General features: G+C 36.0%; 1 pseudogene; it reads right to left on the bottom strand.

Moving 5' to 3' along the window:
- Positions 1–15,343: 15,343 nt before the first annotated feature.
- Positions 15,344–98,593, bottom strand: LOC100733831 (olfactory receptor 4F17-like; annotated as a pseudogene).
- Between the last annotated feature and the right edge of the window lie 45,586 nt (positions 98,594–144,179).

The raw sequence follows: 144,179 nt of genomic DNA on the forward strand, positions 1-144,179 counted from the left end.
GGAGGTTAGAAGCATTTTCCCATTTCCTTTACTCCTTCAATCATTCTTTATTGGTGTGTGACTCATCTTATTTTGATTCTTGTGTGACTACATAATAAGCTTTTATGAAAGCTTTCATAGTTGTGTGACTCATCTTATTTTGATTTTTGCAATTGCCAAGGTGATGCCAAGAAAACAAGTGAATAATAAAAACTGTAATCACTTTAGCATAAGCACTATTTTTACCCTCCTTGTTCTATCTCTACACTAATATACTTCACTTTTCTTAGGTTTATAGCCTTTTTATTTTTATCCCTGTGCAGTTACCTTACATACTGTACATTCTGATACACAAACATCATTATTCTCTTAAAAGGTAAAGTCCATTTGAACAAAGATAACTGGAACCTGTTCATATCAATTATCAGACAGAGAAATGTGATCTGTTTCAGCTGATGTGAGAGCACATCTGAAGCTATGCATTTTGGTAGCATGTGTTTTGTTGTTGAGAATATAAAATCCCAGTAGAACCTAGAGAGTAGGAGAAAACCCAAGAATTGTTTTCTTAAAATTAAGGAAGGTTTTTTAATTAGTAGTCATCCTTAAAGCTGACACACAGAAATATTTTAAGGACTACACTGAAGAAGAGAATGGGACAGATGAGATGACTTACTAAAACATATTTTTTGTCTCTTAGAGTCTGCTTTAATCTTATCTTCTGATAGGTCCATGCAATGATATTATTGTTGGCTCGAGATGATCACTGGAATTTCCCAAATTTCTCTTAATTAGTTTTTTTAAGCTTTATTCAAATGCTGTTGATTATTGGGTATTGATTTTGTATCCAGTTACAGCACTGAATCTACTTATTAGATTTAGTGGGCTTTTAGTGGCATTTTTGTCATCTTCTGTACAGAGCATCTTGTCATCCTCAAATAATGATAATTTAACTTCTGTTCCTGTCATTATTCCCTTTATTTCTCTTGTATAATTTCTCTGGCTAAAATTTTCAGGACTATGTTGAAGAAAGACCATCTATTGAAATTTTCTGTAGTGTTTTTATCATGAATGGGTGATGGACTCTGTCAGAAGTTTTTCTGTATCTATTGAGTAGTTCATATAGTTTTTGTCCTTGGCTGTGTCATCTGTACTTTTTTCTTAGTCTCCCTCATATTATTTTTTGCTGTGATCTTTATAATTTCCTCCCTTGTATGAGTTTTGATCTTTTAGTCTACAAGTTTGAGGTTCAAAATTAGGTTGTTGATTTAAGATCATTATGCTTCTCTGATGTGGGAATTCACAGCTATTTATTTCCCTCATATGACTGCTTTCATTGTATCCCAGAAAATGTAGGGTATATTACTGGCATGAATGTTTAACTGTAGATACTGTCTAATTTATTTTTTAGTTTCATCTGTGACTCATGTTCAGAATGGTTTTGTGCAATATGTGTTTATGTAATTTTTGTGGATTTTTTGATCTCTAACTTTATTGAACTATGACCTGATAATGTGTATGGGATAATGTGAATTCCTTTGCATTCACTTAAGCTTGTTCTATGAAGTACCATGTGCCCTATTTTCAAGAATGCCACTTGTGTAAATGAGAAAAATGCATATTCTGATACTGTGGTTTGGAACATAGTGTAGGCATCTGCCAGCTCCATTTTTTCAAAAATTTTATTCAATTCTGATATTTGTTTGTCTAGTTGTTACATATGTGACAGAGGGGTACTGAGTTCTCCTTTTACAATTATTATAGTGCATGTTGATTTTCAGTGTTTATTAATATTTATTTTATATAGTTGTGTATGCTTGTATTTGATATATTGATAGTTACGATTGCTATCTCTCCGCCTCTTATAATGTTCCGTTAACAAGGATGTAGTGAATGTATTTGTCGTTCTTGAATAGTTTTGGCATGAAATCCAATTTGCCTGCAAATAGAAGAGCTATTCCTGCTTTTTCCATGTTCATGTCGTGTGCAGTGTTGTGTTCTATCATTTGACTTCTTTTGTATGCATTTTTCTTTCATATATATGTATTAAATGCAGCATATTGTTTGATCTTGTTTATTGATTTTTTGCCAGTCTGTTTCTTTTGACTTGTGAATAGACAATTTACATTAATGATTATAGCTTGTATGTATTGACTGATTCTAATCATCTTATATTACTTTCAGATCTCTTTCTTTCTCCCCTGTTGAGTTGCTCTCCTCACCTGAGGGATTCTTTCTGTATGTTTTGTGGTACTGTGGTTTTCATAATCTTTCTATTATATCCTTCAGAATAGTTTAGAGTGCTTTTTGCTGGTCATGAATTTCTTTAAGTGTTCTGAGTCATGTAAATGTCTTATTTCTCCATAAATTTTGAAAGATAGTTTTCAGGATAAACCAATCTGGTTTAAGTTCTTGAAGTACTTTAGCTCCAGCTGTCCTTGATTTAAGAATTTGTGTTGAGAATTCTGCTGTGATTTTGATGGGCTTTCCTTTATAAGTGATTTGTTTGCTGTCTCTAATAGCCTTTCATATATTATTCTTAGGTTCAAATCCAAGATTATTGACTATCCTATGCCTTTGTATAGATTGTTTTGAATATGGTTAATTGGAGTTCTATGTGTCTCATTTATTCATATGTCAAATTCTTTTCTCAATGCTTGGGAAACTTTCTGCCATTTCTTTTGTGAACATGTTTTTCACTTTATTTGAGCTATTTAATGATTTTTATTCTTCTTTGCACTAACAGGTGCTAGATTGATTTTTTGTAGGCCTTTGCTATTTTTAAGAAGTATTTCTTTTCATGATTGCTAATGGCAAAACTATCTGTTACTCTGTCTTTATATTGTTTTGTTATACTGTGAATAGTTTCAACAAAATTTGAAATCTCTTGGATAACTGTTTTAATCTATTTCATAGTTTCCATTTATTTTCTATGTTAAATTTTCATGATTTCCATCATGTTTCTAAGCTCTTATATTTTTAATCTGTTCATACTCTCAATTCACTAGCCATGTTCCTTTATACTCATCGTGTCTGTAGTGTCTGGGAAATTATTTCTAATTTGATTTTTTCAAAATCCTCATTCATCTGTTTTGTTACTTTGATTCACCACTTCAGAGAATTCAAATGTGTGCTTCTGAATTGTTCAACCTAACTGCCCACTGTGTTTGCTATTGGAGAGCTGAAAGTCTGGGGTTGCATTTTGCTATATCTTCCTATTTTCTATTTTTTAAGTGCAATTTCTGCATTGCTGCTTGTAAATTGTTTATAGTATGTGGCTTCATTACTAGTATCAAGAGACTTTAGGAACTGAGTACTTCTCAGAACCGTCTTCCAGGTGTAATTGGCTTTTGGGTTTTGAGCCTGTTGCAAGTTCCTATCTCTTCAGTTTATTGTAGATGACAAGTTACTGCCTATTTGTCCTACAACCTGGTTCTTTGGCAACAGTCTATAGTAATGTTTATGAGCCTTAGGCAGTCTCAATATTTACAAACAAGGAATAACACCTGTTTAGAAAAATTATATCACCTTAATTAAAATAGTACAATCAGTAATAACAGTGGCATCAACCACAGCCTAGACACTCATAAACTATTAATTTGCCACCTTTTACCATTTCAAGAAGATTTTTATATAACAAAATCTAAAACATACCCCAAATTTTTATACAGTAAGTGTGGTACAATAAGTACCCCTCAATATAGTAATTTTATCCTCAGGGGACAAAATTTAAAATGGTTAGTGAGAAAAAAATAGAGAAATAGAAGACAGAGATTAGAAGCAAGACTGAAGGATAAAAAGATTATGCAAACTTTGGGAAGATGGCAGGAGGGAAAGAAAACAAAAAAAAAAAAAACAGAAACAAGAACACAGCACAACAACAAAGCTAGAAAACACATCTTCACTCTTATAAAAAGAAAAAGTGGCTAGGTATATAGCTCAGTGGCACTGCACCTGCCTGACAAGCATGAGGTCATGAGTTTGATTTCTGGTACAAAGGGGGAAAAAAGAAAAAAAAACCAAACAATCAAACAAACCAAGAACAAGCAATCAAGAAGAAAAAACAGAGAGAAAGGATAAACAGGTAATAAAAGTTTAATTCAGGGCATGGCTCTGCTATCACTGGTAGACAATTCAGTAGACATAGCCCAGGTTAATGTTAATCAATACCAGTAAGGCAATAATAGAATTATGGGATGGAGTTTTTCAAATCAAACCTGTGCCTTCAACTTGTTCTGAAGTTTATTCTGATTCTGGTTGCTGGCTATAAAGGTTGGCCCTACGTTGTTCAACCTGCAATGCTCTGGGTGTCTCCTGCTGGCTTGAACTCAACTCCCTGGCCTTGGGTGCCTCTCATGGTTGTACTTCACTGTGACAGTGGGAGCTGCCAACTGGAGTCAACCTCAGCTACTCTGAGTGCTAAACTGAGTTATTCCCTTTTCAAAATGGTGACCAGCCAATTGCCTTGTCTTGAGGATACCCAAACTAGGCCAGAATGTTTCACTAGAAACTATATTCTGCAGCAGTAGCCATTATATTCTACTGGTGCATTTTTTCAATACAGGCCTCTGAGATTTCCCATACACACTGTACCTTTGCAGATTTGAGCTGTGCCTCCCACCTCAAGTCAAGCAGGGTATCACAGAGAAAGCCCTGCTTTCCAACCTTGCTCTGTTCCTCTTTGCTGTTCTCATGGGCTACAATTTTCACTTCAGATTCTTGCTTGAATCTTCAGACTCAAAATGCTTTAGATCTTGAATCTTCAGATTCTCCCAGGACCCACTTTCATCTTCCTTCTCTTTCTCACATTACTATATTTCAGTGTTCAGACTCCAAATATTGAAAAGGCTGTTTCTCTGCTGCTGACTCTCATTTTCCCAGAAGCCAGAATATTGTGATTCTGGTTTGAATTTTTGAACCATATTTTGCATTCTTGGGATGACACCAACTTCATCATTATATAGCACCTGTTAGTGAGACAATGAATTTGAACTGATAGAATGTTATTAATGATTTTTTTCATCTATGTTCAACAGGATATTAGTCTAGAAATTTATCTTTTTTTCTTTTCTGGTGTGGCTTTTCAAATGTTAGTTGCATGATAATACTTGTTCTGTAGAATACTGCTGTGGATTGGAAACTTATGCTCAAATTAAACACCAGTTGAATTGATTCAGAATGGTGCTGAATAGAGATGGCCCACCTGAGGAAAGTTATCAGCATAAAAGATGTGGAGAGGAAGCACATACGGTTGTGGGTTCCCTGAAGTGTTGTTCTTTGGAGTCATTTGTTCTCATTTGTCGTGCGAGCTTCCCTAATATGTACCCAGCTGTTACCACTGTGGAACTTGTGACCTTGTCACTGAGAATAGTTGTGATCCACCTTGTGGGAAGCTTTGGTCCTTAAGTTGAGCATTCCTTCCTGGCTCCAGAGAGTAAGATGCATACAGTTTAGTCTCCCGGAGAAGTTTGTTCGTCATGATGGTTTCCTAATATATACTTTCATGTTCTCATCATCTCAGGGGCTGGGGACCTCACTGCCATGAGGATGGCTTTGGTAATTTTCAGGGAATCCCTGGTCCTTATTTTGAATATTGCTTCTCAGCTCCAGTAAAATACACTTAGCCTGCTGGCACATATCATTTATCCTGCTGGCATAGACTTTCTCACTTCCATTTTTTTACTTTTAAGCCTTCTTAGTATAACTCCATTAAATAGACTTGCATGAGTTATTGTTGTGGGATTGAGATTTTCAGCTGAATTCACCCAAATTATTGCTATGGAATGCAAACCTTCAGCTGGATTTTCTAGGTCTTTAGTGTTGTGGTCAGCTTTCTTGTACTTTTGTTGTATTTGACTCCTTGGGTGACCATTATAAATAATACTATAATTGATGCATCTTATATGTAATTATTCTCCTTGAATCCCTGACAACAAATACTATTAATTCTTTTTTAAAAAATTCAATTTAAATTCAGCAGTGAATCCTTCCAGTCCTGTATTTTTTTTAGAAGACTTGTTATTGCTACTTTAGTCTTACTCTCTGTAACTACTCTGTTAGTGTTTTTTAAAATGTATATATCTTTTTTATTCAATTTTGATGGGTCATATGTATCCAGAAGTTTCTTCATTTATTCTCCATGTTTCAATTCATTGCCATATAGTTTTTTGATATATTCACTGATGATCCCATGAATTTCAATAGTGTCTCTTGTAATATTGCTGTTTTATCTCTAGTTTTATTTATTTGGATCATCTCTCTCTTTTCATTTTGGCTTTAGGTTTTGTTAATTTTGTTTGTCATTTCAAGTAACTATTTTCTATTGATTATTTAAATGTTTCAATGTCTATTTCTTTTATTTATTATTTTCCTATTCGTATTCATTTTGTATTTAAGTTACTATTTTTTTCTAGGACTTTGAGATATATCATCAAGTTATTTGATCTCTCTCTCTCTCTCTCTCTCTCTCTCTCTCTCTCTCTCCTCTTTCTCTTTCACAGTTACAAATTTCCTTCTTGGTGTTGCTTTTGGTATATCATACAGAATCAACTAGACTGGGTTTCCACTTTCATTTGGGTCTGTGATTTTTATATTCCTCTCCCTGATTTGTTTAAGGATTTGTGGTTTGATTGAAAGTACATTGTTTGATTTACACATTTTTTATAATTTCTGTGGTTTCTTTTGTAGTTATTTTGCTGTTCCTTTACTGAACAACAAAAACGACACAATCCATTATGCATATAAGATGAATGAAATGGTATTAATTTTTTTTAAAAATTGTTAAAATTTTATGTATGGGCTAACCATATGTACTTCAGATGAATATGACAAGAATGTGTAGTCTGTGGTGGTTGACTAGAATATTTTGTAGCTATATGTTAAATTCATTTGATTTGTAGTATATTTTAGCTGTGTTTGTTAGTTTTTGTCCCTGGGTAATTTATTGGTGATAGTGAGGTATTGAAGTAGCTTAGTGCTCTTGTTATGGAAAGCCATATTTCTCTTGATTGTTATAAAGTGTTTCATAAAATTGAAGTCTCTCATATTTGATGCATATGCATATATAGATTATCATTATAATTTCTTGGTGAATTTTTCCCTTTGCTAGTTGTAGTGCTCTACTTATTCTCTTCTATCCAATTTTAGCTTAAAGGCTGTTTTGTTGGATAAGAATATATAATCCTACTTGATTCTGAATTACATTTACTTAATAAATACTTTTACTTTGTGTATGTCTTACCAGAGGAGTAAGTTTCTTCCAGGAAACATATTCTTGCATTTTGTTTGTAAGTCCAGTAAGCCAGTCTGAATCTTGTAATGTGAGATTTAAGACTATTTACATTGAGAATTATAATTGAAGTATATATTTGTTTCTGCCATTTTGTTTTCTTTTTTCTAGCTATTTTTAATATTCAGCTTTTCCTATCATTATTATTACAAGTGTGGCAATGTGCTAGTTAATCTTCTAAAAATTCTTTTTTTATTTTTTGGTGGTTAATCTGGATTATTAGCTTGAGTGAATGAGAAACTTTTAGAGAGGTGATTGGATTGTGAGAGCACTGACCCAATCAATGGCTAACCATAGTGAGTTCATTGGTAAATGAGGTGAGGTCTTGTTGGAGGGAGCTAGTCAAAAGCTGTGACTTTGAGGAAGATATTTATTCCATAGATCCTTTTGCTCCAGCTCTATTTAACCCTCCAGTGTTTCCTAGTCACCATGAGTTGAGAAATTTTTATCCAGCATGCTTTTCTGTCCTGATTTCTGTGCCTTGGACCCATTCAACTATTGACTAAGTCTCTAAAACTCTTCTCCCTCAAGTTGTAGGTGTCACATATTTTGTTGCAGCACCAGGAAATCTGAAAAGTACAGATGATTCTTTTTATCAAAATATTTTATTATTTTCTATTTCTCATTTTTGTATCTACTCTCCTATTGAGACTTCTTTATTTTTTGTCTATTCTTATGACTGTGCTTATCTTTCTTTTTATTTGTGTTTGAGATTCCCTTATGTATCATCTGTAGTATTAATTTAATGGTCATGAATTCATGCTTATTTTGGAAGGCCTTTACTCCTACAATTTAGAGAGATTTCTTTCTTTGGATATAATGACATAGGTTGGTAGTTATTTCCTTTCAGGACTTGAAATACATCATTTTGTATCTCCTGGGATACAGAATTTCAAGTGAGAAATATGCTGTTATTCTAATGGGCTTGCTTTTAAGTGTGACTTGATGCGTCTTTGTTCAGAACTTTTGTGAAGAGATTTGTCCCTGGTCATGTCTACTTTGAGTCCTAAACACTTTCATACCTTCATTTCTGTGTCCCCCCCCCCCAATTATTTGGGTTATTTTCTCCTCTCATTTTACTCTAAGTGTCTCCTATGCTGTCTGCCAGACATCTTCTTTGTTCATTCCAGTTATGCTATGTTTAGCCTTTTAGTGGTATTATAGATAACTGATATATTATTTTTGTTCTTTTTTATTCTCTGAATCTGATTATTCTTCAGTATTGTCATCAAGCCCTGATATTCTTTTCTCTGCTCATTCATGTTTATTGGTAAGAACTTGAACTAAAGTTTTAATCCAACTTATTGAGATTTTTATTTCCAAGATTATGACTTTTTAAAGCAAAATGTTTATCCCTTTGTTAAATTGTTCGTTTACATCCTGCACCATCTTCCTTAATTTTTGATGTTTATGTCCTCTTAGAATTCATTGATTTAAAGTGTGTCACTCTTTTGAATACTTTGTATACCTTTAATATCTTTGTAATCAGTTACCACAGATAATGAACTTCAGTAGATTCCATGGTTATTTGTTTTCCATATTTCTTTTGCTTCTTTGTTGAGATAGATATCTCTTCCATTTTTGGATGAAGTCTTTCTTAGTAAGTAACCTCTTTTCAACAGTGTGTTGTGAGAGCATTTATTTTGTGTAGGGTTGAGTTTAATTATAGTTGTTTAAAATGTGATTTTCCTGTGGGTTTTTTTGGGTGTGATTAGTGGATTTTGGTTGTGCTTTGTTAGAAATTGAGGGACCTGCTTTCTTTGTAGTTTTCACAGGATTGAGGTCCCTTTAGTAGTTCAGGCTGGCATGGTACAGATAAGAGTGTGTGAACTTTGTAATTGCTGGTCCTGTCAATTCACAAATGTGCTGTTATGGTATGGGAGTGATCTACGTTGAGGCTGTCATAGATGCAGTGTTCACAGATTTTATTGATGTCAGTTGTGTTGCACTACTGTTGTTATGAGAGTGAATGTCCTGTAGTGCAGTCATGCTGACGTGGGGTTTATCTTTCTTATTCTTTAAGTTGAGGTACACACAAATGCATAAGATGGACTAGATCATGGCTGGAGTAAAGTGAGGTTATTTCACCTGGGCTACCAGTTTAGCACCATAAACAGAAGACCCATTCAAAGTGTGCAAAGTGCTGGCTGCATCTCCAGCACCATTTAGAAAAGAAAAACAAATTAACAATTAAAGACAACCTGGTGAATAAATAAAGTACAAACCAAATAAAGAGAACAGTACCATCAATTATGGTGGTCAAAAAGGCAAAAATAATAGAAACAAAAGTTTAAAAATAATGAAACTAAAATCAATTTTAAAAGAAAAATAAAAGGGGCTGGGGATTTAGCTCAGCGGCATAAGTGCCTGCCTTGCAAGCTGGTAGTCGTGAGTTCAATCCCTGGTACTGATAAAAAGGAAAAAGACAAAAAAAAAGAAAAGAAAAGAAAAGAAAAGAGAAAATAGGAAAAGGAGAATAAGAAAAATAAATATTTTAAGAAAGTAAGGGATAACTGGAAAAAGACAAAAAAAGTACCAAGAGAAAAGATAATATTTAAAAAAGAGAGGAAGATATATAGAGTGATTAGAAATAACAAGAGCAAAACAAAAAGTTAGTAAAAAACAAAAATTTCCTTTCTGTTGAGGTACTAAACTATACGTTAAAGAATGTATATTCACAACCTAGGCTGTTCATAGCATCTTTCTATATTTTCTTAAGCTATAAAGAGAGAAAAGTCACTTTTACTTTGCATGCTTCACAGAAAGTGCTTTGTGTTTTTAGCCAATTGGAATATCTCTTCTATGTCCTGCACACCAGAATAAGTGAAAGAGGAGGGCAGGCTGCCAGGCAAAGATTTACTCCATTGCTGTCTGCAGTATGCACTCCAAGAGTGAAGTAAATGCCAACATGGCAGCATTGAAACAGGTTAGCTCAGAGTGTGGCAGTCCGCTGGCTCAAGTTCTGCCTGAACTCCACGGCAACTTCAGTGCATCCACAGGCTCTAGAAAGCCTAGAGAGGCCATGGAGCCACAACTCTGCTTGGGGGAAGGTAGTGGTGGTGGTGACCAGAGACCTGCACAGCCTATTTCTGAACTTCTGAAACTTATGTCCCTTGAGAAAGCACATTTCTTCAGATTCCTTTAGCAGGCCTCTCAAAACCCTGGTCATAAGGGGAGAATTGATCCTCTGTTCTATTATGCACTACAGTTATGCTTTTTACCATTGAATTCTCAGTGCATTGGTTTTGGAGGCTCTCTTCCAGGGCTGGCCTTTGAGTCTGTAGAGTAATATTTCCAATCAGGACAGGGATCCTGATTTGGGAGTCTTTGGCTTCTAGGAGAGTAAGTGCAGATAAAACCTTCCCAATATGACCCCCTATTTTAACACCATTGGAATGTGATGGACAGTGCTGAAAATTTCTGCAGATCCAGGTTGCTGTTCAGATACCAAGCCTGTTGTCTGTTTAGATTGTGTATTTTACAAGGTATCAAATCCTGTACCTCATGGTATGTACTGGGACTTCCCATGTTTCACCTTTACTCTCACCCTCTGTGTGACCCATGTTAGGGAGCTCTGTTTCACCCTCTGGTCCACTATGAAAATTGTCTGGGTTTCTTCAAGTCATTTATCCATTGCTGAAGTTCAGCAGTGTCCATTTCTATCTTTGACAATCCACTGCCCTCCAGTTGATTCTGTCTCACAGAAAAGGGGGAAATTACTTGGTACTTTTAACATGAGAATTTCCAGATCCAAGATGTTTGATTTTTTAAATTTCTTCCATCTTTGTTAAGCTTTTTCTGTAATAATATTGAGATATTCCCATTTATTCTCATGAAGTTCACTGAGTTTTAATAAAACAGCTGTGTTAAATCCTCCTTTTTTGAGGTTTTCCCATAATGTCTACCAGTGGGTCACTTCTGGTGCTGTATTTTAGCTGCTGGGTGAGGCCATGTTCCCCAAAATTCTTGACATGAGTTGGTGTGTAATATTGGGTACATGTTGGAGTAATGAATTTATCACAGTCTTTAATTCTGGCTTAATCATATCTACCTTTCTAGAAATTTGCATATTTCTTTTATTTTATAATCTCTTCCACTATTTCAGCACAAGATAGTGCCATAATTCTGAGTTTGTTGAGTCTATGGTTGGCATGTAGTCACTATTGCAGTAGTAGAGGGTGATCCAAATCCAAGTTTGCCCCAAATGCAGTTGCTGTCTTGTTCAGAATAGACTTGTGGTGTACCTAAAGTGTGGGTACTCCATCTCTGCAAATCTCTCCATGAAACTAAGTCTGGTTTCTAGTTGCATATTGTAAGATTTTTATCTTATAATTGGCAGAATCTCTGTGGAGGGACAGCCCTCAGGATTATAAATCGTAATAGTGATCACTAATGTTGCATTCATGTGCTGCATCCTTAGCCTACAGGCAACAGTGACCAATGCACCACTGCAGTGGTCCAAAGCCTACACTGCCATGGGCTACTTTTTGCTAAGGTAGAATTTTGGCATTCTCCTATAGGTGACATTGGCCAGAAGAGCCCAATAGAGTGGGACTCCTTGTCTCAACTTAGCACCAGGACTGTTCCAGAGGCTCCATTCATGGGTACTTGTCTGGGAATGAGACATTAAGATTTGCCCATCCTAGATTTTAGCAGACCAATACTGAGTTCCAAGGCAAAATCATTTATTTACTACTTTGTCTTAACTCTTTAAATAGAGTCTTGACCCATGCTATGCTTCCTTTGGCTTTGGTAGTGCTGTTGAAGGTGGTCCCTTGATTGGGAAGCTACCATTAGTATGGCTTGTACTTGAAGCTTGCAGCTACAGAGCTGAACAGTCTCAGTCATACACAAAAGTTGTCAGTGGTCTAGGCTAAAACACAGATCTTATCTACTGGGGCATTGGGCTCTGCCTGATGACAGAGTGGTCTGTATGGTTTGTATTTGAGTAGTGGCCTGGGAAGAGCAACTTCCTATGATTGTAGAATAAGTTGTTGAGACCATCACTTGGCTGCCAAGACTTACTTATGCTAAGCTCAGTGATACCCAGTTCACAGCCTCAGGGACTTGTATAGTCTAGGAAAGGGTGTACCCAGGCCTAGTCCAAGTTTATGATGCGGGTCAAAATTCAGTCATGTCCCAGTGGTGTTCAGATATCTGAATCATGCAAGGACAATTTTAGAGGCTCCATTTGCAAACTCCATTCTGGAAACAGGAGGTTTTGTTTTTTCATGGTTCTGAGTCTCATTGGAGTGCGCTTGGTAGTAAGCTCCAAGGCAAACTTATTTTCTGACTTTCATGCCCTGCTCTCCAGCAGGTGTAATCTTACTCTCTTCTGTTACCCATGACTGGTGGAGTGAAAGTGGCTTCAGTTTATGTGCTGCCCTACTAACAGAGTTCCAAGCAACTCACTTAGCAGGCACCAAACTGCAATCAGATAATCTCTTTAAAGAACGTTGTTGGAAAAACATAACTCATGGGCAGAAGATTCAAACTGAATCATCTTATACCATAAAAAACTAAAATTTCACAACAATTTAAACACAAAATCTTTAATCATAAAAGTATTAGATTAGGGATCAAGGATATAGTTCGGTGGCACAGTGCCTGTCTGTCAAGATCAAGGTCCTGAGTTGGATTCCAGGTATCAAAAAAAGTATTACTGTAAAACAGGAAATCTGTTGTTGAATATTGTTTATTTTGATATGACATTGCTGTCATTTCAGTCTAGAATGTCTCTCAATGGCCATTAAATATTTTGTTTCCTGATGGCACTATTGGGAAGTGGTAGAAGCTCTAAAGAGGTGAGACCTACTGGGAAGACTTCTAGTCACTAGGGGTGTACCCTCTCTGCGAGGTAATCTTGATCTTCAACCTGACTGGATTAAGACATTCCTGAAGAGGTGACTGGAACATCACCAATGGTTAACCCATTGATGAATTCATAGGTGAATTATATTAGGCAATGTGGGTGAGTTGGAGGAAGCAGATCATGGGTCATGACTCTGGGGACTGTCTCTGGTTCGTGGCCCATTCCATTCAGGCTCCTCTCCTACTCTCCTCTTTTCTGTTTCTGAGATGCTGTGAGTTGAGCAGGTTTGCTTGATGTTTTTATCTTGGAAACAGCCAATCATGGACTAAAACCTCTCAAACCCAGAACCAAAATAAATGTCTTCTCCTATAAATTGTGGGTGATAGGTAATTTTGTCTCAGACAATAAAAAGCAGATCAATACATTTTGAAGTGATAATAGGGACCTGACGCCTTCTTTCTTTTTTTCCACTTTGTGGACAAAATGAGAAGATTGCTGTATCATGCATTCCTTGCCATGATACAGCCACAAACAAATAGGACTAATGGATCATGGACTGAAACCTCCAAATCTATGAGCCAACAAAAACATCTTCTCTTTTTAAACTGATTACTTCAGGTTTTTCGCTAAGGAAAGGGAATGTTTATTAATACTGACAATAAATGCATAATCATCAGGACCAAAGGTAAACAAGAGGATTATACTAAGACAAGAAAAAGGAAAAAAAATTGTAGAACCATTTCCATTTGTAGATGATATCATCAAAAATTCTTCAAAGCAGATACTAGACATAATACATAAACTTAGCAAGACAAGAGAATATGATATTAATATAAAATCATATGCATATCTGTATAAGTGGCAAACACCTGGAAATAAAATTAATCAGTTTCATGTATATTCATTTCAAAATGCTGAGAATTATTTTCAACAAAGCCTTGTAGTAAGAACTTCATAACACTGCTCAGGGAAATTAAAGAAAACCTAGATAAACCATTTTACACATTAAAAGGCTCAGTAGACAAAAGTTTAATCAGAAGACTCTGCCTATCATTTCCTTGCTGGCTGAGTAGAATTAATGTCTGTTTATTAGCTTTTTAGCTGGATGAAGTTTTCAGAAGCTCTGTTGTGGTATCTGTCTTTTTAGCAGCCTCCTTATGCCTGACTTTTTAGCCTTTTAACTACCAGTGACCGATAAATACCCAGTGGTAGATAATGGAATGCAAAATGTTGTGCTTATCTGAAGAAGCATTTTTCTATGCAGTCTTGGTTCCTTGACTTAGAGAAAATATGTTTCTGATATTTCCAAGGCTCTCATCTTTCATTTTTATGCTTATATAAAGTTGAACAATGAAATACTAACCGTAATTCAAATTTTCTTGATCTCTCTTAAAAATATTTGTTAAAATTGGAGTCCTAGAATCAGGATCTAGACAAGGTTCAATATTGCATTGGTCGATACAAGGTACCAGTTCCTTATTCTTGTTTTTGTTACTCTGTGAATTTGCCAGATAATTCAAACCATTTGTTCTGCCAAATACTTGATGCTGTGTATTTGATGGCATTAAATCTACAGGCTGTTTTTGCACATTTTTCTCTTTTACATATTTCCTGCATATTTTCCTGTCATTAAGGAAACAGTTTTTTTAAAGACTCACTTATACTATCTTTTGTACTTTGCACATATTTTTGCCATGTGATATGAAATATTGATCAATGAGTTGAAGTTCTGTCAACTTATGTATTTCTTATAAATTTTACTTTGATACTGCTACTCAATTGTTTTAGCTTTGGTTGGTTTTATTTTGGGGTAGGTCTATTAACTCATTATACTATAAAAGTAGATTAAACCCAAAATTCCTATGGCAATTGTTAACTTGAGTTTTTAATAATTTTCTAAATTAATTATGTGGTTATTTATTTTCAGCATTATAATATATGAAAGGCAGAATAAATACTTGATTCTTCATGTTCATCATGTCAGAATATTTAATGAACATAATAATGACCTCTAAAGAAAAGGTGTTTATTCTTATTAATGCCTCTTTTGATACTGTCCCATTTACAGAGTATATTATATATATTGAGACTACTGATTTGATTTAGGCTTGAACATCATTTTGCTTTGCATATGTCTTAACCTACGAGAGCTTGAACATTTTTAATATATTTAAAGAAGGTTTTCATGTTTTTATATTAAATGTAAGCTTATATCTTTTGTGGATTTGTCTATCAGTGTTTTTTTAGAAGTTTTTAATACTATAAAACTATGAGTTGAGGTCTCTACCAGTGAGGCTTCTCCTATGGTTGTACAGCATTGGAATTGCCACATAGAGTAACACTGGTCTTGTTTCATTTGCAGATCTGTTTCTTAGGACTGTGGTAGAGTTCTACAAAAAGGCAAAATGTATGAAAAACTTAATATTTTTTCATTCAACTTTATATATTTGCATATCCTAGATGTCTATACTTCCCTGAATAGCTTAGGAAATAAATATGAATTCATGCATGTTTAGAGATAAGTAGATCCATCTATAATAAATACTCTCCACCTTGTCAGAACAAGGTAGATCCACCTATAATAAATACTCTCAAAATGTAAATTTTTGAAAGAAATTTGGATATACAATACCAAGAGTTTTAAGTTGCCATTGTCTATAATTCAAGTAGTGATAAAAGAATTGTGGCAACACAAATAGAATGACTGGATTAAGTATCAGTTCCTTTAAAAAGAGGTATAACAAAGACAAATATCATTAAAGTGATTTTGATAAGTAAAGAAATTATATGTGAAATTCTTTAAATGAAAATTTGCTTAATTGACTTCTGAGAGAACATGGTGGACAAATAAAAGCAGCCACGGAGGCTCTCTGAGATTACCAGCCTAGAATCCAAGAGCGGTGCCGTGTGAGGAGTCCTAAGCAAGGGGAGATGTATCCTCCCGACCCAGGAATGAACTAAGCTGAGAGAGACCAATTGAAATGCAATCATGATGCTATAACAGGAACAGATAAAATCTCAGTGTGGAAGCTGGATCCAGCACCATAGGAAGCCGCGATTTGAATTTCCTGCTGCTGCTGCTGCGTCCCAATCAGCATGGCAGGGAGAGAGACACGCGAAAGCTCTGAGAGTGGGAATCGGCAAACCAAACGGCATTGAGAGCTGGACTGGCAGGGAGCCCTGAATTGACCTGCGGTGAGTGAGAGAAATGGGGACCCTTTCAGAGACTAGGAGGCTCCAACAGAGGACATTCTGGGAACAGGAAGACTAGCCGGAACAGGGCCCTGCAGTGACTTTAGTCAGATATTCCCTTCTCAAGCGGGATTGGTGGGGAGCGCTTGGCCTGGTGATGCCACAGACTAAGATCCAGTATGCTAGCCCATATCAGGTCCCTGCGCCTGGCGATGCACACTAGCAGTGAAGCCTTCACTAGGTTGATCTGGAGGTGTGGGCCCAGCAGAAGCTGCCCAGGTCTGTGTCTCCCTAGTACACTGCAGTGGGCGGGAACACCTAGCCAGTGGATTCAAACGAACTGTAACAGACAAAGAGAAAAAAAAAAAAAAAAACACTGGGCCTCCTACATACACTTGTATGGAAGGAACAAAAAGTATGGGAAAAGGAAGCAACAAGAAACGGTCCTCAGTCCCCAATCCTGAGAACACTGATCTAGGAAAATGCAAAAGAGAATGAAGACAGAAAACATGCAATATCAGACATAGCACCAATAGACATAAAGCGGTATCTCCAGAGCCTCATAGACAAGTTCAAAAATGAAGTATTTAATGAAATAAAGCAAGAAATAAGTAGAATAGTTAGAGAAATGCTAAGCACCACCCAAGAAAAAACAGATGGTGGAATGGAAGAACAGAAAAAAAGAGGAGAATTGTTTGATGGAGAAAATAGAGAAAACATAGAAAACGTAGAATATGTGAAGTAGGTTCACAGAGATTACCAGGAAACTAAAAACTCTATTGAAAGCTGGCATAACAGCTTGAAAGAAACTAAGGATAGATTATCAGAACTGGAGGACAGATTTTTAAGGTGGGAGCATGAAAGGAAAAACTTCTTAAAAATAACAAGGAAGCAAAACAGCAATAATACAAAGGCTAGAAGATGATAAGAGGATCTATAACTTAAGAATTAAGAACATAAAAGAAGAAGTAGAGACTCAAACAAATGAACTACAAAAGCTATTCACAGAAATAATCCAGGAGAATTTCTCTAATTTAGCAAAAGGTAAAGATACTCAGATGTATGAGGCATACAGGACCCCAGCCACCTACAACCCAAACAGAGCTACACCCAGGCATATAATAATCAAAATTCCAGAAATCCAATATAAGAACAGAGACAAGAAACAGATCACTTACAAGTGAACAATCATCAGAATTACAGCAGACTTCTTGGCACAAACCATCAAATCACAAACAGCGTGGGGGGAAATAATTCAAGCTTTCAAAGATATAACCTCCAGCCAAGATTGATATATCCTGCACAACTGTCCCTAGAAATTGATGCAAAAACAAGGTGCTTCCAGGAAAAAGAGGAACTAGGGGAATTTGCAACCACCAATTCAACTCTACAGAGATTACTGCAGGATATTCTAAAAATGAAAAATACCAAGATTCCAGAAACAGTGGCAGAGCAGCCACAATGAATGGAGCAGAAAGCAAAATGAAGAAGACAAACTGACAACTGACAGAAAAAGAGCTCAACATAAATGAGGCAGAGAAGGTTGGATGGTAGGAACAGCCATTTTGGAGAAAACAAGACATCATAATAAGTAGTGCTGGGGGGCTGGGGATTTAGCTCAGCGGCATAAGCACCTGCCTTGCAAGCAGGCAGTCGTGAGTTTGATCCCCGGGACCGATAAAAAAGGAAAAAGACAAAAAAAAAAAAAAATAGGTAGTGCTGATTTAATATCCTCTTGTTTTGAAGTCCCATCAAGCTTTTGTTCTTCTGTCTCCATCGATTTTAACCTGCTGTATCTTATTGGATTTTGTTATATGTGATAATATAAACAAAAACTTTTATAGACAAGGAGATTATACAGAAACTATTGTTCATTTTCTATTGTTCATGTACCATTGTTCATGTTCTAGTTGATTCTAAATACCCTGTAATACTGTCATTCTCTTGAACAGTTTTACATTGTCTTGATATGTTTGATGTTACAGTATATGAAGTTATACCCAAAGATATTAAGGGAAGAGACACTATGGTAACTACTATTATGTCCAGATTATCTTGTGGTGAAACACTATTTTGCTTAAATGGCTATGTTTTGACCTGCGCTGTTTTGTTATTATGCCCTCTTTTTTATCTCAATCTCCTTTTTATTATCTACTTTTTCATTTTTATCCTTTTAACTAAGGGAAAAATAAATAAAAAATAGCAGTATATAGTAACCAACTTTGATTTCTTATTAACTTGATTTGAAACCCTGTATTGATCTCACCATCTTGTTTTGACTGATTTTCCTCTATTCTGCTATGCTTGATAGTACCAAGTTCGAAAGTATAGGCAACAACTATGAAGACAATAAGATTCATTACGACGTCCATTCTGGTTGACTATTATCTTCTTTTGAATTCCCCAATGTCTCCAATGTTTTGGTTTTATTGGTCTTATTATTTACTGTTTTGTTCAATTTTACTATAACTGATGATATAGACAATTCTTTTTAAGATAACAAGAGGCATTATGGTAACCATTGTTGATCACCTTGTATTTTGTTTTTACATTATGTATTATGTCCATCCTTTTGATTTGACTGACTCTGTCCTGTTATGTCACATTTGGTTTTACTTTCTTCAAAAAAAAGTAATAAGAACTGTGGGAGTAATAAAACCCAAAATGTGTAATTGTCATTGTACAATGAAAGGTAAAGAAAGTGCTCTAAAAGATATAACTGCATATATATTTAAGTGTATAAGATAGACAACCATATTACTGATTTTGTTGGATCATTGAACAAAACTGTTTGCAGTCTCACTGTTTGAAAGTCCCCTCTATATGCTTTAACTTTGTAACTTGAACAACTGTTTCTAAGATGACAATATGTAATTAACTAGTGATTTCCTACTGTTTATTTTTTCTGAAATTCTGTATTACTTCTACCCCTTTTCTGTTTTTTTCTTTTTTCTCCTTAAATGAAATTTTAAAAAAAAGAAAATTTGTTTAATTAAAAGCTAAAATTGAACTATGAGTCTTTGTGATATAAGTTGTAAATGTTTTCTCTTCATTTATCTTTACAGTTTCATCACACATTAAAATTAATTTTACAAAGTTGATGTCAGGATTTACCACATTCACAGGATATAAAGGCATTTACTTATATTTTCTTTCATATTTGTATGTTTTTTTAAAAAAAATAGACTTACATGTTGATTTCACTGAGAAATTGTCTCAGCATAGGATATTATGAACATAACTGCTGTATCCTCCTTAGACCGATATCTTACCATTACACCTTCTCATTAATAAGACCTTCTTTTTTCTGCTGATTTGAGACACTGTCATTATCATTATTGAATTATTTTATGTGATTTCAGTGTAGTTATTACTTGTCTTTTGTATTTTTTCTGGAGCAAACATAATGCTAGCCTTTTACTATCTAACTGTCTTCATCTGGTAATTTAAGCTAAATTTTGACAAGCTACATTTCTTTTGCCTTAAAATACTTAATATTCATTTTCAGCTCAATTCAATAATTTGTACTAGAAAAGAGAGGGAGTTGTCACAAATACTTGTGAAATATTTTGTTTAAATTTATATTACCCTTTATTTTTATTCTGAGTTTTTATAATGTCTTCCTACAATGAGATTGTGAGTATATGAGCACACACATAAATACATAAACTTGCACAAAAATATACAGATTTAAATTTTCAACTACAGAGCCCCAAATGAATGTCTGTTAAGAATGGCACATGTCATATTCCTCAAGCACTTTGGGAAAAAATACAGGTTAAGAACTTTTAGTGTTAGCCGGGTGTGTAGGCTCATGCCCATAATCCCAGCACTCAGGAGGCTGAGGTGGAAAGATGGTTGTGAATTCAAGACCAGTCTGGGCTACAAAGTGAGCTCAAGGCCAGCCTGAACTACATAGCGAGACTTCATCTCAAAAAAGACAAAAAAAAGAACTTTTAGTTTTGTTCACATATAAAATTTATAATTATATTTTCTAATTTATTGAATGATGAAAATGCATCATGCTGTATGATTCACACATCTATTATTTCACTAATCCTCATAATAACCATAAAATAGGTATAATTATTTCCTTTCTAAAGATGTAGAAACCAAATTTTATGAAAGCTAATGTTTTGAAAGTCCTGATTAGTAAAGGGTGAATAGCATTAAACACAGCTATTTTGGCTTTAGAAAGTTCACTATAGAAAATCATATGCAGTCTAACTAATACACTTTGTACCAACATATTGGAAAGTTAGATCACCCTAAATTCTGTTTACTGCTTATGGGCACTTGTTATATACCTTGGGAGGTCAAGTGACTACAAGATGAATGTTACATTGTTAGACTCACATTGTGCACAAATACAAACATATCTATGCCTTTCATTGTTTCAAAAATTAGTGAGGTATTATTATGAATGAACAATATTAACTTTGCTATATTGAAGATATGACATGAAATGATAAGGAAGGGTAAATTGAGGGAGTGTATATGAAATTCCTTTGACAATTACTAGTGAAGTGGGAAGGGAAGTTATAGTTTTTTTGGTGGGGAGTTACAACTTTCATAAACTTTACTAAGTAATTTACCAAATTTACAATATATTGTTTTCTAATTTTTTTTTCTTTTTTATCAGTGCCAGGGATCAAACTCATGACTGCACACTTTCAAGGCAGGCACTTATGCTGCTCACCTAAATCCCCAGCCCCAAATATATTATTTTCTAAAATAAGTTCATGCTTCCAAAAAGTCTGAGCCTTCACCCTAAAATTCACATTCACTTTTCTCAGCTGTCTCATTGTAGTCTTCATTCTTTGTTTCTTAGTGTGGTTATCACTGGGTTCAAGAGACGAGTAACACAGAATAAAACACAGTGAGGAATTTATCTAACGATCTGATAGGGAACGGACAGGCATAAGTGAAGATACATGGACCAAGAAATGAACGAACAACCATGATGTTAGCAGTCAAAGTGAACAGAGCCTTGGATGACTGGTCTGTCAGGTGACATTCCATAGTCATTAGAATGGTAATGTAGGAGATGAGTAGGAAGACAAAAGAATACACTGTGAGCACACCAATGTTAGCAATGATCATGATGTCTAGCTTGTAGGTGTCTGCAGGCGAGTTGGATTACCCTAGGAAAATCACAGTAAAAGCTATCAAACTTGTTGGACCACAGAATGGCAGGTTCACTGCAAAGGCTAACTGTCTCACTGAGTGGAGGAGGCCAGTTCCCCATGCAGCAGCCACAATTCCAATGCATACACTGTTGCACATAATTATACTATAGTTCAAGGGTTTACAAATTGCTACATATCTGTCAAAGGCCATGGCTAGGAGGATCACCAACTCACTCCCACAGAAAAAGTGAAGGAGGAATATTTGTGCAAGACACTCCCTGAAAGAGATGGCTTTGCGTTTACTGAAAAAGACAGTAAGCATCTTGGGGACTGTGACTGAAGACAGAGACAAATCAGTGACTAAGAGGTTGGCCAGGAAAAAATTACATGAGAGAGTGAATGTGTGAGTTAGAAGCCACAGTTATCACAACCAGAAGGTTTCCAAACACAATTCCTACATGGAAAACAAAAAAGAATATAAAAAAGAAAATCTGGAATTCTTGAGAATTGGATAGTCCAAGAAAAATGAACTCAGTGATCACTGAGTAATTTGCTTTACTTATTGCTTCATTCCAGAAGATAATCTCTGTGGTACCCTTGGAAAAGATGATGAAGAAATAGGATTTTCACACTGAACTCAGGCTTTAACCCACACACTAGTACCTTGGTCATGGTTTATCATTCATTTATCCATGTTTCCCAGTGTTCACACTCATAGGATTATTTCTAATAAAATACTACCGTTTGTGCTATTCTGATTGTCAGATTAAATCTCCACTGCTACCCCACATCTATCTCCTTTTTCTCCCACATTCAAAAAAAGTGCTTATTATGTTGTATATATCTTTTTTTTTTTTTTTTTTTTTTTTTTTTTTTGGTACTGGGGATCACACTTATGACCATGTGCTTGCAAGGCAGGCACTTATGCCACTGAGCTAAATCCGCAGTCCTGATTTTATACCTTATATCATTTGATGATACTAACATTCTTAGAAAAAAGATATGCTAAAATGAAAGGATGATGAAAATAGAAAGAACAAAAAAATGAAAATATAAAAAAACATGTTTTAAAAAGTGGGAAAGGATAAAAAAAAGGAGGATCCAAAGGAGGAGTGAAAAATGACAAAAATGCAATAAAGTTTACATGACTGAAAGTGTAAAACAGTTTAATGGAAGATAAAATTGCAAAGAAAGTTTAGAGTTCTTACTATTTAGGCTTTATTATGAAAATAGTGATGAACTACTGAGAAATTAGTAATAACTGCTTAAAAAATTATGTCTGGTCTGAATCTGAATTTAGAGTATATTAAGCGCAAAACTAGGTACGAAATGCAGGTAGTGGTTGTATGAACAGGAACTGAGTGAGAAAGGATTTGTGAGTGTCCATTAGGCAATATGTTACATTGGCAACATATTATAATGTGAGCATGTAGCTGAGGGGCTAGGATTCAAATCCTAGGTTTATCTGTTATGTTGTTGGATGACTTTGGACAAGTCATTTCAAAGCTTTCAGTCTTATGGTCAGATCTGGACAGGATGGGTGATGGTAGTACTAATTCATAGGAGTGCAGAGGGAATTGGATGTGGTCATGAATATAAATTATCTAGCATATAATAGGTACTCAATAAATTAGTGTTCATTAGGGAAAATAATAGAAACTTTGCCAATAGTGTATGTGAAAAATACATTGTTCATACACTTTTATTCTGAATAATTGGGAATATGATGGCTTTGAGTCTCATAATAATTATAATGAAAACTAATGTAATTCTACCTCACACATAAATGAATTTTAGGAGTATGAATGAGTTTGGGAGGAGGAAAATGATAATGATAACTGTCTGGATATACGGAGTCATTGCTGGTACATTCTTGCAAGTCACTCTGGTACATTGCTGAGACACTGAACAGTGACTTTTGACATGAGTCCAGAGTGTTCTTAAAGGAACACTACTGTGTAACACAAACAAGTAAGAATTCCAGAATGACATTGTTCATTAATGTGAGCTTCTTGCTCAACTATTTCTCTCATCATATCTCTTGAAATTGTGCTACAAAGAGCAGAATGATAATATTGGATCCTCAGCTACATAGACAGCTACCCTGCACCCCTGTAATTCTTTCACATCCCAATTAGGAATCTTAAAAAGTCATTCAGCAAGTTTTGAAACTATATGTTTCTAACATTAAGTTCTAACATTGGCACTCTCCAGAATCTCACTCTAGCTATAAAATTTCTGAAGATCCAGCCACAGTTGAAAAAGAAATATTTGCCCAGGCACTACATTAAGTTCTCAATTCAATCACTGCAATTTTGTTTTTCTTAAAATAACTTTTACATTTCTTTTTTTATTTAAAGAGAGAAGAAAAAAAAGGACATAAAAAATGATGCAGTAAAAGCATACAAATAATACAGTATTTCTAGAAAAAAATATATACAGTACAAAATCACCAGTTAATAGGCTACATATTATCTTCCCAGAAACGGTTGTTCATATCACTAAATTAAAGCATATAAAATGAACATTCATACAGTGAAACTGGAGACAGTTCCATTCAATGATCCAACAAAAGCTCAGTTATATGGTTTTCCATCCTACACACTCAAACATACCTGCGGTTATATCCCTTAGTCCACCTTACTTCCCTCTCTTTTTTACAGTAACATTTAGACTTTTAGGGTTTTATTACTCTCACGGTTCTTATTACTTTTTTGAAGAGAATAAAACCAAATACTTTTACATTTCTTTAAGGTACACAATGTTTGTCTTTATAAGTATCATTGTGATGAAAGGCAGAAACTTGAGTCCGAGCAGAAATTCAGTGCATGATTTTGGTCATGCCATTCAAAATTTTGGAATTTTAGTTTTCTTGTTTTTAAAATGTGTTTGGTTATAAAATGCTTTTACAATCTCAATAGCTATACCAGCATGATTTGCACTTTTATGTCCCAATCCAGTTTCTATTGGTATTGTAAAAAGGAGCCAAGAAAGTGGCCAAACAAATGCTGGGTTTGGGGAAAAAATATGAGCAGGGCCACTGAGTAATAAAGGATAGATTAGCGCAAAAATGTTAGAAAAAGGACTCAACAATTGTTTCCAAAAGAACACTAAAAACAAAAGTTGTATTTTATAATATTCACAACAAGTCTTTTAAATATTTAAATCTACCTACAGAATCTTTCCATTTTTCCTAGGATAAAAACATGAATTCTGAAAAATGGATTTCTACTAACAGGAACATGTCATTGTTGATAAAAGGCTGGGTTTCCTTAGTTCTACTAATATGTTTATCATATACAGTTATAATATATTCATCATTCCACCTACCTCCTTCATAAAGGGAAGAGATTACAGCAATTTTCAGTGAAAGAGGAGTACAGACTTCCTTTTATATGTACTCTCTAAAGTATTAAAATTTGCAAGAGAAAAACATTTATGAGAATTTTCCTCCTTAGTAAATTAATTATGAGTTCATTATGAAGATGATGAGAGGCAGATGAAGAGACATGGAAATGACTAGCCTGAGCTGGAGTCCTGAGACTAACTTATAATCTCCCAAGATTTCCCTCAGTCATTAGAAGGAAAACAAAATCTTGAATTAAGGAACAGTGCCACAATTTCTTAGCCCATTTGAATATTTTCGCTATCTGAGTCTGAAGGTGATTTTTAAAGAATCATGACAAAACAAATAAGAGAAAATTGTAAAAGTAAACTCTAAGTAGGCCTATAGATTTGATAAAAATGCTTAGATTTGCCAAAGTGAGACAGCACACAATATTGATGACCAATGTATGGAGAAAACATAAGAATAATACCTCAAGTAGTAATAGAATATCTCACATATCACTGTTTTATTTAACAGCTTTAATCAATATGTAGCATTTAAAAATGAGCATAGATGCCTCAATTAATATTTCCTAAATCTACTAAAACTACATCTAAATGAGATATCACTTATACTTCTTCATTACCATGATTTCCAGGTTTTATCTAAAACATGTCAATCACATTCTCTGTACTGAGAAAAGTTTTGAGATTTTTGTGGATCACCTTCATCTGGCAAATGTATCTCATTTAACACTTTTAGAATTTTCATGCATATTTAATGAATAGGGAATGTGTTACATTCATACAAAGAGATATTGCTAAGCCATAAGAAGGAAAAATTAAATCATTTGTAGGAAAATGGACTGATTTTGAGTCCATAATGCTAAGTGAAATAAATCAAACATAGAAGGTAATGGTTTCTCTACTATGCAAGATATAATATAAATAATTTAATGATCAAAATAAAGGAGAAAGGGTAAAAAACAAAGAGGAAGATCCTGTGGGTATGGGAAGGGGAGCTTGGGAAGAGAAAGAGGGGAGAAGAGGGAATAAATCTGACCAAGAAATGCAGTATATCACTACCAACTTTCCAGATAGATTGTCAATATATATTGCAAACATATACTAATCTAAAATCTCTGAGGAAGACTGCACGAGAGACAGAATTGTGCTGCTTTAAAGATGGAACAGCCAAAAAATTATTCTTCATGCAAAGTAGTAGAGGCTATTTCTACAATGATACTGTACAAAACACATTGAAAGCCAGACTGAAAAGAATACTTGAGCTATAACATATTAACAGTTTTTCTACTCGTCTAATATAAAGTAAAATATGAATTTAAAATAAGAATTATTTCTCTCTATGTCTTTTGCTTTATATACATCCATATTTTATCCATTGAATTAATATAATATCCTTAAGAAATATCTATCAATTTTCAGTGATGTGTGTTATTACTATTATGACGCCAATATGTTTAAATCATAAAAATGTGTATAAAATATAAAATACATTAAAATTCAGTGTAATCAGTGCAATCATTGTTAGTAATTGTAATTTAGGTATGAAATTTAGACAGCAATGCATACATTTTTAATGATTAACAAAAGTTGCTGCAACTCCACCTAAGGTGAATTTTGTTGATTTAATGTATCTTTTTTTCTTATGGAATTTGTCTCTAGGCTTCTCATAAAAAACTGTTTACATTCCATAGTGTTTATAGTAATTGTAGGGTTTTGATGGTCCAAGACATTCATCCATGTGTGTGACTCAACCTTCTCATAGTCAAATTCATATCTTTATTCCTTAGTGTACAGCTAGCAGGGTTTAAGACAGGCATAACAACGAAGTCCAAAGTGGAAAAAATGTATCCAGTGACTTAGCAGGAAAAGGCTACACATACAGAAATATGAATGAAGCAAAGAACAAAACCACTACAGTGAGGTGAGCTGACAAAGTTAAAAATGCTTTTGATAAATCTTTGGAAGAATGTTGCCAAACAGTAACCAGAATATAGATGTATGACACAATTAAGAAAAAGAAGGTGCCCATAGATATAAAGGCACTGTTGGCAGTGACTACAAATTCTAGTTCATAGGTGTCCATGCATGCAAGCTTAATAATCATAGGAAAATCACAGTAAAAACTCCCTACATAGTTGGGTCCACAAAAAGGTAAGTTTATGACAAAGACAACTGAAACACAGCATGAATCACCCCAATGACCCATGCAGTGATTATCAAAAGCACACAAGTTTTGTAATTCATAATAGTTAGATAGAGCAGAGGCTTGCAGATAGCTACATACCTGTCATACACCATTCTATAAGTAGCAACATTTCAACTCCTCCCATAGCATGGATAAAGAACATTTGTACATACAGTTGTGGAAGGAAAGGACTTTATGGGCAGTGGGAAGATCATAGATTATTCTAGGAACTGTGGTGGATGAAAGGCTCAAGTCAATGAGTGATACATTGGCCAAAAAAAGTACATGGGAGAGTGTAAGTGAGGATCAAAAATTACTGTGAACACAATGATGAGGTTTCCTAGAAGAATTCCCACGTAAAATAAAGAGGAAAAGGAATAACTGCATTTCCAAGGATTGAGCAAGACCCAGTAACACAAATTCAGCTGTCACAGAGTCATTTACTTGGTCCATTGATTTAGAAGGAAGTAGAGACCCTGAAATGACCTTAAAGAAAAGAAGAAATCAATTTAGAGGTGCCAAAAATAATGGGTTAGGTATTGGTAGTTTAAAATTGATGACTAACAAGTTTTTTTATTTAGTCGATGGCAGATTATTTACAAAATAACAGGAACCCTGGATACACAAGATTTTCACAGTATGGAAAAGTTGCTCTTGGAGGCTATGTAATATTTTAAGCACTCAAATACATAAATCATCAGAGGATTTAAGCAGTTAGAAAAATGAGCAAAACAAGCTCAAAGAATTCAGGTGAAAGATAAAAATAAAGATAAAAAATAAATATGTTAATATGGAAAACCAGTTATAAAATAGTTCTGCAGAAATTTAAAAATTCAAACCTACAAATATAGTAAACAATAATATTAAACATGAGAACATAGTGCATATTAATAGTTAAGACTTCTCTAAAAGGTATTCCCTACATGTGCCTAAAATAGACTGCCCCAAACTAATGTATAAATTAGTCTACACTCGAATTTGAAAGCTTTAGAGACACAAAAGCTTGATATCTTGTTAGTACAAAAAAGAGCTTCAACCATTCAGGAGACCCCCCAAAACTTCACAGGTAGATTAATGAATAATAAGAAGAGATATGTATAAATGTACATGTATATAGTGAGTATATGTATTTTAGAAATCAAAGAAATATGACAAAATAAGATAGTATGATTTTCCTATTAATTTAAATGTTTTCCAAATATTATTATTAAAAGTGGTAATGATTCAGTAAAATAGGCACTTTCATACATTGCTGGAGGCTATGTAAACTAATTTCAAGCCTTATTCCCTTCATGGGGAACAAGGATAGTAACTCTGCAGTGTGAGTTACTAAAAAGAAGCAATAAATGGTCTAAAAAATAGGCAAGGGGCACAAATGTGATAGCAAAAGGTAATAGTTTGGCAAAAATATAACAGACAGAAACAAATTGACTTGATTCCTTTACTGTCTGTAATGTATATTCTTCTTTTGGCACATTCATAAGCACTTTTTCTAGCATTTTGTTAATATATCACTTATTTTTAAGACTATACTTTACCACTTTGAAATCACTTATTCTTTCTGGACTTACCCATATTTTGATCATATGAGTCACTAGTGGATAAAGACAAAGGATTTTAGGAAGAGAATTGAACCTACTTTATTAATAGATAATAAAATTGAAAAGTTTTTTTTGTCAATTCCCTCTACGCTGCTGCAAAGAATTCATTTGATGACTTATTAAATTCATTTGTGTGTTGTTTAAAAAATGAAGTTTAAGCCAAAAATCATTTTCACTACTTTAGATAAAATACTGTATCTTTTCGACTAAGAAGAAACATTAAGCAAATGCTCTAGGATTCTTACCAAAGAAGAAGCTTTTCCTTTTATAAAATCAATTTGAAATAATTAGGAAAATTCAAGGCTTTAAATTACATTTTCAGAGTTAGAATTTTGTATTACTACTGGCATAAAACTGTAGAAATGCTATTTGTCTTGAAGTGCAGGTGACAATTAAAATTTTTAAAAAGGAAACTCCCAAGCTACATGAACACATTAAAGACTGTGAAATTCTATATGTAACATAATTTTAATCTGTTCACAAATTTTAAACATTCTAAAATTCGATAATCACAACCCAAATATAAGGCAATGATTAATTTGTTTGGAAAATAGGCATAAGAAAAGATACACAGAGGAAGAATTAATATGAAGCGGAAGCACAGTGGTAGAATAAAAGGAGTTACAAACACAGTAAGAAAGAGCTCTAAGGGAAGAACAGGGATAAATAGTCACCCAAGAAGCACTGAAGAGAACAGCATACGAATTGCTTACATTACCCGTTATGACTTAAACCATCGCACATCAGTGGATCATGAATTTTCTTGGATTTTCCTACACAGGTTATGCACATTTTCATTGGAAAGAGTGAAAGAGGGGAGTAGCCACAGGAATCCTAATCACTAATGTGAAGAAAACTTAAGGCATAAAACTGGCTGTGACTGAGGTTCCATGTGTAGGGCAGTGTCGGAGGTGGTCCAGATGAGAAATGAGCCATCGCCTAGAAAGAGTAGTAATTGATCAAAATAATGTATTCATTCCCTAAGCAATATTTTACCTACCATAGTTCTCTAATCCACTTTTCAGACATGCAAAATTAGGCTCCAGGAGTTCAGGGATCCCCTTCACTTTGTCTAATGTTAAAACAACATCTGAAACATAGAAGAGGCTCAAGAAAAACGTGTTTCTAAAAATATAAACACAACTCTCCACATCAAAAATAACACTGTGACTTCCTGATTGATATATCAGGATGTATGTGTATGTATGGTGGATATGTGTGTATGTGTATGTGTGTGTATGCATGTGTGTTTGTGTGTGTGTGTGTGTGTGTGTGTGTGTCTGTGTCTGTGTGCTGGGGATCAACTCCCAGGCACTATACATGCTGGAGAAGGGCTAAAAGACATAAGTGCCAGTCTGGGAAATTGTGTTTAGTAATACTTCTTCATAAGCTTGTTCTTCTTGATGATAAACTAGTTATAAAAAAATAATAAAAACTTTCATTTTTTCTTCTGTAAACATCTGGAATTATTACATATCATTTTAAGATAAATCTTGAATGCTTGAGAGGATAGTGTTGAGAAAAGATCACAGGTTTGACTTCTCTGGCTTCTTGCAAACCAGTAATGACCTAGTGCAACTCCTGAAAGTTCGTCTGAAGCCAAATTCTAGAGTTCGCCAGCTTTCTTACTGGAGAGTTAAAATTTGTCAGTCATTAAGGTCTAGAGGAAACACATTTTCAAAAACAGAAAACAAACATTTCAAAAAAAAGAAAAAGAACCTCAGTCACAGCCAGTTTTAGCCTCAGTCACAGTGCTGCACAGAAATAAGAAAGAAATTTGAAATTAATTCATGCAATGAGTTTATTCTATGGCTAAAAAATAACCCAGTGTGTCTGAATGACTAGAATGCTTTTATGGTAATATATTTAATGACAATAACCAGATGTCAGACATCCTTGATTTCAGTCCATTAGTATTCTTCGATAGTGCTGCTAATGTACATGACAGACACAGCTGTGAAAAAAGCTAGCAATATTTATATTAAGTAATTTCATTTTAGCCCATTCAGAAGACACCCTTATTCCTTATTCAAGTTTATTTCTTGAGTTCTGATTTTGTTTAAAATAAAGGTTATCTTTCCTTCCTAAAGGGTCATTTCCTATTCTCCAGTGGACAATGATGTTTTCCTATGTCTTCACAGTGCCCAGTCAGTCCTAGAGTGCTTCTATTTTAAGACTCACAGCTGTCAGCTTGTTTGCACCATCCTCAGAAGTGGCCAGAGTGTTTCTCTGTCTGAGCTTTGCCCTTTAATTTAAGCATTGGTTGGGACATTTGAGAGAAAAAAAACTGCACCAGAATATTGGAGGTAAAGACTTCAGTGCTTTTTCTCTTTTCCTAAAATAGAATCTGATGTTCAAATAGGATGGGATTAGCTGAGACAAGTTGTTCATTATCACAGTTAAAAAGGAGGTTTACAATTAATTGGAGAGTACAAAAATACACAAACCATGAAAATCTCCACAGTAGGAAAAAAATGAAAATATCAAAGGGGCATCCATATGTAATTGATTTCAAGAGAAAGTACAATTATGTGAATGAAATTTCAGTATGGAAATAAAATGATAAGGTCTCTGGGAGGATGGATTCATGACACAGTGTTTCAAAGAAAGTTAGAAATTTAAGGAGAGCAGAAAGAGACAGAATAAAAGCAGTGATGGAAGATGCAGTTTTGTGATTTAAAAGTCTTCTCTTATCGGCCAAGTAGGTTCATTTTTAGGAGGAATTTATGTGACCTATCTCCATTTATATAATAATAACCTGAACACAAGGTTTTTTAATAATTGGTAAGAAGGTAATTAGCTGCACAGGAGAGTGATACAGTTTTACTAGTGTCTCTTAGGAACTAGATCTTTGAGGCACACTGACTTCCCTAAGTGTATCTAGATAATTGCCTACCTATGAAATAAATGAAAAGATGCAAGATATTGAGGTGATTTATTCACTAGTGTAAAATAATTCCTCATAATCTTAGAGTGTGAATTGGTTGGAGTAACATAGAAGAGGAGCTGGAAATATAACCAGATGGAGAGACATATCTTTATTCCTGGTACCATAAATGGAGTTATAAGAAAGAAATCTAAGATCCATGATCTACAAAGACAATGCCTATAGTTGATGAGAGAGGGTAACAAATAGATCTTTCTCCTGTTATCAAGGGTAGCAACTGTTTGCCTTTGGATGGTTAATGAACTCAAACTTTTAGGGGTGCTGGGAATGAAGATCTACTTAAAAGCTTTTGATTGTCATCATTTTGAGTCAACTGATTACACATAAATTTACATTATTGGATTTTTTCAGAGACTTTGGGGAAAACAGAAACAAACATAAAAGATGAAAATGCAGTTATTTTGAGTTGTCTGTCACATGGTTATGGTTACCTGTGAGAGAGATAGTTGTTTAAAGTGACCTGTGTCAAGTCATTAAAACAGTACTGTGGATCTTTCCGGAGAACCTAGGATTTATCATTGAATTACAACTAGAAAGATTCTACACTCTCCAGGTTTTCGCAGAGACCTGGACTGTCAAGGTTCTTTGAAACTTTTGTTGTTTAAATGAATGTTTATTCAGAACTGTATTTCATTTTTTTTAGGAATGAGAAAAATGATTTGTTAGAAGAATCAATGTTGGTCAATCCCACATTTTGAAAAATGGTAATATTCTAAAAATGTACTAGTAAAATAAAAAAGGAGAAAAGCATGGGTAAAAATGTTTAAAAACAACGGTCAAGTAGGCATAAAATGAGACAAGCCAGACAGGGTGGTACAGTATGCAGCAGGCTGAGATAGCAGGAGTGCGTTGAGAGCTCATGGACAGCCTGAATCACATAATGAAACCCTGTTGCAAAGCAAAGCAGAGCAGAGCAAAGCAGCAAAGCAAAGCAAAAAAGAGAACAAAATTTTTTGCTTAGGCGAAGTACAACTACTCTGATACAAAAGAGAAATTTCTATTAACCATAGAGTTCTCTTCTGCAACATAATTAACAGTACAGAACCTCATAAATTATTCTATCATAACAATGTACCTCTGTCTTAGAGTCTTTGTTCTAATTTGGAGGTTGTATAACCAGGTGGGATGTTGTAATAGTTAACTGTGATATCAACTAGGATAGGAAATATCTAGAATATTAGTGTAGCACAGCTCTGGGTGTGCCTGGATGACTGATTGAAGACTGAAGACCCACCCTGGTTGTGGGTAGCACTAACCAATAGGCTTGTACCCCAGAGGGAGTAAAGGAGAAAGCAGAAGGAAGTCTTGCTGTTTTCCATTCCAGAGGAGCTCCACCCATTGTTTGCCATTGCCTTTGATGTCTTTCTCTGGATTCCAGAGACTCCAGCCTTCCAATGCAAACCCTTTGGCTCCTTTACATAGACTCTCATGAGCTCCAGGCCTTTAACCTTTGAATGGATCCTCCAGCTTCCCAGTGTGCAGATGACTCTTCATTCTTCTCCCTAAGTGGCCATTGCAAGCCCACTTTGAAAACATATAATATTATATTTTACTATATTATATTACAGTATATTAGTCATTTCTCTGGTGAACCCTAACTGACACAAATATACTAAGATCAAAGAGTAAGAGTCTAGGCAAAAGTAAGGCACTGCGAGGTTGGGCAGCTTGGTGACAGAGAATGCTATGATTTAAGGACTATCTCCTGGGGCATGAAATTGTTTGGCAGGAGAGGACTTCTGGGTCAACAATGAAAGACAAATTGTTAATGATGAGTTTGTGAGATCTACTAGTACTAGAAACACAAAACTGAACATGTACCTTAGTTGAGAATGATTCTCTCCCTTCTCTCTCTTCTCTGCTTCTCTCTCTTCTCTGTCTGTCTGTCTGTCTGTCTGTCTGTCCATCTCTGTCTCTCTTTATGGTGAACACTGACTCCAAGGCCTCCAGACTGAGTCTCATGTCAGCTTTTTATAATTTTTATCTTGAGATAGGATCTTGCTAACTCACTGTATTATCCAAGCTGGGATGGAAATTGTGAAGCTCTGGCCTCTCCTCCGAGAGTGCTCAAATTATAGGTATGCATCAGTATACTAAGGATGGCTAAATTTTTGAATTGTGTTAAGTCCATAAAAGGAATTCATCAGTATTCTGCCTCAGAATCTCAAGAATATAAAAAGAGAAGTTATTTAATCATATGAGCTTCAAGTAAATATAAAAATAAATTTAAGTACTATCCACTACCTTGTTCTTATTGTTAATTTTTTACCCTCTGTTGGAGGAGTGATGATACAGCCCTACTGAAAGGGAACCTAAAATGCAATGTAGTAGAAAAAATTGAAAATAAATTCTTAAAATGAGATTAATTTTATAAAAGTAGTTATAGTAAGTGTCATGGTAATATGAGGAATTAATAAATAAACAAGTCAATAAAAATAGTGAGATCAATATTATAAAAGTGATTATAGTAAGTGCTATAGTAGGAACTCTCCTGTTTCTAGGTTTAGGGAACCCTGCCATGATACAACGATGATCTGAGGAAAGAAGGATTCTTCATAGACAAAACTAGGAGGATAAATAATTCATATACAATGAATGATTAGTCAGCATAAATTTCCAGAGGTTATTGAGGCTGAAGCTTTCAGGTAAGCAGAAGAAAATTAAATTGACTCTGGAACTGGGGGGAGACAGTATGTTCTGAAGTTAGCTAAAGAGGATGGAAGATTGGTTTTGAACAGTCTAGTAAATCCTGAAGAGTGGTTATTTTAATATAAAGAAAACTATATTAGAGATATAAAGAAAAAATCATATACTTAAATTTTTAAAAAATCTCTCTTACTGAACTGTTGATCAGATAAATTAAGGAAAAACAAGGTTTAATGTTATTTCATTGGTGGATAATACTCTATTCCGCAAGTGTCTAGACAGTAATACTGACATTACAAATTAAAGTATTTAAGAGCTATGTAGAAAGTGGAACTAATAGTATCAATGATTTGTTGATTAATGTGGACCACTAGAGGAATAAATCTATTTTTGTTCCTAGATTTTGGGTTGTATAACTAGGTTTACTGTTTTAATATTTAGATCTTTGTTCCATTTTGATTCCAGTTTAGTATGTGACAATAACATGGGTCTAGTTTTAGAGCATCTAAGATGAATACATACTTCTCAGATGGTGAAATATAAATGTCAAAAAATATACAAAAATTTTCAACATCAAATAAAACAACTCTTAGATTCCATTTCACTTCAGGAAGAATATTATCAAAAAATCAAAAATTAAGTGCTGGTGGGGCTCCGAGGGAAAGGAAACATTTTTCACCATTGGTGGGAGTGTAGATTAGTGCAACCACTATGGAAATCAGTGTGGTGATTTCTCAAAAGAATAGGGCTAAAGATTCCATTTGTTCCAGACATTTTCCTTCTTGGCACACTCTCAAAAGAATTAAAAGCACTATATCATGTAATATCTGTGTACCCATCGTTACCCATATGTTACACACATATAGAGGTACAGTTTATAACAGCTAAATCTTAGAAACAATCCAAATGCCCGTCAACTGGTGAAATGACAAAAACATTTTTTAATAATAGAGTACTACCCTGCCATAAATAAGGATAAACTTGAGAAATTTATTGCTAAATGGATAGAATTTGAGACCAAATTTCATTGAAATACATTGGATATGTATGTAAATAACATATTTCCTTCCTAATGTAAGAAACTGAAAGTGTAAATAAGAGCCAAGTTATTTAAGAAATATTATGAAATTATTCAAAAAGGAAGGGGAACCTGGGATGGGAGAGATAAAAGAAGGAAAGGACAAGAAAAAATAAGGAAAAAATTAATAAAATGAAATAAAGCTTTGCGAATAAAGAAAGAAGAATGGGAGAATAAAAGAAAAAGACAAAATATATTGTGTACAGGTACAAACCCTGTTTGATGAATGTGATCCTTGTATTTATCTAAATTGCAATAATACATTTTTTCAAATCTATTTTATTCACAGATAAAAAGAAACAAAAAAGGAGAAAAACATCGCAAAATTTTAAAAGTACCAATAGTTTAACTAAATTTTAAAAAGAGTAATTAAAATTATGTAAACAAGTGACAAATAGGGCCAAAATATAGGTAAAAACAGGTCAAAGATACAATTCTGGTTCAGTAGACAAAGGAAATTCAGTAACAAATATGGGGAAGGAATTGCTAAGAAGAAAAACCCCAGGTGATTGCCCTTCCTGTAACCCAGTACAGTATACTTAGAAAGGAATATGGGCAATGATTTAAAGAGGAAACTATCATCAGTGAAAAACCAAAACAAAAGCGAGGCATGATTGTGGAAGGTGGAGATATTAGAAATTTCCTGGAGATAATGTAGGCATTTGATCCTTTAAAATGAGAAATGTTTTAGTACATTTGAAATACATAACTTCAACAAAGGTTTTTTTTTTTTTATTTTAAATGTAGAAACCCTCTATTACATTGAAAGATGCACCATTTTGGGCTGTGTTTGTATCCAAGCATACTGACCACAGTTGTATAAACTCTAGGGATTCTTTTGCCTCACCAGAAAATCACAGTAAAGGAAGCCAGGACCTCTAAACACAATACTTGAGTATGTTCTCATGTGAAATGTCTATTATCCCCATGAGTTTATTCCAAAGTTCAAGATAAAGTTTAGTCTAAGTTCAAGATGTAAAATAATACATAGTTTATTTCTTTCTTGTAAATAAAAAATAAGATTTATTGTTTCATCTCTAACCTATTTCTATTTGATTCATAATTTTACTATAAGACATATTAATACATTTCAGGTACTTGCTAGAAACTGACAGTAATTATACTTAATATGTCCCAGAAAATATCATCTAGAAAATAGTATTTGAATATCAGGTTTACCCCTGAAAATCAATTACAATTATTCTCTATTTTCACCTTTCTTTTCAGTGGGAGTATATGAAATTCTTCAGTGTGTTTGGCAAGTTAAACTAAACTTAGACCTGTGAAATTCTGTTGGATCATTTCCTCAACTATGAATGCTTATCATAGTAGTGATGACAGTCATGTGACTCAGTATTCTGTCAAACTGTATCATCTTGTGCTCTACAGTGCACCAGTTATTATTGCTACATGTCCCTGTTGGAACCAACAATCTGCTTTTCCAGTCTTCTTCCTTATTAGGAGCATAAAAGAGCTAGTTTAGTGTACAAGAAATGTAGATAGATATGCAATGTGTATTACTTCAAATATTGAGGTAGCTACCACAAGGGCAACATATTTTGGGGTGCATAATGTTCAAGTGGAGGAGATCACAGATTATAGGGTCTTGTCCCTGTCACATGCTGTGGCAATGAACAGCACCATGTTACCTCCACCCAAGAGGTGAGTTAAAATATCTCTATGGTGTTTGGGAAGATACATAATGCTGCAGTCTATAAAATGATCAGAGGAAATATTGGAAAATGCTAGAGAAAGACAGACCAAAAAAGGAGAGGTTAGCTGGTCACAGCAGGACACACTGAGATCCTTATAATACTATGGGAGGCTAAGGCAAAAGGGTTACAGGTGCAGCTGGTTTGGGAAAGTAAGTGACTTTAAACTATGTCTAAAAATTTAAATAAATAAAATAAAAAAGAGGTAGCTCAGTGTGCAGGCTCATGTTCAATCACAAGTACAAAGGGATGGGTGTGGTAGATGATACAAATTTAGGTTTGTTGATCCACTTCATACATTAAATGACAAATATTGGTTTTCTTGAAATATGTGATGTGATAAGCTTTTTTATTCATGCATTACAAAATATGTAAATGCAGACACCAACATCTCAAGCAGGTCCTTTCAGATAATGGCATGTTAAATAACTTTAATTTTGCAATTGTTTTTCTTTATCTTTTGACATACTGTCAGATGGAGAAACTGGTGGTTTATGTTTCATGTGTGTGCATGCATGTGTGAAGGTTTGCAGGTTGATTATCATTTAAAGATTATCATTAAAGATTTTGTTGCCAGTATGGCACATCTGCTTTTTGTTGGTGCCCTCCAGGCCTGGCTAACCACAAGTCTTTGCCTCACTTCTAAGGTACCATCATCTCCATTAGTTTGGGAGGGAATGATGCAGTGGTTTTGGCCCAGATTCCAGTTCTCTGGGACCAGGCAACAGAATTGTTAATGACAGAAGATCAGCTCAGTACTGGCATACAGAGGAAATCAATTAATAGCAATATATATGTCACCCTGGAAGTATCACATAAATCAGCACCAATATCATAGCATTAAGGACAAACAGGATATTTACATATGATAACAACAAATAAGGTACTATCATTAACCATAAAAAGAGTTATATAATTAAGGTATATACACTAAAACAAACAAAATATTAATGTATAACAAATATATACCAAATCAAACAAGCATACCTCCACTTACAATAGGAAAGAATTTTACAGTAGGATCATAGTGTCTACTAAACATCTAATAAGATTACACTAGTATAAGTTTATTAGATTATTAAGCTTAATGATATAATAAAGCTTAATAATTATACTAGTAAATATAGGCTGAAGAGAGAGCATGAAAGAAGAAATATTTGAAATTTATGAATTAAACAATCTTACTATTCTCTCCTTCTACAAGTAGTAAAAATTAACTAATAAAATTAGACAAAGTTAAGCAAACAGAACAAATAAGGAAAAATAAAAAAGAACACAATGAAGAAAAAAGCAGTGAAAAGTGGAAAAATAATGAAAAGAAAAAAATATATCTAAAAAAATATTTCCCTGTATTCTTGAAGAGTGTTTTTTTTTTTCAACCTGGACTCTTGGAATTCAGAAATTTACTGTTTTTTCCACCTAGCTTTATGGCTTGTGTGATGCCCCTCCTCTTCCAGGGGCCCTGTGTTTGTGCACTTGAGCCCATGGCAGCTGTTCAAGCAGAGACGTGCCCTTGCTCACATTGGAAGAGAGGAGATAGCCTACTGATCTCTGTGCTCAATACAGTCATGTAGGTGGGGCTAAGCAGACTATGGGACTTTCACACTCAGCTACTTGCACATTGACCCATGAAGCTGTGAATGGCAGAGATTAAATCTTTTCATGGGTGCTTCCTGTGATATCTTCTAATTAAGAAAGTCTATCTATAGATAGAGACTCTCTTAGTTTAGAAGCATGAGCACTGAACGCCTTTTGAAATTTTCAATCAGCAACTTGATGGAAAGTTGTTTGCAGTGTATCCTTTCCATACTGCAACAACATTAATTTCACCTTACTAGGATAAATGTATATTATAGGTATTGAGTATTTTTTCTTCAATTATTTGCCCATGAAACTATTAAAAGATACATAGAATATCTAATGTCTTTTGTAATATACCTTCAGGACAGAAGAATGTACTTTATTTCAAAGCAAGTACAATACAACTAAGTCATCCACTGGTAATATAATTTACTGTATAAAAACAGAACATATCAGAACAAGAAATGTGACTAATAGCCATTTGAGGAATGGTGTTGTAGACAGAATTAGGTGCTTTAACATGCAGTACATATTCTGAAGCAAGTGATATTGTAATATGTTTGTGACCCAAATACATATGTCTGGAAAACAATGGTATAGTGTGGTTGGGTTCTCTTACTGCCATTCACTTGAGGAATTTGAGCATCCTGAATTTATAATTTTAAGATTTTCTTGAGTGGGTAAATTTTAAGTTTTCCTCAAAGGAGCATTCTAACACTCAAAAGTTTTAGTAGATCCTTGGAGCATTCCAATAAATCTAAAGTTTTAGTAGATCCATGCTGTTGTTGTTTGTTTGTTTTTGTACTTGCAAAAGAAGTTATTAAAACAGTAGGTATAATTGACCATCATAAGTATAAAAAATATAATTGCTGCTACATTTACATCAACCATGGATGATAATAACTAAGCATGGGGGAGTTACAGAAATTATAAAACATGTATATCTGAGTAAGTGATCTAGACAACAGAGATTCTATGTAATCATAAGGGGAAATTAAAATGAGTTTAGAAGAAGATAATGCATTCCATTCTGTTTCATTAAAATTTAAAGAAATGATGAAGTAAACTTATATAGGCTATGAATTCTGATAATCATGAAAGATGTTGATGATATCTGATGTTATTAATAACTCAAATATACTTTTCTACACTTAATATTCCAAGAATTCATGTTATTTTATGCTGTAAGTTTCTGAGATTCTTTCCTTGGGGACTTTTCTTTGTACATCAAAGTGTTTAATCTACCATGTGAGAAGAACAGGTAATGTGTCCTTTTTAGAGAGCAGCTCTAAACCAGTAAAGAAACCCATAGATTTCTCATGCCTCAAAGGTGAGGGCAGAAAGTTATAGAATTTGTACTGTACCTTAGAAGACCTCAGGAAAATTGTGCTCAAGATGTCCAGGATTCTCTATTGTAATTCTTTCCTTCACTTCTACACTTCTGAACCAGTGTTTTCTACAATTACCTTTTCAGATTAAATATTTGAGCTCAGATTTTTGTTTCTAGATTTTCTTTTAAATAAGTGAAAAACTGGTATTGCTTATATAAGATGGCCTATAACATTCACAACAAAATTATGGTTTAATTTTTATAATTATCAGGGATAGTGTTTCGTACTTATTAATTCATAAAATAGACTTGAAAGATTAAAAAATTCTCTGGTACACAATGCTGTTCTCTGTAAGAGTATCAATTTTTAACTTATGAATCTACGTTTCCCATTATAGTACTGGCAAAGGACTCACCCTCTACAGATGAAGCAGTGGCAGGTTTAAAATGAGCAGATAAATTTGTTCTTGTTGGAGGACTGTGGAGTTCTAAGGGAGGATTGTGGAGTTCTAAGCAAGCAGGTGGTGCCACCAGCTCCAGAGGCCCGGCAGCCTGGGCTAAGGGCCCCATGAGCACCTTCCCCCAAGTCGAGCTTATTTGGGACCCTCACAGCTTCCAGGTGCACTGGAACAGCTCAAGCAGGTCTGGGGTGCCTGCATCCACCTCCCCGTTCCCCGCTGTGCTTAGAGGACTGTGGAGTTCTAAGCAAGCAGGTGGGTGCCACCAGTTCCAGAGGCCCAGCAGCCTGGTGTGAATGCCCCACACATTTTTCCCCTAGTCCAGCTTGTTTGGGACCCTTACAGCTTCTGTATGTCCTGGAACAGCTTGGCAGGACTGGGTTGCCTGCATCTGCCTCTCTGTTCCCTGCTATGCGTGGGGTACTGTGGAGTTTTAAGCAAGCAGGCAGATGCCACCTGTTCCTAAGGCCTGGAGGCCTGGCCTAAGTGACCTGCACACTTTCCCCAGAGCCCAAATAGTTTGGGACCTCATTCGGGCCCTGGCCAGGGAATCTCCTGGCTTCTGGGTGCACTGGAGCAGTGCAGCAGGTCCCATGAGCAGGCATCAGCCTCCCCTCTTGCGGCTGTGCTTGATGGACTGTGGAGTGCTAAGCAAGAAGATGGGTGCCATCAGTTACAGAGGCTGGGCTTGAGCCAGTCTGCTCCACCCACAGTGACCCTCTATCCATCCAGGGAACTGGGTGTAAGAGTCCCAGGAGCTGAGAGGATAGAAGATGATTTCCAACAGACACTGAGGAAGCCTTAGAATAACACTCGAAACACTTGAAACATAGGAAATTGACAAAACAAAAGACCAAATTACAATATCAAACCTCCAACCCATCCAAGTAAACCTTAGGAGTGATGTATATAGAAGAAAATATATGCCATACATCTCAAATATTGGACATAATAGCAACTGAAATAAACAAGCAACTCTGGGGAGCTTTAAAGGAATTCAAACTAGAAATAATCGCACAGCACAGGTAAAAGAAGAAGTGATAAAAGAAATGAAAGAGATGCTGAACATATCTAAAGAAAACACAGTTAAAAAATAGAAGGAACTAAACAAAAAGATAGAATCCCTAGAAGAGCAATATAATAAACAAACAGAATACAGAAAGCACATGCAGAGATATACATGAAATAAAAACTTCCACTGAAAGCTGTAAAAAGTGCCTCAATGAAAGTGAAGATAGAATTTCAGATGTTGAAGACAAGATTCCAGCTAGTGAACAGGAAAGGAAAAATCTTTTAAAAATAACAAATAATCAGGAAATAACAATTCAACAACTGCAAGATGATGCAAAAAAAAGCAACATAAGATTGATAGGGATTAATGAAAAAGAAGGTGATGACAAAAATGATGTCAAGAGGATATTTAGAGAAGCAATAGCTCAAAATTTCCCAAACATGAGATCAAAAACCGAAATCAGGATCAGTGAAGCATATAGAACTCCAAATAGTCATAACCAAAATAAAACTGCACCCAGACATATAATAATCCCTATCCCAGAAATCCAATGTAAGAATGGATATTAAAAGCTGTCACAGAGAAAAGACACATCACTTATAAAGGAAAACCTATCAGAATCACAGCAGACATGTCAGCGTAAACAATAAATCAAGAAGAGCATGGAGTGAAGTATTTCAGATCCTAAAGGAAAACGATTTCCAATCTAGACTGATGTACCATGTCCTTCAAAATCAATGGTGAAATAAGATATTTCCATGACAAAGAACAGCTGAAGAACTATATGATCACCAAGCCAGCCCTGCAAAAAATATTGAAAAACAGTTTAGGTACACTTAAGAAAAAAACACTAAGCAAAGCAGAGAATTAAACAGAAGAGAAAGATAAAGATGTAACAGCAGAAAAATAACATGTCAAAGATAAACCAACATATAACAGTTATAACCATTAATGTAAATGGTCTCAATGCACCAATAAAAGAAACAGATGGGCAGAATGGATTAAGCAACAAAATCCAACCATATGCTATCTACAAGAAACACATCTAACCCAAAAGGATACTAAGAGACGGAAAGTTAAAGGACAGAAAACAATACTTCACACAACAGGAATCAAAAAAAGCAGTAACCATTCTGTTTGCAGACAATGTGAACTGTAAACAAATAATGATCATAAGAGACAAAAAAAAAGGTCACTATATACTTGTTAGGGGAAAACTTCAAGAGGCAGAGATAACTATCTCAAATATATATGAACCAAATTCCAGAGGACCCAGTTACATAAAACAAGTATTAACAGAAATGAAAAATCAAATTATCAGTAACATAATTGTAACAGAAGACCTTAACACAACATTGACACCAAGGGACAGATCAACCAGACAGAAAATCAGCAAAGAAATAACAGAACCGAATCACATCTATGAACAAATGGACTTGATAGACTATAAAGAGTGTTCCAAACCAACAAGATCAGAATACACATTCTTCTCAGCAGTACATGGGTCATTCTCTAAAATAGATCCATATTAGCTCACAGAACATATTTAAATAAACAGAAAAGAGTTGAAATTTTCCCTTGCATGTTATTGTATCACAGCAATTTGAAAATAGAAATTAATGATAAAAGATACTGCAAAAATTCTACAAACACATGGAAACTGAATAACACATTCTTGAGAAATCACTAGGTCACAGGGGAAATTAGAGAAGAAATTAAACAATACCTACAAAAAAAAAAGAAAAATACAAATACAAATTACCAGAATCTGTGGGATGAAATGACAGCAATCCTCAGAGGAAAACTTATTGCACTGAGTTCCCACATCAGGAAAACAAAACGAATACAAATAAGTAACGTGATGCTACACCTCAAACAACTAGAAAAATGAGTAAATCAAGCCCAAAGCCAAAAGAAGAGAGGAAATTATGAAAATCAGAGCAGAAATCAATGCAATAGAGACTAAGAAAACAATCCAAAGAATCAACGAATCAAAAAGTTGGCCCTTTGGAAAAATAAATAAAATTGATAAGCCCCTACGCAACCTTATTTTAAAAAGGGAACAAAAAGCTCAAATTCATGCAATGAAAAATGAAAAAGGTGAAATCACTACAGACTCGATTATTCTGACTTCCAGGAGAACATAGAGGACAGATAGCAGCAGCCACGGAGGCTCTCTGAAAGACCCAGCTTAGAATCCAGGAATGGTGTGGAGTGAGGAATCCTAAGCAAGAGAGGAGATATGCCCTGCTGACCCAAGAATGAACTGGGCTGAGAGAAACCAACTGGGAATGCAATCCTGGTGCTATAGCAGGAACAGATAAAGCCTCAGCATGGAAGCTGGAGCCCGCACAATTGGAAACCATGATTTGGGTTTCCCGCCGCCACGGCTGCGTCTCAATCAGCTCGGTAGGGAATCAATGAATGGAGTTGAGAGCAGGACAGGTGGGGAGCCGGCATCGACCTGTGGTGAGTCAGAGAAACTGGGACTCTTCCACGATCTAGGAGGCTCCAACAGAGGACATTCTGGGACCAGACAGACTTGCCAGAAAAGGGTGCTGTGGTGACTTCAGTCACATATACCCTCTCAAGCAGGACTGGTGAGCAGTGCCTAGCTTATGTGATGCTGCTGGCTGAGACCCAGTAGCTAGCACAGCCCAGGTCCCAGCACCTGAAGGTGATCTGGAGGGGCGAGCCCTGCATAGGCTGCCTGATCCATAACTCCCTGGTGTGCTGCCATGGGCGGGAACACCTAGCCGGTGCAATTCAATCAGACTGTGGCTGACAGGGAAGGAAGCTGGGCCTCCTATATATGCTTGCATACATAAGGAACAAAAAATATGGGAAGAGAGAGCAATAAGAAAGGCCCCTCAGCCCCCAATCCTGAGAAACAGGCAATAGCAGACACAGCACCAATAGACATAATGCGCTATCTCCAGAGCCTCATAGACGAGTTCAGGAATGAAGTTATTAATTATCTGAAGCTAGAAATAAGAAGAAGAGTTAGAGAAACGCTAAGCACCACCCAAGAAAAAACAGATGGTGGAATGGAAAAACAGAAAAAGAAGGGAGAATTGTTTGATGGAGAAAATAGAGAAAGCATAGAATATGTGAAGCAGGTTCAAAGAGACTACCAGGAAACTAAAAATTCTATCAAAAACTGGCATGACACCTTGAAAGAAACTAAGGACAGAATATCTGAACTGGAGGGCAGATTTGTAATATGGGAGAATGAAATGAAAAACTTCTTAAAAATAACAAAGAAACAAACAGCAATAATACAAAGACTAGAAGATGATAAGAGGATCTATAACTTAAGAATTAAGAACATAAAAGAAGAAGTAGGGACACAAACAAATGAACTACAAAAGCTACTCACAGAAATAATCCAGGAGAATTTTCCTAATTTAGCAAAAGGTAAAGATACTCAGTTGTATGAAGCATACAGGACCCCAGCCACCTACAACCCAAACAGAGCAATACCCAGGCATATAATAATTAAAATTCCAGAAATCCAATACAAGAACAGAATATTAAAAGCCATCAGAGACAAGGAACAGATCACCTACAAGGGAACACCCATCAGAATTACAGCAGATTTCTTGGCACAAATCATCAAATCACGAAGAGCATGGGGGGAAATAATTCAATCTTTGAAAGATAATAATCTCCAGCCAAAATTGATATATCCTGCACAACTATCCCTGGAAATTGATGGGAAAACAAGGTGCTTCCAGTATAAAGAGGAACTAGGGGAATATGCAACCACCAATTCAACTCTACAGAGAATACTGAAGGATATTCTAAAAAAGAAAAATACGAAGAATCCAGAAATAGTGGCAGAGAGGCCACAATAAATGGACCAGAAAACAAAATGAAGCACACAAACTGACAACTAATGACAGGAAAAGAGCTCAACGGAAATGAGGCAGAGAAGATTGGATGATAGGAACAGCTATTTTGGAGAAAATGACATCTTAATAGGTAATACTGATTTAGTATCATCTTGTTTTAAAGTCTCATCAAGCTTTTGTTCTTCTGTCTCCATTGGTCTAAACAGGCTATATCTTATTGGATTTTATTATGTATGATAGTATAAGCAAAAACCTTTATAAACAAGGAGATTATACAGAAACCATTGTTCATTTTCTGTTAGTTGATTCTAAATACCCTGTAATACCGTTATTCCCTTAAATGGTTTTACATTCTTCTGATATATTTGATGCTACAGTATACGAAATTATACTCAAAGATTTCAAGGAAAGAGACAATATGGTAACTACTTTTATGTTGGGATTATCTTGTGCTGAAACACAATTTTGCTTAAATGGTTATGTTTTGATCTATGCTGTTTTGCTGTTATATCCTCATTTATCTCAATCTCCATTTTATTATTTACTTTTTTATATTTATCCTTTTAATTAAGGAAAAAATAAATAAAAAATAACACGATATATTATAGTAACCCACTTTGACTCTCCATTATCTTGAATTAAAGCCCTGTATTGCTCTCAACATCTTGTTTTGACTGATGTCCCTCTATTCTGTTGTGCTTGATAGTGCCAGGTTCAAAAGTTTAGGCAACAGCTGTGAAGAAAGTGGGATTCATCATGATGCCCATTCTGGTTGACTATTATCTACTTTTGAAGACCTATAATGTCTCCAATGTTTTGGTTTTGCCAGTTTTGTTATTTACTGTTTTGTTCAATTTTATTATAACTGATGATATAGGCAATTCTATTAGAGATAGCAGGAGGCATTCTGGTAACCATTGTTGATCACCTTGTATTATGCTTTTAGATTATCTATTATGTCCACCCATTTGATTTGACTGACTCTGTTCTATTATGTCACATTTGGTTCTACTCTTCCAAAAAGTAATAAGAACTGTGGGAGCAACAAAACCCAAAGAGTAATTGTCATTGTACAAAAGAGAGGAAAAGAAAGTGCTCTAAATGATATAACTGATTGTATATTTAAATGTGTAAGATAGATAATGATATTACTGAGTTTTGTTGGATCGTTGAACAGAGCTGTTTACAGTCTCACTGTTGGAATGTCCACTTTATAAGCTTTAATTTTGTAACTTGAACAATTATTTCTAAGATGACAATATGTAATCCAGTAACTAGTGATTTCCTTCTGTTTATTTTTTTCTGTAAATCTGTATAACTTGTACCCTTTCTCTGCTTTTTTTCTTTTTCTCCTTAAATAAATTTAAAAAAAGAAATCACTACAGACTCTGTAGAATTACAGAAGATCATCAACACCTATTTCAAAAATCTCTACTTTCAAAGTTTTGATAACACAGAAGAAATAGGCAGATTCCTAGAAACATATAAAGTAGCAAAGCTAGATCAAGAGGATGTAGAACTGCTGAATAACCCAATCTCTATTAATGAAATTGAAAATGTAATTAAGTACTTACCTACAAAGAAGAGCCCAGGCCCAGACAAAATCACTGCATAACTCTACAAGAAATACAAAGAAAACCTAATGCCAACATTCCTCAAAATATTCAATGAAACTGAAAGGGAAATAATCATTTATAAGGCATTCCTGGAAGTAAGTATTACTCTAGTACCAAAACCTGAGAAAGACCCAACTGAAAAAAGAGAACTATAGACCAATCTCCCTAATGAACACAGATGCAAAAATACTCAATAAAATATTGGCAAATAGGATGCAGCAAATCATCAAGAAGATTATACACCATGACCAAGTGGGATTCATCCCAAGCATGCAGGGATGGTTCAACATGCATAAATCAATAAATGTAACCCATCATATCAATAAAGCAAAAAGTAAGAATCACATGATCACTTGTAGATGCAGTAAAAGCCTTTGATAAGGTCAAACATTCACTCATGATAAGAACTTTACAGAAAATTGGAATAGATGGTCTTTACCTCAAATTAATAAAGGCCATATATGACAAACCAACAGCCAGTATCATACTAAATGGCCCAAATTGAAGACCTTTACATTAAAATCAGGTACAAGACAAGGATGTCCTTTTTCACCACCCCTATTTGATATAGTACTGGAAATACTAGCCAGAGCAATTAGATAAAAGAGAAAAATGAAAGAAGTAAAGATAAGAAAAGAAGAAGTTAAACCATCATTGTTTGCAGATGACATGATACCCTACATAGAAGACCCCCTAAACTCCATTGAAAGACTCTTAGGTATAATAAATAAAACCAGTAATGTAACTGGATACAAAATCAATACTCAGAAATCAATTGTATTCCTATACACTAACAACAAATTCACAGAAAGAAATAAGAGAAGCCACACTCTTCACACTAGCAACAAAAAAAAAAATGAAATATGTAGCAATTACTCTTATGAAAGAAGTGAAAGACCTATTCAGGGAAAATTATAACACACTGAAAAAAGAAATTGAAGATGATCTCAGAAAATGGAAAGATATCCCTTGCTTATGGATAGGAAGAACAAACATTGTGAAAATGGCCATTCTCCCAAAACTTTTATAGAGATTCAATGCAATCCCAATAAAAATACCATCAACATACCTCATAGATCTAGAGAAATCACTCCTAAAATTCATCTGGAGGGAGAAGAGACCTAGAATAGCAATGACAATTCTAAGCAACAAAGGCAAGGCAGGAGGCATCACAATCCCTGACTTGAAGTTATACTACAAAGCAGCCATAGTAAAATCAACATGGTACTGGAATCAAAACAGAGCTGGAGATTAGTGCAATAGATGAGAAGATACAACCACAACTACAAACACACTCAACCACCTTATCTTTGATAAATGAGCCAAGCAGGTTCACTGGAAGAATGACAGTCTCTTAATAAATGGTGTTGGATAAACTGGCTCTCCATTTGCTGAAAACTAAAAGTAGACCCATGCCTATCACCATGTACTAAATTAAAATCTAAATGGATCAAAGATCTGATATTTAAACAGAAAAACTAAATCTATTGGAAGACAAATTGGGTAGAAACCTTGAAGACATAGAGGTAGGTAGAGAATTCATGAATAGGGCTCAAACCAGATGGGAAATACTTCCCAGAATCAATAACTGGGACCTCTCTTATTAAAAAGTTTCTGCATGTCAAAAAATATCTCCAGCAGAGTGAAAAGAAAACCCACAAACTGGGAAAAGACCTTAGTGAACTCCCCTCAGACAAGGGTCTTTTGTCTAAAACATATTAAAAAATTACAAAAACTCAGACCCCCAAAATTCAAAGATCCAATCCAAAAATGGGCATCTGAGATGACTACACACTTCTCAGATGAAGAAATACAAATGGCAAATAAAATACATGAAAAAATGTTCAACATCATTAGTCATTAGAGAAATGCAAATTAAAACCACACTGAGATTCCATCTCTCTCCTGAAAGAATGGCCAGGATCAAGAAAACCAACAACAACAAATGCTGGAGAGGCTGTGGGGAAAAAGGAAATCTCCTACACTGTTAGTGGGAGTGTACACTGGTACAACATTTGTGGAGGTCAGTCTGGAGATTTCTCAAAAAGCTGAGATTGGAAGTCCCACTTGTTCCAGTTATTCCACTTCTAGGCATATTCTCCGAATCACTGAAAGCATCATACCACAGTGATATATGTGCACCTATGTTTATAGCAGCACAATTTGTAATCACCAGATCTTGGAAACAACCCAAGTGTCCATCAACTGAGGAATGGATAAAATGTGGTATTTCTCTACAATGGAGTACTACTCAGCTATAAAGAAGGATCACATTGAGATATTTATAAATAAATGGGCGCAGCTTGAGACCATACTCACGAGTGAAATAAATCAAACTCACATGTGTGAATACTAAATAGTTTCCCTAATGTAAGAATTGATTCAAATATATAAATGTATGTGGTAATCATGATTCCCCATTATGTGGCCTTGAAGCCTTATAAAGTTTTCACTTCTTAATTGGAATGGCTTTATTCTGGGCTGCTTGATAACACTGCCTGTGATGAAATGAACAGCTATTTTGAAGAAAACAAGACATCATAATAGCTAGTGCTGATTTACTATCATCTTGTTTTGAAGCCCCACCAAATTATTGCTCTTCTGTCTCCATTGGTTTTATCATTTTGTTTCTTACTAGATTTTATTATATGTGATAGTATAAACAAAAATTTTTATAGTCAAACAGATAATATAGAAACCATTGTTCATTTTCCATTAACTGGTTCTAAATACCCTGTAACACTTTCACCCCCTTGAATGGTTTCACACTCTCTTTATATGTTTGATGCTATAGTATACGAAGTTACATTCAAATACTTCAAGGAAAAAGACACTATGGTAACTACTATTAAGTTAGGTTATTTGGTGGTCAAGCACTGAAATTATCGTGCTTTGACCTGTATTGTTATGTTGTTATGTTCTCTTTTATCTCAATCTCCCCCTTATTCATTTAAAAATTATTTATTTTTTTATTTTTTTAATTAAGGAAAAAAAATTATCATGGTATATTATAGTAACTTTTTTGATTTCCTATTAACTTGATTTGAAGTCCTTTATTACTCCCACTATCTTGTTTTGACCAATTAGACTCTGTTCCATTCTGTTTGATAGTATAAAGTTTGAGGGAATAGGCAACTACTTTGAAGGCAATAAGATTCACTATGATACCCATATTGGTTTGACTATTATCTTCTTTTGAAGTCCTGCTGTCATGGTTTAATGTCTGTGTTCCCCCAGGCCTCATGAGTTTGCATTGTATATTCGTGATTGGTTCATTGTCTAGTGCTTGAATTTATGGTGTCAGTGCTCCACTCACATAAGGGTGGAGCCAGGATGTGATGTAATGGCAGGAAGAAGGTGTCTCTTTCTCTTTGCTGGTTCAAGCTTGCTGTTTGCAGCCACCATGAAAGGCAGCCCAACCATGCCCACCTGTCTTGGAGCCAAGTGAGTGTATACTAAATCCTCCAAAAACTGTAAGAAATAAACCTTTCCTTTCCCAACTTTGGGCTTCAGGTATTTTGTCTCAGCAATGAGTAAACCTGCAATGTTAACAATGTTTAGGTTTTATTGGTCTTGTTCTGTACTGTTTTGTTCAACTTTATTATACCTAATGACATAGGCAATTCTTTTTAAGGAAGCAAGAGGCATTATGATAACCATTGTTGATAACCTTGTACTCTGTTTTTACATCATGTGCTATGTCTATCCTTGGTTTTGACTGACAGCTTTGTTTTTTCATATTTGATTTTATTCTCTTCCAAAAAAAGTAATAAGAACTATGGGAGTAATAAAACCCAACATGTGTAAATTTTGTTGTAAAAAAGAGAGGGGAAAAAGTGCTCTAAAGGATACAACTGCAAGTATGTTTAGGTGCCTTAGGATAGATGACCATGTTACTGAGTTTTTGTTGGATCATTGAACACAACTGTTTGCATTCTCATTGTTGGAATGTCCACTTTGTATCCTTTGATCCTGTGATTTGAGCAACTGTTTCTAAGATGACAATGTGTAATCTATTAACTGGTGATTTCTTACTGGTTTTTTTTTTTTTTTTTTTTTTTGTAGTTCTGTATTACTTGTACCTTTAGACTGTTTTGTTTTGGGTTTTTTTTTCCTTTTAATTAAAATTTTTAAAAACTGAAAAATATAGGAATAAGAAAGGGATGCCAAAATTATCTCCTTTTTGCACAGTTAGGTAACTCAATGTCAAACTGTCGTGCACTATGGGGTTAAAATGCATAGCTCAGTGAAAAGTTCTAACTTCACTTCCTGTTACAAAAAAGGCTCACACACTTTAGTATTTAGTAATATAAAAATATTACAGACATTGGTAATGCAATGCCAGAGACCCTTTGAGATGCATTTTTTAAATGAAGAAAAATTTTATTTAAAGAAAATAGAAAAAAGCAAGATAAAACAGAAAAAACTGTAGAAGCAATACACAATTTTAAAGAAAAATGTTAGCACTAAGAAATTACTAGTTGATAAGTTACACAATGTCTGCTTAGAAACAGTTATTCAAGTTACAAAATCAAAAAATGAAAAGACATCCACTCAAACACTGACAGTGCAAATCATTCTGTTCAATGATCTAATGAAAACTTAGTAATACGGTCATCTATCTTACATACTTATACATGCATACACTTATATCCTTTAGAGCACTTTCTTTCTCTTTCATTTTTAGGATGCCTATTTTATACTTTGGATCTTATTGCTCTTTCCATTTTTGTTATTTTTTTTACACAAAAGGGACAATGTGATATTTGCAAATGTGAGTCTAACTTATTTCACTTATGAAGATAGACTCAAGTTGCCTCCATTTACCTATAAAGGCCTACAGATCATTCCTTTTTATAGCCAAGTGATACTCCATTGTACAAAAATACTACAACTTTTTTACCCACTCCACAGTTAATGGGTATTTGGTTGTTTCCAAGATTTAGCTATTCTAAATTGTGCTGCTATAAACATGGGTGCACACATATCCCTGTGGCACAACATTTTCAATTTTGGGAAAAAATACTGTGGAGGGGAATAGCTTGATTTGAATCCTAGTTTGTTGAGGACTCTCCATATTAATTTCCATAGTGGCTGCACGGGTTTACATTCCCACCAACAGTTGAGCAGTGTTTCTTTTTCCCCACAGCCTTGACAACATTTATTATCAGTTGTTTTCTTGACAGCAGCAATTGTTTCCAGAGTGAAATGAATTCTCAATGTTTTAATTTTCATTTCTTGACTGATAAGTCATGGTTAACATTTCTTCATATTTACTTGAAATTTGTATATCTATATCTGAGAATTTTACATTCATCTCAAATGCACATTTTTGGAGAGGGTTATGGAATTTGGGGGGCTTGATATTTTTCAATTCTTTATATATTCTGGATGTAAGTTCTTTGTCTGAGGTATTGTTTGATAAGATTCTTTCCCAATCTGTGGGGCTTCTTTTCACTGTTGGTGATTTGTTTTGAAGTCCAAAAACATTTAATAAAGATGAAATCCCAGTTGTTGATTATTTGAAGTATTTCCTGTGCAGTTTGCATTTTGTTCAAGAATTCTCTGCCTACCTTTATGTTTCCAAGTTTCTACCTACCTTCTGTTCCAATAGATTCAGTTTTTCTGTTTTAATATTTAGATGTTGATCCATTTTGACTTTAGTTTAGTGCATGGTGACAGATATGAGTCTAGTTTCAATCTTTGGCAAGGCCAGTTTTGACAACACCATTTATTAAAGAGACTATCATTATTCCAGTGAATATGTTTAGCCCCTTTGTTAAATATAGGTTGTCTGAGTGTCTTGATACTTGAGCTTTCATCTTGTAATCTGCTCCATTGATCCTCAGGTCTATTTCTTTGCCAGTACCACATTGATTTTATCACTGTGGCTTTGTAGTACAGTTTCAAGTCAGGAATTGAGACACCTTCTGCCTTTAATTTCTCGCCCAGAATTGTCTTTGCTATTTTGGGGTTCCTCCATTTCCAAATGAATTTTGGGCATGTTTTCTCTAGATCTGTAAGGCAGGTTAATGGTGTTTTTATTGTGATTGCATCAGATTTGTATAACAGTTTTAAGGGAATGGCCATTTTCACAATGTTGGCTCTTCTTAACCAAGAGCAAGGAACATTGTTTCATTATCTAATATCCTCTCCAATTTTCTATTTTATAAGAGTATAATTCTCAGAATATAGCTCTTTTACATTCTTGGTTAGGTTGATCCCTAAGTATTTCATTTTTTAGATGCTATTGTGAAAGGCGATATTTCCACAATTTCTCTCTCAGTGAGTTTTTGTTTTGTTTTGTTTTGTTTATTTTTTTTAAGTTTTTTTTTAAAGAAATTAAGTCAAAAGGACATAGCAAAGCAGATCAGAACAGAACAATGTAACCAACACAGTATTTCACTACAGGACAACCTGTAATTAACAGTGACTACCACAATGTCTCTTTCTTCAAAATAGTTGAGCATAACTTTATATACAATAGTATCAAACATAACAAGGTAGTATAAAACCATTCAAGAGTTTTTGTTTGTGTACAGGAATGCTATTGATTTTTTAGTGTTGACTTTGTATTCAGCTATGCTGCTGAGGTTTTTTTTTTACTACCTCTACTAGTCTTTGAATGGACTTTTTTGGTTCTTTCATATAAAGTATCATGTCATCTGCAAATAATGCTAATTTAACTTCTTTCATTTCTACCATTATTCTTTTTATTTCTGCTCCTGTGTGATTACTCTGGAAAATATTTCTATAACTGTACTGAACAGGAGCATTGATAGTGGCCACCCTTGTCTTGTTCTGGATTTTACAATGAAGGCTTCAGTTTTTGTCCATTTAGTATAATATTTGCCTTTGCTTTGTCATAGACCGCTTTTATGAGATTGAGCTAGATACCACCTATTCTGAGTTTCTGTTGGGTTTTTCTCATGAACAAGTGTTGGGCTTTATCAAAAGACTTTTCTGCGGCTATTGAAATGATAGTGTGATATTTATTTTTGGTTCTATTGCTGTGGTGTAGTACATTTATAGATATATGTATGTTAAAACATTTCTAAATTACTTGAATACCTCCCACTTTCTTTTTTTAAAATTTTATTTAAGGAGAAAAAAGAAAAAAGAACAGAAAAAGGGTACAAGTTATACAGAATTTCAGAAAAATAAACAGTAGGAAATCACTAGTTAATAGATTACATATTGTCATCTTAGAAATAGTTGTTCAAGTTACAAAATTAAAGCATATAGAGTGAACATTCAAACAGTGAGACTGCAAACAGTTCTATTCAATGATCCAATAAAACTCAGTAATATGGTTACCTATCTTATACACTTAAATATACATGCAGTTATGTCATTTAGAGCACTTTCTTTTCCTCTCTTTTGTACAATGACAATTACATCCTTTGGGTTTTATTACTCCCACTGTTTTTACTACTTTTTGTGAAGAGAGTAAAACCAAATGTGACATAACAGGACAGAGTCAATCAAATCAAAAGGATGGGCATAGTACATAATGTAAAAACAAAATACAAGGTGATCAACAATGGTAACCATAATGCCTCTTGCTATCTTAAAAAGAATTGCCTATATCATCAGTTATAATAAAATTGAACAAAACAGTAAAGAACAAAACCAATAAAACTGAAACGTTGGAGACATTACAGTACTTCAAAAGAAGATAACAGTCAATAATATTCATTATGATGCCCATTCTGGGCATCATAATGATTATGATGGGCATCATAATGAATATTATTGTCTTCATAGTTGTTGCCTATACTTTCAAACTTGGTACTGTCAAGCAAAACAGAATAGAGGAAAATCAGTCAAAACAAGATGGTGAGATCAATACAGGGTTTCAAATCAAGTTAATAGGAAATGAAAATGGGTTACTATAATATATCCTGCTATTTTTATTTATTTTTCCCTTAATTAAAAGGATAAAAATGAAAAAGTAAATAATAAAAAAGGAGATTGAGGGCATAACAACAAAACAGCGCAGGTTAAATCATAACCATTTAGGCAAAATAGTGTTTCACCACAAGATAATCCCGACATAAAAGTAGTTACCTTAGTGTCTCTTTCCTTGAAATCTTTGAGTATAACTTTGTATACTGTAGCATCAAACATATCAAGAAAATGTAAAACTGTTCAAGAGAATGACAGTATAACAGGGTACTTAGAATCAACTAACAGAAAATGAACAATGGTTTCTGTATAATCTCCTTGTTATAAAAGTTTTTGTTTATATTATCACATATAATAAAATCCAATAAGATACAACATGTTAAGACTGATGGAGACAGAAGAACAAAAGTTTGATGGGACTTCAAAACAAGATGATATTAAATCAGCACTACTTATTATGATGTCTTGTTTTCTCCAAAATAGCTGTTCCTACTATCCAACCTTCACTGCCTCATTTCGGTTGAGCTCTTTTACTGTCATTAGTTGTCAGTTTGTGTTCTTCATTTCACTTTCTGCTCCATTCATTGTGGCCTCTCTGTCCCTGTTTATGGAATCTTGGTATTTTTCTTTTTTTAGAATATTCTGCAGTATTTTCTGTAGAGTTGAATTGGTGGTTGCAAATTCCCCTAGTTCCTCTTTTTCCTGGAAGCACCTTGTTTCTCCTTTAATTTCTAGGGACAAATGCACAGGATATATCAATCTTGGCTGGAGGTTATTGTCTCTTAAAGCTTGAATTATTTTGCCCCAAGTTCTTCATGATTTGATGGTTTGTGCTGAGAAGACTGCTGTAATTCTGATGTGTGTTCCCTTGTAAGTGATCTGTTTTTGTCTCTGACAGCTTTTAATATTCTGTTCTTATATTGGATTTCTGGAAATTTGATTATTATATGTCTGGGTGTTGCTCTGTTTGGGTTATAGGTAGCTGGAGTCCTGTATGCTTCATACATCTGAGTATTTTTACCTTTTGCTAAATTAGGGAAATTCTCCTGGATTATTTCTCTGAATAGCTTTTGTAGTTCATTTGTTTGTGTCCCTACTTCTTCTTTTATGTTCTTAATTCTTAAGTTATAGATCCTCTTATCATCTTCTAGCCTTTGTATTATTGCTGTTTGTTTTCTTGTTATTTTTAAGAAGTTTTTCATTTCATGCTCCCACCTTACAAATCTTCCCTTCATTTCAGATAGTCTATCCTTAGTTTCTTTCAAACTATTATGCCAGCTTTCAATAGAGTTTTTAGTTTCCTGGTAATCTCTTTGAACCTGCTTCACGTATTCTATGTTTTCTCTATTTTCTCCATCAAACAATTCTCCCCTTTTTTTATGTTCTTCCATTCCACCATCTGTTTTTTCTTGGGTGGTGCTTAGCATTTCTCTAACTATTCTACTTATCTCTTTCTTTATTTCATTAAATACTTCATTTTTAAACTCGTCAATGAGGCTCCAGAGATATTGCTTTATGTCTATAGGTGCTGTGTCTGATATTGCATGTTTTCTGTCTTCATTCTCCTTTGCATTTACCTTTCCTGGATCAGTGTTCTCAGGATTGGGGACCGAGGACCCTTTCTTGTTGCTCCCTCTTCCCATACTTTTTGTCCCTTCCATACAAATTTATATAGGAGGCCCAGTTTTTTTTCTCTTTTTCTGTTACAGTTTGCTTGAATCCATCCACTAGGTGTTCCCGCCCACTGCAGTGTACTAGCGAGACTCAGACCTGGTTAGCCTCTGCTGGGTCTGCCCCTCCAGGTCAACCTACTCAAGGCTTCACTGCTAGGATTCACTGCCAGGCTCTGGGTCCTGGTTTGGGCTAGCCTACTGGATTTTAGTCCGTGGCATCACCAGGCCAAGTTGGCCCCACCAATCCCACTTGAGAGGAAAATGTTTGACTAACGTCACTGCAGTGTCCTGTTCCAGCTAGTCTGCCTGGCCCCAGAATGTCCTCTGTTGGAGCCTCCTAGTCTATGAAAGTGTCCCCATTTCACTCATTCACTGTAGGTTGATGCTGGGTTCCCCACCAGTCCTCCTCTCAACTCCATTTGATTCACCAATTCCCACTCTCAGAGCTTTCACACACTCTCTCTCCTTGCTGTGCTGATTGGGATGCAGCAGCAGCAGCAGCAGGAAATTCAAATCATGGCTCCCAGAGGTGCAGGTTCCAGTTTCTGCACTGAGATTTTATCTGTTCCTGTTATAACATCGGGATTGCATTTCCAGTTGGTTTCTCTCAGCTTAGTTCATTCTTGGATTAGCAGGATATATCTCCCCTTGCTTAGGACTCCTCACACCGCATCATTCCTGGATTATAAGCTGGCAATCTCAGAAAGCCTCCGTGGCTGCTGTTATCTGTCTATCATGTTCTCCTGGAAGTCCATACCTCCCACTTTCTAGAGGTTTATAATCTTCTTGATAATTTGTTGCATTCTGTTTGGCAGTACTTTATTGAGATTCTTTGCATCAGTGTTCATTAATGAGTTTGGTCTATAGTTCTCCTTTGGTCTATAGTTGAGTCTTTTTCTGATTTCAGTATCAGAATGATACTTGTCTCCATGAATGATTTAGGGAAGATTGATTCTCTTTAAATTTCCTTGAAGAGTTTAAGAAGTATTGACACTACAATCTTCTCTAAATTTCCAGTAGAATTCAGGCATGAATCCATCAAAACACGGGATTTTCTTTACTGATAAGTTTTTAATCACTTTTTCCATTTCAATTGCTGACTTTGGGTTATTCAAAATTGTTTTATCTTCTTGTTTGAGCTTTGTTAGCTCACATGTTTCTAAAAATATGCCCATTTCCTGTATATTCCAAGGTAGGCATTCATGATCTTTTGAATTTCCAAGAAATCTGCTGCAGTTTCTCTATTTTCAGATGTATTGCGTGAATTTCAGTTTTTTCTTTCTTTTTCTTGATAAGGTTGTATAGCAGTTAATCAATTTTCTTATTGTTTCAAAAAATTATCTCTTTGACTTGTTAATTGTATTTTTTTAGTTTCAATTGCATTTATTTCTGTACTGATCTATACAATTTCCTCTTTAATGGGCTTTGGATTTGATTTGCTTTTCCTTTTCTAGAAGGTTGATATGTAGCACTAACTTATTTGTAATTTCTTTTTTCTTGATGTGACAATTTATTGCTGTGTATTTCCCTCTTAGGACTGCTTTCATTGCATCACACAGGTTATAGTATATTGTATCCATATTTTCACTGAATTTCAGATATTGCTTTATTTTTTCTCTAACTTCATCTGTAACTCACTGGTTGTTCAGAAGGTTGTTATTTAATTTCTGTGTATTTATTCAGGTATTGCTATTTCTTTTGCCATTAATTTCCAGTTTCAGTGTGCTATTGTCAGATAATATGCATGAAATAATTTTAATCTCATTGCATTTACTCAAGAATATTTAATGGGTTAACATATTATCTATTTTGGAGAGTGTCTCATTTGCAGTTGATAAGAATGTATATTCTGATGTGAATGGTTGATACACTCTGTAAACATATATTAAGTCCATTCACTCATAGGTATGATTCAGCTCTGTTATTTCTTTGATGACTTTTTGTCTTTTTGATATATCTCTTTGTGACAATGAGGTATTAAGGTCTCTTATTGCAATTATGTTCTTGTGTATTTGGGTTTCATGTTCATTAATATTTGTCTTATATAGTTTGGTGCTCCTGTATTAGGTACACATGTGTTTATAATTGTTCCTTCTTGAAGTTCTCCAATAAGTATGCAGTAAACTTATCTCTTTTAATCATTTTATATTTGAAGTTCAATTTGTTTGCAAAGAGAATGCATGTCTCTGAATTTTTCTAGGTTCCTGTTGCATGGAATACTGTTTTCCATCCTTTGACTTTTAATCTATGACTTTATAGTCAGATGTATTCCTTGTATACAACATATTGTGGAATCCTTTTTCTTGATCCATTCTGTCAATCTATATCTTTGATAGGTGAATTGAAGCCACTTATAGTTATGAATATAATGGATATTTACTGGATCATCTTTGCCATGTTATGTTCAAGGTGCCCTTTTTTCCTGCTTTTCTCCCTTGTTTAATTGCTTGTCCTGACTGGTGGTTTCTTTCTGTTGTTTTTATGGATATTATGGTCATTTTTATCTCTATCTAGTATATATTTCAGTATTCTTTCTAAGTTTGGTTTGGTGGACATGAAGTTCTTCAGTTGTTCTTTGTCATGGAAGTGTCTGGTTTCTACATTAAATTTGAATAAAATTTTACTGGGTACATCAATCTGGGCTGAATGTTGTTTTATTTCAAGGTCTGAAATCCTTCACTCCAAACTCATCTTAACTTGAGGGTTTGCACTGAAAAGTTTGCCAAGATCCTGATGGGCTTCCCTTTATAGATGAATTGTGTCTTTTCTCTAACAACTTTTAGTATTCTGTTTCTATGTTGTATGGCTGAGATCCTAATTATTATACATCTGGGTGTAGATTTATGCTGGTTGTGAGTGTTTGGTGCATATATGCCTCACTTATCTGCATATCAGGCTTTTTCTCAATATTTGGTAAATTTTCCACTATTACTTCTGTGAATAGTTTACCTATGTCATTCATGTTGATAACTCCACCTTCATTGATGGCTATTAATCTTATATTGTTTCTCTTGGTGTCATCTTGAAGCTTCTGGATTTTCAATTCATGCTGCTTTTTTGTTTTAAGTTTTACCCTATTATGATTGCTAACTGTGATCCTTTCCTGAAGGTCTGAAATTCTATCCTCAGCTTCATTTAAATGGTTTGACAACTTTCAAACAATTTTTGTTTCTTTGCTATCTCTTTGAATTTGTTTCATGGATTCTGCTTGTTTTCTATATTTTTCATTCAAGATTTCAATCAACTTCCCATGTTTCTATTTTTTATCTATTTCTTCTATGGATATGCTGAGCAACTCCTTTACTAAGGTTGATATTTCTGTCTTACATGGGGAATTACTTCTAATTTGTTTTCCTCTGTAGCATCATGGATTTGTTCATTTATTTCATTGGCTATCTTTTCAAAGATTTCTGGTGTATAACTTTAAAAGTCCTATATTTTAGTGTTGCCTTTCCCTGCTCCCGATGGACTAGGCATTTGAGATTGCATTTTGTTTTTTTCATTTTGTTAGTTTTGCCTTTTGGGCTAATATTTGATTTTTCAAGTCCAATAGTCTCAACTATTGATAGTGTGTAAATTAGGGTCTTATGTGTGGTTAGTGTTTGTCAAATTGTTGAGTACACAATGTGGAGGAGGACCAGTCACCTGTATTTCCCCATGCTGGGCCTATTGGATGAGTCCTGTATTTTTCATGGGCTGACTAGCCTAAGGGTATTGATGGAGGTCAACTCTTAGTTCCTGTTGTTACTTTGTCTTCAGGATATTCCTGGTCACCAAATCCCCCTGTCTATAATGTTTGTGTCAGCTGAGGCCCTACTGTGTCTCTAGGTATTTCATAAGCCATTTTAATTTTCTCCGTGTTGGGGAGGCCTTATTGAGACACTCCTCAACCTGCTTGATGCTCTTTGTCTGGAGAACAGAATCATCCACCCTCTTACCAAGCTTTCCATGATCTTACATTTGGATAAAGCTTCAATCCTGTTCCTATTTTCCCACTGAAGACCTCTATTTTAGGGATAAACCCACCACACTGACTGGAGCCTGCTGATTTCTTCTCTTTGGGTGACAGGTTACTGAGTTTCCCATCAACCCAGCATGATTAATCCACTGCAATCCAAGTTTCTAGGAGAAGGAGTGGGAGCCAAAGATCAACAGTATTACTAGGTCCAGGGGCTACAGGGTGTCTCCAAGGATTGTCAGTCCAAGGTCATTGGTCCATTTGTGTTGGGGCACGTGGGAAGCATGCCAATTGGAAGCATGCTTTACAGGCACAAAATATGGTCTGTGAGAGGTCAGTGTGTTCCATGAATGGTTTAGGGTATGTGGAGATTGTATACAATTTGATTAAAATTTCTTTATGCCTGGAAGGTACCTGTCATGGTTTATGTCCCCCAGGAGGTTCCAGAATGGTGGCAATGTAGAGAAGCTTTTTCTCACAATCAGGCAAACAGAGCCCTGCAATCCAGGCAACTGACCCCTACAGCCAAGAGAGAGACATGCTTGGCTACTGCTTCAGCTGGCAGCAGACCTTGCCGGCATCCACAAGGTGCTGATTTTAGGTGCAAGGAAAATGGATTAATTCTGAGGGTAAGATGGTTTCCACCTCGATTGCAAAGGGCCAGGAGGCCAAGCAATGTGCCCCTGGGAGGGCAATTTGTGAAGATGTAAGGGTGAAGCCAAAGGTGCAGTGGAGACCCCAGAAGTTTGGAAAAGCCAGGAACATGGGTGATCCAAGGAAAGCTGCATAAAACAAGCAGAAAAGTTTTAAGAGAGAAGCTGCGGGAGCTGATACGCCTGGAAGTGCCATGGGGGTGGAATCACCCAAGCCTTTTGGAGCTTGCCAACAGATTGCTTCAGATGCTAAGCTCTAGGAACTCTAGGACTTAACATTCACCCTGCTGGATGTTGGACTTGCTTTGTTTCTGATGCTTTGTATTTCCCTGTTTGTAACTTTTGGAATGGTAAAGTTTATCTTGTGCCTTTGCATTTCAGAAATGTTTAACCTTGTTTCATTTATACAAAGGGTTACAGTTAAGAGTTTGCCTTAGATCTTGGAGGAGACTTCGGACTTGGACTTTTTCAGCAATGCTGAAACTTAAGACTTTGGCAACTCTTGGAGGTGGACTAAATGTCTTTTGTATAAAGGATGTACATGAGTCCTGGGGGGAGTGTCATGGTTTATGTCTGTGTACTCCAGGCCTCATGAGTTTGCATTGTGTATTTGTGACTGGTTCATTGTCTAGTGCTTGGATTGATGGTGTCAGTGCTACACCCACATAGGGGTGGAGCCAGGATGTGATGTAATGGCAGGAAGAAGGTGTGTCTTGCTTTTTGCTGCTTCCTGTTTGCTGTTTGCAGCTGCCATGGACTGCAGCGCAGCCATGCCTGCCTGCCTTGGAGCCAACTGAGTGTGGACTGAAACCTCCAAAAACTAAGAAATAAACCTTTCCTTTCCCAACTTTGGGCTTCAGGTATTTTGTCTCATCAATGAGTAAAAAGTAACTAAGACAGTACCAAACCTCAAGTAATCATACAGAAGAAATAAAAATATGTGCTTATTTCCTTTTGGATTCCTTTTAATGGGGTACACCAGATCTTGCCTAGAAAGAAGTTTTATGACAAATGTTGAAGCCTTAATTAAGCATACTCATTGGGCCGTAAAATGAACTACAGCTGGTCTCTCTGTCTTCTAAATTAAAAAAAAAAAAACCTGAAGCTGTAATCTGACCCAAGATAAATACAACTGGTATCTATCAAAGGCCATTAGGTAAAGCCTCTGCAGACTATTACTGACTGCTGATCAACAACTACAAAACCCTTCAGCCTTAAGAAACCAGACCAGTCATTTTCCAGTATTCCCTCACAGCAGTTCAGGTAATTTCTTCAGTGGGGGGATTGGTACAGGCAACTGAGCTACAAAGAAATGTTATAGGCAGTCAGAAAGGGCTGGGTGCTTGAAGTATCCAGTGAAGAATGCCAGATATCTTGCAAATATAGGAGAGATAGACACCTCCCACAGTGGACCAGGTCTCTAGACAAGGGATAAAACAAAATTTTGTAAGAAATTGAAGTTCTCTTGTTTGTTCTTTCCATGTCTTCTCCCTGGTCACTTCTTCCTTTCTCCTTCCTTCCTTCCTTTTTATCAAGCTGATTCTTATTTTTTTGTCTCTATTTTGTATATCCACACTCCAATCCAAACAGTGCCAGTTGCAAGGGGTAAGATTAAAAAGTGATATTCTAATAAAATTAGCAACACTTTATTAGTATATTTACTCCTTGGAACAGGATTTGTTATCTGCTTACACTATATTCAGTTTTTACTGTTTTCTGAATTCTAGAGATCCTTTCCTCCTGAGTCTGGATGAGAGGCTTCATAAAATATTTTGTAGTTTTCCATCTTTTTTCATTCTTTTGACTTCTGATTAAGCTGATGTGAAGTATGTCTGGCTTGTCAGTTTAAGTATTTTGCATTCCTGATTTAACCCAAACAAAACTCAAGTCCTATTCCTTCTTTTAAAAATATTCCTATTGTCCATGATGGTGGTATATATTTATGGCTTACAATATAAAAACTCAATACATCTAATTGTTTTGTTAGAAATTGCAATAATTAGAGTAGTCATTGCTTTCTAAGTTTATAATTTCTTTGTGGTGAAAAATTGTTAACTTAGTTCAGCTATTTTGGATAAAACAGAGCACTCATTTTAACTCAGTCTCCCTACTGTGCAACACAATACTAACACTTGACAAAGAGGACCCTAGAAAACAAGGGTCAGTCCATGCAGGCCCAATGAGCTATTTTTATACTCTTTTTCTTTTACAATTCTAGACAAAATACTATAAAATATATTAAAACAACCAAAAAGCACAGTGAACAGAAAAAAACAATTATGCAACCACCTTTCATATATAATCATCAATTCTGTCAAATAGCTTCAAAAATTTTTATAAAAAGTGAATTAATAATGCCCATTTGAAAATAATTATGAATTAATATCAAAGACAAGGAGTCCTCTTTATCCTATTTCTTTATGTCCCTCATTGCCATTTTACCATGGAATTACATAAATCACTATGATTAGTGTAACACTATTGTTACATGTGAATGTAGTAGAGAAAAATAATTTATAGCAAATGCAAATTCCCATTGATGCAAGAATATGTGTTAAAATTAACATATCATGGCTTAAATCAATATTAAGCAACACAAGAAATGCAGCATTCACCTGAAAAATTACAGCTGCTGGAAAAAATACAGTATGGGTTTAGCTGCCACGCCTGGCCATAGGTCTGCAGAGGAGGAGCTGGGCAGATCTGGGGTGCCCTCACTGGCCTCTCTGTGTGTCTGGAGGACTCTGGATATCTGCGCCCAGACTGCTGGAGTTCCCTCAGGCTTCCAGGTGCAGTGAAGGAGAGAGGTGGGTTTGAGGCTTCCACATCAGCCTCCCCATTCCGGCTTCATTTGGAGACCTGCTGAGCTCCCGATAGGTGGGCTGGCCCACACTACCAGCCTAGCCCAGCCTGTTTAGCTGCCGCGCCTGGCCATAGGTCTGCAGAGGAGGAGCTGGGCAGATCTGGGGTGCCCTCACTGGCCACTCTGCGTGTCTGGAGGACTCTGGATATCTGCACCCAGACTGCTGGAGTTCCCTCAGGCTTCCAGGTGCAGTGAAGGAGAGAGGTGGGTTTGAGGCTTCCACATCAGCCTCCCCATTCCGGCTTCATTTGGAGACCTGCTGAGCTCCCCATAGGTGGGCTGGCCCACACTACCAGCCTAGCCCAGCCTGTTTAGCTGCTGCGCCTGGCCATAGGCCTGCAGAGGAGGAGCTGGGCAGATCTGGGGTGCCCTCGCCGGCCTCTCTGCATGTCTGGAGGACTCTGGATATCTGCACCCAGACTGCTGGAGTTCCCTCAGGCTTCCAGGTGCAGTGAAGGGGAGAGGTGGGTTTGAGGCTTCCACATCAGCCTCCCCATTCCTGGCTTCACTTGGAGACCTGCTGAGCTCCCCATAGGTGGGCTGGCCCACACTACCAGCCTAGCCCAGCCTGTTTAGCTGCCGCACCTGGCCATAGGCCTGCAGAGGAGGAGCTGGGCAGATCTGGGGTGCCCTCACCGGCCTCTCTGCGTGTCTGGAGGACTCTGGATATCTGCACCCAGACTGCTGGAGTTCCCTCAGGCTTCCAGGTGCAGTGAAGGGGAGAGGTGGGTTTGAGGCTTCCACATCAGCCTCCCCATTCTGGCTTCATTTGGAGACCTGCTGAACTCCTGATAGGTGGGCTGGCCCACACTACCAGCCTAGCCCAGCCTGTTTAGCTGCCGCGCCTGGCCATTGGTCTGCAGAGGAGGAGCTGGGCAGATTTGGGGTGCCTGCATCGGCCTCTCCATGTGTCTGGAGGACTGTGGATATCTCTGCAACCAGGGAGGGTCCACAGGTTCCTGAAGCACTGCGGCCTGTGGTGAGTACCCTAACCCGGCTGCGATTGAAGAACTGTGGAGCTTCCAAGGGGCAGGTGGGCGCACAGTGTCCCTGAGGCCCAGCTTGTCTGGAACTGCGGAGTTCTGAGCAGGCAGGGGAGGGCCACTGGTTCTGTAGGCCTAATGGCTTGGGATAGCGCGGCGCCAGAGTCTCAGTAGCTCCAAACATAGAAGGGGATTTTCAACAGATCCTGAGGAAGCTTTCAAATAACACTTGAAACACAGAAATATAGGAAAATGACAAAACGAAAGACCAAATTACAACCTCAAACCTCCAGCCCATCTCAAGAAACCCTAGGAGTGATGTATATAGAAGAAAATATATCCCATCCACCTCATATATCGGACACAATAGCCACTGAAATTGACAAGCAACTCCAGGAAGCTTTAAAGACATTCAAACTCGAAATAATCTCCCAGATAAAAGAAGAAATGATAAAAGAAATGAAAGAGATTCTAAATATATCTAAAGAAAACACAGATAAAAAATTGGAGGAACTAAACAAAAAGATAGAATCCCTAGACGAGCAATATAAGAAACAAACAGAATACATAATGCAGATGCACAGAGATATACAGGAAATAAAAAACTCCACTGAAAGTTGTAAAAACCGCCTTAATGAAAGTGAAGATAGAATTTCAGACCTTGAAGACAGGATTGCAGCTAGTGAACAGGAAAGGAAAGATCTTTTGAAAATAACAAGGAACCAGGAAACAACAATTCAACAACTGCAAGACGATGCAAAGAAGAATAACATAAGAATGATAGGGATTAATGAAAGAGAGGGAGACAACATGAAGGATGTCAGGAGGATATTTAGAGAAGTAATAGCTGAAAATTTCCCAAGCATGAGATCAGAAACTGACATCAGGATCAGTGAAGCATATAGAACTCCAAACAGTCATAACCAAAATAAAACTACACCCAGACATATAATAATCACCATCCCAGAAATCCAACACAAGAATAGATTATTAAAAGCTGTCAGAGAGAAAAGACAAATCACTTATAAAGGAAAACCTATCAGAATCACAGCAGACTTCTCTGCACAAACGATAAAGTCAAGAAGAGCATGGAGTGAAGTATTCCAGATCCTAAAGCAAAATGATTTCCAACCAAGACTGATATATCCTGCAAAACTATCATTCAAAATAGATGGTGCAATACGATACTTCCATGACAAAGAACAGCTGAAGAACTTCATGAACACCAAACCAACCCTGCAAAAAATATTGAAAGACAGTTTAGATACACAAAGGAAAAAACCACTAAGCAAAGCAAATAATTAAACAGAACAGAAAGATAAAGATGCAACAGCAGAGAGATAACATTCCTACAATTAACCAGCATTTAACAGTAATAACCATTAATGTAAATGGTCTCAATGCACCAATCAAAAGAAACAGACTAGCAGAATGGATCAAGAAACAAAATCCAACCATATGCTGTTTACAGGAAACCCATCTAACCCAGAAAGATACTCACAGACTGAAAGTCAAAGGATGGAAAACAATTCTTCATGCAGCAGGAATCCAAAAAAAGGCAGGAGTAGCCATTCTGTTTGCAGACAACGTGAACTTTAAACCAACAATGACCATAAAGGACAAAGAAGGTCACTACATACTCGTAAGGGGAAAACTCCAAGAGGAAGAGATAACTATCTTAAATATATACGCACCAAACTCCAGAGCACCCAGTTATATAAAACAATTATTAACAGAAATGAAAACTCAAATTATCAGTAACACAATTGTAACAGGAGACCTTAATACACCACTGACACCAAGGGACAGATCAACCAGACAGAAAATGAGCAAAGAAATAACAGAACTGAATCACACCTGTGAACAAATGGGTTTGATAGACATATACAGAATGTTCCACCCAACAACATCAGAATACACATTCTTCTCAGCAGTACATGGATCATTTTCTAAAATAGACCATCTATTAGCTCACAGAACATATTTAAGCAAATGCAAAAGAGTTGAAATCATCCCTTGCATGTTATCGTATCATAGCGCTCTGAAATTAGAAATTAATGACAAAGGATACTGCAAAAATTCCGCAAACACATGGAAACTAAATAACACACTCTTGAGTAATCAGTGGGTCACAGAAGAAATTAAAGAAGAAATTAAACAATACCTAAAAGAAAATGAAAATGCAGATACAACTTACCGGAATCTGTGGGATGCAATGAAAGCCGTTCTGAGAGGAAAATTTATTGCACTGAGTTCCCACATCAGGAAAACAGAACGAATACAAATAAATAACTTGATGCTACACCTCAAACAGCTAGAAAAAGAAGAGCAAGTCAAGCCCAAAGCCAAAAGAAGAGAGGAAATTATAAAAATCAGAGCAGAAATCAATGCAATAGAGACTAAGAAAACAATCCAAAGAATCAACGAATCAAAGAGTTGGTTCTTTGAAAGAATAAATAAAATCGATAAGCCCCTAGCCAACCTTATTAAAAAAAGGAAAGAAAAAGCTCAAATTCATGCAATAAGAAATGAAAAAGGAGAAATCACTACAGACCCAATAGAAATACAGAGGATCATCAACACATATTTCAAAAACCTCTACTCTCAAAAGTTTGATAACACAAAAGAAATAGACAGATTCTTAGAAGCATATGAAGTACCAAAGCTAGATCAAGAGGATATAAAACTGTTGAATAACCCAATCTCTGCTAATGAAATTGAGAATGTAATTGGGTCCTTGCCCACCAAGAATAGCCCAGGCCCAGATGGATTCACTGCAGAATTCTACAAGAAATATAAAGAAGACCTAATGCCGACACTCCTCAAACTATTCAATGAAATTGAAAGGGAAGCAATCCTTCCTAAGTCATTCCTGGAAGCAAATATTACTCTAGTACCAAAACCTGAGAAAGACCCAACTATAAAAGAGAACTATAGACCGATCTCCCTAATGAACACATGCAAAAATCCTCAATAAAATATTGGCAAATAGGATCCAGCAAATCATCAAGAAGATTATACACCATGACCAAGTGGGATTCATCCCAGGAATGCAAGGATGGTTCAACATACGCAAATCAATAAATGTAATCCACCATATCAATAAAGCCAAAAATAAGAATCACATGATCATCTCTATAGATGCAGAAAAAGCCTTCGATAAGGTCCAACACTTATTCATGATAAGAACTTTACAGAAAATTGGAATAAATGGTCTTTACCGCAATATAATAAAGGCCATTTATGACAAACCAACAGCCAGCATCATATTAAATGGCCAAAAATTGAAAGCCTTTACTTTAAAATCGGGTACAAGACAAGGATGTCCTTTATCACCACTCCTATTTAATATAGTACTGGAAGTACTAGCCAGAGCAATTAGGCAAGAAAGAGAAATAAAAGGGGTAAAGATAGGAAAAGAAGAAGTTAAATTATCATTGTTTGCAGATGACATGATACTCTACATAGAAGACCCCCTAAACTCCATTGAAATACTCTTAGATACAATAAATAAATTCAGTAATGTGGCTGGATACAAAATCAATACTCAGAAATCAAAAGCATTCCTATACACAAACAACAAAATTACAGAGAGGGAAATAAGAGAAACTGGACTATTCACATTAGCAAGCAAAAAAATGAAATATTTAGGAATTACTCTTACGAAAGAAGTGAAAGTCTTATACAGTGAAAATTATAATACACTGAAAAAGGAAATTGAAGATGACCTCAGAAAATGGAAAGACATCCCTTGCTCATGGATAGGAAGAACAAACATTGTGAAAATGGCCATTCTCCCAAAACTGTTATACAGATTCAATGCAATCCCAATAGAAATACCATCAACATACCTTATAGATCTAGAGAAATCACTCCTAAATTTCATCTGGAACCAGAAGAGACCTAGAATCGCAAAGGCAATTCTAAGCAGCAAAGACAAAGCAGGAGGCATCACAATCCCTGACTTGAAGTTATACTACAAAGCAACAGTAGTAAAATCAACATGGTATTGGAATCAAAACAGAGCTGAAGATCAGTGGAATAGATTAGAAGATACAACCACAACTACGAACACACTCAACCACCTTATTTTTGATAAAGGAGCCAAGCAGGTTCACTGGAAGAACGACAGTCTCTTTAATAAATGGTGCTGGAAAAACTGGCTCTCCATTTGCCGAAAACTAAAGCTAGACCCATGTCTATCACCATGTACTAAATTAAAATGTAAATGGGTCAAAGATCTGAATATTAAAACAGAAACACTAAATCTATTGGAAGACAAAATAGGTAGAAACCTTGGAGACATAGGAGTAGGTAAAGAATTCATGAACAGGACTCAAACTGCATGGGAAATACTTCCCAGTATCAATAACTGGGACCACTTCTTATTAAAAAGTTTCTGCATGTCAAAAGAAATCTCCAGCATAGTGAAAAGAAAACCCACAAACTGGGAAAAGATTTTAGTGAACTCTCTCTCAGACAAGGGCCTCTTGTCTAAAACATATAAAGAATTAAAGAAACTCAGACCTCCAAAATTCAAAGATCCAATCCAAAAATGGGCATCTGAGATGAATATGCAATTCTCAGATGAAGAAATGCAAATGGCAAATAAATACATGAAAAAATGCTCATCATCATTGGTCATTACAGAATTGCAAATTAAAACCACACTGAGATACCATCTCACTCCTGAAAGAATGGCCAGGATCAAGAAAACCAACAACAAATGCTGGAGAGGCTGTGGGGGAAAAGGAACTCTCCTGCACTGCTGGTGGGAGTGTAGACTGGTACAGCCTTTGTGGAGATCTGTCTGGAGATTTCTCAAAAAGTTGGGACTGGAAATCCCATTTATTCCAGCTATTCCACTTCTAGGCATATTCCCAGAAGAACTGAAAGCATCATACCACAGTGATATATGTGCACCTATGTTTATAGCAGCACAATTTGTAATCGCCAGATCTTGGAAACAACCCAAGTGCCCATCAACTGAGGAATGGATAAAAAAGTTGTGGTATTTCTATACAATGGAGTATTATTCAGCTATAAAGAAGGATCACATTGAGATATTTATCAATAAATGGGCGCAGCTTGAGACCATACTCATTAGTGAAATAAATCAATCTCGCATGTGTGAATACCGAATAGTTTCCCTAATGTAAATAATGATTCAAATATATAAAAATATGTGGTAATCATGATTCCCCATTAGGTGGCCTTGAAGCCTTATAAAGTTTTCATTCATTAATTAGAAAGGCTTTATTCTGGGCTTCTTGATATGAAAATATTTGAAGCTAGAGTATATGAAGTTTTATCCAAATATTTCAAGGAAAAAGACACTATGGTAACTACTATTAAGTCAGGTTATAAGGTGGTGAAGTACTAGGTTGTTGAAACAGTCATGCTGTGACCTCTATTGTTATATTGTTATGTCCTGTTTTATCTCAATCTCCCCCTTATTGTTTCAAAAAAAAATTATTTAGTCATTTCTTATGTTTGTCTTAATTAAAGAAAAAATTCAAAAAAAATAGGATATATAAATAGTAATTCTTTTCGATTTCCTATTAACTTGTTTTGAAGTCCTGTAGTACTCCCACGATCTTGTTTTGACTGATTAGACTCTGTTCCATTCTATATGATAGTATCAAGTTTGAAGACATAGGCAACTACTTTGAAGGCAATAAGATTCACTAAGATACCCATTCTGGTTTGACTATTGGCTTCTTTGGAAGTCCTGTAATGTTTACAATGCCTAAGTTTTATTGGTCTTGTTCTCTACTGTTTTGTCCAACTTTATAATATCTAATAAGATAGACAATTCTTTTTAAGGAAACAAGGGACAACGTTGATAACCATTGTTGATAAACTTGTACTCTGTTCTACACCATGTGCTATGTCTATCCTTGGTATTGACTGACAGCTTTGTTTTGCCATATTTGACTGTATTCTTTCCCCCCCCCCAAAGAAAGTAATAAGCACTAAGGAGTAATAAAATCCAAGATGTGTAAATTTTGTTGTAAAAAAGAGAGGGGAAAAAAAAAGAAAAAGAGCTCTAACGGATATAACAGCAAGTGTGTTTGGGGGTGTTAAATAGCTGACTTTATCAATATTTTTGGAACATTGAACACAGCTGTTTGCAGTCTCCCTGTTTGAATGTCCACCTTGTGTTCTTTGATACTGTGATTTGAGGAACTATTTTCAAGAAGATAGTGTGTAATCTACTAGCAGGTAATTTCTTACTGTTATGTTTTTTTGTTTTGTTTTGTTTTGTTTTGTTTTGTTTTGTTTTGTTTTGTTTTGTTTTGTTTTGTAGTTCTGTATTGCGTGTACCCTTACGCCGCTTTGGTTTGTTTTGTGTTTTTCTCTTTTTCCTCTTAAATAAAAAAAAAATACAGTATGGTTTCGTTTATGATCAACATGTTCATGTCACAGATGCATGTTACTTGGGAACTAATGATTGGATCTGTGGCTGTCTGAACTCAAATCTCATGCTCAAGTGTTGATTTTTCTTTCATCACTCCTGTCATTCTCTGCACTCTCCATTTGTGATGCAGAGTCCTTAGATTGTTAGTCACAATGGTTCATGCCTGTAGTTCTGGCCACACAGCATACTGACATAGGAGGATGGCAAGTTTGGGACCACAGTGGGAAACTTAGCAATCCATACCCTCAAATTAAAAGAAAAAAAAATGTAGAATATGGTTCCATAGTAGAGCACTTGCATAGCATGCATGAAGTACTGAAAAAAATAAGTTATGCTCTGTTCATTCAGTGGCAACCATGGTGGTACTATGATATTTTATCCCAACTCCAGGGATATCACTATGGAAATTCAATATGAGTTAATATGACCAAAAGGCAGACACTTTGACACTGACAACATACGCAGTATTTTTTTTTTAAAAATACAGTTTTCAGTATTTAGTACAAGATAATTTTCTTTTTCCAAAATAAACATGATTAACTTGAAAAACTGGAAATATAATACATCTTTGAAGCATTTTTCTAAATCAAAATCAGCATTATAAGATTTTAATGTTGAAATTAAAACCATCATTTTGTTCTCAGTATAGGACAAACTGGAATCTAGCATAAGTAACTTCATTAGTATTTCAGGATTGTCTACAAGAACTAACACTATTATATTATTTCCATTGGGAAAATCTGATCTTATTTAGTAATCTTCCCTTCTGATGTGACTTTAAATTCACTGACAACATCCAGCAATACTGCAAGGGAAAGTCTAGAAATGTACAGTAATTTCCTTACCCCTCCTCATCAAGATGAGTTTTTCATACTATATATTTATTTTTTCATGAGCTCTAGTAAAGATGGTTTGAGGAGTGGCAAGATACACTGTAAGTGACCTGAATCAAACCAATTCCTCATTGTCTATTCTGGAGCTCCAAGACTTGCTTCTTATGAATCCAGAAAATCCTAAGGGTACAGGAAAAACTTAAAGCAACTCCTGGTCTGGTCCTGAAGGTTTCTTCAGGAATCAGAGCAGAGTCTCTGGCCTATCTGAACCAGGAATAACAGGTAGAGGACCTTACCAAGGTTGGATTCTTAACCTTTCCTTTCCTAAATGTATGTACATAAAAGGCCTGGTTAAGATGAGTAAAAAAGGGAGGGACTTTGATGTTATATAAAAGGGATATTTATTAGCACCAATTATAATGACAAAAGGAAGTTTACAGGAAACAGTTATAAAAAAGGGATACCTCTAAAAAGTAAAGAGCAAATTGATTTCTCTAAATGTATCTATGAAATCAGTCACAGAGACTCTTATGAATGTTTAAATATTTTGCAATTAATTATTTATTTCTCTTCCTTTTTAATCTGTACATATGTAGTCAAAGTCAAATGTTAGTATTTTTAATTTCTCAATGAAATAATAGGTGCATATTTTAATTATTACTACATGCAGACAAGCTGATAACATACAACACGTGAAACTACTAGAGTATGCTTATGAAAACAATGAAGATAAGTCTAATTGTTTCTGAATAATATTCAGAACTTTTCTGTGATAAGTCAGATAATAAGGAACTTGGATTTTGTGGTCATATTCTCTTGTGATAAGTGCTAAATTGTATTTTTTTTCACTCAAAAACAACTGTAGAAAATACAAAAAGGAATAGATGTTCTCCAATAAACCCCCACTTACAAATCAAGCAGTCAGGAATTGATCCAAACACTGTGTTTGTCCAAACCTCTTCTTTCTTTCTTTTTTTTAAATTTTTTGAGACAATGTCTCATTATGTAGTTCAGGCTGACCTTGTTGTCACTCTGTATTCCAAGCTGCCTTTGAGCACACTGAGACTCTTTTGCTTCAGTTGGTGGAATGCTGGTATTATAGACCTGTGCCACCATGCTGTGATTTCCCAAACTTTAATATACAGGCTTACCAATATTTTTCTACAATTATATTGGTGAATACATGCTAAGAGAGAAGATGCTGTTTACTTTGTGTTATATTCTTCACAAATGAATCTACTTGAAATAGAAAATAAAATAGTCGCTGCTATAGTTAACAAAACTGAACTAGGCATTTTAACTAGCTGGAAGAGTGCATTTATGAAATGCTCATACAAAGAGAAATTATAATTGTGTGACTGGTGAACATGATATACTCCAAGTTAACTGATTTTATCAAGATGAATATTTTTACAATTATGCAATGCATATGTGTTTTGAAACAAATCTTCATACTCATATATAAGTTCAATTATTATATGTGGATTAGATATAAAAATAAATACAGAAAAGCTTTGGATAGTACAAGAAGTGAGGGAAATAAAAGACAAATGAAAGATGGTGGGGAAGATAGGAGGAAAAACTCTGTACTGATTTTGTCACAATATATAGAAAAGATCAATGATGTCTCAGTTAACTTTTGATTCTTTATACCACCATTTTTTTCTCTCAGACTCATGAAAAAATGAAACCAGGAAACTTCCCAGAAATTTCAGAATTCTATATCCTGGGACATTTGGAAAATCCAAAATGGCAGGCTGTACTCTGCATTCTTCTTGTCTGCATACATGGTCATAGAGCTTGAGAACCCCATCATCATTGTTGTGATCATTTATGACTCCCACCTGTGCACACCATCTACTTCTCCCTCTCCAACTTGTCTTTGTGGACATGTGCTTCACCACCACAACCATGTCCAGGATGCTGGTAAACACTCACATGCATAGTAAACCCATCATTTACATATGCTGCCTCACCCAAACCTGGTTTGTCTTGGTTTTTCTTGGATTAGAAAATGTAATTCTAATAACGATGGCATAGGACCCCTTTGTGGCAATCTGTCATCCCCTAAAGCAATATGCCCTCTGCTGGTTCTGTTTTTCTTCCTCATCAGTGTGCTAGATTCCCTGCTACACATTTTGATGGCACTGCAGATGTCTTTCTGTACAAACCCAGAAATTACCCACTGTTTCTGTGAGCTGACTCGTATTCTCAATCTTTCCTGTTCTGATATCCTCAACAGTAACATACTGGAGTATCTGATATCTGGCCTGTTGGGTATTGTTTCTCTTTCTGGGATAATGTTACACTCAAATTTCACCCTCTGTCCTGAAAATTCCACTAGTTGGTAGAAAGTATAAAGCATTTCCATCTGTGGGTCACACTTAATTGTAGTTTCTTTGTTCTATAGGACAGGTTTTGGAGTGTACCTCAGTTCTCGAGGTACCCATTCCAGCAGGAAGAGTGAAATAGCTTCAGTGATGTACACTGTTGCCACTCAATGATGAACCCCTTTATTTATACCTTAAGAAACAAGGACAAGAGGGGCGCCAGAACTGCGCCAGGGTGGGGCCACCGCGAGGAGCAAGGCCAGCTGAGCCACCAGCCTTCCCGCATGGACGCAGGGTCCAGGGTTGACTCCAGCGGAGGACTTTCTGGGCTCAGGCAGTCCTGTAAGAGCAGGGCGTGGTGGCAACTCCAGCCACACATTCCCCTCTCGGACGGGATTGGTGAAAAGTGCCTGGCCTGAGTGACGCTGCTAGCGGACTCCCTAGGCTGGCCTAACCCAGATCCCAGAGCCTGACGGTGGCCCGGAGGAGCGACTGACTCCTGCGTAGGCTGCCTCCTCTGCGACTCCCTGGTGCGCAGCGGTGGGCGGGAACAACTAGCCAGCGCAATTTGATCAGGCCGTGGCTGACATGCAGGGAAGCCGGGCCTCCTATGTAAGCTTGCATTTTATAAGGAACAGAAAATATGGGGAAGGGAAGCAACAAAAAAGGCTCCTCGGCCCCCAATTCTGAGAAACAGGCAATAGTGGACACCGCACCAATATACATTAAGCGCCATATAGAGAGCCTCATAGACCAATTCAGGAATGAAGTTATCAACGACCTGAAGCTAGAAGTATGCAGAATAGTTAGAGAAATGCTAAGCACCACCCAGGAAAAAGCAGATGGTGGAATGGAAGAACAGAAAAAGAGGGGAGAATTGCTTGGTGGAGAAAACAGAGAAAGCATTGAGTATGTGAAGCAGGTTCAAAGGGACTATCAAGAAATTAAGAAGTCTATCCAAGACTGGCATAACAGCTTGAAAGAAACTAAGGACAGACTATCTGAACTGGAGGGCAGACTTGAAATGTGGGAGAATGAAATGAAAAACTTCTTAAAAATAACAAAGAAACAAACAGCAATAATACAAAGACAAGAAGATGATAAGAGGAGCCATAACTTAAGGATTAAGAACATAAAAGAAGAAGTAGGGACACAAACAAGTGAACTACAAAAGCTACTCACAGAAATAATCCAGGAGAATTTTCCTAATTTAGCAAAAGGTAAAGATACTCAGATGTATGAGGCATACAGGACCCCAGCTACCTACAACCCTAACAGAGAAACACCCAGGCATATAATAATAAAAATTCCAGAAATTCAATACAAGAACAGAATATTAAAAGCTGTAAGAGACAAGAAACAGATCACTTACAAGGGAACACCCATCAGAATTACAGCAGATTTCTCTTCACAAACCATCAAATCACGAAGAGCATGGGGGGAAATAATTCAAGCTTTGAAAGATAATAATCTCCAGCCAAGATTGAGATATCCTGCACAACTGTCCCTGGAAATTGATGGAAAAACGAGGTGCTTCCAGGATAAAGAGGAACTGGGGGAATTTGCAACCACCAATTCAACCCTACAGAAAGTATTGCAGGATATTCTAAAAAAAGAAAAATACAAAGAACCCAGAAATAGTGGCGGGGAGGCCACAACGAATGGAGCAGAGAACAAAATGAAGAAGACAAACTGACAGCTACTGACAGAAAAAGAGCTCAACAGAAATGAGACAGAGAAGATTGGATGATAGGAACAGCTATTTTGGAGAAAATGACATCTTAATAGGTAATGCTGATTTAGTACCATCTTGTTTTGAAGTCTCATCTAGCTTTTGTTCTTCTGCCTCCAATGGTCTAAACAGGTTGTATCTTATTGGATTTTGTTATGTACGATAGTATAAGCAAAAACCTTTTAAAGACAAGGAGATTATACAGGGACCATTGTTCATTTTCTGTTAGTCGATTCTAAATACTCTATAATGCTGTCATTCTCTTAAATGGTTTTACATTGTTTTGATATACTTAATGCTACAGTATATGAAGTTGTACTCAAGGACTTCAGGGAGGGAGTCAATATGGTAGCTACTTTTGGGTTGGAAATATCTGGTGGTGAAACACTATTCTGCTTAAATGGTTATGTTTGATCTGCCCTGTTTTGCTGTTATGCCCTCTTTTTTCTCAATCTCCACTCCATTATTTACTTTTTTATTTTTATCCATTTAATTAAAGGGAAAAAATATAGCAGGATATAATATAGTAACCCACTTTGACTTTCTATTATCTCGATTTGAAGCCCTGTATTACTCTCACCATCTTGTTTTTGACTGAGGTTCCTCTATTCTGTTTTGCTGGATAGTATCAGGTTCGAAAGTTTAGGCATCAGCTGAGAAGATAATGAGATTCATTATAACGCCCATTCTCGTTGACTTTTATCTACTTTTGAAGACCTACAATATCTCCAAAGTTTTGGTTTTGTCGGTTTTATTCTTTATTGTTTTATTCAATTGTATTACAACTAATGATATAGGCAATTCTATTAGAAATAGCGGGAGGCATTATGGTAATCATTGTTGATCACCTTGTATTATGTTTTTATATTATCTATTATATCCACCCTTTTGACTTGACCGATTCTGTTCTGTTATGTCACATTTGGTTTTACTCTCTTCCAAAAAAGCAATAAGAACCGTGGGAGCAATGAAACCCAAAATGTGTAATAGTCACTGTACAAAAGAGAGGAAAAGAAAGTGCTCTAAACTATATAACTGCATGTATATTTAAATGTATAAGATAGAAAATGATATCACAGAGTTTTATTGGATCATTGAACAGAACTGTTTGCAGTATCATTGTTGGAATGTCCACTCTACAAGCTTTAATTTTGTGACTTGAACAATTATTTCTAAGGTGGCAATATATAATCCATTAACTAGTGATTGCCTACTGCGCAATTTTTTCTTCTGTAAATCTGTATAACTTGTACCCCTTCACTGTTTTTTTCTTTCTTTTCTTTTCTCCTTAAATAAAAAAAAAAGAAACAAGGACACAATGCAGGCTCTATGGAGACTCATCTCTACAAAAACGTGTTTTGTTAATGTGCCAGCTACTTACACTACTGGACCATGCTAGAAAGAAATAGATAATGAATTATTCCAAAAGTTTGACCAATGATTTTGAACACACAAGAGACACAATATTAAAGGATTAGAATTGTACAGCCAGATCACTTTATTTGAACTTTTCCTTTGCTATATAACTACATGCCTTTATGCACTTTAAAATTAATTCATCTTTAAAATTAAAAACATTAGATTAGATTAGATCCTTTATCCCTAAGACAGAGTGTCCCAAATGCTTATTTTAACTACTGTATAAAATTGTCTGGATTTGTGATGCTCCCTTGAAAGTTATATTACGGATAACTTTAAATTATTTTTCATTTTTAAGACAATTTCTGTTTTTTCATTAGGGATCTCTGTTGTGTATGTACTTTATCTAAACAAATTTTATTTGTAACAATCTTTTCCACAGCTTAGTAGTGTCTTCTGCCTAGTGCACCACATTTTAAAATATTAATTAGACAATTAGTATTTCCATTAGTATTGCCATTAGTATTCAATGTATTTAAGCTTCTTTCAAAAAAAAAAGAAAGAAAAATCTTTATTTAAACCTCTCATTTTGCACTGACCAGTCTCATTCTCTTCTCTCTTTGCAAAAATCCCCCCAAGGAGACCACTCTCCTTGCTGTCCTCAATTTCTTTTCTCCTCTATTCTTATAACATTCATTCAACAGACCTTTAGTCTGATTTCTGAACCCCAGGTTTATAGCTGCTTTCACTTATCAAAGGTCAGTTTCTACTTCTGAATTGAGTTTATGATTTCTGATACTGAATGGGATGGAGAACATTGAAAGTCCACCCAACAAGCCAACCATGAGGTTTGTTAAGTTCTTCTGGGAAGACTGTCTCAAGATTTGAGATGCTCCAAATTGGTCTGAATGCTAACAGTACATGACTCACAAATTAACTCATATTTCACAAATAATAAAGCCCCATCTCTGTCATTTGGCAACTAATTTCCTAACATATGTAATTCTCATTACAAATAAAGAGGCATATTTTCTCACATAAATAAACCTATGGGACAGTTTGGCCTCAACCCACACATGTAGCAATATTAATATCCATTTTTGTTTCTTGACCAGACTTATTTTATCATATTTCTTCAAGTTATTGTTTTATTTGTCACCAAGTGAAAAAAGTGATCTTGTTGTACAATCCCACTGATATGTTTGTACAGTTTTATACTTCTTGTTCATTTATTGTTATTAAGGTTAACGTGCAGAAGAAGTCATTGCCTAGAATGTGTGAGATCCTGGATTCAGTCTCCAGTACTGAAAGAAAAGTTGTTGATGAAAATTATCACAAGATCACCTCATCATAAATTTCAAATAGTAAATGATGCACATTATACATTCCTATAGAAATAGTTTATATATTCATTTATTGGAGCACTGAATATTGGATTTAAGGCCTTGTGCTAGCTATCCAAATGTTCTGTCACTGAGCTGTACCTTCAGAGAGTTTGAAATTTTTGATTCAATGTCTCTGTAATTTACCTTTGGCTTGGAATTTTTCTGCCTCTGAGACTGGAGAAGCTAGGATTACTGGCTCGCACTAACAAAATCCAGTTATTAGTGAGTATTTATGACTGTTGTGATATAATTTTCTCCTACACTGGTGTGCCAGTGAGAACATGATACAGAGTCTATGTGATTGCTAGGTACTGTTAGTTTGGTGACTAGGTCCTATTATTCATAGTTTGGTATTATCTATGTTGTGACAATGATATTCCCATACTTCTTTCTGGTTTTGCCTGCCTACAACCAGAGGGCATTCTGTGGCTGGTTGGGTATGTATGTAGCTGTGCACTGCAATGCTGACTACTGAACACAAGACTTCATGAACATCACTAAGCATTCTACCAGTTGGCTGTATCCTCAGGATCAAGAAAGTATAGGAAAAGTGTAAATTTGACAAAATAATTTGATAAACATAATGTAAAAGTCTTTAAGTACAAAAAATTTAAAATCTACACTAACATGGAACACTATCTCCAGTTATGAGATAATCAAAAACTGCCCAGCTGTGATAAGTGTATTACATATACACTATATGCTGAATTTTCTATTAAAATAGCATCTCAAATATAAATGAAGCATTAAGAAGGAAAAGAAATGATATAAATTTGTATATACACTTAATATTACTAAGATAATTGTACTACTACTTCTATTAGTTCTTGGAATAAAATGGTTAATATCTATAGGATTAGATTGACTTTGCATGACTATATCTGGTAATTACAGTAAGAATTCTGAAGATAGCCATGTAAAACAAAAACATTTGTTATGTTCCTACCATCTTGTTTTGAAAACCTATATAGTTATGTTTTGTGCTGATTATAGTTATTTATTTATTGTTTATTCCCTCCACTACAGAAATGATATATATACACGAATAGACTTATATGATTAGAACTTTTCCTAAAGGGTTTACAAGAATTGATTTTATCATGTGTGATAGTATGAACCACTACACTGAAGAAAACGAGACACCATAGTAGCCATTGGTGATTTCTTATCATTTTGTTTTGAAGTCCAATACTGTTTTCATTCTTGGTTTTGATTGATTTTAGTCAGTTTTCAATTATTTTATTTCAATATGTATGAAGATATGGACAAATATTTTTAATAAAACAAGAGACAATATGGTATCCACTATTGATTTCTTAGTGCCTGATCTTTTATTTTTAAAAAATCCATGCAGAAAAAGCATAGTAATAATGCAGAATTTCAAAAGTGCTTAAAAATGCTTAGAAGTGCTTCAAAAATGCTTAGAAATCACTAGCTGATAAACTAAATATTATCATCTTAGAAATAGTTGTTCAAGTCCCAAAATGAAAGCATAGAAAGTAGACAAACCATGAGAATGCAAGCCATTCTGATCAATGATCCAACAAAAACTTAGTAATGTGGTTATCTTTCTTTCACACTTATACATGCAGTGTTTGATCTTGAAAGCACTTAAGGCTCTCATTCTTTTCTTTTGATTGCTTTTATACTATTTTGATTGTATTAACTTATTGTGTGAACAATTATTTTGAGGAGAGCAGGAGACACTGCAATGATCACTGTTGATTTCCCGCTGTCTTTTTCTGCAGTCCTGTGTCATTTGCATTGTTTTGCTCTGCTCTGCTTTGTTATTTAAAAAAAATTAGGGAGTGAGCACAAAATAAGAATTAAATATTCACTTCAGTGTCTTAGCTAAAGCAAACTACTGAAAATATTCAAAGGAATTTAGTAATTGCTAAACATGCAGTCAAGGCACTGCCTGTTTTGGTCATCATTAGTGATCACAGAAAAAGTTTAGAATCCTCTCTGGTAAATAAAGAAATAAGGTTCAATCAACATTAATGTCTCATAGTAAAAGACACTTCCAAGTTTTTGCATTTTATTAAAATTTAACCTTTATAACATTATTATTTTTGCACACAGATGTATAGATTTTTCTCACTTTAAATGGGCTATATGCTTCCACATACCAAAGAATAGATGAGCCTTGATTCATAAATAAAAAGAAATAGTAGGTATATTAGAAAAGTATGTGGTGTGTATGGGAAGTCTGAAAATTCAGATGAGCATAAACAATGGAGAAAACAGAATGATGCAAATGTGTTCCCAAAGTCCAGGAAATTGTTCACTGTGAATCCTGCACCTCATAGTCTTTGTCTTTAAGAATGTAGGGGCTGGATATTTAGCTCAGTGGCATAAGTGCCTGCCTTGCAAGCAGGCGATTGTGCGATTGTGAGTTCAATCCCCGGTACTGATAAAAATGAAAAAGACAAAAAAAAAAAAAAAAAAAAAAAAGAATATATCCTACTGGAGTTAGAATGAAAGTGAAATAACTCATCTAATGAGAAGCTTTAGATATTGGGTAACCAGGGATATAGAGCTTACAGAAATCAACCTGTGAAATCTTCACTGATACACCCTGCCTTGTTAGGGATCAATATCAGAGCTACTGCCCAATGATGCTTTTGACCATTACTCTCTGCACACTTAGGCACAACCCACACCTTCTTGCCTTGACAATCAAGCATGTCTCCTTAAATTATAGGTAATCTCCCATATAATCACAAGGCCATAATTATGCTTAACATGATAAAATTATTCTGCATACATAGAGAAACAAAAAAAATACCTTCCATAAAAAAGGCAGTTTTCCTTTGGGTTATGCTTATGCTTTTCCTGAGATTCCATATTTTAAATATTATAATGTAGGTAAAACAATACTTATATTAGTAGGATTAAAGATTTGTACTAATATTAAGTAAGTCAGTGTTATGGTACAAAGAAAGAAATGAATATACTTCATTTTTAATTTTATTTAAGGAGAAAAAGAAAAAAACAAAAAGGGTACAAGTTACACAGAATTTCAAAAAAATAAACAGTAGGAAATCACTAGTTAATAGACTACATACTGTCATCTTAGAAATAGTTGTTCAAGTTACAAAATTAAAGCATATAAAGTGGACATTCAAACAGTGAGACTGCAAACAGTTCTGTTCAATGACCCAAAAAAAACCTCAATAATATGGTTACCTATCTTATATACTTAAATATACATGCAGTTATATCCTTTAGAGCACTTTCTTTTCCTCTCTTTTTTACAATGACAATTACACATTTTGGGTTTTATTATTCCCAAAATTCTTATTACTTTTTTAAGAGAATAAAACCGAATGTGACATAATGAAACAGAGTCAGTCAAACCAAAAGGATGGACACAGTACGTAAGAATGTATCCTAATGGAATTAAAACAGAATACAAGGTGATCAACAATGGTTGCCATAATGCCTATTGCTATCTTAAAAAGAATTGCCTATATCATCAGTTATAATAAAATTGAACAAAACAGTAAACAGTAAAGAACAAAACAAATAAAACCAAAACATTGGAGACATTACAGGACCTCAAAAGAAGACAATAGTCAAACCAGATTGGACATCATAGTGAATCTTATTGTCTTCACAGTTGTTGCCTACTCTCAAACTTGCTACTATCAAGCAAAAGAGAATAGAGTAATATCAGTCAAAACAAGATGGTGAGAGCAATACAGGGTTTCAATTCAAATTAATAGGAAATCAAAGTGGGTTACTATAATGTATCCTGCTATTTTTTATTTGTTTTTCCCTTAGTTAAAAAGATAAAAATAAAAAATAAATAATAAAAAAGGAGATTGAGATAAAAGAGGACATAACAACAAGACAGCACAGGTCAGAACATAACCATTTAAGCAAAATAGGGTTTCACCACAAGATATCCTGACACAAAAGCAGTTACCACAGCATCTCTTTCCTTGAAATCTTTGAGTATAACTTCATATACTGTAGCATCAAACATATCAAGACAATGTAAAACCATTCAAGAGAATGACAGTATTACAGGGTTAGAACCAACTAACAGAAAATGAACAATGTTTTCTGTATTATCTCCTTGTCTATAAAAGTTTTTGTTTATATTATTACATATAATAAAATCTAATAACATAATCCAATAACAACCTGTTAAGACCAATGGAGACAGAAGAATGGAAGTTTGATGGGACTTCAAAACAAGATGATATTAAATCAGCACTAGCTATTATGATGTCTTGTTTTCTCCAAAATAGCTGTTCATATCATCTAACCTTCTTTGCCTCATTTCTGTTGAGCTTTTTTTCTGTCATTTGTTGTCAGTTTGTCTTCTTCATTTCACTTTCAGACTGCATTCATTGTGGCCTCTCTGACACTGTTTCTGGAATCTTGGTATTTTTCTCTTTTAGAATGCCCTGCAGTATTTTCTGTAGAGTTGAGTTGGTGGTTGCAAATTCCCCTAGTTCCTCTTTGTCCTGGAAGCACCTTGTTTCTCCATTTATTTCTAGGGACAGATGCACAGGCTATATTAATCTTGTATGGAGGTTACTGTCTCTCAAAGCTTGAATTATGTTGCCCCACAATCATCGTGATTTGATGGTTTGTGCTGAGAAGTCTGCTATAATTCTTTATGCTGTAATTTTTTTCTTTTTTTATTAAGGAGAAAAAAAAGCAGAAATAGGGTACAAGTTATACAGAATTTCAGAAAAAATAAACAATAGGAAATCACTAGTTAATAGATTACATATTGTCATCTTAGAAATAGTTGTTCAAGTTACAAAATTAAAGCATATAAAGTGGGACTTTCAAACAGTGAGACTGCAAACAGTTTTGTTCAATGATCCAACAAAACTCAGTGACTTAAATATATACGCAGTTATATTCTTTAGAGCACTTTATTTTCCTTTCTTTTGTACAATGACAATTACACATTTTGGGGTTTTACTACTCCCACAGTTCTTCTTATTTTTTTTTTGAAGAGAGTAAAACCAAATGTGACATAACAGAACAGAGTCAGTCAAATCAAAAGGATGAACATAACAGATAATGTAAAACCAAAATACTAGGTGATCAACAATGGTTACCATACTGCCTCTTGCTATCTTAAAAAGAATTGCCTATATCATCAGTTATAATAAAATTGAACAAAACAGTAAAGAATAAAGCCAAGACATTGGAGACATTACAGGGCTTTAAAAGAAGATAATAGTCAACCAGAATGGGTGTCATAATGAATCTTATTATCTTTACAGTTGTTGCCTATACTTTCAAACTTGGTACTATCAAGCAAAGCAGAATAGAGGAAAATCAGTCAAAGAAAGATGGTGAGGGCTATACAGGGTTTCAAATCAAGTTAATAGAAAATCAAAGTGGGTTACTATAATAATATATCCTGCTTTTTTATTTTTCCCATAAATAAAAAGAAAAAATAAAAAAGTAAATAATTAAAAAAGGAAACTGAGATAAAAGAGGGAATAGCAACAAAACAGCACAGATCAAAGCATAATCATTTAAGCAAAATAGTGTTTCACCACAAGACATCCTGACATAAAAGTAGTTACCATAATTTCTCTTTCCTTGAAATCTTTGAGTATAACTTCGTATACTATAGCACCAAACATATCAAGACAATGTAAAACCATTCAAGAGAATGACAGTATTACAGGTATTTAGAATCAACTATCAGAAAATGAACAATGGTTTCTGTATAATCTCCTTGTCTATAAAAGTTTTTGTATATATTATCACATATAATAAAATCCAGTAAGATACAACCTGTTAAGACCAATGGAGACAGAAGAATAAAAGCTTGATGGGACTTCAAAGCAAGATGATACTAAATCAGTACTAGCTATTATGATGTCTTGTTTTCTCCAACATAGCTGTTCTTACCATCCAATCTTCTCTGCCTCATTTCTGTTGAGCTCTTTTTCTGTCGTTTGTTGTCAGTTTGTCTTCTTTATTTTGCTTTCTGTTCCATTCATTGTGGCCTCTCTGCCACTGTTTCTGAAGTCTTGGTATTTTCCTTTTTTAGAATATCCTGCAGTATTCTCTGTAGAGTTGAATTGGTGGTTGCAAATTCCCCTAGTTCCTCTTTTTCCTGGAAGCACCTTGTTTTTGCATCAATTTCAAGGGACAGTTGTGCAGGATATATCAATCTTGGCTGGAGGTTGTTATCTTTCAAGGCTTGAATTATTTCCCCCCACGCTCTTCATGATTTGATGGTTTGTGCCGAGAAGTCTGCTGTAATTCTGATGGGTGTTCCCTTGTAAGTGATCTGTTTCTTGTTTCTGATGGCTTTTTAGTATTCTGTTCTTATATTGGATTTCTGGAATTTTGATTATTATATGCCTGGGTGTAGCTCTGTTTAGGTTGTAGGTGGCTTGGGTCCTGTATGCTTCATATATCTGAGTATCTTTACCTTTTGCTAAATTTGGGAAATTCTCTTGGATTATTTCTGTGAATAGCTTTTGTAGTCCATTTGTTTGTGTCCCTACTTCTTCTTTTATGTTCTTTATTCTTAGGTTGTAGATCCTCTTATTATCTTCTAGTCTTTGTATTATTGCTGTTTGTTTTCTTGTTATTTTTAAGAAGTTTTTCATTTCATGCTCCCATATTACAAGTCTGCCCTCCAATTCAGATAATCTATCCTTAGTTTCTTTCAAGCTGTTATGCCAGCTTTTGATAGAGTTTTTAGTTTCCTGGTAATCTCTTTGAACCTGCTTCATGTATTCTATGTTTTCTCTATTTTCTCCATCAAACAATTCCCCCCTTTTTTGCTGTTCTTCCATTCCACCATCTGTTTTTTTTGGGGGGGGGGGGCAATGCTTAGCATTTCTCTAACTATTCTATTTATCTCTTGCTTTATTTCATTAAATACTTCCTTTTTAAACTCGTCTATGAGGCTCTGGAGATACCGCTTTATGTCTGTTGGTGCTTTGTCTGATATTGCATGTTTTCTGTCTTCCTTTGCATTTCCCTTTCCTGGATCAGTGTTCTCAGGATTGGGGATTGAGGACCCTTTCTTGTTCCTTCCTCTTCCCATACTTTTTGTTCCTTCCATACAAGCAAATGTAGGAGCCCCAATTTTTTTCTCTTTTTTCACTTATAGTTTATTTGAATTGTGCCAGCTAGGTGTTCCCACCCACTGCAGTGTAATAGGGAGACACAGACTGGGCAGCCTCTGCTGTGCCTGCCCCTCCAGGTCAATCTACCAAAGGCTTCACCACTAGGGTGCACCTCCAGGCACTGAGACCTGTGTTGAACTCCCCTACTGGGTCTAAGTCAGTGGCATCATGCAGGCCAGGCTTTCCCCACCAATCCCACTTGAGAGGGGAATACATGACTGAAGTCACTGCAGTGCCCCATTCCAGCAAGTCTGCCCGATCCCAGTATGTCCTTTGCTGGAGCCTCCTACTCCATGAAAGGGTCCCCGCTCCCCTCACTCACCACAAGTCGATGTAGGGCTCCCTGCTAGTCCTGCTCTCAACTCCGTTCGCATATTCCCACTCTCAGAGCTTTCACGCACCTCTCTCCCTGCCCTGCATATTTGGACGCAGCAGCAGCAGCAGGAAATTCAGATCACGGCTTCCAGTGGTTCAGGTTCTAGCTTCCACACTGAGATTTTATCTGTTCCTGTTATAGCACCAGGATTGGATTTCCAGTTGGTTTCTCTTAGCTTAGTTCATTCCTGGGCCAGCAGGGTGTATTTCCCCTTGCTTAGGACTCCTCGTACCACAGCATTCCTGGATTCTAAGAGGGATATCTCAGAGAGCCTCTGTAGCTGCTGCTATCTATCTGCCATGTTCTTCTGGAAATCAGTCTGCTGTAATTCTGATGTATGTTCCCTTTTAAGTGATCTTTTTTGTCTCTGATAGCTTTTAATATTCTGTTCTTATATTGGATTTCTGGAATTTTGATTATTATACGCCTGGGTGTAGTTCTGTTTGGGTCATAGGTGGCTGGGGTCCTGTATGCCTCATAGATCTGAGCATCTTTACCTTTTCCCATATTAGAGACGTTCTCCTTGATTATTTCTGTGAGTAGCACTTGCAGTTCATTTGTTGGTATCCATACTTCTTCCTTTACATTCTTAATTCTTAAGTTATAGATCCTCTTATCATCTTCTAGCTTTTGTACTGTTATTGTTTGTTTCCTTGTTATTTTTAAGAAGTTTTTCCTTTCATGCTCCCACCTTAAAAATCTGTCCTCCAGTTCAGATAATCTATCCTTAGTTTCTTTCAAACTGTTATGCCAGTTTTCAATAGAGTTTTTAGTTTCCTGGTAACCTTTGAACCTGCTTCATCTATTCTACATTTTCTATATTTTCTCCATTAAAACAATTCTCCCCTCCCCCCCTTTTTTTTTGTTCTTCCATTCCACCGTCTGTTTTTTCTTGGGAGGGGCTTAGCATTACTTTAACTATTCTACTTATATCTTGTTTTACTTGGTTAAATACTTCACTTTTGAACTCATCTATGAGGTCCTGTAGATATTGCTTTATGTCTATCGGTGCCATGCCTGATATTGCATGTATTCTGTCCTCATTCTCCTTTGTATTTGCCTTTCCTGGATCAGAGTTCTCAGGATTGGAGACTGAGGACCATTTCTTGTTGCTCCCTCTTCCCATACTTCTGGTTCCTTCCATACAAGCATATATAGGAGGCCCAGTTTCTTTCTTTGTTGGTTACAGTTTGTTTGAGTCACACCAGCTAGGTATTCCCATCCACTGCAATGTACTAAAGAGACATGGTACTAGGCAGCCTATGCTGGGCCCACCCCTCCAGGCCAGTCAAACTGCTGAAGGCTTCACTGCATTAGGGTGCAATGCCAGGTGCAGGGACCTGGTTTGGGCTGGCCTACTGGGTCTTAGTCCATGGTGTTACCCAGGTCAAGCGCTCCCCACAAATCCCACTCGAGAGTGGAATATGTGTTTGAAGTCACTGCAACATCCTGTTCTGGATAGTCTGCCCAGTCCCAAAATGTCCTCTATTGGAGCCTCCTAGCCTATGTAAGGATCCCCCTACCTCTCACTCACTGTAGGTGGATGCAGGGTTCCCCACCAGCTCTGCTCTCAATTTGGATCACTGATTCCCACTCTCAGAGCTTTCACATCTTTATCCCTGCTGTATCAATTCAGATGCAGCAGCAGTGGCAGGAAATTCAAGCCATGGTTTCCAGAGGCATGGGTTCCATTGTTCTGCTTGAGGGTCTCCTAGGGTCTTTCTTATACAGGCTGTAGATTGTAGAGTTCACAGAAAGCAGCACATTCAGCTAAGGTACACTCTGTAATGTGCTAGAATTTACTTCTTTAGTATGTGTGCTTATGTGTGTATCATAATATTAACAAAATATGAAAGTCAGAATGATTACAATCCTCATTTCAGTAGCTAGTCACATAGTAACAACTGGCATTTATGACAAATTTCTTCTGAGGCCTGTTTTGTAAATGGCACAATACGATCATTTTTATAGCTGAGAATATTGTGTTATCTGAAACAGGTGATAATTTAAATTCTTTTTTTCCTGTTTTTATTCTTATTTCTCTCTCTTATTTGATTACTCAGGCTAATATATCCAGAACTGTTTTGAATAGGAATGGTGAGAGTGGTCATCCTTGTCTTGTCCCTGATTTACAGTAAAAGCTGTCAATTTTTATCCATTTAGTATAATATTGTCCTTTATGAGATTGAGCTGGATACCATGTATTCAAAGTTTCTAAAGTGTTTTTATCATGAACAAATGTTCGACTTTATTGAAAGCTTTTTCTCCTTCTACTGAGATGACCATGTGATTTTTGCTTTAGGCTCTGTTGGTGTGGTGTATTGCATTTATTGATTTGTATATGTTAAACCATCCTTGCATTCCTGGAATGAATCCCACTTGGTCATGATGTATAATCTTCTTCATGATTTTTTGTTTTGTATTGTCCAATATTTTATTGAAAATCTTTGCATCATTGTTCATTAGTGAGATTGTCCTATAGTTCTCCTTTTGGGTTGGGTCTTTCTCTCATTTTGGTATCAGAGTAATACTTGCTTCCATGAATGAATTAGAGAGGAGTACTCCTATTTCAATTTGATTGAAGTGTGTAATGAGTACTGGCATCAAATATTTTCTAAATTTCTTGTAGAATTTAGTAGCTCTTCCATCAGGAACTGGAGTTTTCTCTGTTGGTAAATTTTTTAAAACATTTTCAATTTCAATATCTGATATTGGGTTGTTCAAAATTGTTATATATTCCTAACAGAGATTTGGTAGTTCATAAGTTTCTGGAAATCTGTCCATTTACCCTTTGCTTTCCACCCTATGTAAGCAGAGGATTTCAAGGTACATACTCATGATCTGTTATATTCCCTTGGAATTTGTAGTGATTACTTCTTTTCAATCCTTATTGCATGAATTTGGTTTTTTCTTTCTGTTTCTTGATAAGGTTAGTCAGAGGTTTACTAATTTTGTTTATTCTCTCAAAAAACAGCTTTTTGATTCATTAACTTTGTATTGTTTTTCATTAGTTTCAGTTGCATTGACTTCTGCTCTCTTCTATGAGCTTTGAGTTTAAGTTGCTCTGTTTTTCTGGAAGCTTGAGATGAGCATCAGCTTGTTTGTTTGTGCTCCTTCTGTTTCCTTGATATGACAATTTATTGATATTTATTTCCCTCTTAAAACAGCCTTAAGTGAATCCCACAGATGAAAGTATGTTGTTCCATGTATTCATTGAGTTGTAAGTATTGTTTTATTTTTTCTTTAATTTCATCTGTGACCCACTAATTATTCAGAAGGTTGTTATTTAATTTCCATGAATTTATACTGGTTTTGTGATTTCTTTTGCCATTAATTTCTAATTTCAATGCACTATGGCAAGATAATATGCATGGGATAATTTCAATCCCTTTTAATTTACTTAACAATGTTTAATGGTTTATTATGCAGTCTATTTTGAAGAATGTCCCATTCATAGTTGAGAAAAACATATATTCTGGTGTGGTTAAATGGGATACTCTGTAAACATCTACTAAGTACATTTGCTAACAGGTATGATTGAGTTCTATTATTTCTTTGCTGAATTTTTGTTTAGTCTACGTATCTCTCCATGACAATGGGGTATTAAGGATCCCTGTTATAATTGTGTTCTTGTGCATTTGGTTTTTCATGTCCTTACTATTTATCTTACATAGATGTGTGCTCCTGCATTTGGTGCATATATATTTATAATTGTTAGTTCTTCTTCAGGTAGCTTCCCACTTACAAGCATGTAGTGGTCTTCTTTATCTCTTTTAATCATTTTAGGTTTGAAGTTCACTTTGTCTGCAAACAGAACAGATACCCCCTGCTTTTTTCTGGGTTCCTGTTGCATGGACTATTGTTTTCCAAATTTTGACATTTAATGTATGAGTTTCCTTTTGGGTCAGACGTGTTTCTTGTATACAACATATTGTGTGATCCTGTTTCCTGACTCATTCTGTCAATCTATTTCTTTTGGTAAGTAAATTGAGGCCATTTACATTTATGGATATAACTGATGTGTACTGGTTAAAAATTGCCATTTTATGTTCCAGTGTTTGTTTTCTGTCCTCCCACACACACCCTTGTTTAACTGTCTTTCTTACCTGTGGTTTCATTCTGTTGTTGTTCTGGAGATTTATCTCTATACAGTATGCCTTTTAGTAGTATTTTTAGGGTTGGTTTTGTCAAAAAATTTCTTCAGCTGTTCTTAGTTGTGGAACTATTTTCTTTCATCATTAAGTTTGATAGAATGTTTTGCTGGGTACATCAATCTGGATTGAATGTTGCTTTGTTTCATGGCTTGAAACACCTCACTCCAAGCACATCTTGACTTGAGGGTTTGTGCTGAAAAGTGTCCCATGATTCTAATGAAGTGTCCCTGGGAGGTGAGTTGTACCTTTTCTCTAACAGATTGTAGTATCCTGTCTTTAGGCTGTATTTCTGGGTTCTTAATTACTATATGTCTGGAAGTAGATTCATGTTGATTGTGACTGTTTGACATCTATGACTCACTTAGCTGCCTGTAAGATTTTTTTCCCCATGTCTTGGAAATTTTCTGCTATTACTTCTGTGAATAGTTTCCATATGTTATTTACTTTGACTCCTGCATCTTCATTGATGCCTTTAGTTTTTATATTGTTTCTCTTGGCATCATCTTGAAACTGCTGGATTTTCATTTCATGTAGATTTGTGATTTTTAAGTGTTCTAGCCTTTCATGATTGATAATTGCAATCCTGTCCTCAATGTCCAAAATTGTACCCTTAGCTTCATTTAAACTGTTTTCCAGCTTTCAATGGAATATTTTGTTTCTTGGATATCCTTTTGAATTTGTTTTATGGATGCTGCTTGTTTTCTATATAGTTCATTCAAGGTTTCAATCAGTTTCCCATGCTCCTGTACTTTGTCTTATCTATTTCTTCTCTAGATTTGCTCAGCAAATCCTTTAACAAGGTTGTCATTTCTGCCTTTATATGAGAGATTACTTCTAATTTGATTTCTTCTATAGCCTCATGGATTTGATTTTTATTTCACTTGCTATCTTTTCAGAGATTTCCAGTGTGTGAATTTTAAAGTCCCCTATTTCAATGTCTCATTACTTGCTGCTGATACACTAGCTATTTGAGATTCGATTTTGCTTTTTCTTTGTTACATTTACAACATTTTGGCTAATATCTGCTCTTTCAATCCCACTAGTCTCATGTATCACTAGTGTGTATGTTAGGGTCCTACTGTGTTATTGATATTTGTATAGTTGCTGGGTGCCACAATGAAGAAGTGGGCCAGTCACCTGAATTCATCCTGCAAGAACTTTTGCATGAGTCCTATATACTTCCTAGGCTGACAAGCCTAGGAGTATTGATATAATTCAACACCTATTCCTGCTGTTATTATGTCTTCAAGATGTTCCAAGTCACCAGATTTCCCTGCTTATACTGTTTGTCTCATCTGGGACCCTACTTTGTCTCTGGATGTCTCATAAGTCCTTTTAGTTTTTTCCAGGTTTGGGGATGCCTTCTTGGCATCTTCCTCAACCTACCTGATGTTCTCTGTGTGGAAGAAGAATTCACAAACTATTGCCAAGATTGCCAAGTTTCTACTTCTGGATGGGGCTTTGCTATTGCTCCTATTTACCCACTGAAAGTGGCAAACTATATTCCTGTTTTAGCAGCAAACTCACCACAGTAGTGAAAGCCTGCTGAAGTTTTCTGTTTGGATGAGAGGTTCCTGAGTCTCCCATTGAAACAGCACCATTAATACACTGCAGTCAAAGATTTTGTTGGGAGAAGTGGGAGCCTAATATCAACAGCAACACTAGGTCTAGGAGATGGGGGGGGTCTCAGAAGGCAGTGACAGAATGGCAGGTTCATGGAAGATGCCAACTAGGCCTGGTCATGCGTGCTGCTGGAGGTTGTGTCTCAAGGCTGGCAGTGGGATTGAAGAGGCCTGCTAGTGGGCCTGGCTTTGCACATTGCTAAAGGTCTTCATCCCATGGTGGGCAGAAAGATGGCAAGATGGTGGAAATGCAAAAGGGGCTGGCTAGGGAGCCTGGCCTTGGATGCTGCTGCTGGTCCTGTGTCCCAAGGTGGGCAGCAGGATGGCACAGGCATGGAAGGTGCTTAAGGATCTTTCTTCATCTTTCTCTGCTTTGAAAAACTGTGTGAAATGTATCACTCTTGGAGAGACAAATATAACTTTATACTACTTACTAAATAGAACCCTCATCCAAATATAAGTTATGATGCCTAATATGTGAGTATTCCCATGATGTTAATTTCTAAATGTGACTAATTTAACTGGAGACCTGTGAGATAAAGTACATTTGTGACCTTATTCATGTGCAGTATTCTGAGTCAATTCATAAAATTTTACAGTATTAATAATCTAGTATTTCATGAAGCAACATAACACGGTGGAAAATTCAACTGTTCAGGCTGAGCAATCTAATTTAAACAAGTAATTTCTCTAAAATTTTTTTTAAAATCTGCATAGATCACTAATTTTGTGCTAGCAATAGACTCTATTTATTCCTTTGGGTATAACTTTAGAAAAGGTGAATTTGTACTCCATCACTAATATTAGTTTTTTCCATATATGTCTGAGGTCAATTAAGTCAAATGTTTTATAATTTAATCTATTGGAATGCTAATACTATAACTTAAACATGAATGTAGTTGCTATTTGCCTGATCAGTTAACATACTTTCCTGTACAAAACAGGTCAGGATTAGAGAATACCTAGGAGAGTGGCCTGAAAACTTATGATTCCATTAATGGATATGGGTGGTGTACCAGCATCAGTGAGAGAGACATCCACAGATGGATAGTGGTGGTCACTGGGCAATTAGGATAGAAAGCCACAAACATGGGTAAAAAATGGAGAAAATCCCAGGCTAAAACCAACAATAATAATTGACCTGTGGAAGGTCATCAGGTTCATGGGTGTGGGACTGAGCATAGCTCAACAGGATTTCATGCCCAAAATAATTCACACACACACACACACACACACACAATGAAACACATCCTGTCAATCATGCAAACATGCACACAGATATAAAAAACACACATGCATACAGATCATACAAACACATACACAAATGAACAAAGATACATACAGACACACACACACACAAACACACTGTTAAAGATATATAGGGAAAATGAAATAATCTAGAGCAAAACCTCCAATGAACAGAGAATATTGTATCAATTGGAATCTAGTTATCTCCTGAGAAACTTGCCCTGAGGGCTTCTGCTTCTCTAATCTCAGTAGGACTTATATGGTTGACATCATTCTAGGACTTCTAAAATGATGGGACTCTATTTTATGGATGCTGTGGCCCTGAGACAATTTGGATAGTCATCTGTTACTCTAAAGAAATGCAGTGAGTAATATCTGGCTGGGGATGAGTTGTGGCCACGCTGCAATAGACTCCGGGAGCGGAAAAGGGTCTGATGACCAACAACCCATGCATGATGCAGCTTTCAATTCTGATAAAAAGAGCTAATGAGGCAGGGAAGGGAATAACCTGAGGTGCTGTCATATGCAGGGTTTCACAAATAACCCTGAGTAAATGCTTAGAGCCACTAGGGGAGTGGGCTGCATGAAGTTATATGCCATACCCCCTGAAAAATAACATCAATTCTAATGGTTTTGGAAAGATGTGACTTGAACTTCTCCATCATTGTGACATCCAACTTTATTTACAATTAGTCTTTCAAAACAGAGGAAGGATGATCTCCCTAGCCTTTAGAGTTTACAAGAGAAGACAAGCTCAAGCACAAACTATAAAGGTTCAAATCAAAAGTCAGGAGGGCATAAACATTTTGAATTTAAAGCCTCCTGGCTTGTTTGGAAGAGGCTCCAGAAGGGAAATCACATTTCCCTCGGAGTCCATGAAGCACAGTGGGGTGTTGAGAGTAGCCTGATCTCTAGGTGGGGCCTTTAGGCTCATGTCTTTCATGCCAGGACTCTGGCAGCCTGGTGCAGGAAGAGGTCACATTAAGGACAGTCACACCACCTAGGCAACTGAAGGAGAACCAGTCTGGCTTTGCATGAAATGATTTGGCCACATGGCCACAGAGTTCATAACAATGGACCACCTGTGGGCACAGAGCTCATCCCAGTGGCTTTTGGGTAGAGCCTGCAGGACAGGGGAAGTGAAGGAAGGAGGCAAGGAAGCCAGAAAGAAAAGAATGTGAGAAAAGAGTGCATGAATAATTGGATGACCTGAAGAGAAAAGAGGAGGGGCCTCCCATTAGGTAGTCTTTTCCCTAATGGGTGGGACCTCCAGGCAGGTGCATTGTCAGAGAGTGTGCTGAGCTAAAGGTCTATAATGAGCCAAAGCCTTGAGAGCTGCCTGGGCACTCTTGTGCTGCTTGGCTTGGAAGCTTACTTTGAAGGAGTGTCTACTGACTGCTTAGGCCCCACTTGTTTGGGAAAGAAAAGTGAAAAGCTGGAAGAGAAAGAGAAAGGTTGCTCTCCTGCAGCTCAGTTGTGTGCTTGAAGAAACAACTACTGTTTTGTTGAAGTCATAGACTGCGGTGGCCTCCCTGAACCTGGGCTGTGTGGATTTAGTTGATCTGTGTGTTGGGGCCATTGGCACTACTGGGCAAGCCCAGCCCCCTGTGGCTCAGAGACCCAGCTTGGTCCAGAGAAGAGTAGGCAGTCAGTGCTGCCCCAAGGAGGGAGTGCAGCCAGCACGGTGAGATAGAAGAATTGGGCAGGACAGACACAGCGAGGGCTAGGTTGGAGCCCTTGCCTCAAGCAGTACACAAACTGGTGGGGTGCCTGCTGGGCACTAGCGACCCCCACAAGTCTTCACAAATACTTAAAGAAGCCCTCCATCTTGCCCATGATGGCAGAAGTCCTTGAGCATACCAGTGTCAGAGAGACAATCCAGAGACTGTGCAAACACCAGCATGTTGCAAGGTTGGCCAGGGCTTGGAAGTCCAGTGAAAGTGCTTGGCTATATCCCAGCCCAAGGCCAGACAGAGCCCTCAGGACTTTGAGGAAAGCAGACACACAGATGGCCTTAGTTGGGGATGTCCTTATGACAGAGGGTGGCCTAACTGAAGCTTTCCATGTGAAAATGCAGTATCAGGGAGCATGGCCCTGAACCTTCAGAATGGACTCACAGGATGCCTCAGCTCCCCACAACTCCCAGCCACATTGCAACCTGCCACTAGAGCACAGGCAGCAGCAACAATGACCTCACTTTGTGGCTCCTTCTTCTCTACCTTGGGGAGCTTCTAATCACTATGGCCATGGCCACAGCCAGCCTCTTGCCTCAGGCCCATACTCTGGGGTATCTCTTCCTACTCTGTGCTAGCATTACTATGGCAGCCCAGAGGTGCTGAGCACCCCATGTCTGAACATTTCCTTGTTGAGTGCTTCTCCCAGAACCTCCATGGAGCACTGGGTATGGCTCCACTAGCCCATTTGCAGGCCAAAAAAGGAAGGAGACCTGGAAGCCAGTTGCAGCGCACATGGAACCCACTAAAGATGCCACGTTTCTCAGGTTTCGCCTCTGCATATCTTGCAAGAAGGAGAGCAGTCTATGAGTGCTTCTGCCAGCTTCTCTCCAACACCCATACACCATCTATGACATGAGCTTCATCACTGATTGTGTCCTTCAACCTGTCTTGGTTGAAGTGCCCACCTCATGAGCTCTGACACATAAAGACTTGCAAAGGAGGGCTCACTGAAAAGACAGATCTTTTATGGAAACTACCTTGTCACAGAAACTTTAAGAACCAACAGCCAAAGGAGCAAGAGTACTAATGGGAATTTTGCCTGGGGTTCAGCATGTCCCAGCACAGTGACTAAAAGACGTGACCAACAGGACCCAAATACCCCGGTCCCAGGAGCTCAAAGCCTCACAAAGCCAGCTCATCTCTACCACTCCCAGGCAGTAGCAGAAGTTTGCATTAGGAGGAGCAGGAAAAAAGAGGAAAACATGAGAGGAGGGTGATAGGAAAGGAAAGGGGAGCAGGACTAGGAGACAGAGGAGCAGAGGGAGCCCAAGGAAGGGCAGGAAGAGAACAAAGCACAAGAGGACCAGCAAGAGCAGTGTCAGCAAGGGCAGCAGTGACAGCAGGAGTACCAGCACTGTCAGCAAGGGCACCAATGGCAGCAAGAGTACCAGCAACACCAGCAAGGGTATTGCTTAAAGCAGAAGTCAATGGGGCAAAGCACTGCTTGGGAAACTACATTAGCCTCATCAGCAGTGCCAGTGACAGAAGAGGAGGCTGCATGATTCCTGCTGCTCAGACACAAGTCTGTACCCATCTCAGCCCTGCCACAGTGGCCATAGTTCCAGCACACGACAGCAGAAGCCCACCACAAAACAATTCACCTCTCTCATGGCCAAGATCATGTGAGATGACAAGAGACTCTGCCTGACTGAGTAAAAAAAGCCACTCCTGGCTTTTTTTTTTCATGAAGAGAGCACGCAACCAAAGGGCCTGTCTTGATGATAAGTCCCAATCCTGCACTTTCTCACAGTTGTTTCGGCCCCTGGCTTTTACCTTCCCTGTATCTTGGCTCTCCACCTGCCTTCTCTATTAAAGATTTATTTATCCTACCTGATTATGGGCCATTGTTGCCATTTTTAATTCAGATTCCTCAATTTTTGTCTCTAGGAAGAAAGTAGTCTTCATAGTCCCACAGGTGGCTTTCGCAACTCAGTGCACCAAACACACTCAGACACAGACCCTTAGTAAGTTGCTTAGAGAGATTGTCAAAAAAAACACCATGTCACTATGCACGATGTATCTGTGGGTAGGGTGACAAACTTACAGAAAGAATGAGGGTTGATGCACTAGATCAGAGGACATGCCAGCTGCGACAGGATGGTATAAACAACAGACCCACTTACGGGGGAGAATGAACTGGGAACGTTTCTTGAGGGCACCAAGTATGGACCTGCCTATGTCCTCTGCAGTGACTGCATCTCAAAAGCCATCCATCCACCAGCATGTGGGTGTATGAACAACAATTTCACTAACAAATGCCAGAAACAAGACCACTGGACCAGCCTGGGCAAACCAGAGAGGAAGGTACAGGGATTCAGATGCCAGTGGGCACTGCAAATGATGCCAGCCTTTTCTAGAGCCCTATCAAGGGAGGCAAGAACTAGTCTCCTCGCCTGCACTTTTTTCCCTTCTACTAATTTCCAAGGCTTAAAAAACATTGGCCTGCTAGCACAAAGCTCCAAGTAGGTGTACGCAACTGCTTGAACATGCAGACAGGCCAGCCACCCTAAGCAAAAGGACTGCAGTACAGTCATAGGTGTGGACACCCTTCATCCCTTCACAGGGATTTTCCCTTTCTTCTTAAAGGATGAGACAATACCTAAGAGGCTATATTGTGAAGTTGGCAGTCCAGCCCTGGATGAGGGGATTGTGCCAGCTTCAATGACAGAGACATCCAGAGGTGGAGTTGGTGGCTCTAGCAAGCTGTGGCAAGGAAGTAACAATTTCTGACCAGGGGGTCCAATGTGCAAAACTCTAAGTTGCCAAGAAAGCCTCAGAAGGGTCTATGGATATTCCTCAGTGCCATGGACTTGGGATGGAACTTAGCCCTACTCAAACTCATGCCCAAAATTTTTCAGTCACACACAGACACAACCACACATAGACAAATGGACTGAAACACATCCTGTTACACTCACGCAAACACACACGCAAACTTAAACACACACGCACACAAAGCACAACACACATGCAGACATACACAAAGAAATGCAGAAATTCTAGGGTCAATCCACCCTTGAAAACAGAGCCTTGTCCCTGTTCCAGGCTGTTTATTTCCTCAGATCCATGGGCTGAGTACTTCTGTTTCTCAGGAGAACTTAGAGGGCTGCCATTCTGCTAGGCCTGTAAAATGCTGGGACTCCATTTTCTAGATGCTGTGTCTCTGAGCCAGTTTGCATTGTGTCCCACACATTGCAAAAGTTGTCAAAGGTGTGATACCCCAGATTCTGTGTGCAATGCAGCTTTTGATAATGGTGACAGAGCCAATCAGGCTGGGAAAGGGACACAGTATGTGTGCTTTCATGTGCAAGATGCATATATGCTCGTGATTCAATGTTTAGAGCCATGAGGGAAGCAGGCTACTTGAAACTATCTGAATACACCTCTTGAAAAACACCCTCATTTCTCTGGATGGTGGGAAGATGCACCTTGCTTTTGTCCATCACCTTGTCATCCATCCTTGCTCCCAACTAGTTACTTGCCAAAGGGTGAGAGGATGACTTCCGCATCCTGGAAAGGTTACAAGAGCAGACATGTCCCAGGCCAAACACCAAAAGTCCCCTGGAAATGTCAGGTGGTTGCGAATGTGGTGAATCCCAAGCCTTGTGGTTTGTTTGGAAGAGGGTCCAGAGAAGGGAAACTACAGTTCCACAGGGACTGCATGAACCCAAGTGGAGTGTTGAGAGTGGACAGATTCCCAGGCAAGGCCTTTAGTCTCAAGCCTTTCATGCCAGTACTCTGGCAGCCTGGTGCAGGAAGAGGTCACATTGAGGACAGCCCCACCACCTACGCAGTTAAAGGAGAACCTGTCTGGCTCCACATAAAGTGATTTAGCCACATGGCCACCCATGGCCACAGAGTTCATAACAGTGGGCCTCCCGTGGGCACAGAGTTCATTCCAATGGCCTTTGGGTACAGCCCCAGGCCAGGGGAAGTGAAGGAAAGAGGCAAGGAAGCCAGAAAGAAAGAGAATGTGGAGAAGTGTTGCAGCTCATGAATGACTGGATGAGCTGAAGAGGAAAGAGGACGGGGCCCTGGTAGGTAGACTTTTCCTGAGTGGGTGAGACTTCTGGGCATGTGCATTGTGGGAGAGTGGGCATAGTTAAGGCATAAAAGGGGCCCAAGACTTGAAAGCTTCCCTGGGCACTCTTATGCTACTTGGCTTGGAAGTATTCTTTGAAGGAGAATCTGCTGGCTGCTGAGGCCCCACTTGTTTGTGAGAGACAAGCGAAAAGCTGGAAGAAAAATGAGAAAGGTTGCACTCCCGCAGCTCAGCTATGTGCTTGGAGAACACCTGCTTATTTGTTGAATGTGTGGATTATGTCAAACTCCCTGAACCTGAACTGCATGGGTTTAGTTGAGCTGTGTTGGAGTAATGAGCTCTGCTTCGTGAACCCAGCCCCCTCTGACCCCAGGACCCAGCCTTGTCCAGAGAAGAGGAAGCAGCCAGCATTGTTCCAGGGAGTCCAGCCAGCATGGTGAGCCAGGGGAGCTGGGCAGGACAGAGAAGGCAAGGACCAGCTTGAAGCATGTGCCACCAGCATCCCACAAGCTGCAGGGGCACCTGCTGAGTACCCGTGAATTCTACAAGCTTCACAAATACTTAAGGAAGCTCTCCACCCTGCCCATAACTGCAGAAGTGCTTAGCACACTGGTGTCAGAGAGAAAGTCAAGAGGTTGCACAAAGGCCAGTAGGTCAGCCCTTTGGCCAAGGCCTTGGCAGCCCAGTGGAAACACTTGGTTATATCTCAGCCCAAGCCTGGACAAAGCTGTCAGGGTTTTGAGGAGAGCAGGAACTCAGAGGACCAAGGTGGGGATGTGTTTCTGCCAGAGGGGTGGCACGCCTGAGGCTTCCTATGCAAAAACACAGTCAGGGAGCCAGCATTGCAGCTCTCAGATTGGACACACAGTGCGGCCCCAGCTCCCCACACCTCCCAGCCAGTTTGCTGCCTGCTGCCATAGCACAGGTAACAGTGAGAAGTGCCTCACATTGGTGACTCCTGCTCCCCAACCTGAGAATGTTCTTCTCACTGTGGCCATGCTGATCCTCTCACTCCTGGTGTAGATTCTGGGCCATCTGTGGGGCTGTGCCAGCACTACCACGTCTCCCAAATAACAGCAGGAGACCCAGACACAGTAGAAAGTAGTTCAAATCAGGAGGCCTAGAAGAATCAAGCAGTATGTTTCAAATGGCATTTTATCATTGGTAACCCCTTTATCCTTTTAAAACCAAAATAAATTAAAACAATACCAAAATTAAATTTTCCTTCCAATAAGTTTTCTCAAGGATTCTCTTAGTTTTGTTTCCTTCAAGCTTTAAACAAAGGTTTTCATCATTTAATGAAACACAGAACACCTCACTGAAGCCACTACTCTCTTTCTTTTTGAGTCTGTCACTGCAGAGCTAACATGCACTGCACACCCTTCCCACAGGAAAAGAACACAATGGACAGATGAGAATAAGCTTTATACTTTCATCCCTATGATGACATTCCTAAAACACAGTACACAGTGTGAATATAACAAAAAATAATTGCACCAAGTTTGACACCAGCAACTATGGAAAATGCAACATAGGTCAGGATGCTCTCAGTAAGAGCATCAGGACAGGCAAGATTGATGTGCTGAGCAAGTTCACAGTAGTGGCAGATTTCCAGATGTGTGCAAAAGTACATCCAAAGCACCATAGATCTGTGGACCTGAGTACCTCCAATGCTAAATAAGGAACAGAGCAGAACAAACAGGACACAGAGGCAGAGGTCATGATGACCGTGCACCTTAATGGATGACAAATGGCCATGTAGTAGTCATAGGCTATCACTGCATGGAGAAAATTTTCCAAGTATGAAAACATTAATATAAAAGTAAGATGGCTGAAGCAGCCTATGAGGGAGATACTCTGATTCTGTGCTTGACTGTTTACTAGCATCTTTGGGATTATGGTGGAGCTTATACACATATCAGTGAAGAACAGGCTGGAGAGGAGAATGTACACGGGGGTGTGGAGATGGGAGGCAGAACTCACAGTCAGGATATTAAGCAGGTTTCCCAGAACAGCAGCTAAGTAAATGAAGAGGAACAGATGAAGATGAAGGGCCGCAGTTCTGGATCACCTGTCAGATGTGTGCAAAAGTCATTCATGAGTTTCCTATTCTCCATTGATCCTATGGAAATAAAAAGGTGGAGAATTAAGGGAAAGTAATTTATACACAAGAACAGGTGCTTCTGTAAATATAGTATCCACAAATTTTTGGGTACATATTAGTTTTGAAAAGTTTGGAGATGAGAACAAGTAAACTGTGTTGTATGGCTCATGATGGATTGAATATCTCTCAAAGCTTCAGTGACTGTCTTCCTGCTCATATCTTACCTAAAACCTACTCTAACTTCTACTGTGTTGATTGGAAACCAACTCTGTTTTAAACTTTTTGGTAAGGATTGACACTGTAACAGAAGAAAAGACAGAGATAACCCTTTCAGTGTATTCCTTGCCCTCAGTATAAAAGCAAAGTGAGCATGAATTCATGTCCTTTATTTATAGGGCAATGCTTTCCAATTCTGATATGCCTTCAGGTGAAACTATGTCAAACTATGAATAAGATAATTCAGCATATGCCCCCTGGAGCTATGAGAAAACATCGTGGATAAAAACTGCACTGTCTGTGTTTGGAAAGACTGAAAGAACTAATGATCTGACTTGATTTGAGCATCTTTCAAAAGCTTTGCTAATGCCTCTGAGTAATGCAGTTAATATTTGTACATGATCCAGATGGTCTCATGGTTTCCCTTTATGATTTTAAGTTTCTTCCTGAAGAAGAAGATAAAGACATTAAAAATGAAAGAAATAAAGAAAAGCACCTGACTTTGTTGGTAGCTCTATATCTAAACTGGAGGGATACTGGAAAGAAATTCTGAGAAAATAGTTATAGCATTGTATATTTTTTATTCTTGATCTCTTCTCTTTCCTAATGAATTTGTGGAATGTTTTCTTTAGTTCTGCTATATGATTTTTTAAATAGATGCATGAAATGCATTGGCCCAACTCCATTAACCATTCACAATTATAAATATGCTACAGAAAATTGGGGTAGTTGGTCATTATCTCAATTTGTTAAAAGTCCTCTATGACAAACCAAGATCCAGCATCATACTAAATGGTCAAAAAGTTGAAAGTTTTCGCTCTAAAATCAGGAACAAGGCAATTATTTTGACTTTCACCACTCCTATTTAATATAATTTTGAAAATATTAGCCAGCACAATTAGACAAATGAAAGAAATTCAGGGAATAAGAATAGGAAATGTGCAAATCACATTATCCTTATTTGCTGATGACGTGATACTCTATGTGCCAAAATCTCCACCAAAAGAGTTGTAGACTTAAGAACTCAATTCAGTAGTATAGCTGGATACAAAGTTAATTATGCAAAGATAAATATTATTCCTGTGTACAAACAACAAACAGAGAAATTTTAAGGAAAAAATACTTTTATAATAGCATTTAAAATGAAATATATAGATATTAATCTATCAAAGGGAGCCAAAATTCTACACACTGAAAAAATGCATTATTCTGAAAAACGAAATTGAGGAAGACATCGGAAAATTTTCTGATGAGTAACAAAAAGCAATATAGTGAAAATGGCATTACTCTCAATATTGTTATACAGATTTAATACAATCACATTCAAAATACCATGAGAATACCTCACAAAATAATTTCTATTTTAAAAGTAAACAAATATTTAACAATGTTCTAGTTATGTTATTTATATCACATACTTTCACATCCAAAATAGGAATCTGGATTTGAGAGACCATGAAATAAAGAGTTCTTATTTATAACTTATAAGCAATGCTAAAATATCTTACAGAAGTGATGTGCATTTTCCATGTCAGGTCTTTGAATTAGAGGTGAGCAGAGGTGATGGAGAGAAGTTACTAGGCATAGCAGCCTCTAGGGTCAAGTAATCATCCCTCTGGAACTCCTCCCCCAAGAGTCTTGTTCTGTAAGGGTGTACCATGCTAGGATTAGAAGAATGAAATATGTGGTCTAAGAAAACCTTAAGATATTGAGTGTTGAATGGATAAAGAGGCTGTAGAAGTCAGTCAGTGGAAATGCCACGGAGCTTTTCTGCTCCAGGCAGAGATGACCCTGCTTGACTGGTATCCTACTGAATCAATTTGTCTGCTTTGCTGATGCCACACAATCTTCCATAGACAGGTAAATTGTTCAGCATCATTCATTTTGAATCAAAACAGGAAATATGGGATCCCTTGTCAATACTTTTAGTAAGGGTTAGGGTTAGGGTTAGTATATAATTTGGAGAAAAAGGAAGAGAAGCCATACATAAATTAATGAGAAAAAAGACCTCCATGCCTCTGCTATCAATTTTCTCTGTCTTGACATTTTGTTATATATGAGAAATGACAAAAGTTATTATAAATTTTAAAATTTAACTCTACCAGAAGTCACATTGTTACCTTTCCTCTCTCAGATCTACTTATTCCAGCATTCTTGAAGTTTTGAACAAGTTTCTCCTTCACAAATATCATTGTAGTTTGAAACAATACAGCAAATATTTATATCTATACTGTCCAATAAGAAGACAATCTTATAAGAACAATCCCTTAATTCCTCTTCTACCTTATTCATCAGATCTGATACTCAAAACATTTGGCTTTCTGCAAAGCCAAAATAACCATGAAATCATTGAGAACACCCATGCATCATGACATCATGAAGCCATAGCTATGTATACTCTGAAAACTGCTCCAGAAAGTGGCAAGCATGATGGGTACAGGCAAAGCACAGAGGACTATTTTGAGGTCATTTAGCAGCAGTAGTTGAAAGATATTTTACTTTAATAATTTTTTTCAAAAAATTTGAGCACTCACTATATATTTTATCACTCATCTTATGTTTACAATGATATCCACCAGATGTAATTCTGATGGTCTCATGCTCTGATCAAGAACAATTCCCAACTACTTCAAAGAACAAATCTACCCCTCTCAAAGTCAATGACTGTTAGTAACTAATTGGCTTCCTTTCTTTCCTTCCTTTCTCTTTGTCACTGTAGTATTGTTTTGTGAGTGGATTAGCTGTTAGTGAGCCCATAAACAGATGCTACAGTAAGAATAGTTTAACAACAAGAAATTAAAGTGCCACTTTTGTGGAGGTAAAATTTGAAGAACCAAGTGACCATGGGTAAAGTCCTTGGTTACATAACCCTCACTGTTGGTGTATTTTATTCTTTGTTTTACTCATTCTGAAATAGATCATAAACCCATGGAAGCTAAAAAGTAAACAGGAATTTCAGACTTTTGTGTCCTTGGACTGACAGATGATCCACAATAGCAGCCCATCATCTTTAGCCTGTTCCTTGTTATCAACCTGGTCACCATTCTGGGAAACAGGCTCATCATCTTAGCTGTGAGCTCTGACTCCCATCTCCACACCTCCATGTACTTCTTCCTTTCCAATCTGTCCCGTCATGACATCTCTTTAAGCACTGCCAGTCCCAGATATGCTGATGAACATCCAAACATGTGATCAGAGCATCTCTAACACAGCCTGTCTTGCTTAGGTTGGTTTCATATTCATTTTTGATGGTTTGGAAAACTGTCTCCTTGTAGTAATGGCCTACGACTGCTATGTGTCCATCTGCCATCCACTTAAGTATGCAGTCACCATGAGCACACCACGTGTGTGTTTTACTGATTGTCTTCTCCTTGATCGTTAGCATCATGATGGACTACCCCACAACTTGATCCAAAGGCTGTCTTTCTGAACAATGCCAAGAATCCCACATTTCTTTTGTGAACTTTTTCAGATCATCAGGCTCACTAGTTCTGATATCTGGCTGGATAACATAGTAATATATGTTGCAGCTTGCATCGTTGGTAGTGTTCTTATGTTTGGAATTATATTTTCTTATATTCACATTCTGACATCAGTCTTGAGAATGCTATCATCAGAAGGAAAGTATAAGGCCTTTTATTCCTTTGTCTTTCATCTTTCAGTTGTCTCCCTGTTTTATGGGACAGGCTTTGGGGTGTACAATTAGTTATACAGTAACTGATTCAGCCCAGATAACTGCAGTGGCTTCAATGATGTATTCTGTGGTGCCTCAAATGGTGATTCCCTTTACCTACAGTCTGAGGAACAGGGACATGAAGGCAACTTTGTGGAAATTCATTGCTATGATAGCTTCTCATTTGCAATATATTATTTGATTTGCACTTATAAGATAGGTTAAAATTCAAACGTTCTATATCAATCAAAAATGGCATGACATAAGATGCTGAGACAATGTAGTGCTCAATTTCATTTTATCATGGATCCAATCTTGTCTTTTTTGTATTTCTTTGATATTTTAAACATTGCTGTATTTCTAAGTATAAATTTTTTGCTTAGGCAAAGCAAAGACTGATGATCACACTATTTTTTTAAATCGTGTGTGTGTGTGTGTGTGAGAAAGTTCTTACTAACACGTTATGATTATCTAACTTGATAAATCAGATAAAAGCAAGTGTTTTCCAAAGGAGGATTTTGAAAGAAAGGACTTTTCTTGTATTATTTGGGCAGGGTTGATCCTAAGGTTTGTCTTCTAAGATGAAAAGAAAGGGAAAAAACAGTGAAGAAGGAAGAATCACACACGATTGATGCTTCCAGTAATGGATCCCCAGTATTTGGTCATTTTTTCATGTAAAAACATCAATTTCTTGAAATGTAATGCAATGTTATGAAACACTGCTACACATTGCTGTGCAGTTTATTGAATAAATTCGCGTCTATTTGACCTTGTTAAGATCAGAAATAGGAAGAATTCTATAACTTCTTTTACTTGTAATGCTGTTTCAGAATCAACTCTGTGATTTTGATTCATTTATTCATTTATTTTCTAAGGTTATTCATTTATTTTCTAAGTTCAATGTGTTTAGGTTATACAAGACTTTAAAAATTAGTAGCATTCTTGAAATAGCATTAGTTATGCTTCTATGGTTACAAGCACAGAAATATTGTTTGAATATCCTTCTCCATGTTGACTGAGGCAAAAAATATATATATATATTTTCAAAGCGGGAGTGAAATCATTGACAATAACACAGTAAATTTTAACTTATGACAGTTTCAAAGACATTTTCTAAGTGGGAGAAATAATTTACAATTCAATTAGGCATTTTTTGTTTTCCCACACCATCAACATTCTCCACTGTTCTAACAATGGGTGTAAGATAGCGTTTAATTAACTTCAATTTCTGTAGTTACAAGACAGCTTAGTCTTTTTACATAATATGGGCCATTTAATTTTCTCTGTTGTAGATAGGAAAATAAATGGCCCATAATATGTTCTTTCAATTGAACTGCTTATCTATTTCAAAAAATTAATTGAAGTCAGTGTGATGGTTCATGCCTGCAATTCTAGCACTCTGGAGGCTGAGGAAGGAGATTCATAAGTTCTAGCCTAACTCGGCAAGTTAACACCTAAGTGAAAACCTGTCTCAGAATAAAAAATAAAAATGGGCTAGTAATATAGCCCAGTACACAATTTCCAGATTCTGTCACTAATGTTGAAAGAAGAAGTCAGTGTTCTTAATGTAATTAGAGTAGAAAATCTTTGCATTTTATATATAGTGCAAGCATTCTTCGGGTCGTGTCTTGTTTTAATATGTTTTATAATAATTAACAGATGCCCCTAAGTGGTTATTCTGGTCCAATTTTGAAATATTGCTTCTCATAATCTGTATTCTATAAATCTTGATATTGAAAGATACATTCCTTAGTTTAAAAAGCTTAAATCTTGTCTTTTATGATTAATTTGAAAACTACCTGATTTTATTTGTCTTTTCTGAAGAATTTAAAGTCAGTTTTATTTCTTGTCATCTTTTATAGAACTATCCATTCATTCACTGTAAATTCGACTAAAATAAACATTTGTTTATGCAAATGGTTTCTGTTCCTAACTTCTGTTCTGAACAATAATATCATGTATCTATTGTTTTTCTTATGTCACATGTTTTAATCACTGAAGCATAGTGATCAGTTGAAATTGAGATTGCTTTAATTTTAAAAAGCCAAGTTTTAAAAATTTTACAGTGATAAAGTTATCATTTAAGCTGGTGAACTGTTTTCCTGCTAGTTTATAATTTCCCAAATTGTGATGGTATTTGTAGGTGGGTCTGAGAGGACATTACATGTATATTAAGTCATGGGTATGAAAATCATGATGGAAGTACTGTCCTTATAAGCAAAGAAAGAGATGCAAAATTACTGCCGTCTGCTGAGAAAACATAAAGCCAAGAGGGTGTGAAAACCAAAAAGAGAAGCATCACTCTGGTCTGCATTTCAGACATCTCAATCTTGGATTTGGAAATATGTACAACTATGAGACATTAACATTTGCTCTACCACATTTCTCTAACTGAATTCTACTCCTTTTCCTTTAAGATACAAGTAATGGTATCTCTGAAGCATGATTCTAAATTTTAATAGTGTCAATTTTATGATTCAGTAACCAAATATATTCCTAAATATAAATAGGGTATTACAAAACTGCAGATACTGTTGCAGTTTGGGACTAAGTTTGACAGAATGCTTCCTGTCTTAACTTTCATGCTGTATATTTAAGGCAATAGACTCCAATTTATAACCTGTATTGACTTCTACTCTATTTAATAATGAGATAATCCTCAGAGTTTCATAATTGTCTTTTTACATTTTATTACCAAAGTTCCAGGATACATTTTTCTCTGCATAAGGTGCTCATAAATTGAGATTATTACTCCTAACATTAAAGAAGATTTTAGAAATTACTATGTCACTAAGTTATTAGAAATTAATATGTCACTATAAGAAAGCAGTAGTATTTTGGTTTATCCAACTTTCTATAGGCACAGTGAACTATCAAACATATTAGCAGATGAGAGTGAACTATCAAACATATTAGCAGATGAAGATAGTACTCATAATGAGAAACATCTTATCTTTAATGAATCTGACATTTCCCTACATCTCGATTTAACATAAACTTATAATCAAGCTATAAAGAAGGATCACATTGAGATATTTATCAATAAATGGGCGCAGCTTGAGACCATACTCATAAGTGAAATAAATCAATCTCGCATGTGTGAATACCGAATAGTTTGCCTAATGTAAGTAATGATTCAAATATATAAAAATAAGTGGTAATCATGATTCCCCATTAGGTGGCCTTGAAGCCTTATAAAGTTTTCACTCATTAATTAGAAAGGCTTTATTCTGGACTTCTTGATATGAAAATATTTGAAGCTAGAGTATATGAAGTTTTATCCAAATATTTCAAGGAAAAAGACAGACACTATGGTAACTACTATTAAGTCGGGTTATATGGTGGTGAAGTACTAGGTTGCTGAAACAGTCATGCTTTGACCTCTATTGTTATATTGTTATGTCCTGTTTTATCTCAATCTCCCCCTTATTGTTTTAAAAAAATTATTTAGTCATTTCTTATGTTTGTCTTAACTAAAGAAAAAATTTTAAAAATTAGGATATATAAATAGTAACTCTTTATGATTTCCTATTTACTTGTTTTGAAGTCCTGTAGTACTCCCACGATCTTGTTTCGACTAATTAGACTCTGTTCCATTCTATATGATAGTATCAAGTTTGAAGACATAGGCAACTACTTTGAAGGCAATAAGATTCACTAAGATACCCATTCTGGTTTGACTATTGTCTTCTTTGGAAGTCCTGTAATGTTTACAATGCCTAAGTTTTATTGGTCTTGTTCTCTACTGTTTTGTCCAACTTTATAATATCTAATGAGATAGACAATTCTTTTTAAGGAAACAAGGGACAACGTTGATAACCATTGTTGATAACCTCGTACTCTGTTCTACACCATGTGCTATGTCTATCCATGGTATTGACTGACAGCTTTGTTTTGCCATATTTGACTGTATTCTCCCCCCCCCCAAAAAAAAGTAATAAGCACTAAGGTGTAATAAAATCCAAAATGTGTAAATTTTGTTGTAAAAAAGAGAGGGAAAAAAAAGAGAGCTCTAACGGATATAACAGCAAGTGTGTTTAGGGGTGTTAAATAGCTGACTATATCAATGTTTTTGGATCATTGAACACAGCTGTTTGCAGTCTCCCTGTTTGAATGTCCACCTTGAATTCTTTGATACTGTGATTTGAGCAACTATTTTCAAGATGATAATATGTAATCTACTAACAGGTGATTTCTTACTGTTATTTTTTTTGTTTTGTTTTGTTTTGTTTTGTTGTAGTTCTGTATTACATGTACCCTTACACCGCTTTGTTTTGTTTTGTGTTTTTCTCTTTTTCCTCTTAAATAAAAAAAAAGTTTTAGTGGTTATATTTGATTCAACATGAGAAAAAAGGCATTGTCATACCACCATACACCAGCTTGCAATCATTAACTTCAAACACATGAAATAATGGGCAAAATAAGAAAAGACAAAAAGCTGGCCTCAAAAAACAAGATAGTTTTCCAAATGTCACTAAATGAACTCCAAAAAAATGTGAAGTCAAGTGTCTCTATGTATTTATGTTGATAAGAAAGATGTTACTCTCTTCCAGTAATGAGGGCTGTTACTTAGAAAAGATTAGGAGCTTCAAGTAAAAAAAAAAATGAAAGTGTGTATCTTTGGTATTTGGAAAAATGGAAATGAAGATAATTCTCACTCATAATTAGTGTGGACTTACAATGGCTGAAGGTCTCAGAAAAGCCATCATGAAGTAAATAATACAAGCTCCTGATGTCATCTTGGTAGCAATTTTGATGTCATTAAAATCACAAGCCTACAATTCTGAAAAGTGAATTCAGGATTAGAGAACCCATCAGTGATTTTCCAACTTAAATAGGAGTTTTCTAGACAATAACTTGTGTTCCTATAAAATGGGGAGAGAGCTGAAATTCTCATTACCACTCAAATCTGCAAATAGAAATTGTATCACTAAGGATTAACACACTGATATACTGTCTTTAGTCCATGTGTTTTTGTAAAAGAATTGCTCGTTTGTAGGGAAATAAATTCACAGATTGCATTACTGAAAAGAATCAGTTCAGTAACAAAGTAATAGCTAATGTCCCATCTAATAAATTGTCTGCATCTATTCTAAAGTCCATTCCATCTAGAGTGCTGTATTTTCTCTAGAGGGGAGAAATACAGTTTCTCTTAGGGAGAAATTCCCTCCTGAAAACTCATATCAAGTCATAATGACAGAGACCTTACAGCTGAATCACCTTTCAAACATCGCATCTCCAAATACTCTTAAAATGATAGTAACATTTCAACATGAGATTTGCTGAAAACAACATTCAAATCACAACACTAAGATTCATCAAAATTAATTATGATGGCATAAGAATCAAAACAATGTTGAAAGGGAATAGGCAGTGGAGATAATACCAAAGGAGGGATCAAAGAGGGGATGGGGAAGGAAAGGCACAAAAAATGGCTGATGATGGCTTCAGGACAGTCCAGTTATGATGGCATTTGAATAAATATAAACGGATGAAGGACTACATCATTTTGATGGTGGAGGTGACAGCAGTAACGGAATTCTGGACATAATCATTGTCATAGATACTTGGCTTTTCTGAATGGCTGTGCACTGTGTATAAGTGAAAGACAGAAGTTAAAGATGGTGACCAAAGAGAGAAACTGCTCAGCAGCTGAAATACTGGAGTTAAAATGCCAGTAAATGGGTTTGGAATGATTACATGCATTTGAATATTTGGGGATTGATGTGACTTCTTAAACAAAAATATTGGATTACAAATGTCAATTAGCACTTATGTTTACTGTAGCACTACTGATGAGTTATGATATTAAACAAATCTAGATATGGACTAGAGGGTAAAAATATAAAGTTATGTGCAGTAAACAGAGTGGGAAGTTAGAAATACACATTAAGAATTCAAAAGGGAATTTATCACTGGAAAAAATATTAACAAGTTCTTAGAATGTGACTGGACACTAAAGATGTGTTTTCAATTGCTATTACAGATGACTGAAGGGAAACATAGCAGAGGAGGCGTGTGCACTGAATCTGGAAGCAACCACCATGTTTTCAGGGTGATAGGACAATAAAGGCACAGTAGAAAACACTGAGGTCTTTTCAGCTCTGATATAAAGTATAAACACTAGATCACGTGGAAGTAAAGTAAAGAGAGTGTTTCAATAAAAGGGAAAATGAGTCAGTTTTGAGGACATGTAGGGAAGCAAGGATGAAGAGTTAATCCCTGGGCTGCATTTGGAGACTGGCAGCTCTTCAAGAGAAACTCACAAGAGTGCTGGAGAAAATTGTAATTGGATTGATCTCATAAGTGAATCAAGGAAATCTGAATGGTGCAGATGTCTTTAGGAAATGGCAGTCTAAGCAGCACACAAATATGAAGTTGCATCTGTAGAAGTATGTGAAGTTGAGTGTTGTTTTATTTTATTAACTAACATATATCAGTGGCACATTTTAATGGGACTAGTGTGATATGTTCCTATTTACCAAAAGTGTGCATTGATGAAATACAGATTCATTTTACCTATGTTGGACCCCACTCTCCCTGACCTATAGTTATTAATACTGTAAACTTTTTGAATAAAAAAATTAAAATTTCACATATGAGAAAGAACATATAATTACTGGTATTTTTCCTTCTAGTTTATTTTGATAGATATAATGGCCTCTGGTTCCATCCATTTTTTTACAGATATTAGAACTTCATTCTTCTTTCTTTGTTTTTTATTTATGTTGCATTTCTCAAGTAGCCAATGATACTGAACACATTAGCTTTCATCTATTAGTCATCTGTACTTCTTCACTCGAGAGATGTCTATTCATTTCAGATGTGCATTTAATGATTCGTTCTTTATATTTGTGGAAGTCTAAGTTTATGGGTTCTTTATATATTCTATATATTAGTCTTCTTTCAGAAGGATACTGATAAATATTTTGCTATTCTGTGGGTTGTCCTTTCACACACTCTCTGTGCCCATCAACAGATGAATTAAATTTGAGGAACTTTAGGCAAATGAATTCAACCTGAAGCCATAATTTTAGATAAAATCAATCAGGCACACAAGATTAAACATCACATTGATTCTCTTGTATGAAATTCTCAAAGCATAAATATTGATCAAAATAATGAATAGATATGCAGAACTAGCAAGAACTTTTTCAGATAGTAAACTGAATAAGAGTTGGGGCAGAAGGGAAGTAGGTATAGTCAAAGGAAATTAAAGAAAAGAACAGAAGCAAAACAGTGACTTGCAAATCATGAGGAGAAGAAGGTTTGAAAGAGTAGAGAAACAACCAAAAATATTAGATATGATAGATAAACATATATCAGAGACCTGCAAAAGATCCCAGTCTTCTGTTTCATGAAGCAACAAAAGGCCGCAAAGAAAAACTCAGAGACAAGATAAAAGTGAATTGGAGAACTTGGATGATCAGTACTTGAAAAAGCAAAAACCCTGAACCAGCCAGATCCGTACGAATATAACCATATTTATTTGTTATACAATCCATAGATCACAATGACAAGGTCACATATGGTTGCTAGGCATAAGACACTGATGCACAAGGGGTTGGAAAGGAGGGAACTAGACATTCCTGCATCAAGAAAAGAACAGAACAGGAATAGGTCATTGTTAATGAGTAACTCATTTTTTCAAAGGAAATACACTACAGTTCTGGGAAAGGAATTTGAGAAGAGTCACTTGTCCTTGGCTGCCATGTGACATCATATCAGAGACATACAGCTTCATGGACCATATCACTGGTCTCCTCCGTGGGGCTGACAGAAAGAAAATGGTCATAGTTATCCACAGTGCTTTCGTAAGTCACGTGGGTTTTGACCTGACTCACTAATTAAAACAAGTCAATCATGGGATTAACATTTTACAACCCTCACTGCTTACAGTCTGTTCTGAATACAATAAACAGGGTGGCCTCCTGCACATGTACAAATTCCCTATGATGAATGTGAGCATTAGGCACTACTAATAGGTCCTAATTTAAAAAAAAAAAAGAAACATGTAATTTATACACAATGGACTACTACTGCACCATAAGGAAAACTATACTTCAGTCATTTATAGGAAAATGGATGTGCCTTGATATCACATACTTAATGAAGTAAATCATACACTCAAAATTAAATATTGCATGGTTTCTCTTATATGAGAAAACCACAGTATAAATAAAGAACAAAATAAGTGATAGATAATTGGCAGTATGGAGGTAGATATTTCTCAAGGGGGAAGAGGATAAAGAGATCAAGAGAGGAATGATAGACGGGGCCCCACAGGAATGTAACCATGTACTACACAAGTATTAAAATAGTGTCAAAAGATGCAAAGAACAGTCAGATATTAACCGTGCCATTTCTATGTCAGTCTCCAAGTGACATCACCTCCTCCTTTACTGACTTCACCACATTTATCTGTATTTTAAGTAAATATGAGTTTATATTTGGGACCAACTGAGATAATTCATAGTAAACCAATACTCTGAAAATATTATTTTCCTAAAGAAGTAATATTCACCGCTTGTCATATAAATCAAATGTTCACAAGTGAGAGGGATGGGATGCAGACATATCACTTGGAGGAATATCTTTCAACACATCACGGTGATGATCCCCACCTGACCAAATGGAAGTTGCATTTTCTGTTGACCAGTGGAAAGACACTCAAGTTTCTGTCTCTAGGAGTCATTTATGGACATAGAAACTGCATCTGCTTCAGCCACGTAGACTTAAGGATAATCAGGTCTTCAGGGGTCCAACTCATGGATAACTACTGCTCCCAGCTGAAGATCATTACTCTTCTTGGAGGTTCTTGTAAAGAAAGGCAACTCTATTATTTGAATATATTAGGATTAAAGTTTTTTGTGACTTACAATATCCTTGCTTATTAAATTAAAATATAATTATCTCACCATAGAGATCATCTGACTATGCTAACCTTTGGAGATGAAACAGTGTATGTTGGACATTAACATTGCCTCAGAGGGATATAGTTTCTAAGTGAGCTATGCAATTGATTATTAAGATGGAAACTTAAATTTTATCACTTTCATTGCACTATTTGAGTTCTGTGAGTACAAATGGCATGGTCCCATCATGCAATAAGGCAGAGCAGACTCAAGGTATGACAAGACAATCACTTAACTCTCCTGATCTGTCCACATCCCACTGCTTTCCCCTTCTGAGGCAGAGACATAAAAATACCACTGTGAAAGCCTAGAATTTATCGGGAACTAAACTCATCACAGAAAGAAACAAGAAGCTGCTCAAGTCCTGGTGGTCAGGAAGCAGAGTGAGAATGGAGAAACCAGGTACAAGAATGAACTCTTCCAGATCACACCCCTAGTAACTCTCCTATAACCAGATTCCACCTCCTAACAGCACATTTAGCTACTGAATGCATCAATGGAAGGATTTACTGGAGTAAGATTCTGTCACCTTCTTAATCCCTGAGAATCTCATGAGACCATTTTATATCTAAACTATGAAACTTACACTGGACACTTAAGTCAAAAGTAAATGAAATCACATAGAATGGAATTTGTTCTGCTCATGAGTGCTCTCAAGGCTTCCTTCTTCCTTTTACTCAAACTGTAAATAAAGGGGTTCAACACTTGAGAGATCACAGAATACATCACTGAAGCCTCTGTGGTATTCCTAGAGGAGTCAGTTACTGCAGCACTAATGTATACCCTCAAGGCTATTCCATAGAACAAGGAGACTGCAGACACATGAGAGCCACATGTTGCAAAGTCTGTATTTTCCTCCTGGTGATGGCATCCTCAAGAGAGAAGACACAATTCAAGAATATGACAAAATGATTCTACAGAGAGTAACACCAGCAAATATGCAAGTTGAAATATATATCAGGATGGTATTAAGCAGCGTAGTAGAACAGGCAAGCTGGATGACCTGAGCAAGTTCACAGAAGAAGTGAGAGATTTAAGGGCTGTGTGACCAAGGAGACTTTGGTCCCAGCTTCACGGAGCTTTAGGAACAGTTGCAGCAATATCAAAATGTGGAACAGCACATCTAACGTGATAACAGAGAGAATACAATAAGGACACAGTCATGGTGTCGTGATGACTGAGTACCTCAGTGGGTGGCAGATAGCTACTGGTCATAGGCCATTACTGCAAGGAGGAAATTTTCCAGAAATTCTAAAGCTAATTAAAATGCAACCTGTGTGAGGCAGCCATTGTATGTGATGATCTGACTATGTGTTTGGATGATCACTTTGGCATTACATTTGTGCTCATACAGATATCAGCGAAGGACAGGCTGCAGAGGAAGAAGTACATAGGGATGTGGAGCAGGGATTCAGAGATGACAGCCAGGATGAAGAGCAGGTTTTTCAGGACAGTGTCCAAATATATGGCTAAGAAGAGGCTGAAAATGATGGATTGCAGTTCTGGATCATCTGTCAGCCCCAAAAGGAGGATTTGTAAGACACCTGTTTGGTTTATAACTTCTGTGTACTCTATTAATCTGGTAGAAAAGATACAGTGGAAAAAATGGAATGTACTGAAAGCAACAGGTACATCAGCTGGAAATATGTAGGCAGTAAACTCTTTTTTACCACTATGAAATTACTTTTGACAAGTCTAGTGATGAGCAGAATGTGTTTTTTTCTTTTCCATAAATCATTTATTTTTGTGAGATGTTTAATTTGCTATTTATTCAATTACTCATCATTAATATATGATTGAGATTCATAATAAATATATTCATCTTGTGGAAATTGTACCTATACATTATATACATATTAAAGTTTGATCATTTTTCCTTTGTTTTTCTGTCTGCCATTTTTCTCTCTTATTCTCTATATATGTTTGCCAACAGCACAAATTTGATACCCTTGTTTTTGTATACCTCTCTTTTATATTGCTCTTCAAAGTATTTATATTTTTGGTTTCTTTAATGCAGGAAATTATGTAACTCACTTATTTTATTTAGTAGTATGGCTACTAAATAAAGGTTATTCATTTTTCTACAAATAAAGCAAAATTATTTTTATGACTGAGGAGTATTCTATTGTGTAGATACAGTATATTTTATTTACCCACTCATCTTCTAATGAGTGCACAGGCCATTTCCATAGTTTAGTTATTGTGAATTGTCATGCTATAAAAAGGTATGCTTGCATTCAGTGCAATATGATTATATTATATCCTCCAGGATAACTCCTAGGGAAGAAAAACTGGGTTTCAATGATTTTCTTCTCATTTATTCAGAGTTACATAAACATTCTAGTCTGTGCTTTCCATGTGTACTCATTCCTCTTGTCTCATGGCTATTATACCTCCTAGCACCTTGATTGAACAACACATCATCGTACTTTATTCCAATATCTTGGACTGCAACGAAGAATAAATTATGAGTAATCTTCATAAATATTGCATGCTCTCAATTTATTTCAAGAGTACTGTTTTCCAATATTGAAATGCTGCACATTACTGGAAAACCTTGACCAATTATGAATGATATTCTTTACATTAGCCCTTGAAAATGTTGACATATGTATACTGTCCATGTTTGGAAAAGACTGAGTTATAAATCTGATGTTCTAGCATAATTTGAAAAATAAGTTTTGGCTAGAAATAGTAACAGCAGATGATCATGAGGGGCTCATTATTTTCCTCAATAAATTTAAAAGAGTCTACTTCAGCAAAGCCCCAAAGTTCTCCTTGATTTTTATGGATAGCCATTTCTAGACACCAAGTGTTTGAAGGCATAAATGAAGCCAAATGAGGACAGAGATTAGGAAGCAATGCACAAGCATCATCTTTAGGAGCCATGCAATCTGTTCTAGCACCTAATTCTAACAGATGCTGGGCAACAATGTGTACAACATTCTAAAGTAACTTCTTCCATTAATGAGATGGGTAGAATAAATATTCACACACACACATACATACATACATACCAAATAATTAAATAAAAGAAATTATAAAATTGGAGACACCAAAGAAAAAGATGGGAAAGAAAAACAATTTGTTAATGTCAAAAAGATGGAGAATTCCTAGAGAACATAAACTTAGAAGCTCTTGCCGGTGGTCCTGGAAAGCAGAGTTCTTCATTTTCTGGGAAAAAGAAAATCAGCTACCAGTGCAAAGATCATTTTCTGGCACATTAAACTCACATATTATGATTATGTCTCATGCTCAAGACCTTCCTTTTGTTGGAAAACAACCATAAATGGATGAGAAGTAGAGGTGTACTCATTTACCCAATGAGAGGTGCCTGATGGATTTTTTAATTATCTATAAGTGATAGTCCCTTAACAATTCATATTTCTATAACCAAAAAACTGTACATCTTTAATATGTACAATATTATTTGTGCAAATATAGTTCATTTGTGCAAAAAAATTGAGATGAAAACACAAGAATATTTTCATGATAAGAAATGAATAAAGCAAAAGTAGCTAGCACAGTGATGGCACAGTGTAGATATGACTCTATTTTTTTCTCTCTATATATGTACATGGAGGGAGGAGAGAGAAAAAGAGAGAGAGAGAGACAGAGACAGAGACAGAGAGAAGCCAAAAATGTATATATCACTTAAAGAAAAATTTGTACAAATATTTTAAATGTGTGTACTAAATTTATGGAAACATGAAAATAATACAAGTTACCCATGGTATCCACAATTACAAGAGGTGCTTAATATGGTAGTCGTTAGCCTCCAGACATTTATCAGCATGGTGATTTAGTGAAGTGTATACATGGTTTATATTTTATACAAATTGCATTTTGTTTATGAAATAATAGAATTTAACTAAAGCATCTAGCATAACAAACAGACCAATCTTCTTTCATTCCCCAGGGAAATTATTGCCCAGTATAAATATTTTCTGACACTTTAAATCTTATTTGGTTATATTTTTTCACATAATAAAATCTGCAAATATATCATCTATTAAGATGTTTAATTTAAAAATCCTATTATTTATAATTATCATACATAAATGATTAATTTTTATTACTGAAAAAGTAACATAGTTTTCTATGAAGTCTGAATATCATTCTAGTGTATATCACATTATTCCCGCTTAGACTGAGAGGTATTATGGTTACTTCCTTTCTATCCCTACAGGCACAATTCAGAGCCGGGCCTGTGGTACCCCATTGAATGCTAGATGGCAGACATTTAGGTAAGGAAGGTAATGAAAATACAAAGAGGTGATTTCTATATGCTACTTATTTTATTGCTCCATTTTGAAAGACCTGAAGTGGACATAGTAAGATGTAACACTTCCTAGTTTTAGAAAGAGTTGATTTGTGGTTGTATGTTGTTGATACTATTATTATACTGTCTCTACTTCTTCTGTTTAAAATATAGGATAAACTTAGAAAGCAGAACTTCAGTATTGAGAAACTTCAGGGAGACATTCTGTACTTCCACTTCCTTTCCCAGGGTACTCACAATCCCCCTATAGGGATAGAACAAAGGTTTCTATACAATCAAAGTTTAATGAATTCAATATCAATTAAAAGACAAGATTATTTTCTGGACTGAATTCTGTATGTGTTAAAGTTTATAAGATGAAATCTCCCTTCTGATATTGCATATAATGACCACACCTAGAGACGATTATTTGAAAAGACAATTTACTTTGTGGTCATTAGAATTAATCTTAATTAAACATGATGCAAGTCTTTACAAGAAAGAGGAAATTAATACACAAAGAGTGAAAACCATAAGAAGACACAAAGAGAACACAGCCATATTCCAGTCAAGGAGAGAGACCTCAACCTTGCCTACAACATGATCTAGCAGTATCTATGTCCTAGATTTGTGAAGAAATAAATTTCCCTTATTAGCTTACTTATTACATGATATGTTACTGCAGTATCTCCAGAAACTAATTCACCAAACAGCTCCACCAAAAAATTCAGATAAATGCTGAACTCTTGTGAGAGTTACCTTGTTTACAAAAGAGCAGATTTCCTTTCAAGAGGAAAATGGTCTCTCTGGTTGTGAAGCAGTAACAGGTGCACATCAGTAGGAGACCTGGGTGAATACCAATAAAACTATAAATGAGAATGTCAAGGTGACAGTTAGCATGAGGTTCATGGGAAGAAGTTTTCTCACAGTCTTTTGCATGTGCTGTTCTCACTCTTCTCCTTGGTGAAATTCAACCAAATCATCTGTATTCATGGTCAAATTATTGACTGAGGAAATTTGATTATTTCTCACTTTCACTGAGAGAAACTGGGCATGGAGGTATAAGATATGGTCTCAGGAAGGGCAGTCCCACCAAATCAGCAGGCTGCCTAGATAAAGAAAAAACATCTGTGGTTGGATCAGCAGCTGTAAGGAAGCAACTCTATTGTTTGAATATATGAGAATTAGTGTTCTTTTTGTGACTTACAGTATCTTTGTTCATGAAATTAAAATATAATTATCTCACCATAGAGATCATGTAAGTATGCCAATCTTTGGAAATAAAATAGATTATGCTGGACACTAACATTGCCTCAGAGGGGTATGGATTATGAGTGAGCAGCCCCATGGATTATTAAGATGGACATTTAATAGTTTAATACTTTCATTGCACTATTTGTGTGCCCTGGTGGACAAATGGCATGATCACAATCATGCAGTGAGTCAGAGCAGCTCCCATGACAAGAAATTTACTTTCAAGAAATTTACTTTACAAGAAATTTACCATGACAAGAAAGTTACTTTCCTTTCCTGATCTGTCCACATCCCACTGCTTTCCCTCTTCTGAGGCTAAGCCATAAAAACATCATTAAAACCTAGAATTTATATATAAGGTACTAAACACAGCAGGGAAACAAACAAGAAACTGCTCATGTCTTAGTAGTCAGAAACCAGAATAAGAAGGGAGTAGGTACAAGAATGAACACTTCCATGTCACACCACTAATAATCCTCCTGTAACCAGAATTCACCTCCTAGCAGCACATTTAGCTACTGAAGGCATCAATAGTATCTTATCCCAGAATCTTACAATCTTCCAGGAACATGGCACTGTAAGTCTGCACTCAGTGAATTGACTCCACTGGGAACCAACTCTGAGTCCCACAAGATTGTTATTTGCCCATCTATCTGTCTGATTTACATCTATTATTTTTATTTCAAGATTTATATAGAGATTCACTAAATATTAAATTATGCTATTCATATTGGAAAGTAAACTCTTGCAACAACTTAAATTCAGCAATTACATACATCTACAGCAAAATAAATTGCTGAAATTCTGAACAATTTTAAAATATAAAAATAATAAGCTTAACACAAATACATTTTCAACATTATACATTGAGATGTATTGAAGATTGGGAAAAAAGGAAATGATAGGTCATTTTTCCCTACCTAGAGGCTCATATCTATTTCTGTTTAGTTTTGATTTATGTAAAAATATTACAAGAAGCAAAAGACATTTCTTTTCCTTAATATGTAACAAGATTTTCTTTTCCTTAACATGTAAAACAGTTTTTATACAAATTAGAACCTATTTTTAGATAAAATACTGATGAAGGAAAAGCCATCTAACAAAATATACTTAAGATAGTTCACACAAAAATAATCAATCTGAATATTAATAAATGATAAGTCTGTATGTCAGCATGAGGCCATTTGTGTAACCTCAACTTACACCAGTGGTTCAATGAAATGGTTAGGGAAATATTATTTCCCTGAGTAACTAGTTGAAAATTAACATTGTTTTTTGTACATGCAGTTTTATGATATGCATAAGATAATTTTAAAAATAGATAATGTTGAATACAGCCATTTTTATCTTTAACCTTTAGCTTTCATCAGATAGCATGTCTCTAAGTATTACAGATCTATTGCCCTCTTCTAATGACAGGGGATATTAACTAGAAATTTTGAAAGAACTCAAAATGGGTGAAAAATGAATTATATTATTTTAAATATACATACATTATGCAGGCATAATAAGTAGCAGGAATATATACAATACTATGTTATGTAAGGAAAGTACGTTTATGAAAAAACAAAGGCAGAATAGTGCCATTTTGACTGTATTTATGTTTATGTACAGAAAAGCCAAGATATCATCAAAGCTACAGTATAAGTCTTATGGCCACTGCATTTGCATATCTGAACTATGTGATACTTTATAATATAAAAATTAGACAATTCAATATAAGTTTGCTATGAAATATACAAGTTATTTATGTGCAAACATTTTTAATTTCCAAAAATTCTGTCCTTTGTACTTCTAATTTTAGCAGGAATGATAATTCTCTCCTGAGTCCTTAAACTCTTGTCCCTAGTGGATAGATACATCAGCCTCAGAATTTAAAAAAGTGCAAGAGTGTGTCTTTTGGCCACAGATAGAGCTCACAATGCTTAGATCAAGAATAGGGCCACTGCAAAAGCAGCATGAGTCTCTGAGCACATGTACGGACAACAGAGAACAATGGGAAAGTAGGTAGCTCATGTCTGTTTGAATTCCTAAGTGGAATTCTTCTTGAAATATAATAATGCTGGCTATTTGATCAGCTGTTTATTCCCCACTATAGTCAGGTGATTTCTGATCGCATGATGCTGTATTTAGTTAAAATCCTTTTGGGAAGGATTCAGCAAACTCTCTTATTATTGCTGTGATATTCCATCCAATGATTTCTGTTCACCCAATAACCCACAAACACACATTACCACATCCAAAATTCAGAATCCACTTCACCAATCAAGCCATATTTTAGTGGATTCTATACTAGGGTTATGTCCTAATCAAATAGAAATCCCTTATATAATTTTGAATAAGTGACATCAGTAATTAATCCTGACATAGAGTTTAGGAGATTTCCAGCAGAGTTCTTTGAGTCCAACACTCAAAAGTACTTCTGATTTGTCACTAACAAGAAACACTCACTAACAGGTAGCAGAATCAAACATTAGTATTGACCACATCAGTAATGAGCATGTTAGAAAATGATGGTAGCACAGCGTAAACTCAGGGTGTAAAGACAAACGTCCATAATGCCAACTGCTCAACAAGCTTAAGCACAGGAAACTCATGACCCCAGGAGTTTGCTAGCAGCATAGTCATCAAGTAAGCTCCAGTCTTAAAAGCTATGTAAAAATGGGGAAACTGTCTACAATTAAAAATAAAAGCACGCATCTGGGTAATAAAAGGAAAGTGAGATAGGTAGTGATGCCATCTATAGGATGAAAAGGGTCAAGTTCCTTATCCTGCTCTCCCTGCTCCAAAATAGGATATAGCCTTAAAATGAGCACAGTTGCAGCTAGCTAATCTAGGGCCTGGATTTGTAAATAACAATAGTTTCTATAACTAAGTTAAATATGATAAAATAAGTTTTAATAGAGGTGACAATTACACAAAGAAAGAGAAAGCACATAAAAGTTACATCACTGATCAGAAACGCTTCCATCCTGAAATTCCAGTACTGGGACTGCGTAATCTCTTCTTATGTTTTTCAGGATTCTAATTGGAATTGGTCAGGCCAGAGTGTCATCTCTATGGATGAGATCCCAAAATCCTACCAGTGATACCTCCTAAATACTAGTTGAGGCAAAAGTGACAGCATCTCAAATTTGTGCATAATCTAGGGAATCTGTAATCTTTGAGATCTGGTCAAGCATATAAGCATACAAACATATGCATCTTCCAGACATATAAGGGACTCCTTGGGAGGTGGTCAGGTTAACAGTGAGTTTCTGCTCATATCAGGCTGTCCACCAGGCATCCAAGTGCATAATCCTTAGACCAAGACCACAGCACTGTGTTACAATCATGGAATATCTTTGTGTATTTAATTTTTTTGTTATGCTTTGTTATGTGTATTTAATTATTTTATTATTTTTTTATTTAAAGAGAAAAAAGAAAGGACATAAAAAACAAAGCAGTAAAAGGGTACAAATAATACAGAATTTCAAGAAAAAAAGATACAGTAAGAAATCACTAGTTAATAGGTTACAGATTGTCATCTTAAAAACAGTTGTCCAAATTATAAAATTAAAGCATATAAAGTGGACATTCATACAGTGAGACTGCAGACAGTTCCATTCAATGATCCAACAAAATCTCAGTAATATGGTTTTCCATCCTACACACTCAAGCATACATGCAGTTATATCCCTTAGACCACCTTCCTTTCCTCTCTTTTTTACAATAACAATTACACTTTTTGGGTTTTTTTACTCCCACAGTTCTTATTACTTTTTTTTGAAGAGAATAAAACCTAACGTGACTAAACAAAACAGAGTTGGTTAGAACAGAAGGATGGGCATAGTACATGATGCAAAAATAGAATATCAGGTGATCAAAAATGGTTACCATTGTGCCTCTTGCTATTTTTAAAAAGAGTTGCTTATATCATCAGGTATAACAGAATTGATCAAAACAGTACAGAACAAGACCAATAAAGCCTACACTGGAGACCTTACAGGACTTCAAAAGAAGATAATAGTCAAAACATAATGGGCATCATAGTAAATCTTATTGCCTTCAAAGTGGTTGCCTATACCCTCAAACTTGATACTATCAAACAAAATAGAATATAGTAAAATCAGATAGAACAAGATGGGGAGAGCAATACTGGGGTTCAAATCAGGTTAATAGGAAAACAAAAAAGTTACTATAATATACCCCACTATTTTTAAATTAAATACCCTGTAATTCTTTCATTCTCTTGAATGGCTTCACACTGTCTTGATATGCTTGATGCTATAGTATACGAAGTTATACTCAAATAATTCAAGGAAAGAGGCACTATGGTGACTACTATTATGTTAGATTATCTGGGGGTGAAACACAATGATAATTAAATTGTTCAGTTCTGACCTGTGTTGTTCTGTTACAATGTCCTCTTTTATCTCAATCTCCACCCTTTTTATTTTAATTAATCTATTTTTTCTTTTTTTTCAATTAAGGGAAAACTAAATTAAAAAATAGTGTGTATTTAATTTTAACATGGTTAGCTGCCACAATAACACTGTGGGGACATCATCTTCCATAAGTCTCAGTAAGTCATTGTTCCAATGACATTTTCATTTCTCAAAAAACAGCAAATCATTTTCTAGAATTCTCTAATCCTTTGGAAAATTCATTATACTAAAAAAGAAATACTAAACAAGCTAGAAGAAAAAATAGAACTCTTGAAGATCAAGATGTAGGCAAAGATTTCTTGAACAAAACCCAAATTTTATGGGAAATGTCACAAATCTTTCTATTAAAAAGCTTTTGCATATCAGAAGATATCAACAAAGGAATTAAATGACAAACTACACTGTTTGAAGTACTGTTAGCTAACTGTTCCACAGACAAAGAAGAAAAAACAGGAGCATAGCAGGAATTTTTTAAAAATCAGAACACCAAATTTAAATACCCAAAATTGGAATCTTGGATGAATATCGATTTCTCAGAGGATGAATTATAAATGGCAAATAAATATATGAAAAAAATCCCACCAGTTTTTGATACATAATTCACTCACCCTACAACTCACATGTTTAAAAATTAGTACATTTCCATTTTTTAATTCACTCATGAAACTGTGGAATCACCACCAGTGTACAACTTGAGAACTCAGTTTCCCAGAAAGGTTCTTATTCCCCATCATACACTCACTGCCCATAAACTTTTCATTCAGCTGTGCATCAGTCTTCTGCAACCACCACTCATTGTTCCAATTCTGGGATTTATCTATTCTGTACATTCTGCAGAAAAGAACATAGCCTTTTATATGTGATTTCCTTTATTTTTGATAAATAATTCCAGAGTCACCAAGGATTTTGCTTGTCATCAATACTGTTTTATTTTTAGATTATTGCATATTTATTATGTACAGTACAGACTATCACATTCTTTCTGTTTTTTTCAAACTGAAATGTGGTAAATTTATTACTTTAAAGAGGAAAACATTCTGACACATGGTATGTCAGGGCATGACATTAACCATATTATGCTAACAAAAATAAATCAGTCACCAAATGACAAACAGTATCTGATAATTTTATATAAAGTGTCTTCAATACACAAATATATAAAGAAAGGAAGTAGAATGGGCCTTTTAGTGTTTTAAGAAAGGGAAATGGAAAACATTGTTTCAGACAGCATAGACTTTCAAGATGAAAAAGAGTGCAGAGGACTGACCTTTATATAACAGACACTGAATTGCATACCCTTAGACGCATGGCATGAGAACCACATCATAGTCAGCAAAACTTGTCACAGTTCTGAAACTTATCTCAGATGCATCTGTACTTCATAATAAAATCCAGATTTAGACAAATGGAAGTTTTTCAAGAATCCACCATCATTTATAACCAACCATTCTTGGTATCTGATGAGCCCCTCTTGTCTCACCGTCTTACAGATGATGTCTAATCATCTTGACTTGCCTTGCTAAACAATCTTTTTTTTTTGTCTTTTTCCTTTTTATCGGTACCAGGGATCAAACTCACGACTGCCTGCTTGCAAGGCAGGCGCTTATGCCGCTGAGCTAAATCCCCAGCCCCCCTTGCTAAACAATCTTGATATTTGGTCTACCAAGAACCTGTGTTAACTCCTGTTCACTTAGCACCTGTTCTTTCATGGACTTCCAACTTGCTGCTAATTGATTGTAGATTTCCAGTACTCATGGTGTTTTCAAAGTTGAGCATAATAGAAAAAATACTTAATGATCAAGATCCCAGAAATTCTGCAGCAAAATAATATTAAAAGCTATTAGAGAAAAGAAACAGATCACCTATAAAATTAGGTCCATTTAAATCATAGCTGAATTCTCAACACAAACCCTCAAGTCAACAAGAGCTTGGAATGAAGTATTTTAAGTCCTGAAAGAAAAAATTTCCAACCTATGCTGACGTAACCCCAGAACTATCTTTCAAACTTAACAGAGAAATAAGATTGTTTCATTGTTAAGAAGGTCAAAGTTGACCTGGGTAACAATGACCCTCTACATGAAGCAAACTATCACAAGAAGGAAATAAGACATGAGGGTAGGTAAATGCTGTATGCTTAAAGTGATGTCAATCCTTGTCCACATAGTGCTTTCAGTATGAAGATATCTGCAAGGCCTGCACCAAGAACAGGAAATGCTGAACAAAAGCCACATAAAAAAGTTTTTCAGCTCTGAGAAGGCAAGGGGCCCAGGCCAACCTGGCAAGGAAGTGGCTAGGTAGAGGAGGTGAAATTGATATTACCCTTCTGAGTGTCTAAACAAACATAAATTTCTTTTCTCCTATCAAGACAGAGGGCTCCACCTGATTTCAGTTTTCATCTCCATTCTTTATTTTACCATTGTCTCACTGTATTTCGCCCTAGGAATTTTGAGAGCTGAACTGGCAAGCAGCAATTGGTGAATGAACATGTACCTGGATAAGAAGAAATAACAGATGTTGGGACACTTATTGTACATGCATAAGTGGGGGAAGTGCATTGGTAGTGGTCAACATTCATCACTGGAATGAACTGATTGTAACAGCATCAGGTGTTAAACTTGGATCAGAAAATGAGCTCACTACGGTTAAAGAGAGATACAGGTTTAAAAGAAGTCAAAATGAAAAATAGGCTTAAGAGAATTCAAAAGAAGAAATAGCTCACAAGAAACAAAAGGAAAAAAATGTAATCATTTTATAAGTTATTAAACATGGGGCAAACAAGTTCTCAAGAACCCCAGAATGTATATGGAACTGTTATATTCTTGATTTCTGTATTTATTCTATGTCTGTGGACTTTTATTGAGGAGTGTTTCAATGGTCATAAGTTTTCTGGGGAAATCACAAAGGATTTGATTCTGAGCACCACTTTAAAATCAAATATAGTGGAAAAATATGATGGAACAGTCACCCTAGTAACCTTGACTGAGCCACAAGTGTCAATTCCCACCTTCCCAGTTCAGGAGTGTTTTGTGAGTTCATAGAACAGAGTCATCCCTTAAGTTACTTGTTCAATAATAGGCCATTGAAAATACAAGCAAATGGTGTGAAAAGGCTTCAGAAACCTACAAAACATGGGCTGAACTGACTGAGATGATTCATAGCGGTGCAGACTTTGGCCTCTCATACATGCTGAAGGCTACGTTGGTTGCAGCTATCACTCAGGTTATTCATCTACATCCTAGAGGAAAGGGAGAAAACAGATTTTCTTCTTCTTTCAGGTGGGGGAATTGAGCTACTGAACTTTGGCCCTGGCTCCCATATGCTGAGGCACACACATACCCCAATCTTTAAAAGGGGCTTGGAGCTCTGGGAACCACAGCAGTTCTGAGTCAGTAGAGGTTTGAGATTCCTTGAGTTGGTGTGGCCCTGCTTGACACAGCAGACTCCTAATGCCTAGGGGTTAGTTTGTTCCTGATTTAATAGTTTGCTGATTTTGGATTTGCAAGTACTCTCACAAAAGACAATTTCAAATAACCAATAAACAGTCACCTTGAAAAACTTGTAAAAATGCAACATTTGGCTTTAATGAGCTGATAACAACAGGCTGGCTCCAGCATATGACTATCTCACTATGACTTTGTAGTAGGACATGATATCCATCAGTGTAAATTCCGTTGCTTTTTATAATTATTGTTTATCTCAGGAGTACTTGCTTCAAATTTACAATCAGTATAACTCTACATTTATTTAGTTCTTTTTTGTTTTCTTATATTAATTTTTAGTTTTCAATATACTGAAAGTACACAGCTTGTAAATTTCTTAAGTTTGTTAATTTTGAGGATTAAAAAACCACTAAATTTATATATTTAGAAGGCAGTAAAAAAGCAAGAGGAAACAAATACAGCACAAATCTATCTAGAACTCTAAGACTCTTAAAGGGGGAAACTAATGTTCCAGTTCCACTCTCCACTTCTCACTGACATTCCAAGTGGAGGAGAAAATGAAACAGCTGCACTGAGCCTATAGCTTGGATCCTACAAAGGAGGTGAAAGGAAAAATGTTGCTTCTTTTCCCTGCAAGGGTGAGATATTTTTATAGTTCTGATGTAATATAACGTTGATAGACTAATACCACTTAAGGATTGTTTAACCTTTGTTTTGATATTCAAGCTGTGATATGATTAAAAAATAAGAATCTCTTGCATCTGAGAACTGATTTTAAAAATGCATCTGGTTACCAAGTTGACAAGGTGGGATTGGAATGGTTGATATATTGCATCAACTTGAGAAGTTTAGAAGGTTTGCTGAGTGGCACAGCTGGGTGTATGTTGTCTTCACATTGTAAACATCCTTATACTGTGCATGAGGAAGGCAGAGATTATTCATCCACCTTATGTATGTAACCTGCATACAATGTAGGGAAAAAATGAGGTGTATGCTTCCTCTCCTTTGCTTTAGCTGCTTTTTTTTTGTATCCCACATCCATGAACTGTTATTCCTTCAGATGGTGTTCAACATGCTTCTGTTTCCTATGCCACTGCCCATCAAAATGCTTCTGCCTTATACAACAGTTCCACTCAACCCTGGTAACCGTCTGAGCAAATGTTTAACAATGTTTCTCATGTTCTGTCACACCTCATGATAGACTTCACTTGGCAGTATATGCTATTAACTTCTTAAATGCCACTAGGGATGGGACTACAGAAGCAGAAGGACCATTTAATCAGGTAAAAGAAAACAATCTAAGAGTGGTCCTTTGGAAAGTACTTTGTCCACTTTGTATGCTTTGATACTGTGATTTGAGCAACTATCTCTAAGATGATAATATGTAATCTATTAACTGGTGATTTCTTACTGTTTTGTTTTTTTTTTTTTTTTTTTTTTTGTACTTCTGTAATACTTGTACCCTTACACCGCTTTGTTTTGTTTTTTAAACAAAAAAAAAAGGAAAGTATTTCATACACAACAGTGGAAAGCACACAGTTCATGGCTAATTTGGGATTGAGGATGTGCTTGTGTCTTTCCAGAGAAGGATGAATGGCATATTTTGGTACCAGAGCATGAAGTATGGCTTTGTCATCAACCCAGGTGGGGAAGAGGTGGGGAAGAGTTGATTTCACCACTCAAGCTGATGTTGAGTCCTTTGACTCGCCTTGGAGCCCACTCTATAGTAAATAGAGAATGAAGCTAAACCAACCTGGAGACAATGGGAGGAACTGATCCAGAATACCCAGGAGATCTTAAATAAATACAGGTGTCAAAAGTCTGAATAGGTGGTAGAAATTTTCAAGGAATAAGAGGACATTAAATTTAGCAGTATTTTCTCATTTATAAGAGAAAAACATCACAGAAAATAAAAACAAATACCAAAAGAGACAAACTAATGAGAACAACAACAAACACAAATGAATAACAATAGAATACTTTCAGTAGAAGATGATGGGAAATTTAACAAGTAAAGGCTTCTGACATATTAGAGACAATTGACTAGAAGAGGTATTTTATGTCAAAATGTAAATTCAAGTGTGCTAAAAATGTCACCATGATTTTTATGCTATAATGTTGTATGTGGTTTTGATTTCTAATGTTCTGTGTAAAATATGCAACTGTTAACATTCTATAAGTATCCAAATATTAAAATATCCATGGTGATGAGTAGAAAACAATGGTTCCATTTTACATTCTAAGGTGCTTGGTATTTACATAAAATAATAATGATAATCTTACTGCCTCTACCACACTGTGCTGTTATTAACCTTTTTGTCTGGATGTGCAAAACCTGGACATTGGAGAACAAGGAGCTAGAATGATAGGTGGGCTAAGAGGATAGCCAATATTTTGGCCCCAGTTCTTTAAGGTCAATGAAGACCCATGATATAAGAGAACCTCTTCTGCCCCATTCCTAAAAATCAATTGATCCCTGATCTTCTGAACAAAGAGATTGTGGGACAATGGAGGAAAATGAACCACAATGTGTTGTGTGCCTAAGAAGAGTCACCAAGAGGAAAACCTCACAACCTTTCATAGAAAGAAACTTGATCAAGCAACAGCCATGACTCATCCAGATGGCTGACACTGATCGAAGTACTAGAAGTTGTTATGCATGTTTCCAAGGAAACTCCTGAGTAGAGTTAATTGTCCTTTGTAGATAGCAAGATATTAATTGTAATTAACACAAATCTCATTTTAACTTGGCCTTCAGCACCCAACAGAAAAGTATGACCACAAACTGTGTAAACAGTGTTATAGAAATATGTTAGCTATGAAAGAAACTCAAATCATAAACAACTTCTGAAAATTGCCAGATATACTGCTAATTGACTACTGTTATGGATTGATGGACTGTACAGGGTCAATTGCAGAATGAAACTACTTAAAATCCTTGGAATGAAAATCTTTGAATTAAACACATACATTCACAGAAAAAGGCAAAGTGTTCAAAAGTGAAAATGACATCTATAAAATTCTCCAAACACCACTCCTCCAAGTTCAACTGACTACCCATACCTTTGAACTACAAAACAAAAAAGCGAGAGACATAGGAATTGACTGAAGTTGGACTATGACCACACATGTGTGACTAACACAAGGCCAGCCCTGAGAACAGGGTGAGCCCCAAGTAAAACAAATAAATATGCTGTGTTAGATCTAAGAGGGCAATGGAACAGACCAGAAAGGCAAACAAGTTTTGGGCACAAGGTTTGAAATTGATATCAAACTTTTGAGTGCATAAATAAGCAAGCTACAGCAATTGAGTGATCCCATTTCTCTTATGAGGAACAAAAACTGCACCTGACCACAGCTTTCATCTCTTTTCTTTATTTTCCCATCATCTTTATTTTCCCATCCCTAAGAACATCAAAATCTGTACTAGTACACAATAGGATAGTATAACTTTTTAAATAGAGATACTGTTGTCACTATTTGACCTACACTCCATTGTGACAGCAATAACAACAGCCATTCCTCTTCCTTAAATATCTATATAGGAATTGTGTATATATTTTCATGAAGGGACCATAAAAACAATTTATAAAACTAAAACAATACCTTCAATAAATAGCCTACAAATGAATATGAATTAGATGTTATATGCATTAACTAAGGACACTTTTATGTAAAAACAGCCAAATAAATATTCACAAGATACAGATTTTTATTACCAATGGAACTTCAATAGATCATTGGATATGTAATAAAATGTAAAATACTCTTTGCTAAATAGCAAACACACACACACACACACACACACACACACACACACACACACATTCCTCATTTAATTCAAAAATATATTGAATCAGTCAGACAATTTAAAAATCAATGGTCATGAGCCATGCATAATGGCTCACACCTGTAATCCCAGCACTTGGGAGGCTGAGGCAGGGGGCTCGTTGTGACACCAGCCTAGGCCACAAAGTGAGCTTAAGGCCAGCCTGAACTGCAGAGTGAGACTCTGTCTCAAAAAGACAAAAAAAAAAAAAAAAATCAGTGGTCACTGGAATGAATTACTGTTAAGTCACACAGAAAATAAGTCCACTGAGCAGACAATAGTAGAGAGGATCTCCAGATACCTGGACAGAAAGGGAAAGTAGAAAGAAAAAGCCTGCTCCGAGAGAACTGTGGAAGCATTGTTAGTCTTGACAAATCAATAAAAAGGAAGACTATTAGCACATAAAGTAACCTTTCACATCAAAAGAATCAGAAGTGGTAATTTTAAAATATAACAGAACGTAATTTGAGATTAAAAACTAATAAGATCATTATAAAAAGTTTTCAGTGGATCTATTCCTATTTTAAGATGAATACAATAAGTATTATTCAGAAAAGAATGATAAAGTGAAGCAATTTGAGGAAAGAACAATAACAGCAATTAGGAAAATGATGAAACCATGCACAAATTCTTGAAGAAAACTTAAAGTTCATCATGTGGATTTTCTAAAGTAATATAATTTAACATTTATAATGAAAATAACTTGAACACAATAAAAGTAAATAAAAATTGTACATCCTTTTCTGTGGAATTTCAAATAGCTTGAATAAAATTCCTACTATATGCTGAGCCTGAACTTCTGGACAAATTATTTGCTTCTAAAACATAGAACTATAAGCCTGGCATGTATCTTGCACCTGTAATCCCAGTTCACGGGACACTAATGACCCATGTTAAGGCCCATTCTGTGCAGCATCATGAATTACCAAATATCTTCTCAGTATAGTAAAAATGATTCCTGGACAGGCTCAGCATAAAGACCAAGGATTCAATGCACAGTATTAAATGAAAGAATATTTACTGTACAGGCATTTTATTTACAACACCTTAATACAAAACACTAAGACAAAAAGACTTTTATAAAGTTGACATGAGCTTGTTCTAAATAAAAAATAGTTGAGTACAGAATTACTGTAAGTAGTTCAGTAGAAATTTGATATATTTTAAATATTGTAATTTTTTCAAGGAGCAAAATAAAATGTTTATTGATAAACATACAACTTTTAATGCTAAAAAGCATTTATTATTGAATGCATTTGTTTAGAAGAAATATTTCTGCAATATTATTAATTCAATGAAACTCAAAGAAAACTGCTCTTCACATTTACCCACCTGATGAGGTTCCATAGATGATGGATATGCTTCATTTGCCTATTTGATTATGTGCATAGCAGCTTATAACATTGCATTCAAAAACATATATAATTAGTATTTCATATTTAAAGATAATATTAAAGATAAAAGTGAAACTATTTCAAGCCAAAACTTGAATGTTGCTTAAAGAATATAGCAATGATTCACAAGAAAGATGTGTGTAGGTCAGGAACAGAAGTTCATCTTCCTTCCAGAGGATTCACAGCAGAGGATTGCTCCATTCATCCCCTGCTAAGAGATCTTTCATATAGAACACTGTAAACATGCTATTGATAGTGTGAAAGTTTGAATATTTGGGGAATAAAGCTTTTTAAAGAATCTGTATCTCAAGAGCATTTTGCATGAAAGAAGTGACCAATACACTACTTCTGCATTGGTATTGGGATAACAGCACTGTATGGAGACTCTAAGGCTAGGGATAAATATTCAGAGAGATGGAAGATCAAAAGGACTTGAAGGGATGTCAAGGCACTGATATCCCATTGATAACAAAAAAAAATACTGTTGACATAAAAAATCCAAAGAAAAATCTGGTATCAGATCCAAAAAAAACAGTTTAATATTTTAAAATAATAAAAGCACCTTCTGTAATGTAAGGTTGAATACATATATATATACTTTATCTGTAAATATTTTATTCCCAAAAGTTCTTTATACTTCTGATTCTAAAAGTAATGAAAACTCTCTGACAAGGACCTTAAAATCTTGTTCCTAGAGGATACCTGAGCCTGTGTGGGAATGAAAAGCTTTTGGAAGTGCAAGTGTGTTCTCACTATAGGGAGGGATCACAGCACATGGGTCTGAAACAGGGCCAACTGCAAAAGCAGCCAGATTTCCTAGACATGCAAGGGGATAGTGGAGGTAAAATGAAGGCCTCCATATTCTCCTAGGAAGAGAAAAAGAACCTGCATCCATCGTTCTTAAATTATTCTTTAAGTCTTATAACTCTCTATATCTGATCAGTTTTTCCATTCCTCAGTATACCCAGATGATCTGAGATCATGCTGGCCTGGCTTTGTTTAGAATCATGTAAGACGTGTGCAGCCAGACTAGTGTATTAGCCCATGTGATCCTTCCTAAATGTCCCATCCAGTGTCCTCCCTTCTTCTTATTGGCTGTAGCATTCCACTATTTCACCCATCATTTAGATTCTACTTTTCAAAAATAAACCATAATATAGTACTTTGTATACTAAGGGTTGTGCACTGACCAAATAAAGTCTGTATGATTTTCAATAAGTGTTATGGGTAATTAAGGATTTCATAGGTTTCAGAATATTCAGCCCAGGCTTGTCTGTGTCAATCACTCAAAAATCTTTCTGGTCTATCACACAATCAGAGAAGAAATTCTTAGCATCAGCTATGATAATCAAAGTTTGTAAATGACACAAATTGAGAATATTTAATACATGCTAGAAAATGATGGAAGAAAGAACATGCATGCAGGGTGTAGGGACAAATCCTATAATGCCAGCTGCTCAAGAAGCTGAAAGAGAAGGAAACTTGGAGCCCGGGAGTTTGTTGCTAGTATAATCAATACCACAGGATTCCATCTCAGTAACTATTAAACATGTGAAAAGTGTCTAGCAATAAAAGTATAAGAAACATCTGGACATTATCAGCAGTATTAGACAGGCAAAGACCCCATCTACAGAAAAAAAAGCTATAATACCTTGTACTACCATTCCTGCTCCAAAATATTGGCAGGTGCCACTCTAGTCCAGCATTTTATAAAAAACACAATCATTCTCTATGTGGCATGTCTTTTTCTCACAAAAGCGTAAGTCATTTGCTAGAATTCTCTGACACATTGAAAATTTCATTATTTAAATACACATTTGGTGATGAAAACAGAAGTGATATGGTGGTAGTTGAAAACTTAAAATATACCTATATAAAAATGAGAAAAAATCACACTGGCAGGGAAAATCTCAAAGCTGACTCATTCCTTATTCTGGCTCTGCCTACCAGGAGTCAGGGTTCTTCCCTGCTGTAAGATGCTTACCTAGAGCTTGGCTGAAGGTCTAAGTGAATATCTCCAACAGGAAGAGTCTTCAAGCAGGAGGGGTAGAAATATCAGAGAATAATCAGTACTAACAAAAGGAGATTTATGCATAGTTAAAGAAATTTTAAATGACCCTCTATTGTATAAGGGGACATTTGGAAAAGTGACTTAGTACTCAATTCAATCTGTTCCAAGGGCTGGGATTGATTTGCTACAGAACATCATTTAATATCATGCAGTAGCTTCCATGTAGGAGGAAGACTACTGATCATGGGAAGAGTTGGAGAGTGGTATGTACCTCAGGTACCAGTAATGAAATCAAGAAGCTCAGAAAACAAATCAAGACTAACTTCCCACATTCAAAAAATTCAAGAGCACAAGAAAAGAAGGATAGTCCTACTACATAAATGTGGGTGGGAATGATAGGATAGCATTACACAGAAAACTGATATCTAGCAATAGATGCCTAGCCAGTGTCCATCCTGATAACCAAGAAAAAGTAAGTGAAGAAAACACTTAAAGCATGATATAGAATTCCTGAGTAGGTATTATATCAATGATACTAATGTAGTACATATAGAAATACAGTGAGAAAAAGAAAAAGATTCCAAACACCAAATCTCCATCCTTGTGCACACTGGTGATTCTTCAGTGAAGGCAGTCTTCATTACTGAAGGTAAACACTAACACAGGAAGCTGCAGGAAAAGGAAGTTCACAAGCAAAGGGAGCATATTAGAGACAGACATAAACATCTGGTTTCATGAAGAACAAACTTGCAGCATCAGCCAGGTATATATGTGTGGATTCAGTGTGACATTGTTTCTGACCAAGATCAATACTTTGATGCTCCTGGCTCCTGTCGGCAGTGGCTCCTCCATGTCTTTGGAGAAGTTTGTGACCATTGCACCCTGGGCTGTACATCTGAGTTCTGGTGCCCAGGAGAAAAACACAAGACAGAAACTATACTTGAGCATCATTATATCCTCCTTCAGCTAACAAGGTTGTTCCAGTTTCCCAGATAGCAACATCTCAGGGACCACTGCGTCTTAAGCAGATTTACTCCTCTGCCTCTGTTGGTAAGCTGTCTGCATTGATGCCAACACGGGTATTTCTAATGAATAGAACTAGAGAATTAATATTAAGTTTCTGTTGCAATAGTTTGAAAGACACCAGTTCATGGAAAAGATATCAGACCCTGTGACTTCCAAAGTGAAATACTGGCAGTTAATAATTGACAGATTCATGTTCAACAGTTACAACCACAGAATATTTCCTGTAAAGCCATGTTGTCAGTGTGTCAGTCACATGAGCTGAAAAATTCACAGCCACACATGCCCTCCATTTCTTGGGATATAAATAATTACACTGCAGCAAGATAACCCATATTAGTAACTTAAAATCAGTACAGAAAGGAAATGCATTTTTTAGTTATATAATTTACCCTATTTTCTGACATCTTCATTTTTCCAAGTGACTTCATTTCATGGTTTAATATGCTGTCATAATCTATTTCTACTCTTGCAAATTTTACAAGTCTATTCTTACAAATACTTCTAGTATTTAAGTTTTTATGAGAACAAGAGTTTGTGTGATGAATCGCAATACCCTATAATAGAGGATCAAAGATGGAAACTACTTTTATGTTTACCATCACACAAACTTTGAAGTGCACTAATACACAAGCAAGATTTGCAGGTATTAGCTCAGTTAATTTTTCAGGACAGAAAGGTTATTCTCAATAATATATCTGTTCTATACATTTCCTTTTTGAATGCATCAAAATCAAAGTAATATCAGCATGAAAACTCAATGTGGACTTAATCTTTACGTATCACACAGTTATCAATGTTGGCTTATTACTCTGATATGTCAATAATAGGTAGTATGTTAAAGGTGAAGCTATACTTTTTTGCATTTTAAAAAACTATTACTTTTTCTAAAGCTAAAACTTTAAAAACGAATGTATATATGTTTTAAGGAAAGTGTATTTACTCTAATAAAATGCACTATCGAATTTTTTCATTCACCTTTTAAAAAGTTGCTACTAAAACTAAAGTTGAGATAGAAGTTCAAAACACTCAGTTTCAAAACCTTTAAGACATAATGAGTGCACATAATTTCATTAATTTTATAATAGTGATATGGCCAAATAATATACTGAATATATTGCTTTAAATAAGTAATAAGAGATTTAGCTAGAAAGAATTTATGTTTACTATCATGGATACTGGATGTGATATGCAGTAAAAGACATATTCTATAATTAAACAAATCTTTGTATATTATATCATATTTTAATGATAAGCAGCATCCTACTCAATAAATAATTATACATATGAAGATGGAAATAAATATTTTCTGAGGCTAGCATTTAACACCTTCATTGAAGAGCTCCTTCCCCAGACATTCTGGTGATGGTTATATTGAAGCAAGACAGTGCATATTGTGCCTCAAAATGTACTATGAAAAGTAGTAAAGTAACTTATTTTCATGCTATTGAAACCAACCAACCTCTAATGAACAAGGGATTTATTTGATTCAGGAATACTTACAGAATTAATTTCTGTCTGAACTTCTATGACACAATTTCCACCCACTATTTCTGCGCATCTTTTCAGTGCAGAACATAGCACATTGGATTCATTGGAATAAACAAAAACAAAATTGAAATTGTAAAATAAAGATAAATTTGGAAAAGGACAGCCTTTCAAAATGTGGTGCAATGTCTAGATATTTTTTCTAGACATATTCTAGATATATTCTAGATATATTCTTTCTAGATATATTCACCTTTGCTTTAAAGGTGAATGTGGTATGACCATTGTATATTATGAAAAAATTCATGAGGATAACTTACACTCTACTTATGTACCAGCAAGACAAATTTGTAAAGAATCATGCAACTTTTAAAATCCCCATAAGCAAGAAAAATATATAGTTAAACAGTATAGGTTTTAAACAAAATTTTTATTACCCACATACACTGAAATAGCCCAATGATGTTCCAAAAGAGGTATGTTACCTGGGAAAGCACATGCACTTCAAAGTGTAATAGTTCATGTATCAATCAAATATCACATAATAAGATGATATATCTCTTGTTTTCTTCATATTTAAAAAACAGAGCATGAGCAAAAATCAGGTCCTTACTTATACTTAGTAGTGTGGTGCTATGAATCAATTCTCAACAAATATATTTGAAAAAGTATTTACCAGTAATTACAAACTAGCACTCTTGGTGAGAGAGAGAGAAAGAGAGAGAGATCGGGGAGAGAGAGAGAGTTCAAATCTAAACATTCACTAAGTAGTGGCATGTACACTAGTATGCAGTACAAAACTCTGGAATACAAGGATTTGTCTCTACCAACAGAAACATTTAAGTTCATAAGAAAAAAACAACGTTTCTGCTCTCAATACTCATGCAATATATCAGAAAAATACTAGATTTTGAAAAGTAATGGACTATTTGATTTGTTTATATTTGTCTGAAATAATAAGTGATTTCCTTCAAGAGAATTTTTACATGTGCATCCTTTTACCTAAAAGTGTCTGAAGTTTATTATGCTTTATGGCAGAGTAGTACTCTGCTGTATATGAAAACTATACCTCTTATCCATTCCTCCATTAATGGGCATATAGGCCCTTTGCAATATTTAACCCTTATAAATAGTGCTGCTATAAATAAAGATTATCTGTGATACGATGATTTTAATTTTTTGGAACAAATAAATGGATGTATCCTTCAAACATCATTTTTTAAAATTTTATTTAAAAGGAAAAAGAGAAAAAACAAAAAAAAAACAGTGTAATGGCAGAATTAATACAGAACTACAAAAAAACTGTAAGAAATCACCAGTTAAAAGATTACACATTATCATCTTACAGATAGTTGCTCAAGTCACAGGATCAAAGCATAAAAGGTGGACATTCAAATAGTGAGAATGCAAGAAGTTGTGTTCAGTGATCCAACCAAAAATATTAATATGGTCATCTATTTAACACCCCTAAACATACTTGCAGTTGTATCCTTTAGAGCACTTTTTTTCCTCTCATTTTTACAACAAAATTTACACATTTTGGGTTCTCTTACTCCCATATTTCTTATTACTGTTTTGGAAGAGAATAAAATCAAATATGAAAAAACAAAGCTGTCAGTCAAAACCAAGGATAGACGTAGCACATGATGTAAAAACAGAGTACAAGGTTATCAACAATGGTTACCATAATGCCTCTTGCTTCCTTAAGAAGAATTGTCTATCTCATTAGGTATTATAAAGTTGAACAAAACAGTAAAGAACAAGACCAATAAAACCTAAACTTTGTAAACATTACAGGACTTCCAAAGAGGATAATAGTCAAACCAGAATTGGCATCGTAGTGAATCTGATTGCCTTCAAAGTAGTTGCCTATACCCTCAAACTTGATACAGAACGGAACAAAGCCTAATCAGTCAAAACAAGATAATGGGGGTATTACAGGACTTCAAATCAAGTTAATAGGAAATTTAAAAAGCTACTATAATACATCCTGCTAATTTTTTTGATTTTTCCCTTAATTAAAAAAATAATTAAAAATAACAATTTTTTAATGCATAAGGGAGAGATTGACATAAAAGAGGACATAACAACATAACAATAAAGGTCAAAGCATGACAGTTTCAGCAACCTAGTGCTTCACAACCAAATAACCAGACTTAATAGTAGTTACCATAGTGTCTTATTCCTTGAAATATTTGAATATAACTTCGCATACTATAGCATTAAACATATGAAGACAGTGTAAAACCATTCAAGTGGATGAAAGCATTGTAGGATATTTAGAACCAGCTAACAGCTTGCCACAGCTTGCCAGAGCCACCAACTCCCCCATGGATGTCTCTGTCATTGAAGCTGGCACAATCCCTTCATGCAGGGCTGGACTACCAACTTCACAATATAGCCTCTTAGGGGTATTATCTCGTCCTTGAAGAAGAGAGGGAAAGTCCCTGTGAAGGGATGGAGGGTGTCCACACCTATGACTGTACTGCAGTCCTTTTGCTTAGGGTGGCTGTGAAAGCCACACTGCTCCCTAGAGACAAGTCTCAAAGCACTGGATTGGCCTGTTGCATGTGCAAGCAGTTGAGTACATCTACTTGGAGCTTTGTGCTATCAGGCCAATGTTTCTTAAGCTTTGGAAATTAGTAGGAGGGAAAAAAGTGCAGGCAAGGAGACTAATGGTTGCCTCCCTTGATAGGGCTCTAGAAAAGGCTGGCATCATTTGCGGTGCCCATTGGCATCTGACTCCCTGTACCTTCCTCACTGGTTAGCCCAGGCTGGTCCAGTGGCCTTGTGTCTGGCATTCTCTAGTGAAACTGTTGTTCATACACCCACATGCTGGTGGATGGATGGCTTTTGAGATGCAGTCACTGCAGAGGCAGTGTCCCTACTTGGTGCCTTCAAGAAATGCTCCCAGTTCATTGTCCCCTATAGGTGGGTCTGTTGTTTATACCATCCTCTCCCAGCAGGCATGTCCTCTGATCCAGTGCATCAACTCTCATTCTTTCTGTAAGTTTGTCACCCTACCCACAGATACATCGTGCATAGTGACATGGTGTTTTTTTGACAATCTCTCTAAGCAAATTACTGAGGGTCTTGTCTAAGGGTGTTTGGTGTACTCTGAGTTGGGAAAGCCACCTGTGGGACTATGAGGACTACTTCCTTCCTAGAGACAAAAATTGAGGAATCTGAATTAAAAATGGCAACACTGGTCCATAATCAGGTAGGATAAATAAATCTTTAATAAAGAAGGCAGGTGGAGAGCCAAGACACAGGGAAGGTAATAGCCAGGGGCAGAAACAACTGTGGGAAAGTGCAGGATTGGGACTTACCATCAAGGCAGGCCCTTTGGTTGCGTGCCTCCCTTCATGAAAAAAAAAAAAGCCAGGAGTGTAGGTTTGTGCCTAGGGAGAGGTTCTCTGGATACTTCCTGGGCCAGTCAGGCTGAGGTTCATCTTTGGGAGCAGAGTCTCTTGTTATCTCACATGATCTTGGCCATGAGAAGGGTAAATTGTTTTGTGGCGGGCTTCTGATGTTGTGTGTTGGAACGATGGCCACTGTGGTAGGGCTGAGATGGGTACAGGCTTGTGTCTGAGCAGCAGGAATCATGCAGCCTCCTCTTCTGTCAATGGCACTGCTGAGGCTAATTTATTTCCCAAGCAGTGCTTTGCCCCATTGACTTCTGCTTTAAGCAATACCCTTGCTGGTGTGCTGGTGCTCCTGCTGCCACTGCTGCCCTTGTTGACACTGCTCTTGCTGGTCCTCATGTGTTTTGTTTTCTTCCTGCCCTTCCTTGGGCTCCCTCTGCTCCCCTGTCTCCTAGTCCTGCTCCCCTTTCCTTTCCTATCACCCTCTTCTCATCTCTTCCTCTTTTTCCTGCTCCTCCTAATGCAAACTTCTGCTACTGCCTGGGAGTGGTAGAGATGAGCTGACTTTGTCAGACTTTGAGTTCCTGGGACCTGGGTATTTGGGTTCTGTTGGTCACATTTTTAGTCACTGTGCTTGGACATCCCGAAGCCCCAGGCACAATTCGCGCTAGGACTCCTGCTCCTTTGGCTGTTGCTTCTTAATGTTTTTGTGACAAGGTAGTTTCCATAAAAGATCTGTCTTTTCAGTGAGCCCTCCTTTTTTTAAAATTTTATTTAAAAGGAAAAAGATAAAAAACAAACAAAACAGTGTAAGGGTACAAGTAATACAGAACTACAAAAAAAACAGTAAGAAATCACCAGTTAATAAATTACACATTATCAACTTAGAGATAGTTGTTCAAGTCACAGGATCAAACATACAAAGTGGACATTCAAGCAGTGAGAATCAAACAAATGTGTTCAATGATCTAATCAAAAACATTAATATGATCATCTATTTAACACACCGAAATACACTTGCAGTTGTATCCTTTAAAGCGCTTTTTTCCCCTCTCTTTATTACAACAAAATGTACACATTTTGGGTTTTATTACTCCCATAGTTCTTACTTACTACTTTTTTTGGAAGAGAATAAAATCAAATATGACAAAACAAAGCTGTCAGTCAAAACCAAGGACAGAAATAGCACATGATGTGAAAACAGAGTACAATGTTATCAACAATGGTTACCATAATGCCTCTTGCTTCCTTAAAAATAATTGTCTATCTCATTAGGTATTATAAAGTTGAACAAAACAGTACAAGAACAAGACCATTAAAACCTAAACATTGTAAACATTACAGGACTTCAAAAGAGGATAATAGTCAAAACAGAATGAGCATCATAGTGAATCTTATTGCCTTCAAATTAGTTGCCTATACCCTCAAACTTGATATTATCATACAGAAAGGGACAGCGTCTAATGAGTCAAAACAAGATAGTGGGAGTATTACAGGACTTCCAATCAAGTTACTAGGAAATCAAAAAACTTACTATAATATATCCTGCAAATTTTTGATTTTTCCCTTTAACTAAAAAAGTAATAAAAAATAATTAAATATTTTTAACTGAATAAGGGAGAGATTGCGATAAAAGAGGACATAACTACATAACAATACAGTTCAAAGCATGACAGTTTCAGCAACCTAGTGCTTCACCACCAAATAACCCTATTTGCCATAGTGTCTTTTTCCTTGAAATGTTTGAATACAACTTCGTATGATATAGCATCAACATATCAAGACAGTGTAAAACCATTCAAGTGGATAAAAGCATTGTAGGGTATTTAGAACCAGCTAACAGAAAATGAACAATGGTTTCTATATTATCTCTTTGCCTATAACAATTTTTGTTCATAATGTCACTTATAATGAAATCCAGCAAGATACAACATGATAAATCCAATGGAGACAGAGGAGCCATAATTTGGTGGGACTTCAAAACAAGATGATAGTAAACCAGTACTAGCTATTAGGATGTCTTGTTTTCTTCAAAATAGCTGTTCATTTCATTACAGGCAATATATCAAGCAGCCCAGAATAAAGCCATTCCAATTAATAAGTGAAAACCTTATAAGGCCTCAAGGCCACATAATGGGGAATCATGGTTATCACATACTTCTATATATTTGAATTATTTCCTAGGCTAAGGAAACTATTCGGTATTCACACATGTAAGTTTCATTTATTTCACTTATGAGTATGGTTTCAAGCTGCGCCCATTTATTGTTAACTATCTCACTGTGATCCTTCTTTATACCTGAGTAGTACTCCATTGTATAGAAATACCACAACTTTTTATCCATTCCTCAGTTGATGGACACTTGGGTTGTTTCCAAGATCTGGTGATTACAAATTGTGCTGCTATAAACATAAGTGTGCATATATCACTGTGGTATGATGCTATCAGTTCTTCTGAGAATATGCCTAGAGGTGGAATAGATGGAACAAATGGGACTTCCAATCCCAGCTTTTTGAGAAGTCTTCAGATTGACCTCCAAAAAAGTTGTACCAGTCTACACTCACACCAACAGTGTAGGAAAGTTCCTTTTCCCCCACAGCATCTCCAGCTTTTGTTGTTGGTTTTCTTGATCCTGGCCATTCTTTCAGGAGTAAGATGGAATCTCAGTGTGGTTTTAATTTGCATTTCCCTAATGATCAATGATGATAAACACTTTTTCATGTATTTATTTTCCATTTATATTTCTTCATCTGAGAAATGTGTATTCATCTCAGATGCCCATTTTTGGATTGGATCTTTGAATTTGGTGGATCTGAGTTTTTTAAAATCTTTATATGTTTTAGACAAAAGTCCCTTGTCTGAGGGGGAGTTCACTAAGATCTTTTCCCAATTTGTGGGTTTTCTTTTCACTATGCTGGAGATGTTTTTTGACATGCAGAAACTTTTTAATAATATTCCCAGTTATTCATTCTGGGAAGTATTTCCCGTGCGGTTTGGGTCCTGTTCATGAATTCTCTACCTACCTCCTATGTCTTCAAGGTTTCTACCCATTTTGTCTTCCAATAGATTTAGTGTTTCTGTTTTAATATGCAGATCTTTGATCCATTAAGATTTTAATTTAGTACATGGTGATAGGCATGGGTCTAGTTTTAGTTTTTGGCAAATGGAGAGCCAGTTTTTCCAACACCATTTATTAAAGAGACTGTCCTTCTTCCAGTGAACCTGCTTGGCTCCTTTATCAAAGATATTATGGTTGAGTGTGTTTGTAGTTATGCTTATATCTTCTAATCTATTCCATTGATCTTTGGCTCTCTTTTGATTCCAGTACCATGTTGATTTTATTACTGTTGCTTTGTAGTGTAACTTCAAGTCAGGGATTGTGATGCCTCCTGCCTTGCCTTTGCTGCTTAGAATTCCCTTTGCTATTCTAGGTCTCTTCTGCTTCCAGATAAATTTTAGGAGTGATTTCTCTAGATCTATAAGGTATGTTAATGGTATATTTATTGGAATTGCATTGAATCTGTATAACAGTTTTGGGAGAATGGCCATTTTCAAAATGTTTGTTCTTCTTATCCATGAACAAGGGGTGTCATTCCATTAT

The sequence above is a fragment of the Cavia porcellus genome, unplaced genomic scaffold, assembly GCF_034190915.1.
Source record: "Cavia porcellus strain 051 isolate PalLab524CR breed Dunkin Hartley unplaced genomic scaffold, mCavPor4.1 scaffold_6, whole genome shotgun sequence".
NCBI lineage: Eukaryota > Metazoa > Chordata > Mammalia > Rodentia > Caviidae > Cavia > Cavia porcellus.